The 144,179-nt window shown below is 41.3% G+C and overlaps 3 protein-coding genes across 5 annotated transcripts; 1 reads left to right on the top strand and 2 right to left on the bottom strand.

The window, feature by feature from the left end:
* Positions 1-25,438: 25,438 nt before the first annotated feature.
* On the top strand, positions 25,439-37,025 carry PTGER4 (prostaglandin E receptor 4). Its single transcript, XM_049794798.1, has 2 exons — positions 25,439-26,813; positions 34,868-37,025. The coding sequence occupies exons 1-2, from the start codon at positions 25,983-25,985 to the stop codon at positions 35,459-35,461; spliced, it is 1,425 nt and encodes a 474-aa protein (XP_049650755.1). The 5' UTR covers positions 25,439-25,982; the 3' UTR covers positions 35,462-37,025.
* Positions 37,026-40,541: 3,516 nt separating this feature from the next.
* Positions 40,542-90,448, bottom strand: TTC33 (tetratricopeptide repeat domain 33). The gene is made up of 5 exons (XM_049794800.1): positions 90,367-90,448; positions 89,449-89,677; positions 64,245-64,326; positions 51,800-51,931; positions 40,542-43,323 (listed from the first exon to the last, which is right to left on the bottom strand). Exons 2-5 carry the CDS (start codon positions 89,667-89,669, stop codon positions 42,973-42,975), a joined length of 786 nt encoding a protein of 261 aa, XP_049650757.1. The 5' UTR covers positions 89,670-89,677; positions 90,367-90,448; the 3' UTR covers positions 40,542-42,972.
* Positions 90,449-91,291: 843 nt separating this feature from the next.
* Positions 91,292-117,763, bottom strand: PRKAA1 (protein kinase AMP-activated catalytic subunit alpha 1). 3 transcript variants are annotated; one of them, XM_049794795.1, is made up of 9 exons: positions 117,602-117,763; positions 109,479-109,620; positions 106,351-106,444; positions 104,474-104,618; positions 102,534-102,621; positions 101,430-101,654; positions 96,444-96,930; positions 95,917-96,043; positions 91,294-94,438 (listed from the first exon to the last, which is right to left on the bottom strand). In XM_049794795.1, exons 1-9 carry the CDS (start codon positions 117,729-117,731, stop codon positions 94,194-94,196), a joined length of 1,683 nt encoding a protein of 560 aa, XP_049650752.1. In that variant the 5' UTR covers positions 117,732-117,763; the 3' UTR covers positions 91,294-94,193. The 3 variants fall into 3 exon arrangements, with proteins under 3 accessions (XP_049650754.1, XP_049650752.1, XP_049650753.1); XM_049794796.1 differs by lacking the exon at positions 109,479-109,620 and having other exon boundaries at positions 117,602-117,618; XM_049794797.1 differs by lacking the exons at positions 104,474-104,618; positions 106,351-106,444; positions 109,479-109,620; positions 117,602-117,763 and having other exon boundaries at positions 91,292-94,438; positions 101,430-101,512; positions 102,534-102,552.
* Between the last annotated feature and the right edge of the window lie 26,416 nt (positions 117,764-144,179).

The raw sequence follows: 144,179 nt of genomic DNA, 5'->3' as shown, positions 1-144,179 counted from the left end.
TCAGAATCCATTCATCAAAGTTGAATTTAAGAATGACAGGAATGCTAAACTAAAGTTGCTGACCATGGAAGGAACAAGGATGCCCTGAACACACACCTACAGAATCTAGATAAACAGGGAAAAAAAGTAGCTTTTCTAAGGCAGAGAAGTGAATACACAACTGGCAGAGGTCAAGCTCAGGTAAGGAAGCTCATTCTAGGCCTCTCACAGCACTAACTAACCTATTTAAATGTGAAAATGTAATAAATTATGCTTTGTTTAAAATGGAGTATATCTGCATGACAGCAAAGGTGTGCTGGCACAGGCCTCAGAAAAGGCACACTTATGAGCTGTAAAACTGAGTTAAAGTGATATAAATACGTAGGAAAACAGGAGCGGAGTCCAGAAAGTGACTCTAAGAGTGACTGTAGCTTGAGGCTCCACAAAGGCACTTAAAAAACAAATTTATATTTCAAAGTGTGCATCTGAGGGACTAGAAAAGTTTTAGGCACAACTTTCAGGGACACTAACAGGAGATAGGCTTTTTGGTCCCACTGATACTCAAAATAAATTCCTAATTGCATATGCAGCTTTGCAAATGTCCTCTTGATAGAACTAAGATTCTTTAGCTATATAAATGTGTGTTTGTTTGCTTGTTTATACATGCATATATATGTATGCATATACATGTATATATAGGCAAAGTAAATGTGGCCATGACCTTATTCTGAGACCAACTGGCAACGAACTGATCGGGTCTCTAATACCAAAGTGCCTTAGACTGCAAAACACAGAAGGCACAACCTAGAACTGGATGTCCAGAAGTGCCAGCTCCCAAATCCTGCCCAGGAATTGCCTGGAAGAGGGACAGCTGGCCTCCACCAGGGCACAGCAGCAGCTGTTCTGGCAATGCAGCAGCAGAGAAGACCCAGTTCTAGTACCAGGCGGATGCCCTAGTACTGCTTGCTAGCACAGACCAGCTCCCGGACCCCTGCCCCTGGTCACCAGCATTTGAGTTGTGGGTTTTTTTTAATTTTTGGTGGTGTTTTTTCTTTACAACAGGGGGAACATCAAATAAAATACAATTAATTACTATTATTTTTCGTTACTGTCATTACAGAAGTCCCAAGTGGGTAGATATTTTTCTCTCTTGTGGTAAACTTTTTCTTCCCCTCTGATGCACTTAATTCACGCAAAATGAAATGCATGTGATATTCAGGTGACATCAGAGCCGCTACATGGCAACAACATAAAAGCCATATATGGGTAAGGAGGCAGACTGCCGCCTTCTACTGCGCAAGGACTTATATGACAACATCATACTCCAGGATATGCATGACTAAAATTAGGCAAAAAATATTCTCCATGGAAGAAAGGCAAGGCAGTCTATAAGCAGTAGCCAGAGGCAGCTTCAGACGTGTCAATTCAGCTGTGTAAAGAATGTGCCAGTCTCACTGTTGGAATAGTTTCCACACTAATATACAGAACGAGTCATTAAAAATGAGGGGGAGGAACATGAAAGGGTGAGGTATATGGCACACAGTGTGCTACCACAGCATACCATATATTCCAGATAATAACGTGCATTAGAAAATCAATTTACACTTTCACTGCTGACAAGTACAGCTACTGCCAATTAAACTCTCTCTCCGCTTCAACCTCAACTTGTTTCAAGGTAAATTCCTGGCCCTAATGAATCAACAGGAAATTTGCCATAAAAGTTAGTAGGAACAATATTTATTTGTTCAGGATTCTGCAAGTGTTTATATTCCCCTAATTCAGGTATGTATACTTATTACATATTTTAATATATACCACTTGTATCATACCTCCATGTTACTGTCCTCAATTTTTTGTATTATTTTGGAATAGCAAAGGCTTGAAAATATTCAACCACCCAGATTACTAACAGATTCAAAAAAGCTGGGTAGCTGTTTAAAAGGCAGAGCTCCTGTCTAGGAGAACATCTCACTTCCAGTTTCAATTCTCCTTTGAGCTTTGTATGAGTGGGTCCCATGTAAACTTAACAAAGTGAGGCATAAGCAACATCAGCCAACTCAGTTACTGGAGGTCTGTGTGGCACAAATTCAGAGTTGACACCACAGGTGAAAGATTTCCTCAGTGCAATGACAACCACACGCTGATGGTTCAGGCCTAATCCTGCTCCGCAAACGTCAGTGCAAACCTTACCATCAACTTCTGTTGTAACAACATTTGACCCTGGATTAGAAGTGACATCTCACTGCTTTCTTGAAAAGAAAACAGCAAGTACTGTTAATTCATATGTCACAACATTGGTAACCTAAAGGATTTGAACAAATCAGTTCTAAAACTATATGAAAATAATAATATCCCATTCCAGAGGGACTGTAGAGTTTGCTTTTCCATACAGAGATTGTAAGGATTCATGTTGGTGACTGATTAATATTGATATTCACAGCTACACGTACCATTTAAAGTACTCCAATGCAAAAACAGATCACTTCAATCCATTACACAAGAAAGCAGATCTGAGCTCACCCAGGAAAAAGAAAGAAAGATCATGCAGAAACCTGTTTCAGTTTTGAGGCTGTTTGAATGAATATTGTGTTACGCACGTAAAGGCTCTGGGTGAACACACAGCTACCAAGTGAACTCTGACAAAATTGCCAATATGTACACACAGAATTCCTGACATGAACAGGTGAGCACAGCATCAGGCTCCAAAGAAAAAACTTTCACTTACATAATATACCCCTCAGTGTGGGACAGTTTAATTTTGCCAGAAATTAGTGCTAAAGTACTCCCTTTGAACAAATTCCAACCCGACTATTGCAAAGCCTGACTGTACAACACTTCCTGAGACTGAATAGTCCCACTGATGACAATAGTACTATCCACACATTATGGTACTGTTCACTATACGGAATGTTATGACTCAGTTTGGTCTGCACTTTTTATTACATTTAACCATAAACCTTACTCATAGAAATACAACTGCAGGAGCTTTAATTTCATAAACAGAAAATAAAAGTGCTTTTTTTTTTTTGCAAATAGTACATAAAAGGTCACAGGAAATCTACCCACTCCAGGATGACTCTACACATCTTCATATTGCAAGAGATATTTTTAATTAATTTTTTGTGTGAGATTCTGCTATTTTGGGAACATTAAGTTAAATGCTGCTATTCAAAAGCAATCTACTTTCTGGGTGAAAAATCCTTCTTTAACAATCCATAGATCTTACATATTTTCTCTAAGCAGGAGGGAATTTTCTTCTTACATCATAATATAGATTTGTAGAGACATAAAAAATTCTTAGTCCACCTTTCTGCCAGTCATTAATTAAAAAAAACCAAAACCAAAAAACCTTCTGATGTTATTTTGTTCTTTCCAACTCCTAAGGATGCAAAAATATTATTCTATGAATTAATTAGTCTGGTGCCTCTATACATTGTTTTCCATTTCCATGATCTCATTTCCCTCAGTGCATGAACAAATTCAACTCCATTTGCAGGAAGACTGATGCAAAGACTTCATTCTGAGGGTGAGGACACCAGAGGGAAGATCCAAGGCTATAGTGCACTTCCTGAAATGTAGAATTACAGAAATTGTGTGATCTAATACTCTAGTGTATAAATGAAGGTGGGGAAGGGATGCAGGGGAAATTCAGATGTATTTTTAGGGCTTCAACCTAGCAAAATGCATATGCGCTAACTTCAAGATAATAAGCAAGTCAAGTGACTTCAAGGATGCAAACACCAGCTGTTTGTTGAATCAAAGCCTACAAATGCAGACTGTCATTTTTTTTGTTCACAAGAAATATTTGCTATAAAATGAAAATGGAACAAACAGCAAACTTGTCTGAGTCATGTGTGAAGTTGTATACCTGATGCTTGTACAGGCTTTATTTGGCAACCTTCTTTCCATAGTAGTTCTCCTAAATGAAACACCAATAAAACAATGGTAATGAAAAGCATTTGTCCAAATAAGTGGGACCACCTAAAATACATTCATACTAGTAAGTTAAACTAACTCCTTCTTTATTGCATTCATCTAACTATTTTAGTATAAGGACACTCATCCTCAGTCCAAGACAAGAGAAAATATTAAAGTAACACAGCTGTCAAGTGAAACAATAATCTAGTAATACCACTTTGTCTCAAAATAGCACATTAATAATGAAAAAAACCACCCAGCCCTCCTAGATATAAACCTGTTCAATGATTTTTACACTATTGTACCTCTGAGATCACTAATAATGTTACCAGCCACAAGAAGGCATTTACCCAGTATACATTGATGACCAATACCCTAATCATAACTGAGCCCATCAAAGGCAATCAAAGAAATCAATCATATAATTTAAGCTAGAGGTGAATGTCAATAGTTTATTTCTAAAACAACAACAAAAATACTTCCTTCTATGCAGCATTTTCCGTATTTATCATGAGCTAGAATGGTTTATAAATCAGAGAATTATGAACCAAGAATGTTGCCATACAGCTTAAAGAGGATGAAATGTATCTCTGGAATGTTCAGGTCCAGAGCCAGACTAAACTGTTATCTTTATGTTTCACTTAAGCCTTTGTGCTGATCCCTAGTAAAATTCATTCTGAAGAAGAATTTTAAGATGGTTTTGTTCTAAGTTGGAATTCTCTTCCAAGAGGATGCTGATGTCGAAATCTTGGTCCCACTACAGTTTACAGCTGTAGCTGATGTTGACTTGAGTAAAACCAGGCTTTCAAACAATTTTTTGTAAAGGTATTTCTACCTGTCATCAGAAATAGAAAGGTAACGCAATGACTGCTAACACATCACAGATAAACAAGAAGATAAAAGTTTCAAAAACTAAGACTTTGAAAATGTAGTTGTAGCTTCAGAGATGTAATGCAGCCAGATAACATCCCCTTAACTACAAATGTTTTTGCATCTGGAGATGAAAATATCAGTTGCTGGAACAACCATCTTACCTTGCAATGACCACACATACAAATGTCGTAAGGCACAAAACAATAATACGCTCTGGGATTTAATGAACTTACTTTCTTAAAAGGCACAGAATAAAGCAGACAGATTTTCTGCTATCAAAGAAACAGCTAAGAAAATTCCTTCTTTCTTCTCCAGAACAGTCATACATTTTAGTCCCATTTGAATCAATGCCACTTCACATGCATGAAGCAATTCAGCCTAAACAGCAATGGTAAATTGGCCCAAAGAATTTACACCAGCTGATATTGTACAAGACAAACAAGAATTCAGCTCTTGTAGATAAGTTGTTGAACATGTGATTTTTGCAGGGCCAGTATAAGTTTGTGAAGAGTTTGCACAAGAAAGATTTGAATCAGCATTACCACACGCAGGACAGACATTAAGAATGTTGTCTTTTGATATTGAGATAATGTTTTGGTGAGATGTGTTTAACAACAGAGGACACTGGAAACAAAAACTAAGAACAAATCATCCCTTTGTGCCTTGGCATAGTCTTCACAGTATTGTATCACTACAATTATTTTAACCTCACAGATTCATTTTCCATTATTTCATTTTATTACCCAGTGCTTCAATGAAGTCTCTTTGTTCTTTAGCATAGTGAAAATTGGAAGCTCTATAGTAGCTGTCTTCAGATTAAAAGCATGTTTCTTTAAGCCTCTTTTTCCCTTTGTTTTTCCCAAATGAGCAGTTGAAAACATGAGCCAAAGCAGAGAGTTTACCTCCATGGTAAAAAAACATCTGGCCAGAAGACGTGTCCATACAAAAAGTTACCCAGTCTATTCCCTTTCTGTTCCTTGGAATAGGCTTGCAAGCTAAAGCTGAAACTCAGTCCCAGACATTGATTAATGAGTAATATCTTTATAGTGCTTACAGTATAAAAAAGCAAGGTTTTCTTGTAAAAGAATACTGCATAATGCTGTTTTATTCACAGTGACTGAGGCACTGTCACCCTCCTATGATGATCAAGAAAGTTTTTTTTCCCATTGAAAAAAAGACTGAAGTTTGCAAACTCTTCTTGGAAAAACACATTGCAGAAAACAAACCCACAGCTTTTCCTTCTATTTTCTTCATGTATCTTGCAGATTTCTGAAAGCTGCTAAGGAAAAGTTATAAGAAAAAATAACCAGCTGGGAAATTAAACCAAATACCCAGCTGGGAACAATAATAAGAAACGCAAAGAGACTAGAGGAAAAACAGGAGCTACAGATATCTAAACTAACAGTGTAGTGTGTTCCCCATTGAACCCAAAGACAGTAATACTGAAGGCACTGGATTCAGTATTAATACTTTAAAGACATAGACTAGGGGCTCACTATGAAATTTGACACAAATTTTCTAGCTGTTCATTTCATGGTGTTATTCACATGCGTAGCAGTTTGCAGAATCTAACCCATTCTCCACAGTTTCATTAGAAGGAATACTAAATTATAATAACATCATAATTGTTTGTGCAATGTGATTTTTTAAAAGATAAATCAAATTACATAAGATAAACAATGAAACTAATTAAACAGATTTCCATAAATATATTGCTTTCAGTTGATTCATTTGAGTTTATTGTTGCAACTAAGTGAAATCAGTAGGTTTAGTTTATAGAATAAAGTTCAAGCAACAAGTGATACTCATGAGTAGATGGGACAGTAAAAGCAGATTCTTATTTCACTCAAGTCTTGCTATATTCCTTATGGCTACTTTGTACTGTGAATAGTATTTTACAGCAATGAGACACTGGCAGAATTACTGTATAATAGACTATAAAACAGAAACATTGCAACTGACCCTTCACAAATAACTCTAAATATAACAGAAGAAACCCCCAAACCAAATAGAGAATAAAAACATTTTTTCTATACAGTTTTTTTTTAACATCTTGTGCTTCATATAACAACATCAAGTTTAGAAGAGGTCATGGAAATTGATTTTTGAATTAATGTACTTTATTACAGGTATCTGCCCATATCCTACCACAAGTCCTCTCTTACATAATACCATGCATTAAAACACAGAATTTGGGAGCAGGATTGATCACGCTTGATTCCACCATTTCAGAATAAAGCATATTGTTTCAGTAAGTTATCAAGATTCCCACTCTGGTCAGAGGGGACAGACAGGTACTCTCAGAGGACAATTCTACATGCTTTCAGAGGAGGTCTCCATGGCACCTGAAACACTCATAAACTGGGTTGCTGCTAAAAGGAACAACCCCATCCTCCCTCAGCTGCACATTCCTACAGGCCTTTTTATGTTCATATTCAATGAGATCTGGAAACAGATTAAGGTGAAAATTAACCTCCAAATTCAGGTGAAAGCACTCCAGGCAACAATCTTTCAGAAACATAAACCCCAATATGAGTCAACAAACACCTACAGAAAAAAATCTGTATGTACAGAAAAGCAGCCTGTGCCCAGTTTCATTTAAAATGGTAATAGAACTGTAGCTTAAAATAGGAGGCAGTCTCAGACTGCCCCTTCATTACAGAGGAAACCTAGACAACAATGTAAGACTAGTGAAATCATATGAAACCTGCTTAAATGTCTCTAATTTCCCTATAGTCTATAGAGTGTGGCCATGAGATTTTTCCCACAGTGCGTGTGGAGCAAGCTTTTTTCTTACATACCATTCAATTGTTCATACAAAATTTCTTTCCAGTGAAATGCACACAATAAAGCAAGCCTCAATGTAAGATGCTTTTCCCCATGCCTTTATTGCATTAGTGCAGCCAGCTAGGTCCATCTTTAAAATTTCAGAAACTAAAATCACAAACTTCTTCATGTGCAATTGAGTTCTGCCTCAGAAAGTTTCTGGGTAATAATTTAAGACGACTTTAGATTGCTTCTGCAGAATTGATAGTTATGGAACCTGAGATCTGCAGGAAAAAAAGTACTTAATGACTACTGTATAGAATTTCTAAATCCCTGCTGAGTTGTTCCATGATTTTTTTTTGTTAGAACTTTCATTATTTGTGTTATTATTAGTTCATAAATTTGAAAACCCTGAAAGCTGATCCTGCAGGGTTTCTAAGCACAATGAGGCAATCTCCATGGATTATTTTTAGCAAATAACTCCATACCTTCGGAACAAGCAAAAATATTATACATCACAAAGTACTGAAAATAATCTGGTACATACATTATTGCAATTCCTATGCCACATCTTTTGAGAGTTAATATTCCAGGTAATGTAAGACTTCTTAAAAGTTAAACTCTTCCCTCTAAAGAAAAAAACATTGAACCATAGCTTCTTCTTCTACTTAATACTACCTAATAGCACATTTGCCCCAGGTTTTAGACAGCTGTGCTCTTTTCCAGTTGAATTAGTCTCAATTCACAGGCTCAAAACAATATAGCCCCTGAAACAGCTGGCATGCTTACATGGTAACACCCATCCGTGAGCCTCTGATCTTCCGCTTCTTCTTTTTGTCTCTCCTGCTGTGCTGACATACGTTCAATATTATGCAATCAAAATTACAATCCCACCTTAGACAATTTTGTTTGCTTTCACTTCTATTCCAGGATGTTGTCCATTGCCACGATTACTGACAAGTGGCACACCTAATCTGCTAACTATGGTGTATTTTAAAAGAAATACTTTATCCAAGAAACATGATTACTGAGTGTTTAGAACTGTATGTTCTCCAGTTCTGTTGGGAGTACCTGTCTTACAATTTTAATGCCAGAAATCAACTCGTGACACACAAAAAAACTTAGCAATCCATATTTTCCATGTGTTCAAGTCTCATTCAGGAAGGTTTAACTTTGTGAATAAACACAGCAGTACTGTTATTCAGACAAAACTTATTATAAGCAATGTATGCACAGAAAATGTTTACATTACCAAGTAGTGTGGCAATAGGAGCAGATCTGTATTTGCAAATCTGGCAATGGAAAAACAAACAAAAAGCATGAGGTATTTTGCCTGGTTTACGGTGTCCAGGAGAATGGAGATCCAGACCATCAGGGATACCAGAGATATGAGACAAACCCAAGAGGAGTCAGTGTTCACAGAAATCTCTGACAAATGAAGATATGTTGACACCAAAAAAAAGGGGGGGGGCGGCGGGGGGGATTAAAATAAAAAGAGCGAGACAAGGCATTACTCAGAAGCAAAAGGCTAGAGAAACTTGTGGGACGACCTCATAATTACCAAGGAAATGGTGACATGGGTAGTCCGCTGACTAAAGACAGAAAGAGGGAAACACTGGACTTACCAGGGAAACATTCTTGGAAAGCAAAACTGAGGCTACCTAACAAAGGAGATACTTCAAAATGTGTCTCTTTCTTTCATTGCATCATTGAAAGTCCATACTGAAAAGAAGCAATTAATTTCCTCTCAGATATTCTTCAGTCTGTCTTCCTGAGCTAAATATCATACAAAGAAGATTATCATTGTTATCGATTACTACATTATACATGAACAAGTATAGAGCTGTAAATACCTGATCAGAGTCATTATTTGGGTGAAAATCTCCATATCGGCTGGGTTTTTATCATCCAATCTCTATGAAGTCAAAGGTCTGCCTTTTGACAATCTAAAGTTGAAAGGCTTAAGTTACCAGTGTAAATCAACTAGACAAAAGTTTCTGAAATGCAGATTTCAGCAGGACATCAAGTAAATTCTTTGTTAAACTTTTCTTAAACGGTGAGTTATTTTTAGCAAAAAGAAAACATCCAGCCGTAAGGCAAAGGCTCAGGAACAAGTTGAAGATCCAATAGCAAAAGGAAGTTGAAAAGCAAAGAGCAAGGGTAAGAATATCTACTCCTACTGAGAAGACAAATTCTACTAAGGATTGAGCTCCCTTCTTAAAAACTAGCAGCATCTTTCACTGTGCTTTTTAAATGTAGTTCATAAAGGCTTAAAACTAGAAAAAAAATTACACATCGTAGTAGCACTGCAATCCTGAGGAAATAATCTCCACCAGTAATCTGCTGTGTCTATTACGTCTACTGGAAATAGAGCTGTTCAGTCGTTCATTTCCCTAAAGCGTTCATCTGCTGTCAGTCTAAATCTCTTGTGCAATATTTGAGCCTTCCAGTTACTGTAACAGCAATTTTAGCTTTCAGAAGTCTTCCCCTTCCTCTTAAAGACTGAAATTTGTTTTGCAATGCAGTTCATTTTATTTATAAATATTTAATTTTCATTTGCCTCCTTAAAATTTGTTCTGAGTGGATAGTAACATGAATTTATTATGAAGTGTATTTATCTTTCTGTACCTCATTAGTGCTCAAGGGTTCTGTTGCCTCTACTAAGCATTCTGCTAAACAAACTTCTGGAGGCCAAATTAAAGCACATGGAGGAAATGAAGCATAAATTTAGGATGCAGTTCTTCTTTTATGCCCCTCTGCAACCTTCCTCAAAACCACACGCCCCACTGGAGTCCAGAAATGGCATTAAGGCTGGTGATCTGAAGACACGAGACATAATCCGGATTAGTTTTAACTCCCCTGTTTGCTATACAAATTGCATCAACACTTCCAGGAATGGCAGTTTCAGGGGTTATACACGCACATCCAGCATAAGAGAAAGGGTGAAAAAAAAAGTCAACCTTTAAAAGGAAACAAGAAACTCTCACTCGGGGCTTCTAGTTCTTATCCAATATTACTTTATACTAGTTGCTATCCAACATTACTTTATATTAGGTCTACTCATTGTTCATGTCTCTCTGAGACATGAACACAACTGAATGAATCAGATAGTTCAAACTGAATTTAAGGCTGCTTGAAAAAAACAGAAGTGAAGAATGAAATGAAGAACACACAAAAAGTTTTAAGATTAAAAAAGGAAAAAAATTCAATCCCTAACATACAGCTTGTCAGTGAAGGAATAACTGACAAAGAAATATTGAAACTTTTAGCCCATCTGCACATCTCATCATGATAATGTCTGATGAAATTTTCCAAGTACCTTCAATTCAACCACAGTTAGAAAATATTCTGATAACATAAATATCCTGAAAACTCCAGCCAGGAACAGCACAGCATGACTTCAATCTGTTTTGACTTAGGTGCATCACTACAGTTTCATAGAAACAGGTCACAATTAATGGAATTTTATTTGTCATTTTAAAACATTTATGATGCAACTTGGCTGGTTATGAAAAACTCTCTGACCTCTTCCCTGTTAGGGGGAAATTAGAGAGAAGTTAGTGTCTGGCAATCCCAAGCATATCTGCATAGTTTTTCCCCTAAGATCAGCATCGCAACTACTCTACGTTGTATTGGCAAGTTCACAAAGGGAATCAGATTTTCTCATTAATACTAAATAATTTGGGAGCTGGAGAGTAAAACAATGTAGATGCAGTTAACTGAGTTTTGAATTATGACATCAGAAATCACTGCAATGCTCAACACCTTGAGTACAGTAACTGAGTACATCAGTCTGAATGAAAAACCATAGATTATCCTTACTATTACTGGCTTAATGCAGCACAGAGAAAAAAATTAAATAACACAGCAAACATTTAACAAAAGTTTTAAAAGAGTAAGTGCTTCTTACTCTGTCTCCGCACAGATAAAAGGGCTAGATAATGTATGCTGGGGCTGAATGAAAACGTGTAATACCCTTAAATCAGTGGGAAAGCATATAGTCAAAACTACCTCTACTGGCACTCTTGAATGTCGTGATGATCCATTTTCTTTAAAATTAACTGATATTAATATCTGTGTGTACTTTAGATAAAACAGTTAGTATTTTGAAAAGTTCATGCTGGTCTACTAAAATAGATACTGCAGTTCTCCATATCACTAAAATACCCATTAATCTGCCATGCTGTGATATTTCAGACATCTCAACAGGTTTCTGGTTACTATTATAATGCACTTTAGACCAGGTTTTATGGTTTATAAAAGATTAGGTATTGCTCTAACACATTCTCTTCTTATTCCCAGACAAAACACAATTGTTAGAATCATAGAATCATTTAGGTTGGAAAAGACCTTTAAGATCCTCAAGTCCAAACAACAACCATGCCCACTAAACCATGTCCTGAACTGCCTTGTCTATGCATTTTTTTAATACCTCCAGGGACGGTGACATCACCACTTTCATGAACTAACAGTAAGCTCCTACAATAACAGACACACTTTTTCAAAATACTGTTCACTACAGATGCCTCTGGAATTTAAGTTTCCTGAATAGCAACTACTCCACAAATTGATGTCTACAACATCAGCTTTTGTATTAACAATTTCTAAATATGAGACATTTACAGAAGTCACATATTTTATTACAGGAATTTCTGGGTTTTGTAGAGTTTTCTTAGCTACTGGGAGAGTCTTACCAAGCATGCTATTTATTAGCAAAGCCTTGTGACAGTGAAAGCAAACTACCATAATCAATATAACCTTCCTGACTATTTCTGGATTCTGCTAGAAAAATGTGGTTTGAAGTAAAGTGCTATCTTTAATACCCACCACAGTTTTTAAGATTGAAGTCACTACTCTATGCTTAGTACATTACAACTAAAATCCTATCAGATTACAGCTTGAAAATACAATTCAGTTACCATCACAGTTGCTTCTGAACCAGTAGTAAAACCGAAAAAAAGCGCATTATTTTCTTGACAGACATAATTATTATTAAAGAAATAGAACAAGGTCCTATAATCTGCAGAGTTCCCAAACATTGGAAGAGTTCAGATCACTGATAAAAATGTGACTGGTACACATCATTTCTACTATTTAAATCCTTATACATTTGTATAAGATACTGGATGAGCCATTAATCTCTCAAAAGGTGACTAGCAATGACTATCCCATAAAACAATCAACAAAAACTAGGATAATAATTCAGATAAAATAGGTTGATGAGTTCCTGTAGGAAACAAAAAGTGAGTAGAAAGAACTTCGATCTTATCGTTGTCATACATTAGTCAAGTTGGTTAATATGGTATCAGAAAGCACTCCAATAAGGAAGTGATGAAAGCTAAAAACAACCTACAGAAACTATTGGTAAGATAATCAGCTTTGAACAGATATACAACGTAGCGTATTTGAAGGAGCAATTTTAGCCATGGAATCTAGCAAAAAGGAATTGGGAGATTCTTGCAAGAATAAGTGGCAATGTATATGGAATTCGGAAGCCATGAAAATAGGAGACACAAAGAAGAGGTTTTGCATACAACCCCAAAAAGGATCAAAGCAGTGATAGCAGCACAAGTGATAACACAGGACTTTAAAAATACCTTACATTTGCAGCATTGACATGCATGGTTAGATCTGTGTAAGTATACTATAGGTAGGATTTAGATGCTTGATTTGGTGCCTAAGTTCCAAAATTAGATACTCAGCATCATCACTCCTTCTTAACCCTGAATACCAGCACATTCAGCTGCTATTGCTCAAGATAGCTGACATCTCTAGTACCATCTTAATTTTAATCAGTTTCACTTCTGCTCATATCTATGGATAGTTCCACATTCCTCTGGTTCCCTCAGCTCTGACACCCTAATCAAGGACATCCTCAGAAAACCAGGCTGAAGACAGACAGCAAGACTAATGACAAGCATTCCCTGGAGCTAGGGCTTAAAACCCATGTCTCTCTACTCCCAGATGTGCAAGCTAATCCGTAAACTGATCTTCTTTTGCTCTTCCAATTAATATTTAATTATTCCACGCAAAGCAAAACACCTTCAAAAGGAGACACTGCAACCATACCACCTCAGAATATTTTATAGCCAGGATACTTTCCTGGAAGATAGGAGACGCTGATTAGAGCTCCCTCAGGCAGAGGAAGGAACCAAATGCAAGCCTGCTGCCTTTTAACTGCTGAGCTAGTGCATAGCATGCGTTGGGAGTGGCAGGCAAGGAACAGAACAGTAAGATTTTTTTGAACAAAAAAGGCTATATGGCTAATTTCAGGAAAGGGATCCTGCGCTGAAGGAGACTATGGTATCCCAGTCCCAGACGATGACACTGCTTAAAGCGCTCCCTCACCTGAGGGAGCACTTTTCAAGATGTCTCCCAAGCAGCTCTCCATTCAGCTTGTTGGCATTTGCCGTATAACTCTCTTTTTCATAGGGGCCGCCTAAACCGCTAACCTTAATGATGTTAATTCGCTAACACCGAGCACCAAGGTACTGCAAAGCTCATAGCTGCAGCAACTTGTGCTTTTCTTTGTGAGTGCCTAGTGAGTTGCAGAAGAGATCAAGAAGCAAGGTGTCACTGCCAGAGTGGGGAAATATGTTGATGACTTGGGCAGCAGCACAATTCTGGGTGGACACTAGGCAACAGAGTTCAAAAGCAAGTGGCCCAGAATGAGAGCACTTACTGTAATTCAACAGAAAGTCACAAGGAAATGGAATGAAGAAAACCTTTTGGATATACAAACAGTGAAGTTCAGTGGAAAAGAAGTGCACCTACAAACAAGTCTTCTCCAACTCTACTTCTCCACATGCTCCCATTGTGTTCCTCTCTTCCATCATTTCCAGTCTCATCACCAAACTTCCCACAATTTGTACACCACAACAGCTATCTTCTTGAAAGCTACCATCTTTCCACAGCCTTACAGATAATACCCCTTCTCTCATCACACTAATAAAATTAACATGATTAACAACTGATCATTAAAATAAAACATTCTGTGTGTATCTCTCTCCCTGAACATATATAAAAATGCTTTAGGTTATTTGTAACACAGTGTCATGGTTTAACCCCAGCCAGCAACTAAGCACCACGCAGCTGCTCCCTCACTTCTCCCCCCACCCAGTGGGATGGGGGAGAAAATCGGGAAAAGAAGTAAAACTTATGGTTTGAGATAAGAATGGTTTAATAGAACAGAAAAGAAGAAACTAATAATGATAATGATACCACTAATAAAATGACAACAGTAGTAATAAAAGGATAGGAATGTACAAAAGATGCGCAGTGCGATTGCTCACCACCAGCCAATTGGCACCCCGTTAGTCCCTGAGCAGCGATCCACCCGCCCCCACACCCCCAGTTCCTATACTAGATGTGACGTCACACGGTAGTTCCTATACTAGATGTGACATCACACGGTATGGAATACCCCGCTGGCCAGTTTGGGTCAGCTGCCCTGGCTGTGTCCTCTCCCAACTTCTTGTGCCCCTCCAGCTTTCTCACTGGCTGGGCTTGAGAAGCTGAAAAATCCTTGACTTTAGACTAAAAACTACTTAGCAACAACTGAAAACATCAGCGTTATCAACATTTTTCTCATACTGAACTCAAAACATAGCACCGTACCAGCTACTAGGAAGACAATTAACTCTATCCCAGCTGAAACCAGGACACACAGATTCTAATTTCCCCTAATTAGGGATACTGGGTTAGATTCTCAGTTGTGATATGAATCAGTACATTTCCAAGAAACTATTTGATTTACATCACATTAATCTCACTTGTCTAATTAATATGTATCAGGGCATTATGCAGGAACGCTTTCCACATGGCATACATGTCCATGAACTGAATGATACATCACACACATTCCTTCCAGATCTGAGATGTCACAGAGCGTGTCCCACAACACTGCTGTACTTGCACCTGTTAAGGTAGGTGTGGTTGAAGCATTACTGCAATAAGCATATTACAGATATACATGCTGGAAGAAATTACAAACAAGATGGCATAAACCTTTGACATTTCCACAGGCCATTATCATCCAACAAGAAACACTGCTCCTTTGCATTGTTTTCCTTTTTCTTTCTTGTTAGCATGTCTCAAGGAGTTTCCCATAGCACAGAAATACTTGGTGCAAAATTTAATACACCCTTGAGCCAGCATTTTTCGAGAACTGACCAATCGTTTCCAAGATTAGACAACATGTCATGCACATGAAAGTCAGTTTCTCTAAGAACAGATGAGAAGCACACAGACACTTCATTTACTGTACTAAAACAGTCTTAAAGTGCAATCCTTCACTTGACATGGTGGCAACTTCAATCTTCTTCTTTTCTTCCTCCTCAGGTTAGATAAGGACTGCAGCCAAACCACTTCCTAAATCCATCCTCAAGTTCTTAAATAATTCTAACTAAAACCAAACTAAAAAAACACAACAACAACATAAAAACACAGGTGAAGCACTGTAGAGACACTGTAGAGCAGTCAAGTTTTTCCATGCTACGTAACTAGGAAAGAATCATGTAGAGTTCCTTGAAAATGTTCAGACCTCAGCAACCACCAACCTTTCTAAAATTACTACTATGCTCAGCAGCACTGCACAAGATATCACAAGCCTGTATGATCACAGGTAAATTACTCATACTCAGTGAGATTGAGCTTTCATCACAATACCAAAACTGTTACAGCTGCATACAGTAGCTGTAGCAACTGAATGTTTAGTCAAGAACACTTACATTATCTAAATGTCTCATCTGAAACGTGCACACATGTAAAATTCAGCTACAATTTAGCAAGATACATACTGAAATTATATAGAAAAGAGCAGTAACAATGCCAAGGTACATAAACCAAGGTTTATCTTGTGAAAAGTTACGATTCCTGTTGACATGTGGAAGTTCAGGCTGTTGCAATCAAGAGGCGTGTTTGCAAGTCTAACATTTATAATTACACAAACATTCCCCCACCCTTAATGTCAAACACACTGAATGCCTTTCCGACAGTGAGAGGCTTTCCAGCTGGTGAAGAAAACAGCATCAGGAATTCAATGTATATATTATTTAGAACTATTATCTATCTACATTTCTAAAGAGAATTGAGTTAATTTTTGTTCCAGTCTGCTACTCTACCACAGCCAGATGCTGTACTAATGGATAGGATATATAAATACCAGATCTATATATGAAGATTCACTTATAAACTCCTCAAAAATATTACTAATCTAACACATACCTTTAATAAATGGTGAACTGTTTATTATAGAAACAAGTGGTCCAAAGTTTACTTATGCCTATTTAAAGTATATTAATTGCTAACACATACACTCTCCATCTGTGACAAGCTTACAGTCTCAATTAATCAGACATTAGCCCTTTGCAAACTGCTTACCAGCAAACCAGTATACCAAGTACATTAAATCAGCTATAAATGGGTCTGTCTCCTGCAAAGCTATTTCCACTTCAGAAGAGAACAGAGTCAACTGCAATTGCAAGGGACCAGCAAGTAACAATTCTCGCACTAACCCTTTGTGTGACTTTGGAAAAGCTGTCCGGGGTGCCTCCACCTTCTTCTGTCTGTCTGGTGTTTAGACAACAGCAATCTTGGATCCGTGCTTAGGCCTGGAATCATCCCACATTAGTAAGATACCTAACCAAAGCCCTTGCCTTAAGAGACTAATTGCCTAGGCTTCTATAATCAGTGGAGAGCATGACATAAATCTTCTACTGATCCATATAAAAGCTTCTCTGTATTCCTTTGCTCATGTAGAATACGGGTTTAAAAATGGAATCAAGGTAATTGGTTACAACTGTATTGCTCCAAAATAATGAATTTAGATACATTATTCATCCCTGATACAGTCTGGGGTTTTTTTCCAATAAATAGAAAACAATAATGTGTCATTTCTGAAGGCACATTCAAAGCTAGAAGAGGGTGGGGGAAAAGGCTATAACACAGAGGGATACAGGTGGATTTGACTCACAGGCCTACTTGACTCAGACATGTTTTTAAAAAAAAAAAAAAAAGAAAGAAAAAAAAGAAGTCCCATACACCACAAGGAAAACTCTGATAGTAACACCAAGATCTAACTACCCATGGAGACATTTCCATGGACATGATTGATACTAACCATATTTATGAATTTCTTAAAGGAGTACTGCTTTTTTTTTTTCCCCCAGAGCAAATGATACAGATGTTCAAAATAAAACTATGCACCATAGTACTGATTATATTAGGTTTCTGACTAAGATGAATAAAATGATAAATATTAGTTGCTGTTATTTACTATTCAGTGGGGTGGTTTGTCAATGGCTGGCTTGAAAATGTCACACGCCAAATGCAAGATCTGCAGAGGCCCAAATCAGCCTGAAGTACAGACCCATACTTAGTCTTCCTTGTGGGGCTCTCAGAGCACACCCTGCCTTTTCTTCCACAATCAGTGGACCAAACTACTTGTTCTAGAAATCAGGTAATAAGGCTGACACCCACGAGGAGCTGAACCACTGCTTTGAATGGAAACAAATTCTGAATAATAGGGCTTCATTGAACTATGGCAACAGAACAGCTGTGGATCCACACATCCCTTCTGTTACCCCTTCAAAGATTTGGTGGTCACTCCACTCCCTCATGCTCTCACATCAGAAAAGCTCCTGCTGCACTTCAGGACTGACAGCCACAGAAGCTTACCAGCAGGACTGCTACCTGATGACTGATTTAAAATAAAATATCAGAGAAGACAAGAACTCAGAAAGAGTATCCCCCTAACCACTACTACTATCAGTACAGCAGAGAGCAGATGTGGGCTGGTACTATCATGACAATTCACAAACATATATTCTCCTTAATATCAGCTGCTGTAGCAGTGGGTACAGTGTCAGAAAGAAGGGTGATAGACCCCTAGCAGAACCACTCCCAACTTTGTACCAGGCTTTAAGTGGCATGTGTCTCACTACCACAGATAAGATACCCTTGCCCTAGAGTCAAGAGCTAAAACCAGGCACAATTGCATCAGTTCGGATCTCAAAAGAGTTTTTAAGCAATTATAAACAAGCTGAATATTCTTTGATGAGAGTGATTCTATGCATTCAGCATAAAGAAATGTTTCGTGTTATATCTGCTTTACTAACTGACAAATGGAAGTCAAGTAGCTCTTAAGCATCAGGCTGATAATGCAACTGTTCTCAGCATAACTAAATGGCAGTAGTTCTTAAAGGGCAAATGAAGCGCTTAGTAGCAGGACATAAATGAGACTACCATTGAATTTGGCTGCCTTTTCCAATTCCAGCCTAAGGACATACCATAGCCTAACAGTACGTTTCAGCATCTCTTAATCTGATGAGGTCAGTCTGTTGAAGTTAATTTTCATTGCCCTATCTCAAATAAAAGGAAATGGGAATCATTAAGTTACCTTTCCTCATCATTCCTTCCACACACCTAGCTTCCCAGAGGATAAACTACCCTCTGCTGGAATAACAGAGAATTTACAGGCAAGAAAACATTTCCTTAAAAATTTCTTGCAGTCCTTATTAAAAGCATTCAGCTGCAAATACAGTCTGTCACTTGCTGCAGGCTTAGTAAAGCTGGGGTTTATTCCAATGATTTTGCAGCCAGTGTCCTCTTAGTAAAAGATAACTGACTCACCTAATACATGAATCATTCCCACAAAATTAGCCTTTTTTTCAATGAGCTTAAGTAGATTTTTCTAAGAATCAAGCTGCTGATTTACAGATAATATCTAGTAGTATGTTGCTTTGTATTATTTTTCTTGGTCCTGGAATCTTTCGGAATTCAAAGCTTAATGTGATATAATTCAGCCCATGCAAGATTTGATTACATACAGTAGTTGCATAGCATACAAAAACTTTCTGAATAATCACAGAGCCAAGCATTTATAAAATGGAAAAAACTTTCCCAAAGAGCCCAGCCTGAGCATTTATTAGGAGAATTCTTCCACCAGGCAATGAATGAGCCACTGCTTTGCACTACTAATTGTTAATCCATCCTGACAGCTGGAAATGCTTTCAAGCCCAACCCCATAGTGGGCAGGATGGTACAAGAAGAAAACTTCCATTAAACTTTCAGCTGATCATAATTCACATCTAGCCTCAAATCACATGCCCAAGCCAGCATTCATGCTGCAGAGGTAGCATACAGCCTCAGCATATAGAATAAAGGATTCTGCCCTCTTTCCAAAGATGGTCCAGGTACCTTCATAGCAGAAAACAAATTTCACCTCAGAATTACTGCCAATCTTCTTGGAGTGCTTCACCAGCACAGAAACAGAGAACACAATTTGTACAGAGGTAGTATATTTTCCAGAGAAACTTCAGTTTATTTTACAAGGAGGTGTTGAAAAAAAACCCAAAGCCAAGTATGACAACAAAGAAAGGAATGCTACAAAACCGTATCATGAGTTAAGCCACTTCCATGACTGTTAACCTGGCTGCAAAAATCATAGGTCCACTGATTTCCTCACAGGTGTCTTTGGTACACAGCTTTTAACACCTGATAAAAGTTTCAATTTTCAAAAAGAAATGCACAGCTTCAGTTCTTTCTTCAAAGCTACAGACTATGGCTGTTTTAACACACTCCCAGGTCCCATTATCACACCTCAAGAAAAAAAAGAAACAGAAGAAGGCCTGCCACTTTGTTGAACTTTCTGGCACACAGCTACCATCATGGAATTACAGTCAGGATCCTTGGAAAGAGTCTTCAGTCTTCAGATCTCTCATGCAAAATCTGCAGAACAGCTAGGCTCGAATGGGACCTGCCAGATAACTACTTCCTGTGCAATGCTGGGTTGTTTCTGCTTCCACCACAGCCGTCGATTACCGTACCTCAACACAACAAAATGAACCACCACACAGCCAACTGCAGAAAGCTAAAACAATACAAAGATTTCCAATTGTTACTATTTATAAAGCATATTCTAAATTTCCCTGTAAAACCAATCCAGCGTATGTGTGTTCTTAAAAGATACTAGTTTACTTCAGTGAAGGTGCCACACTTTGTGCCCAAGAGAAATTTAATTCATAACATGTTTTTCTGCATAGGGTCTGACTTAACTGTCTACTTGTAATTCATCAGAGACCTGAAATAGCCAAAATTATTTTAAGGGCTCTAAAATAAGAAAATACGTTCACGGCTAATTATTAGTCCTTTTCTATGAACTTCCCTTTTATGCTGTTGGCCTCCGAAAGTAAGAACTGCCAAACTTAAAAAAAAAAAACAAAACCAAACAAACAAAAAAAAAACCAAACAGAAAAAGCAGTATAAGCAACAGTTGAGGAAAAAGCTAATTTAATCTACACTGCTCCAAAGAAATGGGTTGAAAAAAATAACTTAAAACTATTTTAACTGTTAATGCAGACTTCGTAACTGCTAAAATAGAACTATGTACTGCTGCAGTGACAAATGTTATTACAGAGGAAAAAGTCATTCAGTGTACTATAAAGATTAACAGCATTGTTTAAACAGGAAAAAAAACCCAAACTTCAGTAGCATGATTGACTAATATGGAACACATGACTGTGGAGTAAATTACAGAGCTGTGTTTTTTGGCATGATAGCGTCCTACTGGAGTGCAGAGGTGCCTTTTGTGCCAGCGCACCATCAGATCCCCTGGCAGTGGCAGTTTGCAGCTCTCTCCCAGACAGTCATGCAGCAAGAAGAGCGGGGGCGGCAGGGAGTGGGGGGGGGACGACAACTGCTCTCGCTCCCCAGAGGAATCCCCCGCCCAGGGAAATCCCCCATTCATCAGGAGGCGTTATCAGGTACAATGGAAATGTGCCACAAGTACTGGTAATATTGCTAGTCATACTAGTAATAACCAGAACTCCTAAAATAAATTTAATACTGTTACTATCTGTGATGATTTTATATGAAAATATGTAGGCAAGAAAATATTATATGCTTTAAAATATAAAATTTTTATCTACTTACAATGCTATTTCTATTCAAATTACATTACAGAATTCCTCACTTCCTTTTAAACATTTTTTCAACTTACTCCTTGTTTTTTTTTTCCTTTCTAATGATTAATTAAAGCAAGACTATTATGTAACATTTGGTTCAGTCTATTTCCATTGTCTATTAATAATGATTTTATTTTGGCATACAGACAGAGTTTAGTCTAATGGTTGCCTTTTTCCGGAAAAAACTTTGTGTCAAAGCTGAACAAAAATCAAGCAAAAAAAGCAAGAAGACAGTTTTTGCATAGCAGAATTTCCCACCAAAGGAGAAAGGCTGACAAACTGTTGAGTAAGTCAAGAATGTTACTAAACTTCAGATATTTAATGGGAGTTTGACATGCAAAATGTTTTTCAGACCTGCAGCATGTTAAGCGCAGTCCAAAGTTGGCTGTATATTCACTTTTACTGCCCGCTGAACACACAGCTCCTCTGGAAGTGGAGCTCATAGAAGCACCTCCAGAAAAGACCCATCAATTTACATACCCACATGGGCATTTTGGTGCTAAAATCACAGTTACATACAGCAGGGAGACCTTTGCGTAGTTTATTTGTCTGTATCCTAGCTGCCTGTGAACAACGCAGGTAAGGGTTTGGAACCATCAGCTGGCTAAAGGACCTTTATAAGGGATATCACGTGGAAGCTGAGACATCCTGAATAAATATGAGCCTCTTACCACACCACGGAAGAAGAAAAAAAAAAAAAAAGTGAAATATTTTAATTTAAAACTTTCACCAAGCTAGAAATATGACCACAGTTAGTTATACAGCTCAACTAACCAAGCTATAGTATTTGACTCATGTATTTCAGTATTAATCTTCTTACTCTGAGGCAAGTAAAAGTTTATGCCAATAATTTCCAGTGTCCATGTTTTCTATCTCGTATTTTTTAAATGAACTGAGGTTTTTTCCATATACGCTTATCACTCCAAAGCTTTTTCTTTGTGATATTTTGACTTCTCACCTAAGTGGTTTCCACACAAACAGAAGGTCTTTGGTGGTTACTCAATGTTACAGTGTGTAACATTGCTGCTGTGACAGCATGACTACTCATGTTGCAAGTGGGATTTCTTCAGTTTTTCAGTTCCACTTAAGTCTCTTCTTTGCTCTGAAGACTAACACTTTCATGTGATTATGCTTTTCATCTTGACTAGGTGTTCTAGATATCAGAACCATTAGTTCAAAGGGAAACTCGCAGAAGTTACTTAATTTTTCGAGTAACTCCAGAAGTTCTACCCAACTGGTAGATACAGTAAGCTCACACACAACCCGTCCCACAATTCTGTGACTGATTTCTATCATATTCTCTAATTAAACAGCTAACAGTATTTCACAAAACTGATCTCATTATCCTCACACTCAAAACTGTACTTTTGTTGTTTCTTCATTGATTTTCCTGGCTTCCCTGCATTTTTAATCAGTTCTTTAGATGTATCCATTGTAAGACAGACCTTATCGAACAAAAAATAGCATTGACTCCTTCACATACACACACACGTGTATGCGTACCCACGGAAGGATGTGAGCACCCTCTGCTATAGACTGAGTCTTCTGAAGACACAGTTTCTTATGAGATGGTCAAAACAGCTCATGAAAACTGTATCTGCAGATGAGAAAAAAAAAAAAAAAAGTGAAAAAAAGGCAGCAACAAAGAAACACAAACCATTTACTCTGCCCCTAGTAATTAAAAACCTTTGCAGCACTTCATGGAAGCAAGGTAATTCTTTTCCCATACTTGTAATGACTGCTGCACCTGTGTTAACTTAATCCCACATTATGGCCTCTAACACCAGAGCACCAAAGTCTCAGTGCAGGGAAGAAGGACTATTGAGAAAGCGTGTGCAATTACAGCACCTGAATTCAGAGCTTGCTCTGTACCTGGATCAGATTTCCTGAAACAGCTGGAAAACTGTTTAAAAGATACGAAAAAACAGCCTTTGTGCTGTGCTTTCTTTTGAAAGCATTTTGAAGTGCTTATAATTTGCTTCTGACAAGCAGGCAAACTTAACTGAGCAACCTCCACTCCTACATGTGGCTTTGTGCTTGTGACGGAATGATTTTCCAATCTTGTAAAAGACAGAGAGCTGTCAATACTAGCAAAACATTAAAAAAAAAAAAAAAAAAGTTCTGCTTATTTTCTCTGAGTAGACCAGACTGCCACCACTACTATTGTTCCTTTTTATGCCTTATTTCAAAACCAACTGTTTTTTCTAAGACTGAATTTTAGTTTTCAAAGCCATTAGGTAGCAACACTAAAGAGCTGATCAAATAAAAAAATCGCTTTTTTCTTCATGTCTGTTCATACAGCACTGAAAACTGAAACTCTTTGTTCTCCTTCCCACAGTACACACTCGCCCTCTCTCACATATTTTGTTCTGTCAGTACTTTGCTGTCAGTATGTCATGCTATGTATGTCATGTGAGTTTACTGAATGCTAGCAAGTCCAGAGGATCACTTTCACAGGCTTAAAAAAAGAGGGGGGGGGGGAGGACAGTAAGACTGAAAAACGGTCAGACTTTTAGAATGCATTTTGCCTTTATGTCAGCGAAGAGGTTCTTGTAAGGGTATAAATGCCATGCTTCGAGGCACGGGTTTTGCGCCCTTTGTAGCAACTGATGTCGCCTAACGTACAAGAAAGGGGGTTAGACCAGCTGGATCCGGGTGTCCGATCCAGTACGACGGTGCGAAGCTTCATCCCTGACGCAACAGCACTAGGGTGGGTCACTAGCACCTTCCCCTCCAGCAGAAACACCCGTGCGCGTACCTGTTGCAGCAGGAGTTTTTTGCGGACCTTTCTGGACTAGGGACTCAACCACCACCGCCGCCGGGGTGAACGCTGCCGCACAAGCGTTGCGTAAAAGCGACTGCTGTCCCTCCATCCGCCCGGCGGAACAACTGAGCCATCATCGCGAGGTTTTGCCGGCCAGTGTAACCCTATTTCCAATTCATATGTGATCGCCCGCTTGAAACAAACAAATAAACGCTTCCCTCGATCGTACACACACCCTTCCTGTGTTTGGAAACCTCCCTAGCAGAGGCCAGACACAGGCAGCAGTACCTCAGGAGGTCTGCTCTTCGGCTGCGGGAGACGCCGGCCGCCCTCGCCAGGCACGGAAGCGCCCGCGGCCCGCCGCCGTGCCCTGCGCTATCACCTCGCTGCACCTGCGCTTCTCTTCCCGACAAACGGCCCGGCCGCAGTCTCCCCCCGCCGCCCCTCGAAGGCAGCGGGGCACCGGCCCCTTCCTTCCCCGGGGACGCCACCAGCTCACCCCCTGCACGAGGCCACCGCCGGCCCGGCCCGGCCCGGCCCGGCCCGGCCCGGGCTCCGCGCTGGCATGTGGCGGCCCTGACCCGCGCCAGGCCAGCTCCTCAGTAAACGCGGCTCCCTCGGTCGGGGCGCCCGTCCGGCAGCGCGGCCCGCGGGGGGTAGGCGGGAGGCGCCCTCGCTCCCACCCCTTACAACCGAGGGGCGGACGGGCCGAGGGGGCACAGCGGCCTCCTCGGACGCGGGCGAGGAGGCGGCCAAGCGGGCAGGTGCCCGCTGCCCGGCCGGTGCCCGCCGCCGCCGCCGCCGCCTCCTCACACACGCGCGCGCACACACACACACACACACACACCGCCCCCCCGCCGCCTCCTCACGCACACCGCCCCCCCGCCGCCTCCTCACACCACACACACCCCCCCGCCGCCTCCTCACACCACACACACCCCCCCGCCGCCACCACCAACGGCCGCCCGCCTCCCTCCGCCGGCAGCCCCGGGCGGAGGTGCCCGCGCCCGGCCCCGCGCAACCTGCCCTCCCCGGCGCGGCCAATGGGGCGAGAGGGCGGGGAGGAGCGGCGGGAGCTGCCCTGGCCGCCTCCGCCCTCCGCGGCGAAACTCGGCGGGAGCGCCGCGGGGAGTTAGACGGCGCCCGCGCCCCGCACCGCACCGCACCGCCCCGCCGCGCCGGCCGGCGGGAGGGGATGAGCGGCGGCCGCCACCGCGCTCCGGCACCTTCCCGCGCCACCCCCGGCGGCACCTGGAGCCGCCGCCCGCCCGCCCAGGGCCGCCCCAGCGCTGCGCCGAGCCCTCCCCGGCGTCGGTGCGAGAGGCGGTGAGGCGGCTCCGCTCCGCTCGGCTCGGCTCAGCTCGGCTCGGCTCCGCGCCGCTCCGCTCGGCGCTCGGGCCGCCCCGATTCCCCTCCGGGCTGGGCGGCGGAGCGCTGCGGTCTGCGCGGGGAGAGCAGCGGCGGGAGGAGGCAGCCTCGGCTCCCCCGGCTGCAGGCGGTCGCTGCCGGGCGGCACGCTGCTTCGGCTCCTTTTGGGGACTTTTTTTTTTTTCTTTTTCTAACTAAAACACACCACTCACTCCCCCCCACCCCCCTTCTCTCTCATTTGCATTTTTATTTTCACGCTAGACTACACCCTCCCCTCCCTTACCCTGCCTTTCCTTTCGGACCCGCTCTTGCCTTCCGTCGCTCGACTCCCCGGCGGCATCGTGGGCATCATGTCCTTCGACCCCACCATCATGCCACCTGCGAACGGCTCTGCCAACGGGACCGCCAGCGGGGCCGAGGGTGGGAAGCCCCCCACCATCCCCACCGTCATGTTCATCTTCGGCGTGGTGGGCAACCTCATAGCCATCGTGGTGCTCTGCAAGTCCAGGAAGGAGCAGAAGGAGACCACTTTCTACACCCTGGTCTGCGGGCTGGCAGTCACCGATCTCTTGGGGACCTGCCTGGTGAGTCCGGTCACTATTGCCACTTACCTGCAGAACCGCTGGCCAGGTGGACCGGCGCTGTGTGAGTACAGCTCCTTCATCCTCCTCTTCTTTGGACTCTCTGGCCTCAGCATTATCTGTGCCATGTCTATAGAGAGGTACCTGGCCATCAACCATGCCTATTTCTACAACCATTACGTAGACAAGAAGCTGGCAGGGCTCACGCTCTTTGCCATCTACGCTTCCAACGTGCTGTTCTGCGCCCTCCCCAGCATGGGGCTCGGCAGATCTACCTTGCAGTACCCTTACACTTGGTGTTTCATAGACTGGCGAGCAAAGAAGGCCACCCATGCGGCATATTCCTACATGTACGCTGGCTTCAGCTCCTTCCTAATCATGGTCACGGTGATCTGCAACATCCTGGTGTGCGTGGCCCTCATTCGCATGCACCGCCAGTTCATGCGACGCACGTCCTTGGGGACAGACACCACCTCCAGCCGTTTATCTGACTTTCGCAGACGCCGGAGCTTCCGTCGGATGGCCGGAGCGGAGATCCAGATGGTTATTCTGCTCATTGCCACTTCCCTGGTGGTGGTCATCTGCTCCATTCCTCTGGTGGTGAGTAACGTTGTGCAATCCTTCTTCTTTTCCATCATCCGCACTGCTGAGCCTTTTCTCCTCCTAGTCTGTGCTTGTAGGACAGACTCCTATTTAGCTGGTGCCGCAAACTGTTATAATAACTTCAAGGCTGTTAGCATACATGCATGGTGAGAGAAGGTTGTGTTGATTTATATTTACAAGAAAAGAAACACGCTTATCCCAAGTCCTCAGCTCCTTTGATTGCTTAAAATACAGCGCCAAAAATTCTTAATCATTTTTCCACTGTTCAACTGGAATCCACACAGCAAAAATCTTAATGAGAGCTAAAAGCACTTCAAAGTTCACTTCCAAAATTAATTTGTGATGAGTGAGGTTTGGGTCTGGCCTGCATTTCTGGATGTTTATTGTGTTTTAAAAATGTGCACGCTCTTGCTGAAGGGTACAGCAGTCCTTAATGTGCGGAAGGAGGACAGAGCTCTGTTGAGTTGGCACCAGCAACACGCACGGTGCTTCACACCGAAAACCTGAACCGAGCTTCCCCTCCTGAGGGATTCAGCCACCTTATCTGGGGTAGATCCCACACAGACATCCCTCCAGCAGCTCCCCGCTGTGGGAGGAGTAAACTCGGTGGAACCACCCGTCGGTGTAATGCTCAGTTAGATGAGAGTTGGAGGAATCTGGCCCACATAAACCTAGAGATCATACCAAAATGTCAAACAAAATTACCACTAACCATTTGCTAATTTTCTGAAATGGCTGATACAATTAGTGTCATTAAATCGAACATGTAGGATCCACTTATTTCTATTCCTCCACCTTATCTCCAAGGAAGACAAAAATCCTCACCAGCTGGAGGCTCAGTTCTTGCTTGCCACCCACCATAACAAAGCTTGGCGAACTTCTCTCCTCTTCTGGCTCAGAGACATTAAACAAATATCTGGCTTGCCTTACTTGCCACCTTCCAAAACACAGCGTAGGGAGCCAAGCAGTGGTTGTCAGACAGAAGGTGTTTTTAGAAGGATTGTTTTAAGGGGGTTTGTTGTCAGTAGGGTCGTCCCTCTGTCATAGAGGGGCTACAATGCGTGTGAAATACAGCTGGCCAGCTGGGGATGTGAAACAAATCATGTATACCATGGTAAGGAAGTTTAGAGAAGTACATGTGAACAGGACTCGAGAGGTCAGCGAGTCCGTCCCCCTGTTTCGGAGGAGCTGGAATCGCAAGAGTCGGGCCAGTTTTGCCACATTACTAACATAAACAGGAGCCAGCGAAGTGTGGCTGTGCTGGAGCGCCAGTGCCCCGGCTGTCGCCAAAGGCCGTCACCCGTCCTTCAGCGTTGTCGCTTTGCGTTGTGTTGTAGCGTGGCTGAGCATGGTGCGTTGCTTGACATCTGAAGGAAGTCGAGAGGTGCTGTCTGAGCTGCACACGGGGTGTCTACCAGAGGTGCACATGCATTAGATGGAGGAACCGCGCACAACCTGCCCTGCAGTCCAGCTGCAGAAACCACAGGGATAAGCTGACTTGCTGCACCGGGAGGCATCAGGTCATGGGGTGGCCAAAACCCCGACAGTACCGTGGGTTGACAGGACTTAATTTGATTAATCTAGTATTATAACAGCTACTTCACAAAAGAACAGTATTGCGTTTTCAAAAGAGATGCTGGTAAATGCAGAGAATGAGTTCTGGGAATTAAATACAGTGTCGTAATGTGATACAGGTTATCAGCTGATGGACTTCAGTAGTCTCAGAAAAAAAGCCAAACCTTATCCCGTGGAGGAGCAGCTGGAGGAAGGCTGAGAAGTCTGACTGTAAAATGCAAAATGAAATTGTTCATATCCATTTGGAGCTACGCAGTCTTTTACAGAATATTCAAAAAAGCCAAAAAAAGGGAAAAATCAAGAGGGAGAGGTTACCAGAAAGGGAACTGGATTGTTGACAGTTAAAATTCATGAACCTGGGTGGGGCAAAACGTTTATTATTTAAACAGTAGCTAGTGAAAAACTTGTATACGGCAGAGGGTATGTGAAGGTGCAGCTGATGAAGTTGTGTAGCTCTCTCAGACCTTGATTTCACTACTTACAAAGGCACAGCGTTACCTTGGGAGTGTTCATATAAGTTAGCTTTTCCCTGCTAAAACAGCACATCTTTTCTGTATCTCAAATGAGGTAAGAGACTGTCATTTCACTTAGATGGATGACTAAGAAAAAAAAAGAAGCTTTCTTTTTTAAAAAAAAACAAACACAACCACATATGTACACATCATCACAGTGTCCTGTGTGGTTAAGTTCCTTCATTGTTAAGTAGCTTTTGTAAGTCATTTGCCTCCCCCCTGCGGGAATAAGCTATAGCCATGCTTTGTGCCATGATGCACTGCTGTGTATGCCGCTGTATTAAGCCCTTTGGTTGCGTAGAGAGACTGAGGTTAAGAACTGAGATACAAACTCAGAGAAGTGACACCTTTATGCTACAAGCCCCTAGAAAGAGCCACTAGCAGAGATAGGCAAATAACTCATGTAGATGTACCTTTTCATGACTCGTAGGAGCTTTAGGGAGCTGTTACCGAGCAAGAGGCTCATCTATAACAGGACAACCTGGCAGTCACCCAGGTCATGCAAGTGGTAAGGTGGTGGCGGCGGCAACATGATTCAGGTGCACAAAGCAGGCTCAGAGGGTGCTTTGTGACTGAAGTTTTCTGATGAGCTGACTTCCTACTGATGATTTCAGCTGAATAAACCATCACTTCAGTCAAAGCAGCGCAGCTTCTGAAAGAGAGACATAAACCTCTAAAATTTTAGAATGAACGCTTTCACAACATAATAAAATAGCAGACAGAGGCGATCCAGCTGGCTACTTTTATTAGGGTTTGACAAAAAATTTTCAAGTCTTAAAATATTAAAGAGCCCTGAAATAATAAGCAAAGGCTTGTCTTGATTTAAAAAGTGGTTAACGAACAGCAAGCTGAGCCACAGTGAACAGCAGTTTTTAATAATGCAATGCTCTAGGACTCAGTTTACAAGTAGGGTTGTTTAGTGTCTTAATGATTTATTAATAAAATCAGCAAAATTTTACAGTGACAACAAGTGCTGTAACAAAATTTTGGGGGATTGTGCAAAACGCTGAATGAACTTGACAGAACCGAAGGCTGATCAAATTTATCAAGGAAAGAAAAGTTGAATGAAAAATATTACTGAAAGGAAACCTGATGATATAAGCTGATGAGTTCTCAGTATGCAGAAAGTGACGTGAAAGACACGAAGAAGAATCTGACAATAGTTTAAAAATGAAATAAGGAAAATGCATAAACTGTGTGCTGACTCTTTTCTGCACTCCACACTGGTTATCACATCTTTTAAAATACTGTGAGTTTTTAGAAAATAGAATTGGATAGAATTAAAAGTAGGGAATAAGTTATATCAGGAGGGATTTTGTCAAGAATAGAGTAGACATTATTATCCGGCCTTTAAAAAAAACCCCAAACTCTTACAAGAGTAAATAGGCACACACTACTCAAAGTCTGTAATTTGCTCCAGCAGCCTGTCAGGTACTCTTTAAGATTTTTAAGTACGTGATCTTTTTCTGACCCTGACCACTGAACATTGTTGTTAAATTACGGTTAAGTGGAAAATAAAATATAACGTTTCAGGGTGTACATCTGGTCGATTGCATGAAATAATCAGGATTTTCTAACTTAATGTTTAACTGATCTAGAAGTTTGGATTTTCTTTTGCCTTGGTTGGTTTCGACTTTGTCTTTAAATATCAGGGGCTGTCCGCAGCCAACAGCAAGGTGGCAGACATGATCTCTGAGCAATGGAGTAGACACCAAGCAGACACCAAGCCCTTGAAAGGCGAAGGTTATTGGCTTGTAGAGCTGAAAAACTTGTTCCTGCTTACTACTGTACGGTTTTTAAATTTATCCTATCAGTATGCGGGGAGATTTTGAGGGCGGGCAGAAGCTATGAAGACAATTACCAGTGAGACTGTACCTATACAAGTCACTTTATTGTACTTCAGAGGATTAGAAATCATTTGCATCTGTAGTTAGTAAAAAGGAAAAGCAGCAAACAGCACACAGGACTCCGATCCTCCAAGTACCTATCACTTGAGCATAAACTCAGCATACCCCGGAGCTGTGTGCTTCTTGACACAATTGCAAACAAACTGTTAGTACTTCTAAGGTATGTTGCCTGAATTCTACAGCTACAAAGCTAACATACAAAACTAGTTCTTTTGAGATTTGAATTGTTGTAGTTTGCTTCTTCCTTTAATTAGGATTTCAAATTGCACAAATTCAAGCATCAGGTTAGCTAATTTAGTAGTGGATTCCACTTACGCGGCACTTAGAACATGCAAGGCGATATCCTTTTTTTATGCTGCCTCCTACAGCAGTAGACTTGAAGCCAAAACAGGATACATACGTCTTGTGCTGTTCTTGCAGATGATACATTAGTGAATGCTGTTTCACCAGTATGTAAAGAAATGATAATACTGACATTCCCACACTGATTAATTTTTACGTTATTGCGATTAAGATGTAATGCCAGCAATAGGTCTGTGTTGATAAATGCATTTGACATTCTGGGGGGCTTCTAATAAAAGACATTGGACCTTTCTGGGAAGTAGAAACAGTTTTGTACGGTCCAAAGTTCCCACTAAATGGGTCCATGTTACGAATCTTTCACCTATACGAGCGGCATATCTGTCAAAAGGAAATAATAAAGCATGCAGAGATAACAAAGAGCAAGCTGCACTGTGCAATTACTGATTGTCCTTTTCAACTACAGAGTCAGCACTTAAAGACATTTTTGTCTTTCTATGAAGTCTGCCAGGTAGACAGAGAAAGGTGAAATAGGTACCTCAATTTCATAGGCTGCTTATCAAAAGAACAATCCCACTATTAAATCACTGACGTGTAACGATGGCTCCAAGTTAAAAAAAAAAAAAAAAAAAAAAAAAAAAAAAAGAGGTCTCTGGAGTTGGACTGTGTACTTCTTCAGCTACCTTCAAAGTGTGCCTTCTGGTTCTGTGATCTGGATTAGTTAATCAGCAAATACCCCCGCCTGTCACACTTCTAATCTTCCTGGTAATGACTGCATTTAGTTGTACGAGCTGCTAGGCGGCCTCCGCTCCCTCAACACTGTCCTTTGAACTCCTGGCTCCCAGGGCATGTCCCTGTCCAATGATCAACCGGTCAAATACATAGACCAGCATTTACACACTTTCAGGGTGTATTCCCGTGCACAAGGAAATCTCAGTACAGAAAAAGAAAAGGAGCATATGGAAAGAACGGTTGTTACGGCACAGGTTAAATCCCCCGGGGAAATTTGACCTTTGTGTGTTTATATATTTGACCTTAGCGTATTTATATATTTGACCTTCGTATATTTAAACACTTGACCCCTTATCACTTCGGAGGGGGAAAGAATCTCACAGGAACGGTCAAGTAGGTGTTTCAAGAAGGTATTTCAGCCGATGCCAGGCAGCGTCTGCATCAGCTTCTTTTCCAGCCTTCCAGGTTCGGGAATCCCGACTGCCGCACTCCCGACTCCCGCGCGTGGCTGATAGCAGCTTTACTTCCACGGGCTGATGGAGTGACTCTCCGAACTTCTCCCCACCCGCGGAGTTTCCCTGCGGCAGCCTCTGCCGGGCTGCGGCGGCTGGCCCTCGGCGTGGGGCAGGTGGCGGAGCTGCTGCGGGGGGGGGACGGACGGGACACGGGACACGGGACACGCTGTGACCGTGGGACGGCCGTGCTGGGCACGGGGGGGGGGGGTGGGGGGGACACGCAACACACACACACACACACACGCTGTGACCGTGGGACGGCCGTGCTGGGCGCGGGGGGGGAACACACACGCTGTGACCGTGGGCCGTCCGTGCGGGGCGGGGGACACGGGACACGCTGTGACCGTGGGCCGTCCGTGCCACCTAGCGGTCCGCTCAGGAAAGGGGTCCGCGAGGCAGAGGGGGGACTGGCTTCCCTGCGCCCCCCCCCGCCCCCAGCCAAGGGCGGGAGGTGTTAATTAAGGGCGTTTGTTAGGGAATCATTACCAGCCAAACCGTAGGTATTGAAAAATTTTGGCCTCTGGAGGGGCTGGTCCCCTCTCAGCCGGTGAAGCGTGGAACGTTGTAGAGATGGGCATCGGGTAGGAGGCTAATACAAAATAAATAATGGAAAAAATTTGAAGCAAGGAAAGCTTAATAAAAGAAAAACCCATAAAAATAAGTTCAATATGCAGAGGAATACTCTTTGAAGTACTTGAATTGCGTTTTTGGCATAACAGAAAAATAAGGCAGTAAATTAGTTGTCAAAAAGGCATCTGCAGCATTAGAAATCATCAGGAACGTAGCAGAGAATAAAACTCAGATCATTACTCACTCATTCTGCTGTACAAATTCAAGAATTTCCCATATTTTGAATTCCCTGGGCAGGTTTTGTTACCCATAAACCTAGAGAAAAGTACCGAGGAAGAAAATATGGGCAATCATCGATTTGACAGTCGGTTTGAGAGAAACTATATGCATAGGACTTCTGAAGAGGGACTCTGCATTATTTTAAACACAGGTCATTGATAGCTTTGGAGCACACGCCATCTCTGAATTCTGACAAGCTGAAAGCCAGCACATTGCCCTGCTGCAGGAAAATTTCTTCAAACAGAATTGTGAAGTTTTTCACCAGACTTGGATGGCTTCACATGCAGAACTTCTAATAAAAATTACTTAAGAGGACTGTTCTAGTTTGGCTCCTCGTCTGTAACCTCCTTGCTAGGCAAGACTTGATTTTTTTCAGGAGTCAAGGATAAGGTTTTTGAAACCTCATAATTTTGCTACTAGATTTTTACTGTATCAGATAAGAAGATCATTAAGGGATTTATTTTGACTTACCTTAAGGTAAGAAAACAGCATCTTCAATTACCAATTCTTTTTGGTGGCTTTCCTAGGTCTTCCTATAATTGGAGACTGTGTAGGTCTTGCTGAAATGGAGAACAGCTATTTGAGACTGATCAGCATGACAAACTTACATGATGCCATCCTCCTTAGCGATGCTGGAAAGATATCAATTGATATCAAAGAATTGGACGGCACCTTACTCACAGTAGCATTTACAAAAACGGCTTCTAAACCAGGAGAGGGACTAGGTAACTATTTTTTTTTTTTCTTGGATTCCAAGGAAGAAGCTGAAGAAGACATTTCTGTGTAGAAGACAGGATCCTTTACTCTTAAATTTTGTGCACGATAAACTAAAATTGCTAATTAAATAGTGACTTCATGCAGCAGCTTCAATGTCTTAAATTCTTGACCACTTCATCAGTGATTTTTTACTTTTGTAAATAGAATCAAAATGCTAGCTCGTGTAGGAGAGCAGTGCACTCCCATGCTTCAATCATCTCATCATCTTGACCTATTAAAAATCTTCTACTAGCGGGGGGACCTTTCCTTTTTTACTTTTTTTTTTTTAACATTTCTTTTTTCCAAACCATGCTGCAGCAAGCAAACAGTTGAGGGTATACAAACAATTCCAATAAGGACAGGTGCTATCAAGATGCATTTCTAAATTTGGGAATCGACAGCTCTGGACTTGTTTCCAGAGTCTAGTGTACTTAGATTGTAATCTGTGTTTCAGTTTGTTTCTAACCAAACAATTATTAGATCTTTGCTAGAGGAACTGATTGTCCAGGTCTCCTCAGTCAGGTATCTCTTTGCAGATAGCATAGGATTCAGGGTATACCAAGGAAGCGGGATACAGCTCTACAACTTTGCTGCTGGGTTCTATCAAGAAAAAGGAATTTTTAAAAACATCAGCCAGAAGTTGGAGGCTCAAGGATTAATTATGAGGGGAAGGAGAGAGAAAGAGCCATTCCTTTCCTATCTGCAACAAAGGTGGCCAATTTACAGCAGATTGATCTCTCTGATGTTTTTTTGCTATTTCCAGAAGTAAACTCACAGCTTTGCCAGCCTCTTCTCTTGTCGTAGCTTGCGGTAGCGAGTCTAGATCTCTGCTTTGAAACGCAAACTTTGATTTACTGATGTAATTGTATAATCGAGTCTTTCTCTTCCCCCATCCCCGTGGGCAGGTCCGTGTCTTTGTGAACCAGCTGTACCAGCCGGAATCAGTGAGGGATGTGAGGCAAAACCCTGACCTGCAAGCCATCCGCATTGCCTCGGTGAACCCCATCTTGGACCCATGGGTCTACATCCTCCTCCGCAAGACTGTGCTCAGCAAAGCCATCGAGAAGATCAAATGCCTCTTCTGCCGCATTGGAGGGGCTCGGAGACAGCACTCGGGGGGCAATTTCAACTGCGTGGATGGCCGCAGGACCTCCTCTGCTATGTCAAGTCAGTCACCCTCCTTCATCTCCCGTGAGCTGAGGGAGATCAGCAGCACCTCACAAACGCTGCTCTACCCGCCGGAGTTAAGCGAAAGCAGCGTCGGGAGTCGCGTGCCGCTTCCAGGCCCCAGTGCCAGCTTGGCTCAGCCTGACACCATGTCAGTAAGGACACTGCGCAGCTCGGAAACCTCGGACTCTTCCCAGGGACAGGATTCCGAGAGCGTCTTCCTGGTGAATGGGATCAGGTCTGGTGGCGGGGCCAGCTCTACATCCAAGGGCAGCCCACTGCAGGTCACCTTCCCTACAGAGACATTGAATTTATCAGAAAAGTGTATCTAGATAGCCGTGAAAGGCATCGACCCTGGGGATACTTCCTGGTACATTGGAAAAACTGGTGCAATAGATAGGCGTTCTGCCTGTTCGAGGGGAGAGGGGTTCAGCTGTGCTCCAAAGGGCTATTTTTCTCTTGCCATGTGATGGGTACCTTTCTTTTAGACTACTGAGGACTGTGTGGAAACAGGCGCTGCACTTGGGCCCTGCCATCAGAACTGGTACAGGGCAGGTCTAATGGGACTGGAAACGTGAACTGCCTTGTCTTGTTCTGGGACACAGGAGAGCTGCTGGGCCTCTGGAAATAGAAAGACCCATCACTTTCTTTTTTCTTTCTTTCCCTTTCCAAATCTGGTAGAACTGTGTTTTCTCTCCCCATGGTTGCTCAGCTATCAAGAGTTTAAGCTTCTGGTACTAGAGCTGAATGTGAGGCAGCTGCTAGGAACTGGACACAGCTATCCTGAGAGCTGCCTGGGGCAGGATTTTAAAGTGTCTCACTAAAGCATGAAAATGTGAATTTTTACCGTTGCATATGTATCAGGATTGAAAATATTTAAAAGTCTATTCTTCTCTATGAGAAGGTTTTTTATTAATACAAGGTATACAGAAACGATTGCCAGCCTTCTCTTCCCCCAGTATTTCCTGCTGATAAGACCTTCTTGGTTTGGATTTGTTGTCCATGCTAGATTCACAGCTGATGAGGTAATTCTCTAGCTGAGAATACATAAGCACTTTCTGAGTGAAATGGGAATATGTACACTATTAAGAGAGAAAAAGAAAACACATCCTTTCAGTTAAGAGTATTCCTTTCCAGTACATGTACATACTGAAAAGCCAGATTTTATTTATGTGCTGAGAATGTTTCTCTGTATAACACATCTGCGCCTCTCCGAGTACTTTGGCCCACAGTCTGCACACACTTAGGCACGCACTTAACTTCGCCCATCAGAGTAGTCCCTCTGCTGCCAGGGAGACTCCTTACATATAAAGTTAAGGACATATAGAAGTGCTTTCAATATCAGGGCCTAAAACTTTCAACCCCTGGTTAATAGTCTTAATATTCACTTTAGTTAAAGCATCACTGATGTAATAAAGGCATTTTTTCATAACATTTATCATTTTACTTTAAATAGTAAATAGAATTTTATGACTGTATAATCTGATACTCCATCAAATAAATGTACAAAACCATGGAAGCAGAATCATTTAAAAGTATAGGTTATATAGAACCATATCCTGGTCTTGAACCCCTTGAAAATCATTTGTTCCTAGATTTTTAATGGCAAACACATCATCAAAACCAGCTGTTAACCACTGACAAAAAGGAATTTTGTGTTTTATGTTGTAAGGGTTAGATCTTGTTCCAGAAACACTGTTTATCAAAATAATTCTGTACAAATATTTGGAGGATGTTTTGTCAAATACAAAGCATGTTATGCTGCTTAAAGTGTTTTCATGTGAATGCTTTATTGTAATGAAAATCTTGAGCCTTATGTTGATATGTTTAAGCAGTTGTACTGACCAAAGTAATTTTGGAGATCACAATTAAATGGAAATGTTCTGCTTGATCTCAGATGTTTATACAAGTCTGCCATTCAGTGCCAACTCCTCACCTTAACAAGCCTCCCATCTTGGAACGCTTTGTGCTGAGCTACTGTCAAAACATACTTTGTCCTGTAAGTTTCCAAAACACCACAGCATGATCACCTCAGCAAGAGGCAGTCGTCTTCAGAAATGTCCCCAAGAGCACCAACACAGAGCCATGAAAATTATGCAGACAAACAAACAGAAATCAAAGACATTTTCCTTTAATAGGGGAGCAGTTGAGCTTATTTGCCTTGATACATGTAGAAAGTGAAGTTAAATCTCTACACAAATATTTGCAGCAGAACCCACTGTTCCACCAGTTCAGCTGGAGAACAGTATTACTCAAGTTCCTACTGCAGCTACAGATAAAGATCTGCCTGAATTCTTTGCAATTAAACCACTTAACTATGGTCTGTTGCTTACTAGTGACCAACAAATAGAATACACTCATCGTACTTCCCAAGGCAGGAAATAGTACCTGGCAGAGCAGGAAGGTGGGACTACCACCTGCAGATACACCACCTATACCAATACTGGTCCACACCTTTGCAGCTGGCCCAAAGCAACACACCAATGTTATTGGTACTGTATGCAATGACAGAATTCAATATCAACAGAGTAAGTATTTAAATAAGCAAGGGCTTATTATTATTTTAATTGGTATTTTATTAATATTATTTTATTATTATTTCTCATCATTACTGATGAGGAATACATGTATGTGGTCTGGAAGAGCTTTAAGCAAGAATAGACCATCTTCAGTAGCTGACCTTCTAGCTACCCTTAGCAAACACGTATGGTAAGCCTGAGGTGTTCTTTCTGCCCACAGCATTACTGGTGTGTCAGTAGTGGACTGGACTCGCAGCACATGTCATCGACACTAACTCCCTCAGTAATGAACTCAAGGATTCCCAACCAGCCCACAGATTACAAAGTCTCCTCAGCAATACTGGAATTGCCTGCCACAACTCAATGGCAGTGCAGACAAAATCCAAGCACCTCTACTGCCAAGTTGCAAACACAGATGGGTGTTCAGAAGTAGCCTAGCTAAAAGGACCAGCCAAGTGTGCCTTTTTTTAGGGTGACAGATTATTACGTCTCCCTCACCTGCCCAACAGTCCCACTCAGCTTTGGCACCCTCATCCATGCTGACCACGACACATCACTGAATTCTCTTCCTCAGCCTCCCTGAGCATAACAAGTCTCATAGAGTAAAAATTTGTAGAGATTAATTTGCCACATGGATGCTAAAAGGTTATTTTCCTGCTAGGTGTTGCAAGTACTTTCCGTATGTTCAGAAGGGCTTCCCTTCTCAAACGTTATCGCTCCTTTCCGCTCCCTAGAGATCCATATACCCCCAAAACAGCTTGTCTTCCACATCTGTATCCACCTTTCCCAGTCCTTTGTGTTCACAGAAAGTGGACCAATTTGCCATTCAAAAATTTCTCCTACCAAAATTGCATCTCCCTGACTCCATCCTGCTGGTCCTGTGACTGGCAATCCATCAGTCCGTCCTGCCCACACATCCCAGACCACCGCTTCACAGAACCCCTTCCACCCAGAGGTACTGCTAGACCTCCCACCTCCCCACCATGGCCCAAACCCCAGCCCCAACTCCATTTAAGCCCCTGTCCTGTGGCACAGTTGTTTCTGTGAAAATTTGTAGATCAGTTTGAATCTCTCATCAATACAATTGGGCCCAGGTTTAGGGTGTAGGATATACTGACAGAGGGCTTGGAATATAAGGGTGGGCTGTAGGGTCCTGTTTTGAATCAAGCTTACACATCTTCGCTGTCTGCAACACTGGTGCTTGCCTAACCCAAATTGGTACTAGAGGCGCAATGCCAAAGCACTAACAAAGTCAGTGTAATCCAGTATCTTCAAATGGCATCACCCTAGCCAAGAAGCTTTCTACAAAGTTTTTAGTTCTGCTCCTAGACACAACTGCAAATCTATTGTACTTAAGGCAGATTGACTATTACAGCTACTAAATACCACTAGACCTTTCCACTCCTAGGCCTTGTTCTAGACCTGCCAGCTTTACCAGTTCTGGAAACCAAGTGGAGTCTTAATCACCTGCTTTCTGAACCCAAACAGGCAACTCATTCCCCACCTCTAATCTTTCCCTGTGGTCATTTACCCTCTATAACCTAAGAGCTCCTGAGTTGTGGCTCTTAGAAAATCAGCCCTCAAAACCAGGCCAGCACATCTGGCAGGATCCAGCAATCATCCATGCTCACAAGCTCCTCCTGATTCTAAACTAGCCCTCTCTGGAGATACCACAGGCCAAGGACTCCAGTCCATTTCAGAACATGATATTAACGTGATAATGACCTACAATAAACACATGCCGTCTGCAACCTGCCAATAAACCAAGCCCATATGCTTCTGCTTTCCTGTGCCCCAGTCCTAACTATGCTTATTATAGTTTGATAGCTATTATATGACCTCAAAATAAATTGAGAGAACCTGCCCTCAACACTAGTTTTTACATCCTTCCCCTTGGTTTTAGGATCTGGGTGGGACTTACCTTGTATGGCCAAGTAAGTTCCCAATGCTACCTCTAATCTTGATCCCCACACCAACAGATATTCAGACAACTTTCAGGAACTAGAAGAGTAGAGGAAACTGTTACACTTGCCTTTTTCCCCTCCATAACTACTTTTAAAATCCAGTCTCTTACGGTGTTATCAAATTAGAGTCACTGTTGTGTTATCCGATCAATACATTTTTATCCTCTAGCATTGTCAGAAAGGATTTATTCTCTCTCATTATAATCCATGTTTAAGTTTTTTAAAGACACTTATCTCCATGAGTGGAATTCATCTGCCTTGTTTCAGCACTTGAAGTTAACTGCCCATCAGTCACCTTCAGCTTCCTTTGCAGTCAATGGAATAATTAGACACCTTGGGAGGTTGATTCAACTCATTCTAAGATACTTATCTAACACAAAGCATATGAATGGCCCTCTGAGGCTGTGTATTTCTTTCCAATGGATATAAAGGCATTCAAAGGGAAAAAATTATATTTAATTGTAGATTTCAAATTAAGCAAAATTAATCCACTTAACCTACTGTTACTGCTGAGATTTCCTCTTTAATGATGTTGCAACACTTTGGTGTTTTATTATACGATTCATACGGAAAGCAAACACATGGAAGCTACTGCCACTAATGATGATGAAGAACAGCAAAAATAAATTCCTGATGGCAAAGTGGGAGTGTGCTTCACAGATATCCCATTTTTTATAACAAAGGCTTTCTCCTTTGGCTCCCTCTCATTTGGATACCCCTGAGAGGTTTAAAAGCACTGAGCACTACCTTTTATTAAACATTTTTCCTGAGATGTCTTTTTTTTTTTTTTTTTTTTTTTTTACCTATAACACATTACATTAGCATTTCAGTAGAGACAAAAGAAGCCAACTGATTAAATGAGTAACATTCTAAAATGGTCAATGGTAACCCTTATTCTTGTTATAATCAAAAGAATGAACAGGCATCACTAAGCAGCAGACGAGTCAGTATTTTATTCAAACAGATTCAGAAAATCCCATACATGCAAAACACAGCATGCTGTACAAAAAACAATGTTGAAATCATCAATTTTTTAACTTTTTCCAAGTTTGAGAGTAACATTGTCACAAGAACTTATCTGCTCTACAAAACACTACAGTCTGGACAATACCTAGAATTCAGAACCTAATCTAATCAGAATAGTACAGGGGATGGAAACAACCGCCCCTCAAACCCGGCACGGCCGTTCTGCCTGATGGTGTAGATGCACACCCCTCCATTAGATTGGCCCAGCAGTGCTGAAGTCAACAGGAATTTTGTGAATCATTTCAGTGGAAACAGATTCTATGATAACATGGACCTGTGAAAGGACAGAGGCAGTCCTTCCTGCATGGGTAAATACATAACACTGACGCAAGTATAAAGCACAAAGAAAGAAAAGATGTGTTGGATTATAGCCACCTCCTTCAAAACGAAAACATATCTTACAGCTTCTCACATATTTTCTTTTCTAGCCACAGAATGTTTCTGAAGAAATCTGTCCAAATGCTTCTCCTACTAACTCTTCCTATGGTTGAATAGATTGTATTAATTGTTAGGAAAAATAAGATTAAGAAATTCTTCAACTGGGAAAATTTAAACCATCTATCAAACCGTATCTTAATCAAATGCCTATTCAGTAAGCATTTAAGATCTACCTTTGAAGTGAATGAACAAATAAAAATGTAGCATGGTGATGTTTTACATTTCTTAATATATTTTAGTTGCTGTAATTATTTTGAATAGTCAGGAGATGTTAAAAAGTGTAAAAATTTTTGTGCGTACAGGTGCAAGAAACAATCTAAAAATTCACATATATACAGAAATATATTCAGGAAGAACCTTGCAAAAAGTAATGAAAACTTAGTAAGTACAACATGGCAATTAAGTTTTTGAAAGGGATAATTTCTGCAAAGACTGTAAGTGTCCTCTTAAATAAAGATATTCAACTGAAAGCATGATCCGAGATAAATAATTTTTCTACAATACACTTTCTACTGGAAAAATCACTATGCTTCTCAAGCAACATTACTTCCTTTTAAAATGTGTTATTCTGAAAATAGAAAGCAGATATGAAAAATGCAAAGATGACTTATTTCAAAAGGTTTCACATGTCTACAAAACTATTATTCAGATGTTTTTATCATGCAAAATATTATCAAAATCAAGTAGAAATTATGTGTTCCCAATCCTGAATTCTCCAGGAATTCCTCAGTTGACCTTTTTTTCCATTCCTCTTAGGAGGTAACCATCTCTACCATTCTTCAAGACAATGACAAAGAGCAGTCTCAGCACAGAGCAAATCAAAGAAACAGCCTGATTTTGTTTCTCTGAACTGCCTGTGTGAAGAACCAACGACCACCTTTCCCTAAAGAAAGATGAACATAAAACAAATCTCCTACATTATGCCTCTAAGTTAATACAGTGTGAATCCCCACCACAGCACCCAAAATCCAAAGAGGATAAAAAGGGAGACTCAGGCAATGCTGTCCTGAAAAACCGATTCACTAAGAACATACTTTAAATGGCAGGTCATAAGAAATCGGGGAAACAAATTGACTCCCTTCATCAGATTAGCCCCACTATGAAAGAAAGGGCTAAACATAATACACTTCAGACGTACCTATTTTAAATCCCACCATTTCACTTTTGGTGATGAGTGCAGCACAGCACTCAAGATAAGGAAAGGCTAGTTTCAGTCTCAGCTGAATGTTCTTTCTTCTGGTGAAACATTTAGTAATAACTAAGCATTCAGGGACTTTTTTGGTATAGCATTTCCTTTCATCTAATCAGAAAGTGTTTAACCCATTCACCTATGAAAGTAACATAAAGGTTTCTACTGATATCATCTGACTACAAATCAGATGCCAGATCTATCTTACAGACTCAGAAGCAAAATAATAATCCACCTCTTCTTCATAGGAAACTTCCTCATTAAAAACGTATTTTTAATGAAACTAAAGACTTCAGATAACAGAGAACAGTTCAGACTTTAAATAGAAGAAAAATAATGTTAATGCATACAGGTTGGAATAGATTTTTTAAAAAATACCTTTTTTTGCAGTTTAAATAAAAGCTTATTAATTACTGGGAAAATGTAGACATTAACTTGTAAAATTATGGAAAATAAAGATTAAATGTAGTTAAGTATTTTAATATTACATTTGTTCATAAGATTTTTAGAATCCACTCTTGGCTTTCTTCTCAAAAAATATGGAAGGAACAACTCAGGTCATTGCTTTTTCAGTTTACGAAAGAAAAATAACTTCTATTCTTTAACTTTCGTAGGCTCTCCCACTGCTTGAAAAACAAAACCAAAGCAAGCCCAATACAATAAATAACATAACTTCTTAAACCAGTATGGTAACCCATAAGGCTGCCCTATCGGGCTCTGATGAAAAGGGTTTCATCAGGAGCTGCAGGACAATTCTCCTTCTCAGTAACAGTCTCTACTGTGCCTGAAGCAGACACAATCACTACCGTTTTAGCTGCTGAAAGAGCTTTCTCCTTCTCTGCGATAGCAGCACAGACTGCCACAATTTCATCACTTTCAAAGTCATAGTCTGGGATTGATTCTTGTGAAAGCTCTTTTTCTTTTGCCAGTGCCTGCACTGCTTCAGTCTTTGTTGCCTTCTGCTGTTCATGTAGTTTTCTGGCCCAGGAAAGGTCCTCTTTCCATACTTCAGGGTTCATTGGAAAGATGTGCAAGGATACCTGGAAACTTCGGATTGCCTATAAGCAGAATAGAGAAGAAACAAGGATTGGACACTTAAAGCCTACATACCATAGAAATTAAAAACAACCAAAAAAATTACGTGTATCGCTCAACCAAAGACAAAAGTGATTTTACTCCAGTCTGTCTTCAGTGGAACAATCCTCTCTCAGCTGTAAGTTCAATAGCAGTGTTACCCCTAAACAACTGTGCGTACAAGTGTGCCTGAAAGTACCAAGAATGCCTGAACAAATCAGGTACCTGGCAACAAGGGCACAAATAAGAGCTTTCATGTCAAAAATAATATTGTAATTAAAAAGGTAAAAGCAAAAATAATTTTTGTTTTGATGGTTTTCTCTCCCACTTGTCTTCTATCATCAGATGCATGGGAATGCAAAAGCAGAGAGATATGATTTAAAGAAATACAGAAAAAGGATAACTGGGATTTAAAATATCACTAATATTGCCGCTTTTAAATTAGCGTGTAGTCATTTCACATACAGACCTAATACTACTGTAATCCTAGCCCTGTGATAAGCAGTTTCTGTAACAGGTTTATTGTTGCAAACACACTTACCTGAACAGTCAAAAGGGGACAAATAAACTTCCAAATTGGAGCATTACTCTAAGAAAGAACTCCTATAATCTTATAAACCATGTTATATTAATACATCTAAGTATAGTTGATACTGTTTCTCCTATCTTTCAGCTCAATTGGGAGAAGTCTCACAAATACAAATACTCAACACATAAGTTAAATATAAAAAAACCTGTGACCATCTAATCCAGTAGATGTGATATTCAGCAATGAGAAGAGATTGCTACAGTACTGGAAAAATGCTAGACCAAGAATTACAACTGTACTGTATTTATCATTATATTATCAGTGAAAAGATCAAGACTGGCCTTACACACTCAGACTTATGTATATGTACACACAGGCATGTGTTCACATTTATTACTGTGTGGTCAGTTATGGAAATGGCCACCTGAGTGATTAAACTCTTGTGTGACAATGTACAGAAGCCTTCTTTAGGGTGGAAAAACAGTGATGATAGGGATTTGGATCATATTTGGGAAGAGTTCTAGCAACTCACATATAAAGATTTTAAAGACGTATAAACAACCATCAAATTCCATATTCTGTTGTAATTTATAAATACTTAAAGCATGCAAATTAATTTGAAAAATCAAAACCTTTCATTTGCATTGACTGAAACTGCCAATTCATCCTTCTGCTGGCGCAGATTACCATACAAACTCTGCATGACGTGAATTCAGCAGACAAGAGATACAAATCAAATTTAAAAAACACTGATTATGCTATCAGTATTACTGCTGTTGTAATAGGCACCCTTATAGTTCCAGGAAGAAAAAAAAGTAATATTTTATTATTGGTCCATAGCCAGCTCTGAAGTGTAGGAGCATGCTGAACTTTAAACAGAGGGAGGAGTGCAGTTTAATTCTTGCAAAACGGTGTCATTTTATTCAACTTTGCTAGCTTTTAATTTCCAGGGATAGATGAGCTACAAGTAAACACTAAATGCTCTTTTTTGTATTTCTCTTGAAAACAAAATATAAACAAAACTCATCTGCTTTGAAGCTTTCCATGAAAAAGGCCCCCTAACTAAAACCTGTCTATATAGTTATGTTCATGCACAATAAGCAACCTTAAACACAGTAATAAAATATAAGGTAACATTTGGTAAGCTTAGAAGCTGTGTTGATGATTAATGCAACACAGCATAAACCGATCATCTTTGTAAATCTATTATAAAAATATTTTGTGTGGCATTTTTATAAATAAGTAATAAAAAACTAATAAAGTAATAAAATTTTAAGTGCTGCAAAAGATCAGAGGAATTAATTTTAAAGCAGCAATGTAATACTGAAAAATACACATAAAATTTCATGTTGCCACTGTAACTGCTTCCACAACCATTAACTTCTATTGAGACAGAAGGAAAGAAAATAACAGTGACACTTTTAATTCTCACTCTGATGGAGATGTAAATCTCCTTCTCCAACTGCCTGTCTGGTATTACAGGAAAATGTGGTGGCACTAGGTAAACCTGGTATTTCTAGCCTTATTTTAAAGGGCAGCTGTGATCTCAGAGACCCTGCATGTAAGGACTATGGGATTTTAAATCAGTAGGTAGTCACATATCTGCTTTTGCTTCTGTAGGGAAAAGTACTATGAAATCTACTGCAAGATGTTCTCACTTGCTGAATTACAATATTTGAAGAACTTGTATTTTTGAAATATTTTATGTTTTGTCTCACGATAGGGTATTCTGTAGCAAACAATCTTTCATTTGTACCATAAGCATAATCTCTTCTGCTGGCTTGCAGAGTCTTTAAACATGAAGGGCTGTTTTGATTGGAGTACACTTTTTACAACATGTTTTTTGTTAACACATGGATCTAGTAATTATCACTATACAGTGACCCCTAAACCACAGGTGTAAGGGAGCATTTTAAGACGTTATGCAGTTCACATCTGCCCCCAAGGTTTTTATTAGAACTTTATGCTACATCTGACAGACACTATCTGACCTATTTGAAAGGATGTCCATCAGTGAAGATACACATACATCTATAATCTTTTTCTGTGTTTAATGACCCTTTGTCCTGGGTTCAGCTGGGATAGAGTTAATTTTTACAGGAACCTGGGAGGTGGGGGCATAGCCGGGGCAGCTGACCTGAACTAGCCAAGGAGCTATTCCACACCGTGTGACATCCTGCCCAGTATATAAATGGGGAGCGGGCCGGGGGGTGGTCTCGGTTTTCGGTGGGGGAAGTGGCGGAGCGTCGGGTCCGGGGTGGTGAGCAGTTGCACTGTACATCACTCTTTTTGTGTACTTTTTTTTTTCATTAGTGCCGTTGTTGTTGTTGTAATGTCTTTGTGTTTGTCCCAGTAAACTGCCTTTATCTCAACCCTCGAGGTTCCAGTTTCTTTTTTTCCTTTTTCCTCTCCTCCGTCTCCTCCCCATCCCACCGGAGGGGGGCGGAGGAGTGAGCGAGCGGCTGCGTGGTCCTTTGTTACCGGCTGGGCTGAAACCACGACACCCTTAAATATGGAATTTTATTTTTTTTTTTTTCTTTTTTTTTTTACAGCATCCAACATTATACTTGGGGGCACTGGTGGATGAAAAGCCTGACAAGAGCTGGCAATGTGCGCTCGCAGCCCAGAATGCCAACCATATCTTGGGCTGCATCAAAAGAAGCGTGACCAGCAGGTCGAGGGAGGTGACTCTGCCCCTCTGCTCTGCTCTGGTGAGACCCCACCTGCAGTACTGCACCCAGCTCTGGGGCTCCCAACATAAGAAGGATGTGGACCTGTTGGAGCGAGTCCACAGGGGGGCCACAAAGATGATCAGAGGGATGGAGCACCTCTTTTATGAAGACAGGCTGAGAGAGTTGTGGTTGTTCAGCCTGGAGAAGAGAAGGCTCCAGGGAGACCTGATTGTGGCCTTTCAGTACTTGAAGTGGGCTTATAAGAAAGACAGGGACAAACTTTTGAGTAGACCCTGTAGCGATGGAACAAGGGGTAATGCTTTTAAACTAAAAAAGAGTAGATTCAGACTAGATAGAAGGAAGAAATTTTTTCCTTTCTGAGAAGTGGTAAATGCCCCATCCCAGGAAACATTCAAGGTCAGGTTGGACGGGGCTCTGAGCAACCTGATCTAGTTGAAGATGTCCCTGCTCATTGCAGGGGTGGATGGACAAGATGACCTTTAAAGGTCCCTTCCAACCCAAACCATTCTATGACAATATTTTATTGGAAATTAAGTCTTATTTCTTGTACTACTCACCATAATCATAAATAACTAATTTTTACAGAAACCTTTAGCATAGAGATGCTCATGAAATTTTAGTATATTTAAAGACTCCTCATCACATTTATTTAAACAAAAAAAACCACCCAAACAAACCCACAAACAATACTTTCAGATATTTTCACTCTAGTTCAATAGTTTATATGATATAATATGAATGGTAAATGTCTTCTCTATTTTAACTTTAAACTGCCAGGCTAAATTTTTCTATGCAACTTTTCTGTTGGGATTATGTCTTCTTTTCAATAAAAATTTTCTCTGATAATTTCTTTTCAGCAAAAATAATTCTGTCTTCAAAAAAATGAGATGAACACTTAGTATTTTCAGTTCTTATGTTTACAAAACCATTTTATTCAAAGTTTCTGGTGCTCTCATGTTTTGGAGGAAAGACTTGAAATATAGGAGGCAATTTTCCAGATGTGAAAGAGTATTTTTGCCTCACATCTATTGGAATTTGGTCAAGTTATAAACCCGTAAAAGTCTTTGTTCCCATTTGGTAGACATCTGTGAGACTATGCTAGCTTAATTCTCCTATGCTGGAGGTTCTCCACTGCAGAGAATTTATGCAGCAGAGATGAAGATGCGTCACTCCCAGGGGTGACTCAGCACACGTCCTCCCTGGGGCACAGTGCCCAATATGTGCCTGAGCCTGGAGGTATGAGAACAGGAATGTAATGGCCTGTGGCAACTGACAGAAAAAGATCTCCTCAGGTTTTTTGGCCCCTGGCACACATCTCTGTACAGACCAGAGTTTCAGAAAATTTCCTATCAGCCACTGCGTGAATTTTTAAAATTGCATTGCCTCTTTTCCTTTTCATTTATGCATATAGGAAGAGTAAGTATCAACTATACTAATATAATGATAAAGTTAAATATTCCATCACTATAAAATAATCCACACATTTTGTTGTGCTTAGAAGGAAGATTGCCACAGCAGTGTAATTAAATATTTTAATCTCATATACATCTATAAAAATAAAATCTGAGTTATTTATCCCCTCAAGTTGACAGGAACACAATCTGAAGCAAAGACTTGATTGCCTTTCAACAGAAAGCCAACCATCAGCTTCCTTTGGATTACCAAAATCTTTGTTTCTACACACTTATTTTAGTAACATTTTGAAAAACTCTCAAATTCAGAATGTTATGGTAATTAGCTAGATTCCAATAAAACGCAGTAATTCCTCTCTTTACTAGTACATAACTCCCCTCCTTACATAAAAGACCTAAAACTATTTCTTTCAAGAGAACTAAAGGAAAAGGGCTGATCTGAGGATTCATATTGTCAAGGCTTGATTCCTTTTACAAAACATAGCATCACACTTAAAAGACTGCTAAGCCACGTCCTTCAAAACTTCAAACAAAAAGAATGCATGACTGGTTCATATTTACACATCTGCCCAGTTAACTTTGCAATCTCCAGTACTTCAGATTTGTCACAGAGGCCCCAGCCCACAACAGGGCAAGCTTAAATCAAAGAACGGTTGAGGTGGGCTGGGACCTTCAGAGGTCACCCCAGAGCTGGTTGCCCATGACCACATCCAGATGCTTTATGAAACTCTCCAAGGTGGGAGACTCAGTCACTTTCAGTTGGTCTTTTTTTTTTTTTTTTTTTAAATGCTGCTTTTGTTTTGTTTGGGTTTTTTTTTGTTTGCTTGTTTAATGAAAGTGTGGGGCTTACTCTGGCTCATGGGAGGAATTGTTCTAATGAAGGTATCAGTGTGAAATTGTTACTGCTTAAGCTGTCATCACCAATACAGTAAATATTATTTGTAAAAAAAAATTTACAATTAAATGAGAGAAATATTGCTAGCCTGACTGCATTTCTACAGTGTTTACACTCACATTGCAAAGTTTACTTGGGTGTGCTCTTGCAAATTGATTTGTAGAATTTACAGAATTCTATACAGAAATAAAAGTTCTGCTTGCTCACATTTAAGTACTACTGCTGAATTACACTATTTAGTAAATTCAGAAAAAAGAGCAAACAGCTTTTGTAAAAGCTAAATAAAAAAGGGGCTAATTTATCTCTTTCTGTCACAAGTTTGACAAAAGCAAACCAAAACAAATCTTTCTTTGTTTGCAAGAAATGAGTATATTATGCAGCTCATAATATAAATCAGATTTGTTTGGAAGCTGTATTTTAGACCTGGGAAACTTGAAATTAAAATACAGTAATTGGTTTTTTCCCAAGGAAAAGTGCATCATTCATTATGAAGTAATAAAAATATTTACAAGAGACCATTTGACAGGATGTGGGTAGTGAAGACAGACATTGGTGGGGGACAAATGAAACAAAGAAACAGAAGAAGCTACTCTTGAGAAGGGTAGTAATTCCCAAATCTCAAACATTACTAAAAAGCCGTTACATTTATGCTTTATAAATTTTTCTTTGTAAAAAGTATAATGCAGTAAAAATATCAGAAAATCATGGTAATGAAAGGCTAATGGGAAAAGGATAATTAAAACTTAGATCACCTGGTCAAGAAGCCTCCACAGATTCAGTACTTATGAAATCATTTAACCTTTTAAGACTCCTCCAGTCTTAACCTTTTAAGATTCCTTAAAAAATGCTTGGTTCAAAAATTAATTATGAACATTATTTGCATTTTAGTGTAACTCCCCAAGTTCTTCTCTGTATGTGAGAATGCATTCATCAGAAGGCAGTGCAATACACCTTAAGAGACAGAAAGGCAAAAAAGTAGAAACACCGAGTTCTAAAGCACTGGATACACCAGCAGGAGCTTACCCACCCCTGGGCTCCCTTCTTAGAGACAGACAAAACCATAAGAGGACAAACTACCTGGTGGTAACTCCTCCTCCCTCTCTCTTCACAGTCAGTAAGGTCAATATAAACAATTAGAGGAGCACCTATAGTAGTGTTTTGTTTCAGATGAATAACGTGCTTTGATGCAAATCCCTAATTGTTCCGACTTAAAATGCTTTGGTTTGTATCATGGAATAGTCTCAGACTACATAAACTAGATTCCTTTCTGATAAAGCTCAACAATGCATTCCAAGAGAACACCTGAAGTGCTACTCTGAAGTAAAATGAATATAATGTGAACACTGGGTGCCCAGCACTACTAACTGAAGATATCCACTCCTATTGGTGTGATGTGACTTGCCAATGTAGACAAATCTTGTAAGATCTGGTGAGCAGACCTGGTGGTGTAACTAGTATGGGAATACCAATATCTATAATTCACATTACAGTTAGCTGTAGCATTTTTTATACAATACGCAGCATCAGTTACCTAGGATCCTTGCAGGAAATAAAACTTTGAATTTTCTGAGACTAATACATTAAAAAATCTCAGACATAATTTACAGCAACAAATTCAGACACTTAAAAGGAAAAAAAAAAAAAAAAAAGATTTATAGGTTGTAGATCCAGACAGGACAGACCATCTACACCACAAAAGCCACGGAATGTCACCAGTTATGTGATGCAGATATGCATGGATTTATATTAAATATTTCCTATTATGATACTGCAACAACAGAAGGTAGCACACAACACACCTGCAACACACAGCTTTTCTTATGTTATTCTCATCATTTGGGGTTTTTTTGTTGTTTGTTTGTTTGTTTTTAAATACTGGTCCCTTACTACATTTTAAAAACAAACTGATTTTGCATGATCTCTTAGTGTCCCTCAAAAAAGAAATCTTAATTATTTTTTTATTCTTGAAAATTTTCAACCCAAACATTGTAACTTTGCAAAACCACTCTAAATTAACATGAAAATTATTTGTATCAAACCAGCACACAGCTACTTCTATTAGAAATAAAATAAAACCATTATCTTTTTTTATCTGAGAGCTCACAATTAATTATTTTTCTAATGGTCTTTTGTGAACTTGTCTGAATTTAAAAGTTCACTCACTATGTTTCCGCACTAACCAGCAGAAAACTATTGCACAATATTTGTTACATTATTAACAGGTGCCTAGCGTGTACTGGAGGGTGACCTGACATGGAGCAAGAGCCTCCCTTTGTATCACATCATGTAGCCAAGACAGCACCATGGCATACAGTTGCAGTTAGACAAAAGATGCACTTCAGCTACTGCAGAGCATTCCAGCCTTTTTGCTATCTTATGAAGAAAAGAAGCAACTTCAACCACCAACTGGGGTCAAGGAGCCAGAGGGAAGCATGAATGAGTATACAGGATTTGCTGCACCTGAAGCAGGGGAGTAGGAGAGAGGGAAAACAAGATACTAGAATTTTATTAGCAGGCATGTATAAAACTAAGCCAGAATATCAACTGGGACTTCACATTACCTTCACCTTTAAACTATGGTGATCTGTGCTGTAGCAGTACAGTACCCAGAATGCAGTATGTGCAGTTATGTCAACATAATTATTCTATTGCATAAAGCCACCACGTAAATATAGTATATAACACAAAAGGCTTTGAGCTAGGCAGGTCTTCCACAAGCCCAGCAACAAAACCACACAAGGAAACATTTGTGAAAAACAACGAAGTAGAGGGAATACTGGAGATAAATAACAACCACCTTTTTCCTTGCCTACTTTCAGGTTACATAAAGATACTCAGCTACCTTGCTATTTCTGTATTTTCATTCTCTCAGACATAATTCAGAGGACGTGGTTTACAAGTTCAGCATATTAAAGTTGTTTGTTTTCCTACCAGTGCTATCTCTCCTAACCCAAGCTGGGCACGTCCCAAAGTCTGCCAGGCATCCCAGGAACGTGGGTTTCTCTGGACAGCCATTTCTGCTGCATGCACTGCTGGGAACATTTCATGTAAAGACATCAGGACCTACGACAGAAAAAGAAAAATAAAGGAAATAAGAATAAGCAAAATTGAAAACAGATTTAAGTTTTCTAGGATTACCCAGGCAACAACCATTGTTTGAATAACTAAGGACAGGTTCATCTTACCTAGCTTTTTCTAGTTTAAAAGTTATTTGTCTACTCTCAGATAGTCATCCAGACTCATTCCATAGCACATGGAGAGAAACAGGCATGCTAGAGAATGATTCATCTGAATTATTTAAGCAACAGAAGTAAATTAAATGCTTCTGAAGGTGTCCCTCCCTTCTTCCTTCCTCCCTAGAAACCCTACACTCTTTAAAAGCATAACAGAATACACTGAAGGACAAACACATTCAGAATTCAACACAATAAATAAGCAAGTATTGTTGAAAAACTCCTGAGTTGTACTTTTTCTTTTTAATATCAGACTGGAATCTACCAAATACAGTTGCAGTGCACATGATATAATTATAGAAACAATCCCTGTAACTGAGCATGGAAACAGCTCTTAACAATGACTGCTGTATTTGGAGAGTAAGCATTCTGCAATAGCAAAGCCTAACTTAGACATGAAGTCACCTACAATGAAAAAAAAAAAAAAAGAAGTGGTTTCTGAATGTGGAAATCTCTTTTACTCAGCAGTACAGGTTAGTGTCAGCCTGTTACCATAGTATTCTACTCCTTGCATCAAATCTCCGTAACTAAGCCTATAAATCATAGTTAACAATACATAACATGGCTCAAAGCTTGCCTTGTTTTTCCAAGACCACCATGAGATTGGCACATTACCTGAAGACCTGCATCACTCTGAGATCATTATTTAGACACCCACATGCTATGGTGATAGATACCAGTATAAGAAACAAATGACAACCGCATTCCTACAGTATGATGAGAATGTCAACCACAAGACTAAGACTCATGTGTGGGCAACCACTTTCATCCCAACTGACCCGCAAGTATGATGAATAATATTAGAACATATTAGGACTATTACTGAAGTTCAAAAAGCATTTATTTAAGCTTACTGTTCTATGATATAGTAAATAGACAAATATGAGTGTGGAGTAGAGGAGGATTCAAATGCAGTATTCTTGAGTATTTAATTAATATGAAGTACTTGCACAGCACTGGGGTGAGTACAGTATAAAAAATTAGTTTTACTAGAGTAAGTAATCATGTACCCAAGAAACACATGAAGCATAGCTTCCGATAAACCCTTTGGATCCATGCTCCTGCTGCTATAGTAAACCTAATTTTTTCTAAAAACTGGTCCTATGGCTTCTCTTTAATTCCATCTAATAGGTTGTACACTGGAATTTAGAAGTACCTAGAAATCTTTAAAAAACAATTCACACCTGTATATCCTGTCATTTTGCCTTTTTTTTACTCAGTAGTTCTTAATGACTGTGCTTTGTAAGCAAAGTTTGTAATGAATACTGTGGATTTTTCTAAAACTTTCAGTTTCAGTGCAATTTCTCTTATCTGCAGCAGATAAGCAATGTGAATTGAATCAAATTGTTACTAGTAGATAGGTGTACGTTCTACCAAGTTTAAGTGATTGCACATCCATCAGCTAGCTTTTACATTAATATCTTAATGTATTTATTCTCATAAGAGAAAACAAATCCACGTATACACTCACCTGAACATTTTTATGCATCCTGAGTATTCAGTATTTCCTACCAGCACTTCCTACTGCAACACAATTCCAGAACAGCTACATAGGTATTTAGAAAATCTTTTGTAGTTTTTAATGAATTTTACTGCTTTGTTTACTGAATTGTGACCTCGCTAATAAAAGACAATTACTCCACTTTCATCTGACTGTTGTGTGTACTAATTTAGACAGCTGCTTTAAAAATGCCGTTCCAGATCATTAAAAATGCTGTTCCAGATCACAGTGGTAATTACTGTGCTCCTAGTAACTGTGGCATCAGTTTCTCAAGCTACATTCAAACAAATACAAATTTGAATGCATATATTTTGTCCAGCACAGGTGGTTTTTTTCAGTTATTAGTAAAATGACTCAGCTGTACAGTCATTATAAAAGAATAAACTTATTAATGTACACTATTTCCCCACACTTTTTTTTCAAGTGAAGAGATCATCAAAATGAACATACAATGGCAGACCTGAATGTGTGAAGCCTTGTCTTGGGTTACTCTACCTGTGATATTATTATCAGATTAATAAAATACCTCTGCATGTGTCCCGGTTTCAGCTGGGATAGAGCTAACTGTCTTCCTAGTAGCTGGTACAGTTCTATGTTTTGAGTTCAGCATGCGAAGAATGTTGATAACACTGATGTTTTCAGTTGGTGCTCAGTAGTGTTTAGACTATAGTCAAGGATTTTTCAGCTTCTCATGGCCAGCCAGGGCACAAGAAGTTGGCACAGGACACAACCAAGGCACCTGACCCAAACTGGCCAAGGGTGTATTCCATACCATGTGACGTCCCATCTAGTTTAGGAACTGGGAAGTGGGGGGGGCAGGGAATTGCAGCTCAGGGACTGGCTGGGTGTCGGCGGGTGGTGAGCAATTGCCCTGCGCATCATTTGTACATTCCAATCCTTTTATTACTACTGTTGTCATTTTACTAGTGTTATCATTACCATTATAGTTTCTTCTTTTCTGCTCTATTAAACCGTTCTTACCTCAGCCCAGAAGTTTTACCTTTTTTTCCCGATTTCCTCCCCCATCCCACTGGATGGGGGAAGTGAGTGAGCGGCTGCGTGGTACTTAGTTGCTGGCTGGAGTTAAACCACGACAGCATGCTAGATACCACTGCTACTTAAAAACTGAACCAGCAAACACTTGGTTATTCTACATCTGGGAAGTCATGTTGAAAATGAATAAACCACCACCAGCATAAAGTTTTCCTCTGCACAGATTTGACAAGAGGTGTTCAGTCCTTTTACTGGGGCAGCCCACATGGCCAAGACAAAACCAGACAGGAACCACATCTGCTGTAGCCTCCTTTGTCATACAACATGCCAGTCACATGCTCAACATGCAGCGACATCAAGCATCAAATCTGTGTATATACACATCATCCCCCAGTGACACACAGTCCAGTGTGGTCTCCATTTCATTAATATGGTAAGCACCTAAAGGGTTATTGTCACTCCTTACATGTGTGCCCCTTAGTGTGTCTAAAAAGGAGAAGCGACAGTCATGTAGTAGATCATGGGAATTACAGCGGTTGCCTTTATCGAAGCATAGATTTCTCATCCTGAACTAGCTTATCGGTCTAACAAAACCCCACAATCATACTTCTCATTCCATAGACAGCATTTCATGCACAACATATACTTCAACGTTTATACATACTTGAGTAATGTAACAATCTTGAGTTCTGCATGACAATATAAGATGTGAGGCTTATTTTCAAGGATGCAGCTACTCTGAAATACTTCTTTTATTGCATTTCAGATCTTCTTGTATAACTCATCTCTAGTTTAACCATACCTAGAACCGAACTCCTTGCCTCCCTCCTAAATCATTTTTCTTTTATCTGTTGCGCTGTCATTACCATGACAGTATAATTTTTAGTTTTCTCTTCCTTCACATAAATTTAGTCTATATTTATGGCTTGTGTAAGAGCAAGGTCAATTTGCTATCTGCAAAACTCTTTCCATTGTCTTGATTATGTTCTCTTTATTGTTGGTTTCCTTGATCCCTACATATCAAACCATAATGGAGCAAAGTCCATTTGACTTAAAAAATTAGACATTCAATGAATGTTTTGTTCAAAGTCTTATTCCCACCTTCTACCATATACAACTTCATCTTCTTCTCCTGTTTTAAGAATCTATTTTATTTGTTTCCTTTTATTTTCCTCTTTTTGAGTAAGTTACTCTTAATTTATTTGCTTCCACTTGGCATCAGCATAATGGTCTATTTTTCTGCTTCTTACAAAGGTGCCCCCAGGTCTTCTTTCATTTCAGCCCATATGCTTGAAATACTTCAGCTGATCAGAAAACTATTATCTTTTCATTCAGATGTGCGACTGAAACATAGATCTTGAAGCCAGCAGCAGTCTCTACACCCAATTTGAGCAGAATGCTTGCTGCTACTCCTTCTTTTGCTCAATTTTATCTCATTGTCACAGTAATTTATTTTCTTTATTAGTTTGTTTACACTTGGACATTTAACTTCATTAACTGTTTTGAGGACATGGTTTAGTGGCCATGGTGGTGGTGGGTTGACGGTTCACTTGATGATCTTAGAGGTCTTTTCCAAACTTAATGATTCAACAAAGTTCAACAAGGCCAATGAGGTTCAACAAGGCCAAGTGCCGGGTCCTGCCCTTGGGTCACAGCAACCCCATGCAGCGCTACAGGCTTGGGGAAGAGTGGCTGGGAAGCTGCCTGGTGGAAAAGGACCTTGGGGTGTTGGTCAACAACTGGCTGAAGACAAGCCAGTGTGCCTAAGAAGGCCAAACGGCATCCTGGCCTGCATCAGAACTAGTGTGGCCAGCAGGAGCAGGGAGGTGGTTGTTCCCCTGTACTGGGCACTGGTGAGGCCGCACCTCGAGTCCTGTGTTCAGTTTTGGGCCCCTCACTACGGGAAAGACACGGAGGTGCTGGAGCGTGTCCAGAGAAGGGAAACCAAGCTGGTGAGGGGCCTGGAGCACAAGTCTTGTGAGGAGCGGCTGAGGGAGCTGGGGCTGTTTAGCCTGGAGAAGAGGAGGCTGAGGGGAGACCTGATCGCTCTCTACAACTGCCTGAGGGGGGTTGTAGTGAGGCGGGTGCTGGTCTCTTCTGTCAAGTAACTAGTGATAGGACAAGAGGAAATGGCCTCAAGTTGTGGCAGGGGAGGTTTAAATTGGATATTAGGAAAAATTCCTTCACCGAAAGGGTTGTCAGGCATTGGACCAAGCTGCCCAGGAAAGTGTTAAGTCACCATCCCTGAAGTGTTCAAAAAACACATAGATGTGGCAGTTCAGGACATGGTTTAGTGGCCATGGTGGTGTTGGGTTGACAGTTGGATTTGATGATCTTGGAGGTCTTTTCCAACCTAAACAATTCTACAATTCTACGATGCCAATATATAAAGGGGCCTTATAAGAAAGATGGAGAGAGACTTTTTACCACAGCCTGTTGTATCAGGAGAGGGGGGTAACTGTTTTCATCTAAAAGAAGGTAGATTTAGATTGGATATAAGGAAGAATTTTTTTATAATGAACATGGTGAGACAGATTGCCCAGAGAAGCTGTGGATGCCTCATTCCTGGAAATGTTGAAAGGCAGGTTGGATGGGGCTTTGAGCAACCTAATCCAGTGGAAAATGTTCCTGCCCATGATTGGGGGGGGGGGGGGTGGGGGGGTGGGGGGGTGGAACTAGATGATCTTTGAAGGTCCTTTCCAACCCAAATCATTCTATGATTCTATGAAATAGTTATTCTGTAGAAAACAGAATAAATAAAACACACCCCCAAGGATTCCCTCCAAAATAAGCATGTTCTTTGATTTGGTTGAATTCCTTTTAAAAGAGTGGGGTGCGTTTCTTGTTGGAAGCTCTATTGTACTTAATACAACAAACTCCTGACCCTCTTTTAATCCTTTAGGGACTACTTCAGTACACTTGACTCTAAACTGCAAGGCATCATCAGCATCAGTCCAGACCTGCATACAATTATATTACTTTATCTGTAACGTGGTACAATCTCTTTTGATCCAAGTTACATTTACAGCAATTTCAATGTGGTTTTGGTGGGGTTTTTTTGACAGCAGAGATAATTGTCACCCTTTGCTAGTTACTGCAAAACATTCAGATTACTGGTAAAAACAAAAACAAGCAAGCATAATTCTAAAAAAGTCACAAACCATTACAATAGAGTACTCAGATGTAACATTTCTTTTCTAAACAGATGTTTACTTTTTAGAGAAACTAATTCAGTTGCACTAAGGTATTTTTCAACGACCAGACAAATAGCATGATGTTTCACAGAGGAACTATGTGTCACTGAAAACTCCATTTAAATCCCTCTTCCTCAATGTTTTAGCATCAACTTAAGAGTCTTTAGATGGCCATGCATTCAGAAAAATGCACAAATATAACCTTGTCTTTTGAGAGTATGAAGATATTACGCTTTTACTTATCAAAATTATGCTGGGGAAAACCTTCATAGAAGAGACAATCCTACCAGCAGAATAGACCTTTAAGCTATTTTGAAGCAAGCTGTGACAGAAAAGGGCTATTTTGCCAAAATCACCTAAAGTGAAGATGAGGATGCGTGTGTTTGCTTATGAACACCCTTTTAAGAGCTGACACACTAAGATTCCATTTCTTTCCTGTTGCTCCTAAGGTAATTTCTCAGATGAATTTTCCTTTGCAAACTTCATTAGCAGCATGGCACTCGAGTTTCACAGTTAAGTAATTTCATTGCATATTTTTTTTTCCAATTATAGTGATAGCACTTCATTAGAAAACATTCTTAAAACTAATCAAATAATTAGAAAAAAAATCTTACGAAGCAGAGAAAAATCTCAAGACTCTCGTGCACATATATATTAAAAATGACTAGAGGGAAATGTCTTATAAAGATGTTCAGTAGATGGATTTTCAGAACTTACTTTATTCCAACATAGACTTACCATTATCACATGCATTAAACCAAAGAAGATCCATGTCTCTACAATGACTTAGTTTAATAGATCTAGCTTTAAACAAAAAAAAAAAAAATAAATACATGAGACAGATTAGAAGAATTAGAAGAACTCAGTGGCAAAAAAAAACAATTAAACATAGCAACTGTCATTGGGAGACTGACCAAGTATTAAAAATCCAGGCAGCAGAATGACCCATCCTGTCCTACCCACAATATTTTGGAAGTGTTATGAATCTGAATAAGTCCTGGTTTTAGATGAGCTCAGTGGCTCGAAGCTGAATCACTATATATAGATACATTCCAAGTCCAGTGAAATTGACCCAATTCCTTCCTCCATCCAGAAACCCATTTCAAAAACACTGATGAATAAAATTCTTCCTACGCATAAGCAGTTTACATTTATCCATGGTGGAAAGTAATTACCATTGCACACACAGCACTGCTTTTTGCTATGTAGCTTCCTGGAGTTTACAACAATGTTTTGATAGTAAACTCTTCTCACTTACATATCAGCTTTAAAAAAAAAAAAGAAGAAGAATCAGCAATTATTAGCTCTTTTGTTATAACTAGGACTTGGGATTGTGAGTCTGGTCATGTCTTATGAACCTTATAATTTCTTAAGCAGGATGAGAGATGGGGGGAAGTTGATATTATCTCTTCACTGACTTCAAGATTAAGAAAAGCTTTAGAAGAGGGGAAATGGAATTATTTGAATATAAGTATGATGGGTTTGGCCTAAAAAAAAAAAAGAGACATACATCTCAAATAGTGAATGCAAATTGAAGATGCAGGGTTGTACAGAAACTAGATCCTCAGACAGCTGATGACAAACATCCAAAAAGCTTATTAAATGGAGATAAACCTGACTGTTTGTTTACATTTATATTGACTTGTTTCTATAAATATCAGTAAACAGCTATATTGTGTACTTTAGGAATCCTATCAGTTACACAGTGTGTTATCTGAGATCTGAGGTGGAAGTATCACTGGATGAGCAACATGAACCAGGTAAATTCTCAGGACTGCTATAGAATAGCAGAGTGCCTGATTCCCAAGAGTTTATGTATCATAATGTATTAAGTCCTTCGGTATCTTTTCACCAAGAAAGAGTCCCATGTGGTCCAGCACACAAATGTTCAGACCCAAATGAAAAGATTTTCTCAAAGCCTGTTCCTCCATCTTTGTAATTCAAACCAGCAATAAAATAATCCAGTCAAAGTTTAAGAAACTTAGCCAACAATGAATTTCAAGCACTATTAGCGACCACATTAATATAGGTAGTCTTCATATACTCCTCTGAATATACTTACAATACTACTTATCTAATACTAGAATCGACACTAGGCTGTTATTGTAGTAGATTGTTTGGGTTTTTGTTTGCTAAGATTGCTCTTTTTTTGCTCAACAGAAATATAGAAATTAACTGCTTGCATAAACATTTACTTGCCACTCATTGTTCTTGCAATGGAGAAGCAGTTTAGGCTGCTAATGGAATATCAAGTACAGACATTGAAGGATCTTGCATGCAAAGAACAGTTTAAGTGCACCCCTAACCTCTCCACATACCACAATAATGTTTTTAAATGGATCAAAGAGTAGCTGAGAGCAATGGAAAAAAATCTCATCAACTTTTATGGGTTTTTGAAGCAGTTGAGCAATTCCACAATTCCCATGTTTTTCTGGAAACACACTTACTGCAAGTGTCATTGACAACTGGGAACTTTAAACACTATTTCCGCTCTTCAGAAATACTGAAAGACATTTGTCCTACATCTGTTAAAATACATATCTTTAAGAACTTACAATAAATATTTACCGACTCCTACTGTGTCATTAGCATATTTATCTGAGCTGCATATTAAACAACAGGGCATTTAAAATGTTAAGTTTTCTGCTGAGAAAGGAAATACTAATGAACTGGGAAACTGCCATATAACCCAACATAAGATATTCTTAATAAATATAGCAGGATATATAGATGTTCAAGCCTATGCAAAATACTCCATCCACTGTTAATTCTCAGAAGAATTTACTTCATGAGGAGACTTTTCCACACGGAAAGAAAATTAGTATAGATCATAAAGAATCTTTGCATATCGCACAAAGTCATTCTTAACATTAATCACCTCCTCTAGTATGACTCGCATACCAAGATAGTCAGACTTCCATAGGTTCAATGCTGGTCAAGCCCTTACTGAAGTTGGTGTACAGTTCTTCCAAATCTGGAGCTAACAAAACTTTCTCATTTAGCTACACAATAATAGCTGCAGTATTTTTGCTGGTATGCTGGATTGGAATAACATAGTTGGCTCTAAGACAGTATCATTTAAATATTAACCACAACATTTTTGGAATGAATTACGTGTTCCTATTTTGGCAAAAATGGATTTTTACAGCTCACATTAGTGCCTTTGAAAGTAGAAAGGTATCAAATTACACATTATACTAATCAGCTTCCAGTAAGCATAAGTCATACTGCATAAAACATCTGTAATAATTATTTACGTGTACTAAAGAGATGTTACCGATTTAATATTAGAGGTTTTGTTAAAAAGATTCAGGTAATAATTTTATAAATGCCTATTTTGTACATAAACTTTTCTTGTGTTCTCATTCACAGTATAACAGAAGTATTATGCAATATCAGAAAGTGAAACCAAAGAGAAACAGTGCAACTGCCCAGCACTGCTCTTCTCTTCAGGAAAGGAAGCAAAGGCATGGTGGAAGCAGAGGCCCGAGTTCCTTTATTCTTTCAGCTTTCATTACTCTCCAGTGGTTTCATTGGACAGGCAAAGATATTTTACAAGATTAATCAGAGTCACACAGCTGGTTTCTCAGCTTCTCCTGGTCAGCAGAAAAGCTGTATGCCTTATTCCTCCAACTCACCTTTGCCATTTAGCCGAAATACAGGGACTGGGGTGCCGAGTAAGCAACTACCCCTCAGTATTAGGTATTGCAGCTGGAGCACCGATTGAAGGATGTTGTAGTAAGCATCCATTTGGGTAAGTCACTGCATTATAGTTCAGATCCTGGTAAGCTAACATAATTCCCTGTTCTCCTGTTATTTCCACTGTGAAAATATTTAATTTTAGTCTAATTTCAGTTGAGTACTTTTGGAGACCTAGCTTAATTCCTGCATTCAAATAAGACCATAATAAATAACTGTTACAAATGAGCTATTCAGTAATTTGTCCCACTGAGCTTAACTGTCCTTTTCAACAGCTTTCTCTGACTTTAAGTTAAAAAAAAAGAACTTCTAATTGCATAATAAAGGCTTCTTCAAAAATACCCGGTGTTAAGGAGCCAGCATCAGAGTACATGAACCATTTCTTTCCATCCTAGAAGAAATCCTACTAGGTGGTCTGTTTTATTCAAAACAGAGTCAAATCTTTAAACACTACTAAAAAAAAAAAACTATAGGACCCATACCATTTTCATATCTTAAAAAAATTTCTTTTCTAGTGGAGTTAAAAATTAAATGTACAAATGAACAGCTACATAAGTTAACAACCTTTCCAGCAACCTGGAAAGCTGGTGATCAAAGCAGAAGTGTATTATTCTGTCTCTTCCAACAGTGCATGATTAAGATTTAGAACTCCTTGGCACATAGCTCTGCAGATGCTAAAAGTTTACATGAGAGCAGAAAGCAATGAGACAAATCTGTTGAAGAAAAATCTTTCAAGCACTTCTCAGCACAGACAAGTCCCAGGGCCAAGGCTTGCTGGAGGCTGGGAAAAGTATCATGAGGGAAGTACTGCTACATGCTTGTACCATTTGTATGACTCTTTCTCAGGCATCAACTGCTGGAAGTTGTCAGGATACTAAGCTAGACTGATCTTTCCTTTAAGCTATCATTGATGTAAAAGCATCCAAATACAAGTAAATATTCAATGGAGGTTTACATGTTTAAGAAGTTTTGTTACCATAGAACTCTAGAAGCATGCAGGAGTCAAGCACCTAAATAATGTATAGATCCGATCCTAACCATGCCCAAATTAAGATAAAGTACCACTGCAGAATTTCCACAAGGTTTGAACAACATGCATGAAGAGACCTTGGGTTTTTTCCTAAAAAGATATATGCCTTGTGTTTTAGAAGTCAGGAAGAAATACTGACTACAAATCTAGCCAGGTAAGAAAGCGAGGAGAACAAATGCCGACTTTTCAGCATCCTGTAGGATACACAATGAAAGAATTGCACTAGAAAAATTCAGCAATTTAAAGTAAAAACAATTACTACCTCTATTATGAACACCATTCAAATTAACGCACCAAGTCAGAAATCAACCCTTCATACACACCCCTCCCTGAGTCTTTCCTAACAGTCTGTCTGGATCCTTTGCATACATAGGATATGTTGACAAACCAATCCAACAACACACTTCTCCCAAAATAATTCAGAAATAAAAACCTTTAAAGCCAGAAAGTATTTCTCAAACCAAATGCAAAATCAAGTAAGACCTAAACCTTCTGCAGCTACATAAAATGAAAGCCTCCTTCAGCATTACTGTATTGAAATGAGCTTATGATTATTCCATTAATTCTTTTGCAGAATCAAACTTTCTTCACTTCCAAGAGAACACGATTGTGAAGCCATGTGATAGCATCCAGAAAAAAAAACAGAGAAGTCACCACACCTTGGGAAATAGCCAGCTTTGCTTCTTGGGTTTTGTTGGGGTTTCAGGGAGGGTGGGGGGCAGGTTGGGTTTGGGGTTTTTTTGAGGGGGAGGGTGGTTTGGTTTTTTTCTACAAGAAAAGAATTTCAACAAAGAGTTAAAAATTAAACAATATAGCAAGCTTATATAACAGATTCACTGAAGTACCATGGGTTTACTTTTTTTTTCTTTTCTCGTAACTTTAAACAATGTATTTCTCAGCCATATTTTGAGTAATCTTCCTAAAAATAATTTTCTCCATTCTAATCTGTCGAGCTGGTTGAAAGAAGCCATACATTTCTTGTTCTCATCCTCAGTCCAAATTAAAATCACTTTTGCAGAAGAGCATTTCTATTTAATAAAGAAAAAAAAAAAGTATTTTTTTTTTTACCTTTGCATACAGATGGAGAGAAAAGTTTCCCAGTCCAAAGAAAATAATGGATCCTGCCATCTAAGCTATGCAAAGACACACTGAAATTACAAGCTTAATATCATAACTTTAGTGAGGGATTGATGGCTGCAAGCTTTTTCCTCAAAACATCTTTAAAATAAAGGCTCAGACAAATTGACATCATACGTATATTCTGTTTAATGCTCCTTCCCAAGACTAATTTATCTATGTAATACTTAATAGAAAAACAGACTGGAGCATATCTTTTGCATACAGTATCCTTGTTTAATGTTGATGGTATTAAGGCAACACTTTAGAAAGAGCAGGCAGATTTTTAATGGTCAAATTTGCAAATCTATCACAGTAAGGCTCTCCTTGCTCCTCCCAATATAATTTTTAAGTATTTCACAGTTGTTTTTTCCATATTGTAACATCCTAATTCTTGTCCTAACAAATAAGTTTATTGTGACTGGCTGGGATAACAGCATTATTTTAGTTCCTGTTAAAAGATGTGCAGTTGCATTGGGAAAAATGAAAAAACTAAATTGTGCTGTAGTTTACGTGCACAACAACTACACAATGTTGGATAGTATCTGTTCACAAGCACAGTGTTTTCTTTTTTAATTTCTGAACTGATAAAAGAATTGTCATGCTTTACCTGTGATTTCATCTCATAAAGCGTAGCATCCTCTGGAGTTAATTGAAGTGCTTTATCCCACTTTTGAATAGCCTCTCGGTACCTGTAGTTGAAACAATATTACAGTCTCACTATATTTAAAGATATTAGATATTTCTATTTATATCCTGACATTGTCCTAAATAAAGTGCCATGATTTTTTCTAACCATTTCCCTATAAGACATGTTGAACTGTTTTCAGAAACTGGCTATTTGTTCTTCTGACCAAATGGATGCTAAGTACTACTGTAAAACCGGCCTCAAGAGAATTTACAAGTCAACAGAGGAGACCTATAGCAAAGCAATGACTTGAAATCTTGAACTAAGTCCAATTCCCCTCATTGTCAAAATCATCCTTGGTGAGGCATAAAGAAATAGAATCTGAACCCAACATGGCTTGCTACAGTCATAATTTAAAATTTCTTTTCAGTCTAAAAAGGCTGAAACATAGGAGTTACTTACCCTCCTGCATTTCTGTACTGTAAGATACTAAAGACATCTGAATAACTTTGGTATATAAATATAAGGGAGTTGAAAGTAAACAACTATACTGAAATCACTCAACTTTGGGAAGGTATACAGTAGCTTCATAATATGTTGCCCTTCCCTACCAAACAGAACAAAACAGAAGAGTTGACCAAAACCAATACAAAGTAGGTCTTTGTCTTAAACAAAGAGGTAAAACTTGGAGAAATGTATACTAGGGTTTCCAGAGCAGTTACATGAAGACTTTAGAAAGTTCTGAACCAATTGGGAATAGAAGAATAGATTGGAAAAGCAATGCAACTGAAGTAAAACTCTCATGATGATTCAGCTATTATTAGTTTGTAAATGACACTGATAAGTATGATGTTTAATTTGAGTGCTAAGCAAAGGCTGTTTCAATAAATTTTCACATTTCCTCAAAGTTTAGCCACCAGCTGTGCATTTGTCATCTCAGTTCATTCCCCATGGGCAGGTGTTCACACTAAAAAAAACATCACCACATATTCTACATACATCAGCAGAAGCCTTAAGCTGTCATTTAGTTAACAAGAACTACTTTTTGAGTAGAAGACTATAGTTTTGTTCAAGACCTAGCACAGACACAGCATAAAAAAACCTACATGCATAAGAAAAGTAAGGCCTCAGCTCAGTTAGGTGGTGTCATGGCCATGCAGCAAGGCGCAATGTTGTGTGTGTAGCAAAAAAATTTAGAAAAATAGAAAAACAATTTTGGAAAACAGAGCAAATACAGTAATGACATCAATAACCAGAAAGGAAGGAACAACCCCAGCATTCTGCAAATAGAAAGATATAAGACAAAGTTGCATTTCAGGAATCTTCATTTTTACTTCTACAGAAGGGACATCATTGCTCAAACTGTCAATCTGAATGGGATAAAAACTCCTAGCAAGAACATGCCACCTCTGAAAGGAGCGCCAAATATAAGCAAACATTGCCTGAAATCCTGTTGGGTTTTGCTGCCAATTTGTCAACAGTCTGCCAATAGAACATAGATGGGCAAGGGAAAGGAGGTTGTCCATTCACAGAAATGCTGTGCTAGGAGTGTTCTGTGTATGAATGCTCTCTGCCTGTGAGCCTCAGAAAGTGTGATCCAAGAGAAGTGATGACGGAATGCCGGATTCGCTTCCCGGGACTAAGAACACAACGGAAGAGGGATGGAGACGGAAGATTTGTCTGCAGGCAGGTGCTGAACCGCCTGCTCAGAAAGACTGACTGATGACTAGCAGTTTACAGTGTGGAGATACCCACTCAGCTGTGAAATAATTGATCTTCTCAGTGCATTTATTTCCTTAAAAAGAAAGTCTGATAAAACATGACTGTTCTATTCTTTTAAATGTTCAGGAAAAAAAGATGTTTCCATTGTTGTTCCAGGAAAAACTAAGGACACAGTTCTTAAGAGAAACTGAGCCATGTTGCTCGCTCTAGCAATACAAATTCAGGAAAAAATTCCTTTCTATAAAGACAGTACATTAATCAAAGAATCTTCTACCTCATTCTTTTGAAGGAAAAGATTATATAGTATACTAAATATCAAATGCCTTACTGAAGAAGTTGCCTGGGGATAAAAGATACAGTTGTAAACTCAAGATTCCAGTAAATGTTTCATGAAAACCATAAACCTTGGCTGAAATAAGAAGTGACCTAGCACAGGGGTAGTATTGTAAAATAAATAATTTAAAAATAGATCATTTTACTGTCTCTCAGAATCATTTTTGACCTGAATTGTACAACACCTTTACCATTATGAGGAGGGAGAATTAGTTTTGAAACGGAAAACTTCAATATAAATATGACATCTGCTTTGGGTTTAACTGACACATTTAATGAGCATTCCATTTGCTATTCCCATTTCTTTTCTTAGCAAGTAAATATGCTCACATACAGTTGAGTGACTAGCAGGTAGCAAGCTTGTATGCATCAGCTGAGCTGCAAAAACTGCCATGTCAGAGCTGGCAGAAGTAAAGTAATGAATTTTAGCTTAATGCTGTTCCACTAAGGTCTACCGCAGCTTCTTCCCATATGCCTGATATGGAAAGAGAGCACATGTGTTCAGAACACATGCTTTGGCACAGCTGATGCACAGTAACATGCATTTGAATATTATGTCTCTTCAGAAAAATGGGTATGAAACCTAGCATTGCAAAAATTAAAATAACTTGTATCAAAAATAACAGCTCAGAAACAAGAATGAGACTCAATAATAGCAGATCCATCCACTGGTGATGCTATAAACCTTCTTCAGAAACCTTTGATATTTATCAAAGGGCAGATTAATCCCAAGCACTAGCTGGCTGGGGGCCTACTGACTGGAAAGCAGCTTTGCAGATAAAAGACCTGGGGGTCCTAGAGGACAAGAAGTTGAGTAGGATCCAGCAATGTGCCCTTGCGGCAAAGCAGTCCAACAGCATCCTGGACTGCCTTAGCATCACCAGCAGACAGAGGTGATCTACCTCAGCTCTGGTGAAACGATGCCTGGAGTCCTGGGTCCAGTTCTGGGCTGCCCAGTATAGCAGAGACATGGACATACTGGAATGAGTCCAGCAATGGGCCACAAATGATGATTAAGGGCTTGGAGCATCTGTCATATAAGGAGAGGCTGAGAAAGATGGGACTATGCAGACTAGAGAAAGGAAGGCTCAAGGGGGGACTCTTATCAACGTGTAAAAAATACCCAACTTTGGGGGGTGGGGGGCAGGTAAAGAAGATGAAACCAGACTCTTCTCAGGCATGCCCAGTGACACGACAAGAAGCAACAGGCACAAATTGAAGCACAGAAAATTCTGTTTAAACATATCTCCATCATTGGAGATACCCAAAACCCAATGGGATAACATCCTGAGCAACTTGCTGTAGTTGACTTTGCTTTGAGCAGGTGTTGGAGTAGAAAATCTTCTAGGGTTGCTTAGGATTATATGATACTAAGACATCAACAACCTCAGTGATGCATGATTTAAGACAAAATATGATTATCACTTGGCTAAGTGAAAATTAATTTTAAGCAAAATATAATCTTATAACAGACCCGTTAATTTTTACATATCTGGGATTACTGTAAAAACTTATCTAATGTAGCAGTAAAGAAGACACAGAATATTAATAATGGGCATATTTTGATTTTATAGAGTATCAAATTATTACCACCAGCAAAGTAAAAGCCTGCTCTGTATATACATTTTAACTAAGCATCTAAACTCCACTAATATAAAGCATTTTTTAGAAAAGAGTATCACATTTTGAAGTATTTAATTACTATTTATGTGAGTATAGAAATACAGTACACTTAATTTTATCTGCCCACAGTGACTTCAGTAAAATAGTACAGCTCACTACAAAAAATTATACAGTTATAACCAGAATTTAATTATCATTTTCTCTTCAATGCCATAAAAAGGAATCAATTATTAAGAACTGGATACATCTGGGGTGGCTTCAGTGTGGAAGACCTGATGGATCTTGCCAACTTTTATTTAACGGCATACAAAATCCCACAGCTCCCCTAAAGTACTACAACTGCTCTCTTCAGATGTGCTACTGACCATCTGGGAGCTATACAGACTTGGCACACTTTACTACAGCTTGCTAAACATCTGAAACAAACATCTCATGCTTACACTTCACTTTTTCAACACAATTTCTGGGAAAACAGGATCTCTTGAACTCTTAAAATCCTTAAAACAAATTCATATTTCCATAAAAAATATTTAATTGGAGGCTTCTGGGTAGGAAAAAAACAAACCTTGTGCAAGTTACACAGAGATCAGTTTCTGAATGATACGTATGTGTATATATAAAGCTAAAAACCATCACTGCATATCACACAGGATCTAGAGTCCTGTAACTTTACTCCAAAATGCTTGCCACGGTTGATGCTTCAGGAACAGAGGGAATGCTCAGAGTGACACTGAAAATATCTGAAGACATACTGAAGAGATGAGACGGTATCAAATTCAGACAAAAAGAGACGGGCCTGCAGGAGAGGCAGAGCACAGAGTAGAGTGTCAAGAGAAGGGATGAGGCAACATAACTCCTGGGAATTCTTAGACACTTGGAAGGACACTCCTACAATCAGATGTTACAGGAGGATGAGGAAAAACACAGTTAGAGCTAAGGAAGGGAAGAGGAAAACAACATTTTAAAAAGAATATAGCTAATTGTCAGATATTCATATCATATCATAGAGGATGAACATGAACGGTCTGTGGCCACCAGAAACACCAGGTAGTACAATTTTAATCTAGTGTAGGGTCAAATTCAGACTTTGGTGGAAGCTAGAGAAAGAGAACACTAATCAGTAATTATACAGAGTACATAACAAGGAAAGAGAAATGAAAAGCCAAGCAGAAGCTAATTGCAGGAATACACTTCCCTTTATAAGCTGAGAGATGATACAGGGTGGGACTGTGGGAGAAAAGATTCAAAGAACAGGTAAAAGCAGGAAACTAAGAAGAATAAAGGAGAATGAACATAACATGGCTTTTTTGTGTTTAACAACTTCAGAGTCCTCTAACCCAGCTAAGTTCTTTAGAGTAAAATACTTCCTCTGCTGGAGATGGAGAGTGACTCGTATGGCACTTTACAGAAGCATCTAGAGAAGAACAGCATGCAGGAACCAGCAAAAGGAAACCGTTTGCTTAAGTGCGCACAGAAAATTCTTGTCCATAGTTAGTGCCATACAGCACATTTAACCTCACTGGTAACCTTCACAAGTTTAGTAGGTCTTTAAACACATGAAGTACAATAGCAATGTTCTTCTGAAGTCTTAGCAACTCTACAATTATTTTTTTTTATTGCAGACAATTCTGAGTTCTGAAACTATTGATGAATCATCATTACTGCAGCTCAAAAGCATAGCTATTTTATGGTAAATAAAGTATCATACGTTACTTCTGATTATGCAGGGAGAAAGTTAAAACTGACTGCTTTATTATCTACTAAAACTTCCAATAAAACATTTTAATTTAACAAGCTGATTTAGGTATGGCCACACCACAGGTGAAGACATGCATGACAATGGCACCTGACCATATACATGTTCTTGGCCCACAGTAAAGGAGAGATAAACACAAATTTGCTGTAACCACCCTTCAAGTAGGTAAACTGCACTGAACTGACCACAGGGTAAAACAGCATGAACATAGCTAATGCACATCATTTCAAAGTATAAGTATTCATCATACTATTCTTGCACATATTAGATCCCTCAATATCAGGTGTTGACGCGTGGACACCAGTAGTGCATATAGTGAAAGTAAGTCTGATTTACACAGCTGAATATTTTCCCATGCAGCAAATACAAGGTTCTGTTACAAGTAATCAGCTGAATGTACCACAAAATTAAATAGCTATGCAAGTACTTTAAAGACACTTACGTCACTTAAGAACTTCCACAGGAGAACAGATGGCAAATACCATTTCATCACATGCCAAAAGCAATAACCACTTATCATCATGCTAAATTACAAGAACAAGTTTTTAACTTGAGTTCCACTCACCATTTTCCTAATCTTTATTTCAGCTGCACATGTAAAATCAGGATTCTAGTACTGTCTCTGAGAGGCATTCTCTCTCATGTGGGCATAATATTTAATTTATTCATATACAATATGAAAAAGTAATCTCATTAAAAAATCACCCATTTCTACTTCATAATTATTTTATTGAGACCCAGGAATGGAATATATTCCAGTAAATAATTTTAACAATAAATGGCAAGAGTTAATGCAACAGTACTAGATAACAACGGGGAGTGAACAGTGCCTATATTTGAGAGTCTGCCATAAGATGTCTTTCACAAATACGTTTTATATTGAATTGTGAGCTGAAAGACCTGCTGCCTTTGACTTATTTCGTACCCTTCTTTACAATCTGGTGAATCACTGATTCATGGTCCACCTTACTCAGACAGTGCACTTAGCTCTAAGGAGACAAGAAAATTGGCAACACAAATGCAACACATCCAGCTGCTAATCAATTCTCTTGCTGTTAACTGAAGACTATTTTCGTTCCTGTGCCTTGTACAATGGCACTATCGGTGTGGCGATTTCAGGGCTTTGTCCTCAAGGAGGGCTTTGGAAAGCATGTATGTGCGCATGCTTGTGTTTATTCTTCAAACGTGAACTAATTATAATTACTTCAGCTCTGACTAATATAGAATTATACAGTTGATCGACAAGCACTGGTTGAAGCAAGACCAAAGCACATATTTTTCTTTTAAAAAATGCTTTATATTCAGGAAAAACCCAAGTAAGTTGCACACTGCTAAACAAAACCTTAGTCAAACCTGCCAGTCACGTGCAAAATCAGAAACTGGGTGCTCTACAGTTTTGTTTCTGGCCTTGCTGCAGAATCTCCCTGGATCTGGCACTGCTACTTCACATTTTTTTCCTGAAAATATGGATTCGATATAAAACCTACGTAACACAGAGGAATTTACCTACCTGCAGTAAGAGTACATAATAAAGACTGTCAGAAGCTCAAAGAAATAAACTGCTAATCACAAACACTTCCTTATCTTTGCAAGTGATCCTACAAAAATGCTCAGAAGAGTCAAAATGATTGTAATCTTATTTGACAAGTTCAGGCTAATTTTAATTACGAGTGGTAGTATTGAGAACTTTGTAGGGTAATTTTTAAGTGAGAATGGTTAACAGCACAAGTTCTCCCTACAAGCTGTTAACATAGACACCAGGATATTATACAGAGTGGAGGAACAGAATTGGAAGAATTTATTATGCTTCCTTCAATTAAGCAGTGGTTTTCCTCATTTAGTTTGTCATAAAAACCATAAGACCCTACTGTCTCTGACTGCATACCTGATTAACTACAGAAATATTAACAGATAGACTGCAGTGAGAAATATTTAGATTTTTATCATGTAAAAGTTAAAAACTACAGTATGCATAAATGTTTGACTTTAAGGAGAAGTCAAAAGAAATTAGATTATTTCTATCTGTACTCTATTAACATGAAACTGTCAAGTAATTACAAAACAGAACATAAAGAGGGGTGTAAAAATACACTGTGAAAGATCTGAATTCACCAGTGCGCAATATTTGAGAACTTCTTTACAGATAGGCAAACATTTAACCTGTATTTCTCCAGTATCTATAGTTTCGTTATATAACATACCTGTTTGTCTTAAACACATAGTACAACAATCATTTTTCTATTTTAAAAGGTAGTGCTAACAACAGAGCTGTTCATACAGAGGAAATAACAGTTATATTCACATATACTGTAAGTCATATTAAGAGTGCTTAGGAACAGGAATTGCCAAGACCTTCCACATCACTGAGAAATATTCTTACACAAGAGAACATTTACTATGTCATACAACTACTGTGTTTAAGAGTATTAAAAAGAACAAATATGAATTAAAAAAATTCCATTTTCAAATGCTTTCATGTTCAACATTAGTGACAGATAAGACAACTGGTAAAAAAATGAAACACCTAAGGAACCCACTACAGGGTCTAGAAGCTGCTTTGCAACCATCTATAAAGACATGGAATACTTTGTTAAATTCCAGCCTTGCAATTTAACATAATTAAAATCAGGTATTGACTGTCATTTTATGGGCAGGAGCTCTCTAGAAAACCAAAACAAACAGTGACAAATAGGAGCAGAGCTGTAGTTTACACATGAAAATTCAAATCAAGAACAGGAGTACAAGCTCGATTACTCCTGAACCTGTCATTTCAATATTTAAGCAATAAGAACATACCATCATAACCTTGCAAGCTTCAAAATAGAAGCAATTGTATAGTTTCAGTAAAACTAAACCACTATTTTAGTATCCTAAACAAAAGCTGCAAATTAATATATATCAAGTATCAGATGTTGCAATAGTTACAATATTTTAAGTATTCACAGAGAAGTAATGTATTTTTATTGCGGAAATGAAGTTTTAAATACAAAGCTTTAGTTCCTCAAAATAGTTTCAACAGTAGTTCCCCTCACAGCAGCAGGAAGAAAAATGCAGAAGAAAAACTGTTATGCTGCATTTGAAGCCATTCTGAGGTCATATTCTCGTTTTGAGAATTGTTTAGATAGCCTTTAGAAACATAGTAGAAGAGCTAGAATGATGGGTACCATCTGTTTTCTTCTTAGTTGAGTAGGCATTTAATCCTTTTAACCTTTTAATTATTTGTCAACAGGTGGCTGACAGCTCTGTCTCTCTTACCTCATGTTAGTATCCTACTGGTCCTCAGAAATCAAGTCACAGAAACTAGGGCAAGAAGTCAAGAGCTGTCAACAGCACCAAAAAAAGTTTCTGGGATTTAGATACCAGTATTTCTTTATCTTTCTCAAAATGACTTATTACCAAAATATGATTCTCAAAGGTAGCATTTTAACAGGGCAAAACATTTTGAGGGAGACACAAAAAGCAACAGTCTGCTCACATTCTATTCCAAGAAGTTCCATTTCTTCTAGTTGACATGCTCTTGTTATCTGTACTAAAGAATGTAATTCCCCTTCATTTTCTTTCCCTCTATTACTTCTGGCCTCTTTACAATGTTTGTTGATGTCAACATCACAGAGTAATAATGACAGAAGTTATATACAAAAACAGAGAGAGATAAAGATGGAGGAAACAAGTAATTCTCTATGGCATTTTGAGACTTAAAGGGCAATTTTAATTTATTTTTCATGAAAGTACCAATAGGTTAAGTAGACAGGTAACCTATAAACCTCCCCACATAGCTGAAACGACTAGAAAGTATTGATGTAAAACAACTATAAAGTACCAATGCAAATACTAGTCAGCAAAAACCATCAAGTCTCCCGAAATAAGTGAAACAGATGTGTAATAAACAGTACAATAAACCTACAAGGACATAATATACACTATAATATACACAGATAGAGATTGTACAGAGACTGAATGTCACCATCCAGAACTAAAAGAATGTATCACACACTTTTAAATCCCAAGATGACTAACATGCAAGTCATATACATAAAAGTGGCAAGAAGAGCGGGAACTCTCGCTACCAGCACTACAGAGACAAGGAGTGGCGAGCCTCGGTGTCACTAGGCAAATATGTTCTACAAAGGGACAGATCAGGCAAGTGTGTGCTCCAATTTCCATGACAGAGCTACTTAGTCACTTACAACACTGTTATGTTTCTACTGATAAGCAACCTTACAAGAACCAACAGATTCAGACTGATAATTTTTGTTGGCAGTGTGATTTTGCATACACATAATAGTGCCTACCAAAAGGCAGTAACAGCAAGAACTGTTTGAACTATCTCCTTCAATTTTTTCCTATCATAGCACAGCACGAGATGCAAAATAAAACATTAAAGATTCAACAGAAGATTAATATGTCAGATGTTTTTAACTACATTAATTACTGGATATAAATACTTAAGCCATTTAGTCCACTTAGTTAGGCTTCTGAAACCTAAATTCTAAAATTAAGTCTTCCTCCTCCTCTTATTTTATGACTCAAATTCTATGCTCCACCTAGCAGGGAACATCTACAAAGAATATTTTGAGTTCTGGAAGAACTCCCTTTCCATCAAACTACCCATAGATTTATAACACACTTTCAGAAAAGTAAACAGAACAGACACTAGTTTGTTGCAATAATGCACACAGCTGTAATGCATCTGTGAACTGGAAGATGCCTTCTTCTGGAGAAGAAAAAAAAAAACGGAAGCAATCAAAGTTTGAAAGCTTCAGTGTTGCATCTGGAGAAAGGATCCATGTCTCAGCCATAAAAATATGCCCCTTAACATTCCTTACTACCTTCTCTCTTCAAGCATGAGGTTGATTCCACTGATTAGATAAAAATTAAGTCTGACTTGCAAAAGCCTTCTCTGTCTACAAATCCTTTTCCTGGATTTAATGAAAGCTACAACCCACAAACTCCAAGAGTGTCAATGAATTTTCTTCAGACTGAGAAATATACTCACCTTGGTGGTGTTTTTCCAGTTTTGCTCAATATTTAAAATTTCTCTCTCTCAATCTCTATTTACTATCATAATATGACCAAAACTGAATAACTTGTGCAGCCTCACAATCAGTTAAAATATATTCAAAAATTACAAATTACCCAGAAAAAAAAGCCAGGTTAGAATTTTCTCCCATACTTACGCAATGCTTGTTGTCATAGTTCATACCAGTAATTTACATAAATCCTTTCAGCTTTATGACAGCAATTTATTCTTTAAATTAATTAGGACATTTTAATATTTATTATTCTAATTTTAGTATTAATTTCTTTCATTCTGTATGTCAACAACACTTCTAAAACTTTTTCCAGTATTGCCTGGAATTCCTTTCTCACTTTGAATCCCACAAAAGAAATCGGCTACCAAAACAAGTAATTTCTGAAACCTCGTTCATTCAATTGCACCCACAATACAGAAGTATTGGAATTCTGCCACATTTTTGAAAGGCAAATACAAATTTCTTAATATAAAGTTGTAAAGTCATTCAAAGTGAGTCCTCAAAAGTCATTCTCCACTCTCCTCACTTCAGTCTACTTTTTTGCCCCTGCTTTGCACCAGTATAAAAGCTTTTGCTTCTGAAACCAAGTCAACAGTCTAATTCAGATTGTGACCTGTCCAAACATTAGGGTTTTTTAAAAACACCAAGCAGTTCCCCAGTGTAATTCTCCATTTGGCTATACGAACACAAAGAAGAGAGCTTTATTTAGGCAGCAATGACACAGCTATATTGTAATGGTTTCGATAGCTAACGATAGCTAAACTTTAATATCTCATGTTTGGATATTGGAGAAGTTCATAGTCTTTACTAAACAAGACAAATGTTGTGATAGTCATGAAACTGAATGCATTATTTTAAACAATGGCATCTTTAGCAAATAGCTTCCTACCATCTTCATACTAACAGCTCTACAAACAGATTTTTCTATGTGGCAGTGATAGAAAGATGGTCTAGCAAGGGCTGACTAAAACAAAATTTGTTTTCTATATTGAAAAATTTTTATTTCAATCTCAATATGCGATCCTATCCCGCAGACAGTTTTATTTTCTTTTATTAAGACCCCATTTACATCCTTTTCGAAGTATCAATAAATATTAATCAAATTCAGATCAGAAATGCTCTTTGAAGACTAGAAGTTGAAATACTTCACTGAACTAGAATTCTATTTTAGAACATGCAATACCTCAAATAACACGTCCAGGAAAATAAGTTACATGTGAGCAATACCAGGGCAAGTTAACTCTTCCGTTTGTCAGGTGGTTTCACTAACAGGCTAAAAACAATTAAAAACATCTATTGCAACATCCAAATCCACTGAGGGTGAATTTATCATCATCACAACAGCAAATTGCCAGGAAAAGGAAAGCTTATATTAAAGCTTCCAGACAAATACAACTTCCTATGGAGAAGTCTAGACTGCAGAACTCCTTTCAGTAAGTTTATGCTATTTAACATATTTAACAGGTGTCTTCCATTTTTAACAGTAAAATAGGATTGCAGAGACAGCTGAATACAAGTCATTATTCTTTTCCAACATCTCTTATCCAAAGAGCCTAGTGAAAGAAAAAAAAACACTCTACAGCTATGAACTGTATTTTGTCTTAACTTTTATTTCTTCATTTTTGCAGAAGACAAAAAGCTTAAGCCACAGTCTACTACACTAGATTTTTATTACCACCTGACAGGTCAAAGACAAAATAAACAACATTTTTTAAGATTTGCCATTTAGTTGCTAGAGCCAGTAAAACTCCAGAGACTAGCGTGAAAACATGTCCATTACATACTAAGAATGGCAGCCTGTAAAAACTACCAGTTTGAACTGGTTTCAAAATAGCAAACTTCAGTTCTTCATGAAAACAAAATTTCTATGACTGTTTTTCAGAAAGTAAGAAAGAGCGGAGGGATGCATCATCTCTGTCACTATATGGTATCAGTGTACCAGGCACCATCCAGAGGTAGAAAGGTATGGTTTTGTTTAAAACCTTTGACTTATGGTATTTAAATACTGTATTAGAAAACTGAACATGATATTGTAAATACCATGATTCTTTTCTTGAGATTGGGATGGATGCACTGGTCACCCAAATGACTGCAGTAAGAAAAATGTACAATGTCTATCACCTATTTCATACATGTCACACGGTTCATCAAAAGTACTGAGCATATGTTATCAATTTTGTCATGTTATGACTCTCTCTGCACCTACCCCCCATAAAAAAAAAGTCTCCTTCAGTTATGTACTGCTAAAATTAGAGAAAATAACCGCTCTGTATATAACACATTAGCACAGCCCCATGAGAGCTAAGAGTTATTTGTTCAAGGTCCAGTGATGAAGTGAGAGAAGAATTAGACTCATTCTGAAGGAGGTGAACATTTAAATAGTGTAAAAACTGAAACGTCTGGCCTGGACAGAGGCCAGCGTGGAATGAAAATACATTCACAGGCATACATTTCAAATTATAAGTGCAATACAGTAACAATAACACAGGCAACAACTAGACAACAATACCGCATAAATGAAAGAACTTGACTCTGCCTCCCTTGCTGTTTGACCACTTATTCTAATACCCGTTTTCCTGCCTATTTTGGCAAAGGCATTTGTGAACCAGGTCAGAGCCAGCAACCAGAAAGAGGTTATTTTCCAGCTAGGCTTCTTCTCCAGTCCAATGACAAACTGGTACTCCGAACTGGCTCACACCAGGGTAAAACAGAAAAAAATTGCAAAGGGATGGAAATGAGAGGACAGGGGAGTTGGGTCACACTGACCCTGACTGAAATCAGCTTAACCAGTGATGGAACTACAAACATTTGATTAGATACTTGACCTGTAAACAACCAAAGCTAGGTAGCATGTATATCAGCCCTTCCTTTCAACTAACTCAGCCCTGATACACTTTAACAATTGCCTACAAATTTACTACATAGTTAACTTCCATGTAAATAAACGAACAGGACAAAAAGCAGTAAAGAAAGCAAGACCCACAATAAATTAAATTTCTATTAATTTGATGACCACATGTTACTGTACAAGACCTTTGCAAGTAGTTTTTCTTGTGGTAGTACATAATGTTGTACAGTCAACTCTTAAACAATTAGCAGTCCTATAACATCAAATATTTCCACGAAGAAAAAATGAGCAGGTACTGCTCTTGATTCTCTCCACCCGCTACCTGAACTAATCCTTCAAAAGGCCTGACTGAACAAGATATTGTTCCTAAAGAGTTTTCATTCTGAGCCTTTACTGCTAAGCAACCTTTCCAGTTTAAGGATACTCTCACGATATGCCATAAAATGTGGAGGACACCATTTAGGGAACTAGAAAACAAGCTGACATACGTAAAGAAGCCAAGATCTTTGTAACAAAACACATTGCTGTATCCTCCTACTTTAGAAAACTCCTGAAACAAATGCTGATGGGCAATTACGATCCCTTAAATTCAGTACATTTTTATTTCAGAAGATATGGACAACAGGTACACATCACGTTCAGTGAGGATCATGCAAGGGATACTGAATTACTGTCTCAAAATTAAATTCCATGAACCATAAACACAGTTAAAACAAAGAGGGTGGAGGTGAATATTATCTTCGTCAGCAACAATAACTACGCTTTAAGAGCAGCTGGACAAAGGTATTAGATGAGGAAGCCGCTTTATTTTTTTCCCTGCAGCTTCCTCTATGAAGAGAAATGATATTATGAAAAAATAATTTCTAAATACAAATGTTCTACCATTCAAGTAAAAGCAACTAGGTGTATTTAACAGTAGATCTGGACAATAAATAAAACCACAAAACTGTAACTTTACAAAAATTAAATATGACCATATTTTACAGTATCCACATCGCAATACATAATGTCATTAATATAGGGAATCCTGGACACTGTGACAGCGCTACTTCAGTAGACCAAGTCTTGCCAGTGTCTGTCAAGCAAAGGATGTGGAAAAGGCCCCAGGTTGTATTTCTCTGTAAAAACCGCATAGATTGTTAATGTAAATTATTAGATTTTTCTAAGTCATATTATCCTATGTATATAATTAATAGAATTCTCTACATTTAGAAGCTGCATTATTAGGATGTCTAACTGAAGTTATGGGCAAAATCGCTTAGCTCAAGTCAGAAACATGTTCTTTAACTTGCTAGATAAGACTTTTGCATTAAAGTATTTGCATAAATGTCCAGCCACAATCTACCAGTATAGACCTGTTAGTAGAAATTGGTTTCTGCAGAATGGCAATAGTGCTGGTTTTGCTGCCACCGTGTCTATTTTAAAAGATGGTCCCTGTCCCAGTCAGTTTATAACAGTAATATGCAGCAAGAGAAAAGGAACGAAGGCAGTTTCAGAGATCAGCTCTGAAAACAAACAAGCCAACTCTGAGAGAAACTCGCAATGGAACACTTCACCTTAACACAACACTTAGAGGAAATGAAAATGCACCAGGCACACTCCGCTCTATACACTTATTATCCCTTATATGCAGCAAAGGGTTTTAAGTGTGGCTGAGGAAAAATATCTCAACGGATACATGGAATACACACATTAGATTCAAAGAAAAACACAGACTGGTCAAAAGACTAAGGTAAAAAAAAGGTTAAAATAGTAATGAACTCTTACTTGTGTATAATTTACAAGGCTAGAAATGCCAGCACATGCACTTTCACGTATTTTTAAATTAATTTTTCAAGAAGGTGATAAAAATTAAATGTAAAAATATTGTTATAAATAACAAAAAATAAAATAATAAAATAACAATACTTATATTTTTATATTATTTATTTGCAGTCCATTATGTTATGTAGTTCCTTATAGGTCCTCAAGTAGTACTAGAGAGTTATTCTGGGATTAGATGCAAATACTCTATTTTGTCATATAAAAAAGCTGTCTGGAAAAAGTGCTAGGAAGTAAATGGAGGCAACAGAAGCAGCTAGCAATGTAAAAATTTAGAAACTATCAATTCTTACCCTACTAAGAACAACATCCCAATTTTCTTTAATGAAATGTAAAAATCAGAGGCAAGTATTCATTATTTTCCAGTAACTTCATACACATTAGAAGGGAGAAAAAAAGGCATTGGCAGGAATGACTTCTCTATATAGAGATATTAATATGTACATAAAAAATTAATATATACTGACAAAAATTTTTACTTAAGAACCAATTTTTTTCATGCTTCTTCAATTCCAGTAACATACTCTACATAATTAAATACAAGGGTTATTTTAAGTAAACAGACACATTTTCGTAAGAGTTCATTTTAAAAAACCCACTGCACAGCACATGTCCAGTGACTACAACAGCTTTCCACTATAGAGTTCCGTAAATTATATTTCATGCATAGCAGGAATAGACCCTCTAAACTTAAATCCAAAGACAGGTAACACACAAATTATCCTTCATCTCCAAACAGGTATCAGCAGTTAGGCCCGATTCATCTCACCTAAGTTTAGGTACCTAACCTCAAGTATTTACAGAGGACTTCAGTCGCCCTGTGGCCTCGCAGGCTGTATCCACACTAGCATCCTCACGGTGCCAGGGAGCGTTCCCAGACAGTGGCACCTGCGCAGTGTTACTCTGTCTTACAGAGTGGTCCTTGGCAGGGCTGTAGGCAGCCAGCACTCTCCCACTTTGTCCACAGCCACCCTGTTCAGGAAGGCAAAAGCACCACAACACAGTCCTGGTACATGTTATGACGTTATCTATGGGTTAACAGTGAGAAACAGGAACCTCCAATTTGCAATTTAAGCTGAATTAGGTCAATACCTCTTTCTCTTTACATTGTGAAGAGACCTTCAACAAATACAGATTCGTATCTTGGCTAACTCTGCTAAATGCCTAAGGTAATACAGGATGATATATCAGCACTAATTAAATTAGATTTTCTACTTAAGGAAAACATAAATACATGCACGTATATAAATGCTTCCACAGTCTACAGTTGTTCCGTGAACATTCCTTCTGTTTCTATGTACGAATACATACCTACATAAATACAGATGAATACTACAGTGTCACACTTCAATATCCTCAAGTAACAACAATTCTATCAAGAAGATACTCTCAAATTATTCAAACTGTGTACAGTTTAAATCTACAGTTCTTCTTGCACACGCTCTCAGAATAATCTGCCCTAAATTAGTAACAATTTCAAAACTGAACTCCTGCTTTGCCAAATAATAACCAGTTGTTGGAAAATAATGTCTGCCAGAACAAAAGAAAAACAGCTAAATTAAAAATAAATTGCAATTTAAACAAAAAGAACTACTTAAAACAAACATTCTGTGAAGAACATCCTCCTCAATGAGAGAAGACAACTAGATGCATCACCAGGAAGCAACAACTTTATCAGTAAGTGAGGAAAAACAATAAAGCTAGCAATAAAAACTAACTTCAAGACAAAAATTAATGTGTTACTTCACACAGCAGTTTACAGGAGGGTGTTAAGACACTGTAAAACATTCTGCACTTTTTTTTTTTTTTTTAATTCTGTAGAAAGGTTACGGGGCCTGCAAAACAAACCATACGTTCTGACTCATAAGAGAGAAGCTGCAACATGTGCTTTTCCCAAAAAATAGAGGCAAGAGGTCCATACTTGTTCAGAGTCTTTTCTGTTTCAGCTCATGTGTTCTGCACTCAAGAGTTACAGTTTACACACCCTTAGTCTCATTTTACTGAGCGTATCATGTGTAAGGCATTCTCAAGGAAGCTAACAGTGAGGCAGTTATATATTACACACACATAATAGACAGTAATGCTAAACACTGAAAAACATTAAAAAGTGATCGGGTATTTTGACTAGAAGTCATGACCATTTTAGTCAAGTCCCTATTTGTACTATACAATTTTACTTACAGTGATAAGCCTACCTATTTTCTCTGCTTTTTTGCATGACTGACCTTAAAAAACACTCAAACTAATTAAAGCTAATAATTACTGAGATTAAAATTTTTCATTTTATTTGGAGAACACTGGTATTGGTCATTTACTCTGAAAGAGCTAAGCACTATATGGAATAGCTTATTATACCTGGCATGCAAATTACATCCAAGACTGATACCAAACAGTTATGTTCCATCTACAAGGAACAGTACGAGTGAGTACTTACTACCTTCTTCTAGTTTCATCATAAACATTTTCCTGTGATTTCCCCAACACTTAATTACAAACTCCACTGTGTAAGGCTTTCAGATCACTTATGGAAGAGTCAACATTCCTGATGCAATATACCAGCAGCCTAACAGAATTTTAGACTTTATTCTAGGAGCCAGAAATAAAAGCTAAATTTGTAGATTCCCAGATTATCTACTTAATCAATTATTTTAATTTTCTAACTCTTAAAATACATCTTTGCTTTAAATGAGGTCTGTTAGCAGACAGAGAGAGTAAGAAGGCAGAGCAAAGACTGCCTATTTTTTTTGCATGTCTCTCTGTACCCGAAGCACTACACCACAGATATACGGACTAGTAAAACAAAAAAAATAAATAAATTAAAGAAACAGAAAGAAGTTTCCCACCCACTGAAAAGGTACCACACCAACAACCTATACAGTCCAATTCAAGTCTGAGGAACTACCTTCTATATTCTAAATGCATCTGTAGCTGTAATGGGATATAATCACAGAATTGCCAAGATTGGAATGACCCTCTGGAGATCATCTAGTCCAAACACCCTGCTCAAAGCAGGGTCAGCTAAAGCAGTTTTCTCAGATTATTGTCCAGCTGGGTTCTGAGTATCAACAGGGATGGAAAGTCCACACCATTCTCTGGTCAATCTGTCAGCTTGGCCAAGCATGATTCCCCTGTTGCTAATCAATGCCAGCTACTCCCAATAACGTTCTTTTATCTCCTGTGTTTCAAAATGGTTTCCAGAATTATTTGCTCCATCCCCTTCACAAGGACAGATTTTAGGTTGATGGGCCTATAAGTCCTTGTATCTTCCTTCTTACCCTCCATGAAGATAAGAAGTGACACTTGCTTTCTAGCAGCCCTCAGGAACCATCCCCCAGTTGTCATGACCTTTCAAATGCAGCTGAAGAGTCTTTGCAATGCAATCATGGATGCACCCCATTGGGTCCCCTGAACTTGTGTATGTCAGGTTTGTCTAAACATTGCATAGTCTGATCCTCCTCCAGCATGGGTAAGTCCTCCCTGCTCCAGACTTTGCCTCTGGTCTCACAGGCCTGGGGTTCCTGAAGGCAAGTGAAAACCGAGGCAAAGAAGACACCAAGTACCTCAGCCTGCTTTGCATCCTTTGTCACTAGATTCTCTACCCCATTCAGCAAAGGACCCACATTTTTCCCAGTCTTCCTTTTGCTGCCAATACACCTGTAGAAGCTCTTCTTGTTGCCTTTCACATCCCTCACCAGGTCCAACTCCAGGTGGGCTTTGACTTTCCTAATCCCATCCCTACATACTCAGACAGGCTCTCTGTGGTCTTCCTGGGTCACATGACCCTGTTCCCACCTCTTGTACATTTCCATTTTACGTTTGGATTTTGTCAGGAGCTCCCTGTACATCCACACAGGACTCCTATCACTTTTTCTTGATTTCCTTCTCATCAGGATGAACCATTCTTGACCTTGGAGGAGATAACTTGAAAAAAAGACACAGCCAGCTCTCCTGGACCCCTCTTCGCTCTAACAAAGCTCACTTCTTCTAGGCTACTCCATAATGTAACTCAGCCTATTAAACTGCTGAAATGTTTCTGCCAAATACAGCTGTTAGATCTTCTGGGAAACCTCTTTATTAACATCACATTATGTAAGGAACATCAGTTTTACTGACTGAAAATTAAAAGGCAATTTTGACACAGTGATCTTTGCCCTTTGCTATAACAGTTGCATCAAAATGAATTATCAAGATAATCTGAAAGCAATTTTATTACTTTAGCACTTTCGTAACTCATTAGTAATCAAGTGCTTATCATAATCTAAACCTGAAAGATACAGGTAAATTGAACAAATACAAATGTTATAAAAACATGACAGAAAGGCTTTTCAACTTCAGTTAAATAGGCACTATTCTTCTGCTCCATCTGCTAAATATATTATTTTTTTTTGGTTACACTTAACTTACCACTACACTAAAAACACATTTTAAAGGAGCATGCCTCATCATCTGACACCAACACCTAACAATGACTGGTGAGAAAGACAAACTCAATTACAGCTTATACAGCTAAGGAATCACAAACTACACATGATGGCATATTAGCATCAGGGGAAAAAAAGTCTCAACTGCTAAAATGTGGAATAAATTAGCACTTCACAAAAGTTCAATATTATTTTTTTAAATAATGAGAAAATTAAGTAATTCTCAAATATTAATTCCCTGAGAAAAGTAAACGGTTTCATAAAAATTGACCTATTATCTGGTCTGCTTATAGCACTTTGACATGTATTTAACTTGCTACTGCAAAAGCTAAAGGGAAGAGAGTAAAACCTCATTAATCAGACACCACGTGACACTATTTATTTTAACACAGGTGAATCTCTATAAGCTCAGCCCAAACATAAGTGTTACAGTTAAAAACACAATCTTCCCAAACCAGTACCAGCTTTAGAGGTGGAAGTTTTTTAGTGCAATATGGAATAATAAATAAATATGATCAAAAGCGAGGGCAGTATCAACCTTTATTTAGCAAAATTGAAAAATGAAATACAACTCAATAAGAATTTAAACCCTATTAGTGTCGATTTCCAGAAGTAAATGCACATGAGCATTATTTGCACATCTTCAGGGTACATTGATAAGAACTCTATCTCCACCTACTGGATCAGCTACAAAAATGTCTGTAGTTTCAAAACAGCACAAGGGGATTGGATTGCAAAGCCATTTATATGAACATGCAACTCAATTATATTGAAAATACTAGCCTGACAGAAGTTTTTCTTCTTCTTGCTGTTAGTCCTCTACATGCCGTATGTTTAAGGACATTATACTTCACTATTTAATCTCACCTAAACCTGTTCTTAAGCTTGTGTCCACAGCCAAAGACTACCTACCTACTGGTCAAAATACACTGTAATTGAAAACTGCTGTGTTCAAAATGCTGAGGCTGAGAACATGAACTTTTAGCCTTTTGGATTATGTTGGATTTAAAACAGTGTAGGAGTATCAACACAAAAAACCTAACCTGGATTATGTTTGTTGGGTTTTGTTGGGTTTGGGGTTTTTTTTCCTTAATTTCAGTGTGTGTGGGCACATCCATAATGACGTCTCAAATTGGATAATATGCTAGCATTGTAAGTTTCATATGAGAAAAAACAATTTCTCCTCTGGAACGTCCTCCATTCTTTCCACCAACAAACAGCATTCTGTTTCCCAAAAGACTCTGTGCACGTTTGTACATGTTTGTTTAATTGTTCCTTCCCACACATCAAAAGACCACAGAAATGTGACACTTCTTCCACATATCTGCCTTTTCTTTCTGTTCTGACAGCAAGATCACTCATTTGCAAGACATTTTCAAAACTGCCTATTGATCAAGTTTCTAGGTCAGAATTTCCTAAACCATGTCTTCCATAATAACAGACCCACTTGGATAATCAACCAAGTTCAACACCTGCTTCTGGTAGTCTCCTCAGCTTTTTTCCCATCCCACAAAGAGACCAAAATATCAATCAGAAACTGTTCTCTTCAGCACCATTTTTCTTCTATGTGTGTCTCACTCTCAGCTTAACAGGTTCATGCACACACATTACAGCATGTAATAATAGTCCTCAAGCAGCTCCCATGAAAGCTGAAAACCCACAGAGGGCTCACCTTCAAAACGATTCACACATGCCACGCCTGAGTTTGCCAATGGGCAAAGAAAGCAGGCTGCAAAAATTCTGACCCCCAAGAAGCCCATTCATTATTCCATCCCCCCAGGAAGCACTGAGACTCGCTTTACAAGCACAAGTCAATCAGATCTCACTCATCCACAGAAACAGACTTACTGCATACACAGAGACTAACAAAACCATGGTGGGGGTTAACACCATCACTGCCTTCCCTCATCAGAAAAATAAGCTAACAGACTAACAAATCATAAAGGTGGTAATCACTATTCTAGCTAATAGTGGATCTGCTCATAAAATTCCCCTTTCATCATATTTATTTTGCTATGCACATTACCTCAGAGTCTCTTTTCCAGAAGAAGTTAAATTGAACTTACTACTTGCCATTCTTCCCTTTACCTCAGCTCTTGCTTCTTCCCCAATGTTATGGTTTCAGCCCAGCCGATAACAAAGGACCACACAGACGCTCGTTCACTCCTCCCACCCCCCTCTGGTGGGATGGGGAGGAGAACCAGAAAGGAGAAAAGAAAAGAAAAAAAAGAGAAAAGAAAAGAAAGAAAAAAAAAACAAAAAAAAAAACCAAACCCAGAACCTCGAGGGTTGAGATAAGGACAATTTACTGGGATAACACAAAAAGAGAAGTTACAACAACAATGGTACTAATAAAAGAATATACAAAACGAGCGATGCACAGTGCAGCTGCTCACCACCCGGAACCCAATGCTCCGCCACTTTCCCCACTGAAAGCCAAGAGCTCCCCCCCAGCCCGCTCCCCGTTTATATACTGAGCATGATGGCACATGGTATGGAATAGCTCCTTGGCTAGTTCAGGTCAGCTGCCCCAGCTATGCCCCCCACCTCCCAGGTTCCTGTAAAAATTAACTCTATCCCAGCTGAACCCAGGACACCATCCACCCCTTAATCTATATCATCTACATCCTGCCCAGATCCTACATTTACCAATTAATCACCACCACTTTCCTTGTCTTATATACATATATGTATGTATCTGGACACACACACACAAATAGCATTTCCTCAGTCTATGGGCCTTCCCTCTAATGTGTCCATCAATTTTATTTAGTCCATGACTTTAGGGCTCCATCTGTTCTAACAGTCCTACAGAACAGGAGAGATGGTGTGAGGTGTTGGATTGTTGCATGCCGTCTCTGGAGCTTGCAGCTGGTACCTTTGGTGCAACCCACACCCTTGGTCTGCAGGTCAAAGATGTTGATCTTGAGGAAATCGCTGGGTGCCAGTTCAAGTTCCATCACTGTTGCACTTGGCTTGGTTACAAAGTCCATCCTTCAGTCATTTGGGTAATTCTTACTGTAATACCCTTGATATGGAATATAGACACTATAGATACAATGACATACATTGGCAGGTTATTTAGCAGTTAACATCATACAGCCTAATTCACTGGCTATTCTCTCCCAAAATCAAATCTCCCTGAGGTACACATTGAAATTCCCCATCCTTCTGCATCACCCACCAAGTGCATCCGGGTCCCTGAGCAAAAGCAATCCCTTGGATGGGTTTGTCTCTGCTTGAGGCAGGACTAACCCAGACTGTCTTTCCTAATGTAACCTTCATGAGCACTACAGGGACTTTATCTCCTTCTACAGTATGTGGAAGTCTTGGCTGGGCAGGGCCAGCCCGATTGGCAGATCCTCTAGTATTAACCAGCCAGGTGGCTTTTGCTAAATGTATATCCCAATGTTTGAAAGTTCCACCCCCCATCGCTCTCAAGGTTGTTTTCAGCAGTCCATTGTATCATTTGATTTTTCCAGAGGCCTGTGAGTGACAGGGGATATAATACACCCTACTCAATGCCATGCGCTTTGACCCAGGTGTCTACGAGGTTGTTTTGGAAGTGAGTCCCACTGTCCGACTCAATTCTTTCTGGGGTGCTGTGTCGCCACAAGACTTGCTCTTCAAGGCCCAGGATAATGTTCTGGGCAGTGGCATGGGACACAGGGTATGTTTCCAGCCATCCAGTGGTTGTTTCCACCATTGTAAGCACATGGCGCTTGCCTTGGTGGGTTTGTGGGAGTGCGATATAGTCAATCTGCCAGGCCTCCCCATATTTGTATTTTATCCATCGCCCTCCATACAACAGGGGTTTTAGCCGCTTGGCTTGCTTAATTGCAGCACAGGTTTCACATTCATGGATAACCTGCACAACGATGTCCATGGTCAAGTCCACCCCTCAATCACAAGCCCATCTATATATTCCATCTCTTCCCTGATGGCCTGAGGTATCATGGGCACACTGAGCCATATATAGCTCACCCCTATGTTGCCAGTTCAGATCCACCTGAGACACTTCAATCTTGGCGGCCTGATCTGCCCGCTGGTTGTTTTGATGTTCTTCAGTGGCCCAACTCTTGGGTACATGAGCATCTACATGACATACTTTTACCACTGGCTTCTCTAGCCAAACAGCAATAACCTACCACGGAGGAGCAGCCCAGATGGGTTTACCTCTGCGCTGCCAGTTATTCTGCTTCCATTGCTGCAGCCACCCCCATAGGGCATTTGCCACCATCCATGAGTCAGTATAGAGATAGAGCACTGGCCACTTTTCTCTTTCAGCAATGTCCAAAGCCAGCTGGATCCCTTTCACTTCCACACATTGACTTGATTCACCTTCTCCTTCAGTAGTTTCTGCAACTTGTCGTATAGGACTCCATACAGCAGCCTTCCACCTCCGATGTTTTCCCACAATGCAACAGGACCCATCAGTGAACAGGGCATATTGCCTCTCATTTTCTGACCGTTTATTATACAGCGGGGCCTCTTCAGCCCGTGTCACCTCCTCCTCTGGCGACACTCCAAAATCTTTGCCTTCTGGCCAGTCCGTGATCACTTCTAACATTCCTGGGCGACTGGGGTTTCCTATGCGAGCCCGCTGTGTGATCAGTGCGATCCACTTACTCCACGTGACGTCAGTCGCGTGATGTGTAGAGGAGACCCTCCCTCTGAACATCCAGCCCAGCACTGGCAGTCGGGGTGCTAAGAGGAGCTGTGTCTCAGTACCAACCACTTCTGAGGCGGCTCGAACTCCTTCATATGCGGCCAAGATCTCTTTTTCAGTTGGAGTATAGCGAGCCTCAGATCCTCGATATCCCCGACTCCAAAACCCCAGGGGTCGGCCACGGGTCTCCCCAGGTGCTTTCTGCCAAAGGCTCCAGCTGGGGCCATTCTCCCCAGCTGCAGTAGTTAATATGTAATTTATAGTCCTTTTCCTCTTCTAACTTTGCCCTACTCCAACGGTAGTTTCTGCTTGAAGCATAACAGGACAATGAAACCGCTTTTGCAATATCCTTCCAAAATGGCTGAACTCTCAAGACTCAGTACTGCTATCAGAAGATGTTCAGAGCAGCTACCTGAGCCTGATTTTCCAAAAGCATTAGACAGATTAACAGCACATTAGCTGCTTTGCAGTATTTACCTAGGCACTGTACAAATGGAAATAAGCTTACTCTTAGTAAAAGAAAAAACACGTCTACAAGAGAAAGCTACCAGAGCAGCTAAAGCATTACTTACAGTGTGGGTTATCTCACTGTATCTTATTTCAACTCTCAGATCCAACCAGTTTCTCATCTACCTCCTTCTATCATTTTTTTGTTACGTGAACACACAAAAACGAGGTGGAATTTGTTACGTGAACACACAAAAACGAGGTGGAATTTGTTACGTGAACACACAAAAACAAGGTGGAATACAAACTTCATATAGACAGCTGCTAAAACCACCCATGGAAACAACGTATTTAGTACCAGACAGTAAAGGTAAAATGAAAGAAATGATCACTTTTTCAGTGATGAAAAATGTGAATGCAGCTGGTAGCAAACTGCCTAGTGTTTAGAGATGGGATTAAAATGTCATTTAGCACTTATTCAGTCAATGAAAAAGAGTAAGATAATATTAGTACCTCCTCTTTTCCGCCAAATTTGCACCTTCATCCTTCAGCTCCTTACTTTTCTTTACACAGTCTTCGACAAGAATTTTCTTTCTTCTCTTGGTTGCATGCACCCAGCTAGCAGCATCCTCATCAGCCAGATCCTTGTCATCTGCAGCTTCTGCTTCAAATTGCTGAGAAGTAGCTTTTGAAACTTTCTCACCAATCTTTCTCTTCCACCCAAAAGAAGCCATTTGGAGAACTAGGCAAAAACGTGTTTTCAGTAATTAGATTTTAAGTACACAGAAGAAAAAATACACCTCGCACATCTCGATTCTCAAACGGTAATAAGTAACAGGCTGCCACTCCCCCACAAAAATTCTGCCCATTGGCTTCACCAGAGACGTTAGTCAGGCAACTATTATTTTAAGCCCAGCTAGAAGATGTTCTCTAGCGGGGGGGGGGGGGAATAAAAAAAAAAAAATCCAGAGCTCTGACACAGCAGAAAGCCTTAAAACGTTGAAACCAACAGACCAAAAAGCAGACACAAGGTAAAAAAGAAACGACTCGGCCCAAGGTGACCGACGCACCACGGCCATGGCCCCCGCCCCGCTCGCCTGCGAGCCGCGCCGGCCACGCAGACCTCCCGCCGCACACCCCGAAGCCCCTTCGGCCCGGCCGCCCGCCCGCCCGTGGGGAAGCTTCCCGGCACGGCCTCTCCCCAGCCAGCCAGGCACCCCCGGGACGGGCGTCTCCGGCGGGGCACGGCCCGCCGCTCAACCCGGCGGGGACCGCAGCCGAGGGGCAGGCGGCCGGCGGGGCTGAGGGCGGCCGGCGGGGCTGAGGGCGGCCGGCGGCGCTGAGGGCAGCCGCGGAGGAGGCCCCGGCGCCGCCCCGCATCCCCCCCGCCGCTCGAGCCGCGGGCAGGGCCCAGCGGCTGCGGACCGTTACCTGCCGCTCGCCGCCGCTCTTCCGGCTGGAAGGCCCGCGCGACCCTTAACCCCCTACCCCGCCGGCAGGAAGCGGAAGGACGGGGCGGCAGAGGCGGAAGGGGAAGCGGAAGGGAAGGAAGGGCACCACCGGCAGCCGGCACCGCCTCTCGCGGCGCCGGGGACAGCCAGGGCCGCCCGCGGGGCACGCCGGGAGCTGTAGTTCCCCGGGAACGAGCGGCCCCGGGGCGACCCCGGCTGCCCCGAGCTCCCGGCTGCGCGGCTCGGCGGGTTCCGGGCGCGTCAGGTCGGCCGGGTGGGGACAGGCGGCTCTGTGGTCAGCCCTGCTCCTGACGCTCGGGGGGGGGGGGGGGGAAGGCGGGAACAGCACCCCCGGCCGCTCCTCTCAGAGCGGTCATCTCCGTCCCCGGCGCCGGGCGGGAAGGGGCTGCCGGGAGGAACGACCAAGGAATCAGGTCTTCCTTCTTTCTTCGCAGGAAGAAGGGTTTAAAATCGCTCCCTCGTCACCGGGGGAAAGACCAAGAGCGGCGGTGCACGACAAGAGCAGCGCGGAAAGGAAGGTGCGAAGTAAGGCGAGCCGCCCCAGGGCAGGGCGAAAGGGGGCTCCTGCAGCCGGCATCGGGCGTCCCGTCCGCCTCCAACTCCCTTCCGCGGCGAGAGGCCTTACGGGATCTAGGGGAAAACGGTCAGTCAGGGGCCAGGCGAGCGGAGCCGGCGGCCCAGCCGGGAGCGAGTGCTGCAGCCAGTCACCTACCTGTTGGCTCGTTGCTGCTTGTTCCAAAATCGTGATTGCTGCCGTTTCCAAAACAAGCGTTGGCAGTCCCTGTCAATCTGTAACACAACCTAACGCTACAAGACAGCACGCAGACGGTTTCAGACAAGATGGTTCAGCATTTCATGTTTACTCAGGTTTAAGTTTTGAAAGTTTAAAAAGTTACACAGTTATAAACAAGCACTTTTGCCATTCAGCTTTGTCAAAAGACATTAACATAGGAAGTAGGCACATCTTTGTTCAAGAACAGGACTTCGTATCTTACAATGGTAATCAACCAGTAAAATAAAATTTATTTCCAATGCTGTATTAAACACTCGTATCAAGACAAACATGAAAGTTGGTTGGTTTTTGTTTTTTAAATATTGCACCACCAAGATGAATTTTTATCCATTACCTATTGACTTACATTGCACATGGGCAATCAGGTTCATCCATGTTTTTGAAAAAAATTACAATACAAAGGCAAGATAATTCAAGGTACTCCAGCGGAGTAAGCTTGGGAATATAGAGTAACATACTTGACCAATGTATTTGCGTAAGCTGCCTCCTTACAACCCTGGCAGCTTTCTCGGTGAAGTTCTGTTCACAGCCTATCGGCAGATACGAGTGTGGTCCCAAAAAAAGAGGTCTGCAAGATCGGTAGGAACATGTGAAGAAATCAGTTTCAACAGCAAGATCTACAAAGCATACAAAAGTCACACAACAGACAGCTGTTCTGGGTTAAAGTAGGTCATCAGGCCCCTTTCTCCCTCCCTCACCCCCTGTAAAAATCTCTGTTCAATCAGAAAACTTGTGGCCATCAAAACTGATTTATCATGCCAGTAAAATTTACTTTATTTGAAACTAAGCATACAGTACGCTTCTGCCAGAAACTTACTTTAACCTCCAGATAGTAAGACAAAGGAAAAAACATGGTGGTCTTAATGCAAAGAGGGACAAAAAAGTATATAAAAATTAAAAGCTGTATATTAAAATTAAATGCACCTTGACACCTTGCATTTGCAATCAGCATTACAAGGAGGAGACATCATTTATACTTGGTTCAACATACGCAAGAGTGATCCCAAACCAACTGCAGATGAGGAATTACCACAGTTAAAAAAGCTGTGTGTTTGTTCTATTTGTACAAGTGCAATATTTAACAATTTCAAAATAAAAGGGTAACAAAAATGAACACACTGATTTATTCAGTACATCAGAACCAATTCTTAGCAAGACTCAAAACAGGACTTAAATGTAGCATTTGCAGCTGGTCCCTCATGTTGACTTCTCAATCTCAGGAATTTAAACCCAAAGCTTTATCTAAAGAAGATCTTCCACCTTGCATTACAAGGACAGTGCGTGACACTTGAAGATAAAGAACTGAAGTTGTAACTTGTACCTACATACTAGACAGACCACACAATTGCCCAGCTCAGGACACAGTTACAGCAGTTCTGGGACTTAAAGCAGCTTTGTTTCCTTCAGATTCTGTGCATGTTTGTAACAGATGAATTTCTGGACTGAAGCCAGCTGGCCTGGATTAAACTGTTCTTACATTTGTAACTAGCAGTTTTCCATGGATGAAATCTCAGTCATTGGCAAGAATCCCCATCCTTTTTAAAAGAGTCCGCTTTCACTGTTCATAGTAATGTCTTGACTTCCAGTCTCTCTCTGGGAGAGCAACCTTTGAAACTGAATAGGTCATTAAGTTTATTTTGAAGAAAAACATTAATTCTTGAATGCAAAACTAAACATTTTATGACATCTAGTTTACTGTTTATGCCTATCAGTGCTAGATGAAAATGGAACTGTGGCTAATGATATCCAATTTGCAAGTAAATGTTTTTATGCAAGTGCTAGCTGTGATTTTAACATACAAGGTTCCGTTTTCTTCCTGAAACATTGCAAAAACCATAAATGCAGAAGGATTTATATTGTTGGTAATTGCAATCTACTGTTGAAAACTTTTTGAATATTAGCACTCAAGTTGTCGTGATCAGTTTTCAACGTTCAACTGAAAAGTTGGACTATTTAATTTCACAATTAATTTAAACAAAGTTTGCTATAAAGGTGGCCTCAGAAAACCTAACCTATACAGGTAGTTTCAACTGCAAAGTGAATTCTACATACTATATGCTAAGTTAACATGTGATAAACAGCTGTATCAAAGTATTAACATATATTTTTAAAAACTGTCAATTTCAGATTCTGGAATAGCATGTAGGCTGTGCTCTTAACTACATGCACATGTTTCTAAGGAAAAGGATCCTCAGCCTGAAGTAGCAGTGGGGATCTGCCGTGCTGCTACCACACTAAAGCATACGCACAGATGTGGAGCTTGCCAACAGTTCTGTTTTCACAGAGCAACATTTCATTTTAGCCCACAGAGTGCCAAGTCTTCTCAGCATTAAGTCTCTCGCCATTGTTGTGGACTCAGTTGTTCTAGTCACGGCCCACAGAATTTCACTGTTAGTGCGTTACAGAGCACCTAAGGTGCATTTCCAACTGGTTGGATTTGTACGCATTTAATCAAATTTATCAGTTGTTAAAACTAGTACCTTGTAACACATTAAACTATTCTTTATCATTTACTGTCAAGTAAGGGGGAAGAAACACAGCAGGTTTAAGACATTACTGTTAGAAGACAGATGTTGATAGTTCTGACCAACTGAGGCACAATTGTAGGTGGTGACCAACAAGTCATACTTAGGTCACTGAACTAGTAAGTGTACATTTACTTACAGTGCATCAGATATATGTATTACCAGTGAAAAAAACAAGAAGGTCCGTCTAACTTAAATGTTATATGCAGCCTAATGTGCGCTCAATGTAAAAGATTATGAACACTGCCCCAAGGGCATGTGATTTCCTGTACCTGTATTATGCTATTGGACAGCAGACAATCAGAATTCACTCCAGCTTCAAAATAATCATTTCAATCCCTGTGCAAATCGTATTCTGTGGCTAGCTTTTTCAGCCTCTTAGTTAATTTAACTTGATTATAATTGGAAGCATCTGACTATGATTTAGGCATGCTTATTGCTATGAAAGAAATAAGCCCATCTTCAAAATTATTGTGCAAGTATTTTAATAAGATTTGCACACATCTCAAAAAATTCTATTGTATGGCTCCCTGGTCTTGGAGTTAAGTCAGCTGTAGAAGAGTCAAGTGAAGAGCTCACTGATGAGGTAAGGGATGTATCTGCAGATTTTCCTTGCCCATCAGCATCTGAATCTTTCTGACAGGATCTGTAGTTGCTCACAGAACCCGATCTCTGTGGAGTTGCAGTCCCAGACTTCGCTTCAGTAATTTCATCTGGGGGGCAAGGGGAGAGAGGAAGAAAATTAGGTATCAGTATCAAATCAGTTGTAGGACAGCAAACATCTTCCCCTTCTCCCACTTCTAAACCTTGGTTTTTTTTGATTAATACATAAATGAATAAATGAATCTGGCTCAGCTCTCCAGGCTGCATTCCCTCCCAACTTCTTGCTCATCCCTGGCCTACTCACTGGGTGAGACAGAGGAGGGAAAAAGACTAGATATTATGCAAGTACTGCTCAGCAACAGCCAGAATACTAGTGTGTTATCAACACTGCTTTAGTCACAGATCCAAAACACAGCACTATATAGGCTGCTATGAAGAAAATAAACTCCATCTCAGCCAGGCCCAGTACAGCAATGTACAGTCCAAGTCAAATTTAAATGCCTAGATGCTAAGCCTTCTCTTCACTAGGAAATGTTACTCACATGCTTACTTCAGATCTAAATTAATGCTTAAATTTTGGGGTGAGGCTCCAAAGGGAGTTTAGATTGATGCAAATCTCACCTCTCACAGTGTTGAAGATTAACCTAAAAATGTGAAATTATCTGTTTCCTTCTATGCAAGATGTTCTTTGTAATTATTAAGCTGACAGTCTAAAGACACTTAATCATTTGTAATCAGAAAACAGCTAGAATTCTTTAACCAAGGACATCCTGGAGTAATTGGGCCTGCAGGGACCTTGAAGAAGAAATAGAAGACCGATAAGAAGAGAACGCCCTGCCCCAGAAGGCTCCGAAAGTTGAGTAACTGATAATGGGCATGATGTCAGTGGACATCTGCAGTAACTGGGGGAAAGGTAAAGGCAGCCAGGGGAGATCACAGCCACTGTCTCAATTCAGGACCCGAAAGACTTACCCCACAACACACTCCTTGAGCGTGCACTGCAGAATAGAATAACACTGTACCTTTAATTCGAAGTGGAGAAAACCTTAGCCCAACAGAAATGGTGGCAAATAAATGACTACCAATATTGATTTTGGGAAAGGACTTTGGAAACTAAGTGGGTGAATCTGAAACTGTATAAATTGCTTGCTTGTTTAACTGTAGAGTGTGCTAGCTTTGTGGAATTATCACCTAGCACCCATCTTTGTGCAAATATGAAATAAAAAATGTCTCTCCCGAGTGTGTGATTATTGGCTTGTTGAACACCGGGTGACAAATCCACTTTTTGGACAACAGCAGCCCTGTCCCCATTTGCACTAGTGGTATTAGTACCGGTGCAAAGACAAAATGTAGCACTTCAGGAGTTGATATAGCTGAAAAGCTATTATTTAAGGGCTAGAGCAGCTAACCATCTGATCACAGGAACACTAGACCAGGAAGGAATAAAGAAACACTAATACAGATCTAGATTGACTTAAACTAATAAAGGGCAACATTTACTTCACTCCTAAACAAGTAAATTAAGACATGTTTGCATTTAGAATGATTTCCTGTACAACTCCATTAACTTATTTAAGTCTTCACATACCATCAATGCTACGAAAGTCCAGTAGGTATGTTCTGCTGTCCACCTGATACAACTGTAGACTCATTTTGGAATATGCACTTGTTACTGGATTCTTCCTTCGAACACGTAGATAGTATGGATTTACAACCTAGTACAAAAGAGATTTGAGTTAGTTACCAGAACTGCTTGAAAAACAGTGCATGCTGGTTTTGTCATTTCAACTCACTGCTATTATCAAGTGATTTCAGGCTTACCTGTTGGAGTTGCAATTTTTATTTTTTTTTTTGTTTTAGGCAACAGAAAAACATTCCTACAGCCTCAACAGAAAAGTTAGACGTTAGCAAGACTTTTTTTTTTTTTTTTTTTTTTCATTGTCAGCATGAACAGCCTCCCCCAAAAACCTTCCTGCACAGCAAGCACAAGCAGACAGCACAGGCATATGAGATTATTTTCCAGCACAGAACAGCTTCAGACCTCTAGGCTATGTAACTATACAGTGCAAACAAAAATCTACTGTTGTCTGCTCTAAAGGTCCTTTATTCTTTTACCTTCCATTCATAATCCAGTTGTTTAATTGCTCGACAAACTTCAGCCATGATATCATTTGGTCGACTCTGACTCCGTATTCCCAAGTGCCACTTAGCTCTTCTTACACCTTGGTGTTTTGACTTCTGTGGATTCAGCTCATCAAGAGTGTGGCGAGGACGTGGTGCTTCAGCTACTAGAAATGGCACTCTTTCAGGATGAGGGCGAGACAGATGGTGATCATCAAGAAATGAATCCGGAGGGCTTGTAGCCAAGTAGAAGTCTTTGGCCTCGTTCATTATTCTTCTGTTATCTATAATGAGGTGATAAGCAACTGCCAAAGGGTCCTGATGATTTCTGCTGTATAGACAACTTAGCACTTCCTCTTCAGTGCATTCAAACTTCTCACACACTTCTTTTAAGGCTTCATCATCAATCATAGTAGAGCTGTATGATGGGTCTTCAGGAAACAAGTATTTTGGAAGGTCCTGCTTAAACCATTCATGTTCCCTAGAAATAAAAATAAAAAAAGACTGAGTGTATTTATGTAAAGCAAACATTTTTAATATTAAAATCTTTAAAAAATAAAATTATTTGTATTCTGTACAAAAAGAATCACAGTTGTCAGTCCAAGTCCCCTTCTGTGCAGCACAGACAATAAAACAGTACATCACAAGGAAAGTAATCACTGCCCTCACAAGATTTTGCTAGACATTTTGCCGGAGACTGAAAAAAAAAAAAATCCTCTTTCCTATAAGTTTTTCAACTATCTGAGCTCCAAAACTATCTTTGTATAACTCATCAACCAGCTTTTTATAAAAACATTTTGGGTTTTTTTTTTATTGCCACTATGTTAATTTTGAGATGTTTTCAACTGAAATTCTTAGACACTACCCACTTGAGTTGCCCCTCCCCAAGTACACACATAACAATATATAAAAAAATTAAGAAACATTGATGGTTAATAATTTTTTTGGTAGATGACACGGATTTTTGAACATCGAAGTCACGTGCTCCCCAGCCCAAAGAAGCTGCCTATTATTTTTTCATTCAGAACACCCCCAGCTGCCTCTTCAGGACTTAAAGGGGCTGAGGGAAGCCATGGAAGGGTCAGTCTGTACTGGTATTCCTAAGAGGGAAACGGAAAGGTACAGAAGGAACCAAATACTTACGCTGCCCAATCATACAGAAAAAATAAGATTGTTTTGTATGCCTAGACTAAGCTGCTTAACTAGCCAAAGGGTATGGCATGACACTAATTTTGAAAGTATTCTAGCCATAGCATAAAGACTTGCTACAGATTTAAGAGCAGTTATTTGGCTGTTGTGGTTTAACCCCAGCTGGCAACTAAGCACCGCACAGCCACTCGCTCACTCGCCCCCCGTGGTGGGATGGCAGGGAGAATCGCAACGGTAAAAGTGAGGAAGAAACTTGTGGGTTTCTCCACAGCTGAGACACAGGCCCACATAGAGGAAGCAAGATTCTCTTCAAATTCTCAAGGTTGGCTGGCCAATCCATCCACAGTTGGTGCCTCCATGTCTGTCCAGCTCATTATTACCAGGGTGTTGGCATATGACATCGGTGCACTTCATACAAACTTTTGCTACATAGACTGCACGCACCAGGTTTCATCCAGGTCTTTGGATACCTGGTTGTCACCCAGATTGCTATGGATCACCTCCACCACAACTAATTCCCTCAGATACTGGATGCCTCCCTCAGTGGTGGTCCATTTGCTTAGGGCATTTGCAAGATCTTCCTTGAAGGAATACCTGTCCTTCACACTTGATAGGAGTCACCTCCAAAGACTCCTGCCCCTTTTACAATCCCGTTGTCAATGGCTTTATCCCTAGCAAGGGATCCCAGCTGCCAGGCTTCCTTAGCCTCTAATTCCTGACTAGTGGACCCAATACCTCAGCATCGGAGTAGCCAGCTGAGAATTTGCTTGCCTGGTTGAGAGCTGAAATCTTTTTGCATATCTAGCAGCTCACTTAGGGATAGGGATCTGGATCAGGTGGTTTCAGTCTCATTTATGATTTCAGTCCTTCCCTCTTCCCATTCCTGTGACTGCTCTGCTGCTGAACAGGCTCCCTCTTCTGATTCTCTCTCCTGCTCCCTCTTAAGAGAAGCTTCTTCATCCCTTACTCAACAAGTTGACTTCCATTTCAATTATTTCTTCTAATTATAGGACCAACTGATACAGCTGAAGGCCAGGTCTCTGGCTTCGCCACAGTATCTGTTGGTATGTTTTCAGATCAGAGACCCTCTCTTCTCCTTGAGGGTGCTGAAAAGAATTGAGCAGTGTTCAGGGGGTACAGGCCAGACCCCAGCACAGTGAGCTAAGTTGTGCCTCTTTGGAATAGCCAGGACATCTTTTTTCCAAATGTTCTATCACTGCATCAGGATCCCACACTCATTTAGGAGTGAAGTCCCCGACTATCAGAGGTGACAAGCTTTCTAGATACCTGCCCATATTCTCCCACAGGCCTTGCTACCTATAACCACACTGCCATGGTGCCTGGGTGATATTCCTAAATAGCTTGTCAACCTTAGAAGTAGTCAAAACAATAGTCCTAAGAAATACCAGTAGAAGTATTTTGACCGTCCAAGGATGTTCAAGATACTCAAAGTTATTGTAACAAGGGAGAGAACATCACAGAACGTGGTGAAGGTGCCATTCTGTATTTCCTCCACAAAAAAAAACACTCTCAGACAAAGAAGTATAATCATTAATTGTCTCCACGAGATGGTACCTGAAGTACAGTAATGGCTTCAGTACAGAGCCCAAATACCAGATTAAGCTGAAGGCCAGTGTTTTAGTAACACATCTCCCAGGCAAAACATCACTAAGCACTAAAGAGCACAGCAAACTGCAAAAGCCAAACCCAGACTTTAACAGGTACAAGAAAAAAGAGAACACAGCATAGATCAGACAAACTAATATTGAGAACAGATAAATCAGTATCATGACCAGCAACCGTTAACAGATATAAAAATTATAAATTCCATCTAATACACTCTGGTCAAATCTGTGATTATCTTAAACTCTTCAAGCCCCACACTGGGCACCAAAATGCACTGTCATGGTTTAACCCCAGCCAACAACTAAGCACCACACAGCTACTCACTCACTCCCCACCAGTGGGATGAGAGTAAAAAAAGAGTAAAAGAGAGAAAGAAACTTGTGGGTTGAGATAAAAACAATTTAATAATTAGAAAGAATTTTTTTTTAATTGTAAGGAAAAGTAGAAAAAAACAAAACAAAACAAAGAGAGGAAAATAAAACCCAAGACAGACAAGTGATGCAAGTGACAATAATTGTTCACCTCAAACCGAAGGATTCCCAGCCAGTCCCTGAGCAGCAGCCAACCCCACCAACCTCCCTCCCAGCTTTATATGCTGAGCATGATTTTGTATGGTATGGAACGTCTCTTTGGTCAGTCGGAGTCAGCTGTCCCAGCTGTGTCCCCTCCCAACTCCTTGTGCCCCCCCAGCCTGCTCGCTGGTGGTGTGGGGTGAGGAGCAGAAAAGGCCTTGACTCCCTGTAAGCACTGCTCAGCAACAATGAAAACATCAGTTCATCAACCCTATTTTCAGTAAAAATCCAAAACACAGCCCTATACAAGCTACTAGAAAGAAATTTAACTCTATCCCAGACAAAACCAGTACGATGGACCACTGCCAATGTGATCCTGAGAACCTGCCTCAGCATAAACGTACTGAGCAAAATACACTTTCACCAGAAGCAGCAGTTAATTTGGAAGCAGAAAAAGCTTTTCCTATGCCACTACACAGCACAGCCCTAGCTGGATGACTGAACCCAGAGGAGTATTTTGTTACTATTCATAGCAGTGGGCATCTCTCCTTGCATGCACACACAGAGCCCCCTAGAAATATTAAGGTATTCAATTAAACTCAGTTTGTCCTTTGAACTGTGAGGTGGCACGTCTTATGGCTAATAGGATGGAACTGTTTAGGATTCAAAATTCATCCATGCTCTGTAACCAACATGTTTTAACATTTTTCACACCACTTCTCTTCCAGACTCATTTAACATGACTGAGATAAGCTAAGTTCCTACCCACTAGTGTTTTACAATGCTTAGTTCTCACAGTGCTTTGATTTCTGCAAGAAAGTACTTCCCATTGTAATATACTAGCAAGGGATAAGCGCACCACCTTTTTTGTTCTACTGAAAGAACAGGAACACCGCTAACTTCCTAACTTCCAACCCTAAAAGAAGCAGCATTTTCACTAAGGTAATACATCAGAGCTCTCTCCTTGAGCTTCTTACAAAGGAAACAGGCAAACCTAACTAAGGTGCTGCATAAAGTACAGCTCTATTGGCTACCAATTTTTTTTTTTTTATTCGACCCACTATACACTTGTCAAAGCAGTCACCTTCTCCAGAATCTCCTCTTGGAATCTGCAGCCATGATGGCTATCTGTACCTACAAGCTTTAACTTATCAGTCAGTATTCAATGCAGTAATTATCATTCATACAAATTCATGCCAGGGTTTTGAAGCTAGAAAGTACTATCTTGCATGTGGAATATTCACAGTCTTAATAGATGATTTTTCAGAGTCTGAAGAAGTATGAAGAAAAGCAGTAGTTATCAGATTAAAGAGCCATAACCTCCTCCCAGACGTTTACAGTATAGTGGTTCTTAACATCAAAGACATTTTTTTTACCCAGAAGTCAATACAGTGTACTTTTTGCAAACCATTCTGCAGCTTAAACAGCTTTGCTATAGCAGTCTTAAACCTCGAGTTTCTCAGAATTTCTGTATGTAATGTGTATAATTTGTTTTACTGTAACCTCCAGTAGATACTTCATTGCCCACTGGAGATCAGAACCATTAAAGCTAAAGCCAAACCACCAGAAGTTGAATTTTTCATCTCAGTCTATAAAACATGGAAAAGATGTATGAATGATTTCTTTGTCATGCGTATTTGCACTGAGATTGTAATTCCAGCATCCTGTGATCAGACATCAGTTAGCGTTTTACCTAATGTCTCTGATGGTTGCTCTCTTCATTGGATCCACTTGCAGCATGTGCTTCAGAAGACTAATTACAGACGAATTCAGGTACTGAGGGGTATAAAAGATACCATCACATATCTTCTTAAAAAGCGTTGGCACGTGATCATCATCAAATGGAAGCGTTCCACATAACAAAGCATAGAGAATAACCCCACTGCTCCAAATATCTACTTCTGGACCTGCATATAATCTGGAAAAAGTTGACTATTAGCGATCTGTGTTTAATATATTTAATTACATTTTTTTCCCTCTTTCTTACATTGTATCACAATAAACAAAAAGTGTATGAACTTGGGACAACTGATCTGCAAGTACGATACCATTTCAGTTCTATGCCATTTCTCCCTTGAACTTTAGTGTCCTTCCCCTTCAAATATGTAACAGGGCACAAGTACATAGTTTTCCTCTCTACTGTACAACAATAATCCACAAACGCAATTTCAGACAACAGCAAACTGAAAGAAACTTGCACCTACTGCTAAGAAACCCTGTGTTATACATTATTATCACTGTTTTAGTGGAATCTGTGCAAAGTCATCGATTCCCCAAAACTGGGAGACTGAAAAGTTTAAGACAAGTCCATATAGCAGAAGTTGTCACATTCTGTGCTACTGCCTGAAGAGAACAAACATTTGGCCTTAAAGCAACAAGAGGCAATATTAGGATGAGTAGCTGAACATAGCAGATTTGACAATCATCGAGTCCAAAAAAGGGGAAGTTGCCTTAAGACTGAGTATCTACTCTGCAGCAGATATTTCACTGCTACTCAACTTCACAGCAGACTTTGCCCGTAATTCTATCCATACCTCTGCTTCCAAGATCTGAGCTGGAAGTGCGATTTTTAAACCAATTCAGGCACACTGGATTTGGGGCATTAAATATCACCTCCACCTGACAGGAACTATTCAAAGCTAGTTCATAGAAGACTTAAATACACATTGAAAAACTATCAAGACAATTAAAAGTTCAGCCCACAGCTTGTCAATCAAACTAGTTTTGTAGTCTTTAGAATCAAGCAGCAAAATTACTTAAGTACATGCAGACATGTATCCAATATAAAAGAAACTACCTTCCTGAAATTACTTCTGGTGCAGCATAGTTAGGGGAACCACAGCTTGTTCTTAAAAATTCTCCATCTGACATCATATTTGATAGACCTGAAAGTGTATAAGAGTAACTACTAAAAATTCAGAGCACAAAATAATTTCACACTGCATATACCACCTAGAACAATTCACTAGTAATTCAAATTAGAAAATTAACAAGTTTATCTCAGTAAAGAAGTAACATTGTTTGGAATTACTGAATTTTTTATACGAGCATGCCACATACTTCTCCATTTAGTTTACCAGAAAATTGAGTAACGTCAATCTATTATTGTACGCAACCTAAAAATATTTGATAACAATATTCATTCCAAGACAAAAACCAGTTCAATTTGGATGACACAGGCATGACGGAGAACAAAGCTGCTTTAAGGGAGATGGAGCAGCATAGCAAGATAGGATTTTGGTCATTAATAGGAAAGTCTTAAAAACCACATTTGCTTCTAAATGCCAAAGTGGAAGATGCTGCGACAGAATTGCCTAAAAGTCTGTAAGAGATTATACAGAATAAGGGAAGTGAAGAGTACACAATTTCACCAAAATTTAGATACCTACGCTGCCCAGCTGATTCCTGAACCACTGCAGTTTAGTAGTTTGATTGTAGATATTCTGAGAGTAATTAAAGTGTACTTTAGAACTAGGCCATCTTCATTCACCAGCCCTCAGTATAGCCTAGCATCAGTAAAGAACTACCACTTCTAGAACAGCTGTGGAAAACATCTTTTGATTTCCTCAGTGGAGGCTGCATGATCAGAACTACCATAAGCCAGAAAACTCTCAAAAGAAGGAATGATACCCTTTTATGGGATGGGGCGTGGATGGGGTGTGGGGGACGTAGGGGCAGGAAGAAGATGAAAGTACAGGTTGGGTAGCTTTCATATTCTAATACACAAAAGCTTTTATTAAGCTCTTGTTTAATACACTAGCCACGATTAACTGAATGCTACAGCTTTGCTGAAACTTAAGTTACAGGAAGGTGGGGTTTTTTATAAGTTACTGTATTTCATTTCTTCACCACATAGGCCATTTCACCCAAAGCATTTTCTACACAGAAGTCAGTACGAGTCCCAGTGCCCACATACTTGAACACCACACTTCTAAAATATTCTTAGAATACTCCACATTATGTAGCGCCTTTCATCAAAGTGCTTTACAAGGGCAGGTATTATCCAATATGTCTACAAGAGATTTATCATGATGACATAGCAGTATGGGTACCTTACTATGCTTATATGGTGAGGTCTCCTGGTTCAGATAGTTTCAAGCACTAGCTGCCGGTCTTCTCAGCAGCTGTGTCACTAACAGCTAGTATAAACAATTAAGCATTCTGATTAGTCAGGCAGGTATATAGCAAAAAAGCCCAGGAGTCTACAAGATTAACACTTCTTATTTCACCTTTTACGCTTTAATTAAATTTTTTTAATCACATCTTTGGAGTTTATGTGAATTTAGAGTATTTTAATAGGAGGACTAGTGTATTTTACTACAGCAATGTGTGAGCTATAACAATCATGATGAACTGCCCTTCCACTGTACTTCCAAGAGAGCTAAGCATTTACATTTTACACATGGTAAAACATGCAAAAGGAGTGAGTTTTGAAGTGGAAAGGTCAGGAACTAAGTCTATTTAGCATTTCACAGAAAATATTCTTAAGCAAAACCAAAGAAATCAGTTCACAATTTCACCCAGTCAAATACCTGCAAAGAAAGCTTGAGAGGAAAACAAGTTCTACACATGTGCAAAACCATAATTTTGCTTTACATTCATACTCTTCAGGTTCTTGCATTGTGTCCCACCACCAGGATATTCAAGTATACGCATCTTATTAAATATTTCCCATAGTAATTATCAGGATCTAAATAACACCAGAAATGCGATCAGATATGAAATAGAAATGCTTACCAAAGTCAGCTATCTTGGCATTCATGTGTGCATCGAGCAGCACATTTTCAGGCTTCAGATCTCTATGTACTACCATATGCCTGTGACAGTAATCCACACCGGAAAGGATTTGCTGGAACAGACGTCTACTTTCCTTCTCATCAAGCTAAGACAGACAAAGGTTTTAAACAATTATGAGACAGCAGAAGATAGCTTGGTTTTCATTTATATAAATTAAAGGAAATTTTCCTGTGACCTAAAGTTATCATTTATAGTTTTGATACTTTATACAGCAGATTATCAGAACTTGTAGCAGAAAGCTTCATAGTTTACATCATTTTTTGTGTACCACAGCTCTAAAATGACTAAAATAAAACATACCCACCGACTCAAAAAGTCACTGAAATCTCTCAATCACACTTTTGAAATTGGTTAGGCAGATGTTACATATGCAGTAACTAGAAACGTTAGCACCCAAACATTAACTTTGTCTAAGTGGAATATCAGTGAACTTTGACATTTAAGCACAACATAGGATTTAAATTGACAAAAGCTGCTGACATGCAGCACAGAAGTAATAAACTGTAGATGCTATTTATGCTATTGGCAGCTAGCCCCAAACAGCACACTTAGTTGGGCATTTCCTATGAACGTGCCCTAATCCATGTCAAAGTTTGTTCTAACAACTAACTAAAAGTATCTTGGCTTGTCAAAAGTTACTTCAGAGCTTCCACAGAAACCAATCTACTACAAGAGGGTAATGAGGGCACAATGGCAGCTTTCCAATAATGGGTTATACTAAAGAAATAGTTTTCAGCTACTCCAGCCGGATGCATAGCCATCCAGTTTGTACCCAGTAATTGTAAATTAACATATATCAGTATCACCAGAGAGCAAAAGTGCTATAATAAAGTCATACATAAAGATCTGCAACATGTTAACATATAACCCTTTTTACTTTCAGAACAAGATGTAGTCATAAAGTAGATTTTAATTGCTAACAGCAAAATTAATGCTGAATATATAAAAACAAACCTTCGTTTAACAGGGTGTGACTGGTAGCCCCTGCTCCCAGCCCCTGGTAATGTCGTTAGCATAACTAACGCCATTTTATGAAGCAAGCAACCATGCTCTGTGACCACGTGAGTCATGTATTCATGCCCTTTCCCTCATTATCAGGTCCTGAAGGTCCTGTGAATCAAGTAGACAAACCAAACAGATTTCTTCTTGCCATCCTCACTGGCCTCAAGGTTCCTGGGCGCCAGGCTGACTATGCCCTTCCTTACCGGCCTTGAAGGTCCCAGGCGCCCTGCCAGCCAGGGGCTGGTGATGATCCCATCCCAGAAGAGGGAAGCGTAACAGCACCCAGAGCACTGTCCGTAAAATCAACTGGTTACAAATCCTAAGTGGGGAACCTGAACCAGAACCACTGCTGGACCTTGAGACCTGTGACCCCGCAGTGGCCAGGGACACCTCCACTGTCCTCTGCTTCCTCCAAGGACTGAGCAAGCGACTCGTGCTCTTTCATATGATTTTCGACTCTAGACTGTGATTGTTATATTGAGACAGCAAACCATGTATTAAGATCTGACATGATCTGCAGAGGGTAGCCTAGGTGATTAGATATCGTAAATTGTATTATAAATTCTGTATTGCGCTACTTATAGATTTTACTACACTGATTCTGCCTGTAGAAATCCGCTGCCATTCTAATCATAAATTCCGTGCTATGCTAATCATAATACCCTGTCAAGAAAATAAAGCTTTAATCATATCGTTCTGCCAAGGATCCCCAAAAAGAAACTGTCTGTTCTCCCAGTATCAGATGACACAGGAATGTTGCAAAAGCAGTTAACAGAATGCAAGTAATTGATTTGTAGAGGTGGACTACTACTTACCCTTCCATTTTTACAGATATAATCAAACAGTTCTCCTCCCGAAACATATTCCATCACCATGAAAATGTCAGTTGGTGTACTGATGACTTGGTACCTGATAAGAGAAGGTATCTGTTAGTCTACATGCTCAGTAAAAAATGTTAGTGACATTTAGTTAAAACCAAAGTTGTGCAAAGATACAAATAAAAGTACACTTTAAAATATTTATTGGCCAATTTTCAGCTACTGGAATAACAGTATTTTTCGGAGGCTCTTCCCTCTCCTTTCACTATGTGATGCCATCATTGCCAAGACTAGCAGGAAATTCATATTCCCCACCAGGAGCATCAGCCTTTTTACTTTCAGAGGACTAAGCTTAGTCCAAATGATTGCTATGAAACTATTTACAGTGCTGCCTCACAGACAGCTTGGTGCAGTGAGGAAGGAATTCAAAAGGACTTTGCTAGTGCCTCAAAAATACACACTTTTCAACTTTAACGTGCAAAAACCCTGACTTGCCATAAATAAAAAGTGTACTTCAAGACTAGAAAAAAAATTGCTCTTCATAATCATGAATTTCATCTTTTACAAAGGGACCTAAATTTGTCATTAGTATTTAAAAGTATTTACACTCTGGTTATTATACTTTTATCATTCTACTTCAATTAAGTTAAAAAAAAAAAAAAAAACAAAAAACAAACTTTGAAGTTTCAAAATAACTAGTTTATGGCCAAACTCCCCATTTAAAGAGATTTTGAGTTTGTTCTACATATCTGCACCTAAAAGTTGTGAGAGTAAAAAGTTAAACAGCAGTCAGAAGTGATCAATTTTTAATGGAACGAGAAAATGAACACTGGTAACACTTTAGCCAAAACTCAGATATGATATTCAGAAGACAGGAGGTAGCAGTTGGATAAAAATGAATGTATCGAGGTACTACGGTTAAGCATGCAAATATCTGATTTGTAATAAATAACTGAATTCACACATACACTACAGAACTGCAACATTCTTCAAAATGCCAATTCCAAGACAAAGGAGAAAAGAGACATGCTTCAGCTTACTGAGACAAGTTATTCTTCAACTACAGAGACAGCAGTGAGTTCAGACTATCCAGGTGAATGTGTGTGTGCACATAAACGTGTGTGTATCTATTTTAACAGCTTAGTATTATTAACATTTCAATAACCTCAATAACTTTCCGAGGCAGTTATCAACATGAGATCTTCGAAGTTAGTTTTCACAAAAATCTAGCCCAAAATGCTTTACCTTTACTGATTTTCTCTCTAATACCATGGTTGAAAGTACCTCACATACTTAAATATCGGCAACATTCTGAAGCCACGGCTCGGCTAAGACAATACTACAGAAATAGTATTTTAATCCTTTTAACCCAGAAGTTACATCCGAGCTTCTTTACAGTCAGCTCATTTTTCTGGTTATGGAAAAGGAGGCTGTGGAATAGGTACATACCTACACATACCTACAATATAAACAAGGCTATCAAACCACACAGCATAGATGACCAGAATGCAAAAAGAGGCAGTTTTATGCAGGAAAAGAAGATGCATTATATTGCTAGAGGTCAAAAACCACAACAGGAGACACTCCAAAAGTTTTCATTTAAAGCATGGTGTAGAAAGAAAACCTTACTGCAACAGGCTTGCAATTGTATATACTGCTAAAGCCATGTATGAAATTTTTCATAAAGTACAGCATTGTTCCAAATTAGACATTGTCTAATTTGTAATATTAAGCTGAAGTACTAATAGTTCTACTAGCACGAGCAGCATGATCCCAAGTTACCAGCAAGTCTACCTGCACAACAGTACCAATTACACCTTGGACACTACACGTAGACTAGTAATTCTTCTGCTTTAGAAATGCAGGCTGACCAACTGAAAAGTTCTGGATCCATAAATTTTTTCATCATCTCCTACACCTTGTCCTTTCTCTCCACATGCAGGAGAAAAAATTCTCCCCACAATTCCCTGAGACAGGAACTTGTCATCTGACACCTATTAAACTGACTTAACAGTTTAGCAACACCACAAGTACACATTCCTGTTCCAACCCCTTATCTCAGTTAGTACACCGACACTTCCTTTTTTTTTTTTTTTTGGCTACAGGTATGTGCTTTGGACTCGTTTATGAACCCTAACTGGCAGCACTAGCAATTTCGCAGCTCCATCAGCTCAATGGTCTTCTGAAAACTAACCCACTGAAGAAGTTAGTGAGTTATCTTACACAATCCAATTTAGCTTCAGTGCAAGAGCTATTGCCAAATTAAAGGGAGTGTATAGGGATGGCATCTGTCAGTGGCAGGAGAGTCTTAAGACAATACTCTGCCAATAAAAAAACCTAACACCAATACCATGATTAAGACAGTGAAAGTCACCCACACTCTAGAGCTGCAGGTTAAATTTACAAGAAATGAAAGTCAAAAAAAGTCAGTGGCATTTATAATTTATTTCCTCAGAGCAGACATGAGGGGTCTACTCTGGGACATATTTAATTGTGCTCTGAACTCCACTAATGAACTGTTGATCAACTTAACAGATGTAAACAGGCACACTGTAAATACCACATTCAGACAATCGATAGCACCTATATTGAAGAATTCTGAACCATCAATCACATTCAACAAACTGCACATCCTTAATTCAGAAAAATTTTGCAGAGTGCCATCTACATTGGAAAACCATAGATCGCTGACCAGCACATCACTAAAAACATTTCAAGTAGAAGACACAAGAAACTTAACTATAGAAATACCTTTTAGAATCTTGTTACTAATAGCTCATTTTCTAAGCAGAAAAAAAGATCAAATATAACCAGAAAAAGAAAACCAAAGTAGCAGCTAAAAACAGAGGTGGATGCCACTAGAAGTATCTATCACATCATTACCTTTTATATACCTGTCCAAAGAATTTGTAAGCAGAGATCTAATAGAAGCTCTCCAGCCTGCAGAGAAGATCAGTGTGTGAAAACACATTACAAAGGACACTGAAAATGGTTGCATACTTGGAGGCTGCTACTTTCCTGACAAGATACTGCTAGTAATATTGCCCTTTAAACATGTTTCAGATCAGTGAGAAGAAAAAGAGATTACTGCTTAAATATGTTTGATTATAGCAAGCAAAACTTACAGCTTAATTATATGAGGATGCCTGAAGAGTTTAAGGTTCTGAATTTCCCTGCGGATTTTTCCTACAACATCAAGGCTGCGAATCTTCTGTCGATTCAGGATCTTCACTGCAACTTTATGCCCAGTTAACTCATGTTTGCCAACTGTAAGAAACAAGGAAGTATTTAGTCAGCATTTTCAATTGCTCTGTAAAGACATGAACTTGCCCATTTTGGCTGTAGCCGAGAAATACAAGTTACGGTGTCAGCATTCCACATATCCCCATTATCTTTCAGAAGGTTGAAAACCAGATGGCACGTCATGTCTTCTGCCCTACTCCAATTTCTCCCACAACTCTACCATTAGAAGATGAACAGGATACATAAGAAAAACCTTAAACCTAACCCTCAGAAGTCTTGCAGCATGACTACATTTTTTCACTACTGCAAACAAAGAAAGCATATCCCAAAACACTGCCATCCTTGATAATTAGGGAGACCATTTTCTCTCCCCATGTAACTCACTCCAAGCTTTTGGCTCACTCGGTAACCCACTCAGACATGTTTTCCTGCAGTTCCTCTACTTTATCTGCATGGATCACTAACTGCAGAAATCACTGCTATCCTTCCTTCAAAGAAGCCTGTTTCAGCAATTTACTCTCAGTTACCACTAAGAATATCTGATCAGTTTACTTGAAAAAAAATTATTTATCTGTTCTTGGAACAGTCTGACCCTACTGCACCACAGTCTGTGCAGTAAACACCAAAGCTCTGTTTTCTAAAATAAGCGGCAAAAGCTACAGGAAATGCACAAAATAAACTCCAGTAGTACCTACAAGAAGCAATGCAAACATGCAAACTCATACATTCCTCAGTTTCTTTCCTACTTCTAGGGGTGTTTCATTTTTCTTTCAACAGAGGAACTCAAAAGGGTAAAATATTTCCTAGACAGTTACCACTCTTAGAAGTCCTTAATTTTGCAGGTGCTATTGGAAGTAGCCACAAGAAAGTTGCTAAGAATGTTTTTCTGAAACCCAACACTGGATCACAGATAAACCACAGAAGGTAAGTATCTCTTCCACTAGAAGACTTCACAATCTGAATTGGTTTCTGCATGCTGTGATTGTAACTACAACACTTTCATTCACCACCCTGATACCTACCTTTTGAAGATAAACCAGATTCCAGGGACACCTACATGGTTCATCCCTATCCACGTGAATGGACATTGCTAACAGACCTGTGCTGAACAGATTACACACTCATCTGGGTGCCTCTCCTCACTTAAGAACTTATCTAAGCCCCAGGCTTCAAGCTTTATTTAAATATATCCATGGGAAGCTGTGATAAACGGTAGTGATCCACAAAGATATGTCTGCATTCAAGAGATAATTTGGACAGAATTAGCAAACACCTATCGATCTGTAAATCTCATTCCCAACACAAGACTTCCCTGCTGCCTTCTGCCTCTATATTGAGCTAAAAACTAATGCAAGTGAGAAGAAATTCTTAGCAGAGACACAGAGATACTGATAAGCATTTGAGTGATTATTATTACAACAAAAAGACAGCCGTGTAAAATAAAGCCATTTGTCTAAATTCCTGTATGGAAGTAACTAAGTAGTAGATTACCCGAGACCCTGAACCATCGCAATGTGGCAGAGAGATGCCTTTTGTACCTGAGAATACAGAAAAGCTCCAACTTCAAGATGAAAAAACCCACATCGCCTCAGTCAGAGAAGCCATTAGTTAAAAGCAGCTACAATAACCAAGACACTGGACAGGCACATTTGCATGGCTGAGGAATGCAGGACAAAGCCCACATCCATCACAAATTCTAGACAGACCACAAAGCATTGATAGATGAGTGCATAGTATTGGTAGATGAGTCCATAGAACTGAAAAATCATGTCACCTATGAGAATTACTTGCTTTCAAACAGATCTACAATTAAAGCAATCACATCCCCTTTGTTTTCTTCAGTTCGAATGTGATTGGAACCCAACAAATTATATCACCTCTGTTCAAACCCTAAGGAGTAACAAATCATTAACATAAAACATTAGAAATGTAACTATTCCACTTGAATTACAAAGTCTTTGCCTATCAATCATGTGAACTGAAGTAAGCCAGAAGTATCTGAAAAAAATCTTTGATCAGTAAGTTAAAATTTAACATTAATTTTGACTAGTAAGAAACAGTTTCTTAGAAACTTACCAAAAATCAGTTGACACATGAATTTGCATCTTCCTTTGCTTTACAAAGAAGGTGTTTAATTTAGTGTCATATATTTGAGCAATTCTACAGCTTAGTGTATAAATACTCAGTTCTGACATACATTGTGTTATAAAGCCTCACTTACCAGCCAATTCGTTTCATTTCTGGTTTGCCAGTCTAACTTAGATGAAAACAGGAATTTCGTTAGAACTCAGAAAAACATCAGAAAGTAATGTAATAGCTCCTACAATCTGTGTGCAAGGCACATAAGAAAATAGTTTTTCAAAACACATTTTTCATTCGAAGTAATTAAACAGTAACATTTGCAGTTGACTGAAACCACTTCTAGCTGCCACAGCTTTCAAGATTGTGTGCCTCAAGACTTGATTTTATTCACTGACTGGGAGAAAACAAGACTTTCTGCTTCTTCAACTCTGTTTGCCAAGTGTCAATAAATTATTGTCATGAAAACACTGGTTTTGCACAGGTGCAAAGATCCCAAAAGCCTCTTCACTTGCTTAAGACATTTCACATTGAAGCACTATTTTCTTCAGTAATTTTTGTCTCCCGTTTTTAATTCAATTTGAAATTAGAACGAATCTAGCTTTTTAAGATACGAGTTTCCAATAAACATCTACTTCGTGAAATAAAACTGGTGTATTCGATATAGTTCAAGGTATCTTGTTATCAGTAAAACAGCAGACTAACTGATGTACTTAAGAAGACCACAAAGACCTTGTGAAATAAGATACCCTTTGTACACACAATGCATGCCTTGCTAACGACTGGGCCCCTGAAGAACTAAAAGACTGATAAGAAGGGAACATCCTACCCCAAGAGGCGCCGAAAAGTTGAGTAATTGCTAGCAGGCATGAAGTCAGCAAAAATCTTCCTTAGCTGGAGGAAAGGTAAAGGCGGCAGGGGGAGATCTCGACCACCGACTCAATTCAAGACCAAAAAGACTTACACACACACACAAACACACACACACACACCCCCAATCTCTCCTTGAGCATGCACTGTAGAATAAGAAGAACACTGTACCTTCAATTTGAAGCAGGGAAACTTTAGTCCTATAGAAACTGTAGCAGATAAGAGACTACCAGTAATAGTTTTGGGGAAGAACTTTGGAAATTGAGTATGTATAAATGAACTGTATGAATTGCTTGCCCGTTTAGGCATGAGGGTTGCTAGCTTTGTGGATTACCACCTAGCCCCCATCTTTGCACAAACATGAATTGGAATAAAATACCTCTGCTCTGTGTGTATATTGGCATTTCGCACACCATGTAAACAACCCCACTTATGGGACAACATAACTGGTAACAGACTGCAGACTACTTTTGAATTCAGCATAAAGACAGAACTTAAAGCACGACCTCAGATGATAACATCATGTAGAAAAGTAAGCAGCCAGTGTTACCATTCCAAAACCTACTTTGTATTACCTCTTGACAGAAGTTTTACGTACAAAAAGGGAAGGCTCACAAATTATAACTTATCAAAACATATTAATGTTACTCACCCTAATCCTGAACCAGCTATCAGTCCTTCAAAAGAATAACTGCAAAAAGGAAGTTCACTTTACAGACTTAGTATTTCCCTGTATTTCTTTATTCTCTGATAATACCAGTTGCCTTCAAGCTTCACTAAGGCTACGCATAGCACCAAGATTTCCAAGACAGTCACAGGAGTCTCAAAGCAGCAGTGCCTTAACTGTTGAAGTGCAGGAGCAACAGTCTCTTAACTTAGTTCAGCAGGTCTTCAATTAGAAAATGAAACTCTTTATCAGTCCACCCAGAGTAAATACAACATTCTTATGAAATCATAGAATCATTTAGGTTGGAAAAGACCTTTAAGATCATCAAATCCAACTGTCAACCCAATACCACCATGGCCACTAAACCATGTCCTGAAGCACCTCATCTACACGTTTTTTTTAAGTACCTCCAGGCATGGTGACACCACCACTTCCCTGGGCAGGCTGTTCCAGTGCTTGACAACCCTTTCAGTAAAGAAATTTTTCCTAATATCCGATCTAAACCTCCCCTGGTGCAACTTGAGGCCATTTCCTCTCGTCCTATCTCCAGCCACATGACAGAAGCGACCAGCACCCGCCTCACTACAACCCCCTTCAGGCAGTTGTAGAGAGCCATCAGGTCTCCCCTCAGCCTCCTCTTCTCCAGGCTAAACAGCCCCAGCTCCCTCAGCCGCTCCTCACAAGACTTGTGCTCCAGGCCCCTCACCAGCTTGGTTGCCCTTCTCTGGACATGCTCCAGCACCTCCATGTCTTTCCCGTAGTGAGGGGCCCAAAACTGAACACAGGACTCGAGGTGCGGCCTCACCAGTGCCCAGTACAGGGGGACGATCACCTCCCTGCTCCTGCTGGCCACACTATTTCTGATACAGGCCAGGATGCCGTTGGCCTTCTTGGTCACCTGGGCACACTGCTGGCTCGTATTCAGCCGGCTGTCGACCAGCACCCCCAGGTCCTTTTCCACCGGGCAGCTTTCCAGCCACTCTTCCCCAAGCCTGTAGCGCTGCATGGGGTTGTTGTGACCGAAATACATGTATGGGTCATTAAATTCGTATAAAAAAAAAGAGCTGAGCAAACATATGTTGCATTTAATGAAACCATTCTGCAACAGGCCAAAAAGCCAACCCGAGGCTCAGAGGAAAGCAGTCTTTAAAAGTATGAGCTTAACAAATATTTTCACTAACATAAAAACACCCAGGAATTAATGCTTTACAGTGGGATATTGCTGCACAACATTTGATAGCAAACTGATCTTCACTGTCCATTTCCATGTCTCTTATCACTGCCTTGACAAAGACGAGCTATTTACACCAGTTCTGCAGTCTATGCAGACCAGGGTTTTAACCTAGTTCTATACACTGGAATAAATACTGTGTATTTACAACCTTAAGTGGTATCCCTCATTTTCTCAGTAGAAATCACTGGAAGCCTGACCACTCTTCCTTTTATGAAAGGTAACTTTATTTCCAAAAGTATTGGGAAAGCACTTGGTTTCAGCAGCAAACATTGGCAGTGGTTTTTGGGTTGTTTTGTTTTAAAAAAAAAAAAAAATTAATTAAAATAGGGATAGATGTTTTACACTGAATCCTGGTAAAATTCAAATAAGAATGTGTCTTCCATAATTCATTTACGTTCAGTACTCTCCTCTACCCCACAGCTTTTCACTTCTGTGGCGTTTTAGCTTTGCCTAGATACTGCCTAGAAACAGCCATCTCCTCCGTGCCTGTCCATCTGAGGCACAGCCCAGTGAATTGAGTCGGTCAGTAGTTAATTCAGGCTAGTACAGCCAGATGAACAGTTAACTGGAAAAACATTGCATCAGTAACAGTTACGTGTGAGGGTAAAAGGGTAAGCAGCAGGGTGAATTCATCTGACAGCTACCTTGACAGCAGGAGACCTTTAACAATTACTAAGTAAAGCACTAGTTTTCCAGTTCAATCTTTTCAGTCGTCCACTGCTGTTAAAATTAAAGATGCATTTTCAAGAAGTCATATGCCTGACCCCCTACATCATGTGAGCTCAAGGAAAACCCTAACTGAATTTAAAAAATGAACACTTTTTTCACAGTTTTTTACTTTATTGTCAATTGATGAAACTGTATCAGAGTCACCAGAGAAGGAAGATGATGAGGATTACAGGAAATCAATCACAGATCTGGTACTAAATGAAGAAAATGTATGCTCGGGAGGAAAACCAGTGCATCATACATGAATATGTCCTTTAAGTATTGCTAAAGCAAGAAAAAACTAACACAGTATATCTTCTAGGGACAAGAGAAAAAACCAAAACTTAAAATAATTTGTATATGGAAACAGAGCATTAGTCCATGAACACTAACACTTGCTTCCAGATCATAAATAAGGTGTTCAGCATGGAGAATGATGCTGCAATTCACAATGCTACTTCTTCCCCATTCTTAACAAAAAAACCTATGTTCATACATGCATGTGTACTCTTCACACAATCAATAGTTACAAAGCAGCCTAAAGGAACACCTAACACAAATCAAATAAGGCAGACAGAGGGGTATTATGGAAATAGAGCAATAATAAAACTGGCAACTCTATTTTTTTTTCAATTAAGTCTTTCAAGCTAACTGTATTTCATGAAATATTAATGAGTGATGTTCCATAAGATATTAAAATTCTAACAGTAGCTCCACAAATTGACTATCTTTCAAGGTTTCAACTTCAGACATGTTTTTGCCAATACAGGTAAGAACAGCAGCAATACACCAACAGCGCTGTTTGAAATCTAAGAGCATATTAGAACATTTATGGGTATGCCAACCTCAGTTTTGTGCAGTGCACTGGGGTAAAAAAATACCCAAACAAACCACATCTTCGACTTCTCCCCTCAACCAGGTAGTCCCTCCGTGAGGAAAGAGAATCTGATGACTGTCTTCAGCCTCTTCTCATTTCTTCTCTGTTTAAAGAGGTGCTAAGTTCCCAAGGAAAGGAAGGGTAATCCAGCTGCCAGTTGGGGGTCACTGCTCCAAGAGGCTGGAGGTGGGGGTGTCACTTTGTAAGCCTGCCTTGAAAAGAGAAGACTCAAAGGGCTCTACTCTCAATTTTCCGCTGCTTTCCTAGATAGTTTTTGAGACGACTATACTCCTATTGTCTATACATTCTTCAGAACACACCAATAGTTGAAAGAGCTTGTGCAGAGAACATCTACACTGGAAAAAGGTATCATGTTAAAAGTCAGTTAGCACATTAGATACAACAGGGTTACGACAAGCAACCAAGAAGTTAAATCAAGTGTTTTTTACTGGTTATAACAATGAGCAATTCACTAGGTTAACTATAAAAAAACCGTATGAACAATACAACCTGAGTCTAATCCAAATCGTTTGTGACAGGATGTTCTCAATTTGCATAGCCCCAATATTTGAACAATTCTTGCAAACAACACAGCAGGTACAGTGCGAGCTAGTGCACAGTTTTTCCACCTGTGGTGGATGGCATCAAGGGAAAGTTTTATTCCTATTTTATTTCTACTAGGCTTCAAATCTGCAGCATGGCATCTGCAGCCCTACTGGGAAAAGTTTTTAAAGTCCGAGCTGAAAAAAACTCTGATAACTGCCAGTCAACTAGATTTAGCATAAAGTCTTTCCGTATCTGTGGGTCAGCTGTGTCGCCAGTTAACCCAGTAATCCCAGGCTCGTCTTTTTATGCCTCTTTCTTCCTCTCGAGGGGGGCATCTTCCCTTCCTTATAAGGGCATCAAGTGCTAGTATTTGTGCAGCAGCATGCAACGTACAGACAGCTCAGGAACCGAGTCTCGCCTACTTCCGTTACGCATCCGGTGCTCTTTTAATTAAACGCAGCCTCATTAGCTCCCAGCAATTACTTCCGTAAACACGGAACTGTTTCTCCCCCGGCCACGACTTCCCGCTGCGGGACCGAAGTCCCAGCCCCGGCAGGCCGCCGCACACACCTCCTCTTGCCCGCAGCCCAACAGCCGCCGCCCCCGCAGCACCGCGCTCGGCCGGCGGCCCCCACCCCGCAGCCACCGCGGCCGGGCCCCAGGGTCCCGCTAGCGGCCCGCCAAACGCCTTCCGCCGGCTGACCTCCAGCCGCTCCACACCACACCACACCACACCACACACACACACACACACACACACACACACACACCCGCCGCCCGGTGACTCACCCGCCCCGGCGGGGACGGGCGGGCAGCGCCCGGCAGCTCACGCTTCCCAGCGTCGCCCCCGGCGCAGCGCCCTGGGCGGGAGGCGGAGAGGGGCCAAGCCCCGGCGGCGGCGGCGCAGGCCCCCGCGGCCCCCCCTCTTCCCCGGCGGCGCCCTAGACGCCGCTCCCCGCCGCCCGGCGGGGCCGTGCCGCTCCGCTCCGCGGGGCAGGCGGCGGCCCCGCTCCCCGCCGCTCACCCTTGACTTTGCCGAAGGTGCCGACGCCGAGCGTGTCGCCCAGGATGTAGTGCCCGATCTTCACCCGCCCGTGCTCGTGCTTTTGTTTATCCGCCGCCGCCATCTTGAGCCACGGGCCGAGCCTGCGCATAGTGCCCGCCCGCGCCGGGCCGGGCCGGAGCGCCGGCGGGGAGGAGCAACCACACAGCGCCCGCCCTCCCGCTCGCCCCGAAACCCGGAAGCGAACGCCGCACCTGGCCGCCTTCCCGCCCTCCCCGAGGACAAACCATTGCGGTCGGGCGCGGGGGGAGGTCCGGGCCGGCACGGCTCGGCTCGGCCCGGCCCGGCGGCGTCCCGGGGGATGCGGTTCCTGCCGGCGGGGCGAGGCAGCGGGGTGGGAGAAACAGCCCCCAAAGGCCGCGGAGCGGAGCGAGGGGCCGGGAGGCCGGCCCCGTTTTTACACCCACCCAACCACCCGAGGAGCAGAGGGAGCTCACCTCGGTTCCGGGACTGGGGGGGTGGAAAGCGGGCGCAGGGCTGGCCCCTCAGCGCCGGCACCGTGCAAGGGCTTGGCCTGGGCCCGCCGGTGGCGGGGCCGGCGGGTCTAGAGAGACACCGCCTGGAAGCTGAAGCTGCCCCGTGTTGCCTGCCGGCTGGCGCCGCTATCGCCTCAGGGCCTGTGGCCGCCGACGGCGGGCAGCTGCGGCTAAGCGCTTCCCACAGCGCGGGTTGTGGCTCTTGGCGCCGAAGCGAGGAGATGGAGGGAGCGTACACGTACTTTTAATTAAGAAACCGCGCTGTTGCCATGAGATCGCTCGGCTGTCTGCACTGGCGCGGCGGCGGGGTGCCGTGCGATGTGCGGGGGGGCCTGGGCCCGCCTGCGGGGAGCCCGCGGCGGCGCTCGCTGGGCCGGCAGCTGAGTGCCGCAGGCAGGCAGGGCTTCGGGCGCTAGTAATGCCGGGTGTCGTGTGCCACGGTTTTAAGGTCCGTTCAAGACGCAGTTGTTTGCTGATGCTCAGCTCTGCCCGCGATGCCAAGGCGGCTGATGACCAGCAAACCCAGTTTGCACAGGGAGCATACTGTTGTTTCCGAACCGCCCGTGCTTGGCCATGAAGAAAGGTCTGTCACGGTTCTGAGATAAAGTGAGCTGGTGCAGCCGTGTCCACCTCCCCACTGGCTCTGACAGACAAAAGCAAACCAGTCCAGTCCTTCGTTACAGGAATGCAGGAGCATAAGCTGCCAGAAGATCAAGTATACTTAAAAATGAGTATTGGCATCCTATGAGAGAAAACATAGCCACCCTCAAAAAATAAGACCTCTGTAGTCTCCATTTCCGATCAACCTTGTAAATTAAATCTGTCAGTTCTCCTCCCCCTTCCCTCCTCCTCTTCCCCCCGTCCAAACCCAGACCCAGGCCCTATTATGGGAGTATTATGGGAGGAGTAGGACCCTCTTAACTCCTACTACCTTGACCAGATTATTGATACCAAAAAGCCAGTCGAAGAAACTCTCTAAGACTTGTTTTGGAGTTTTAGAAAGCAGGCATTCTTTATTGCAGCGCTGGATACACGGGATAATTGCACCTAGCATGCATGCCACAGCTTCAGCACAAACAGCTTATATGGAGTAACTAATTACATATTAATCAGATTAGTATGCATATACATAAAAATTATTGTAACTGAATATCATAGTACTGCCTACATCCAATCATGTGCAATGAAGAATTCATTTGAGTCGAAGGGCTGCTTTTACGACCACCAACCCGTTTTGAGATTCTGTTGGCCGCCCTTGAAGTCTTTGTTCTTGTCCTTGTTTGATCTTGAAACTTAACCCAGTTTCAATCACATGTGGTCAGTTTCAACATTGTTATCATCTAGCATAAAGGAACATCTAGTCGTAAGAGCGAAAGAACTGCAAGATTTCTGAGTAACTACCTCTACTAGTTAATTGCTTGGCTATACTTTTGTCTATTGTTTCAGTCATAGTGTTAGTACAAGATTTCTCATAATTATTTACCATATCTCACTTTTACAGTCATCTAGCAGCAAGCCAGTTTCCACGGTTGGTACAAAATATTAAAACTGACAAAATATTTAGACATACCATGCAGAATGTATGGAAATAATGCTATCAAGATAACCTGTCCTCCAGTTTGTCCTGCCAACTAATTCACTCACATTGCATTTAGGCCCATAGCCTTCCTTCCATTCATGCTTTGTCTATTTTCTACATACCAAAGACTATATTGTTTTATTGTTCACTACAACCGGGTTATTTTTAATTGCTTTCCAACCCTGTCTTCAAAGAAACAGATGAACCTGGATAAGTGGCAATTGGATGGGTATTTTTGCATGGAAAGATAGATCATCGATTGAAGAGGAAGGTTACAGGCAACTCCTGTCCCTTCATCTCCTTTCCCCAGTTCTCCAGACTAAGTGAATGATATCAGCTAAAATGCTTTTTCTTGCCTACCTGAAGCACAGCCTCTGAATGTGTTGCAAATAGATAAATGCAGAAACGATATAAAGATCTTTTAATGTGCAGACATCAGGAAGTTAAACATTTTTTTTTTTTTTAGTAACAGACCTAAATCTGATTCAGAGAGCATTCAGTATTACTTTTATTACAGTCATTAATTTAACAGAAAGTTGGAAAACAGAAATTCTGGTCCATGGAAAATCTTTGTATTTTAAAACATCCCTCTACCCTAATGGGGTAAAAAATTAAAACCCATTTGTTCACTACTATGGAAGAAAAATTCTGAAAGATATCATAGGAAATATAAAGAATTTTTTTTTTTTTTTAATTTGATAAAACCAAGTAATTTGTTCAGCCAGTGCCAAAACATAGCCTGGTAAGCAACGCAGGGACTACTTATAATATCTACCCTATTAAAATTTGCATGACATGAAATAAAATAACATTTTAAATGGAAAAACAGTCAAAACAAGGAAAGTAAAACTAATACGTAATTTTTATTCCAGTAATTTAGAATTTTAATTTCAAACATTTTCATGAGGATCATCTTTGAGTGGAAAATGTGAAAAGCTTTCAGCCTGCCCTAATTGACCGCTATAAAGCTTTAAGAGAAACATAATAAATTAATGTTAAAAGATATGCAGGAAAAGCAGGTACTAGTGTTCCTCAGTAAGCCTGCATTAATGTGTAAAGGTGCCAGATTTTTCAATTCCTGACTTCCACATTCAGATGTGTTAATTATGCCCTTTCTGAACATCATCTAAAGAGAAGTATTCCCACAGAAATGCCAATTTGAATCACAATTCATGCTCAGCATCAGTAGGCTGGCAAATCATGTTGTTGTACAACTTTTTTTGTTCTAATTGGAGGAGGAAAATAAATAGTACAGGGATCTCACAATTTCTCTGTAGCAGAACCTCATATGTTCTGCTACTGGACCCATCGGTTCCTAACAGCCTCAGCATATGCACAGAAAGAGCACGGAGGGGAGACGAGCAAGCATCAGGCTTTGTACCCATCTGTATTGATGGGATTTCCTACAGTTCTGCTTAAATGGAAATGGCATCCCCTATTTCTAAGGAAAAACAGAAAAAGTTCAGAGCTATTAGCTTCCACAAACATGTCTTTTAAATGACTTATATTTCCATTCTAAAATAAAATGAGGCCTTAGCTTTAAAAATGCTAACATTGAAAGGTATTTGACATTGACTAACATAAACTCACCAATTTTTTACTTTATGGCATATTTTGTCTACCAACAGTCTGCCTCCCATATCCCACAGCAGAAAAATAATCAGCGTCAGGGCCAGACATTGTTTTATTGAAAATGTTTTCTGTAGAAGGTCAGTTAGTAGATTCACGTCTGAGAAGCCTTCAGTGGTGCCACAGAAGAAACCACAAGAGAACCAAGAACAATTGGCAGAAGTCACAGAAATACAAACCCAAATGTGAATAAAAACAAAAGGTCAGTTCCAAGAGTTTAACGCTGCTCAGTAGGCTGTGTTTGAACCAAGTGATAGCTGGAACCATATGCAGCAACTTGAGCCCCCAAAAAGCCTGAAATAGTCTACCAGTATTTGTAAGATGTACGGGGAATATATAGTAAGAATGCTCCTATTCAATAAAATAGCTGAAAACACTTCCTGTAACCATATCTGAGCAGACGATAGGACTCCAATCCTCAAAATTACATTTTGAATTCTAAAGAGAGGTCAGACCTTTATAGGCCCTAGTCTGTAACAAATGTGACAAGGCATGCAAAAGGCTGCATGGGCTTTATCCCATATTAGTGCTTATCGTAGTAAAAACCACATACAAGCTGAGACCACTAACATTTTATTCTTCAGTTATTGATCTTTTGGGAAAGCACGTTATTCCAGTCAGGTGGGAAATCCGGTTTGAGTTTTGCTTTTTTCTTTTCTCTTCTTTTTTCCCTTTTTCTCCCTTCATCTTCCTGTAAAATGCTTGTATTTACAAAACAAGGTGATCTAATACTGAGGCAAGATCCCGCACCACTAACTGGTCAGTAATTGCTTTTGCTTTCCTCCAGGCTATTTATTGTAGACTGGCTGAGTTAAGTCCAGTACAGAAGAAGGGCAATGTTTAAGTATGACTGTAAAAGTACTTAGCAAGGGTTACTGGCTCCAAGTTAGAGACTGTGTCTAATGTCTTAAGAATTTCAGCATTTATCTTAAGTGTCTAAATGCCTAAATTTTGTATAGGATCCTATCTATGGCTTTGTGAAAAAGCTATTCTCCAACACTGTAGGAAAAGCAGTGCATGTGGGAAATAGCAATACGAATGTATATCAAAACTCAGTGAATCATTTTCTGAATGTTATACAACCTGCACAGGCATACTATTTCACACCTAGAAAGCCAACTGCTAATTAAGGCAGCGTGAATATGAACCAACACATGGAGTGCCACTTGCTATGCATGCTGTCCCATGCATGTCTTGTTGATCTCTAACTACGTGGATTCAGACAATAAAGGTCTTTAATGTGTTGAGATTACACATACACAGTTTTAGATTGGCTTTATTGCTTTGATCACTCTGGAAAATAGAGAAGCATAAATAAAGATACCTACAGACTATCATATAGTAATGGAAACCAAAAGTTTGAAATTAAATCTGTCCTTATCACCGTAAAAAGCTACCATATTTTTCTATTTCATCTCCCAAATCAAGTGCAAAACAGATATCTAAAGAGTATCTAAACAAACTTCTACCAAAAAAATGAAAGTTGGAAAGAATAGATTTTCTACCTCATGTTGTGATTTCAAATGATTTTTGTTTGTGACTTCAAGAAATTTTCTCAATTTTCATCAGTTGTATTTCTGATTGTTTTCTTATATTCTTGTATGCATATTTAAACTAAATTTTTCCACTGCTTTAACTGAATGATAGATGTTGCTCCCTCTATTCCAGAAATTCCAAATAATGTTGCACTTGCGATGGTAACCAATAAACAGCTGTTAACAACAAGGAATTTGTACTTTTAAGAAGCAGCTAAATATCTGACAGCTATTCCCTTGAGAAGTACTAGAACAGTTTGCTCTTGTACTGCTTGACGCAAACAGGGCCAGATTTGCCACCAAGTACAAGAGAATGACAAGAAATAGTTTGGCTCATTGCCTTTAATGTCATTTAAATGTTTGACTGAGGTTTGCCCATTTGGATACTTTAAACAAGCACTTTAATTAAATATCTCAATTCATGTTTGTATTGCCTAATTGGCTCTTCTAGATAAAGCAGACAAATCACAATACCTACATCACTGGGTGCTAACAACTGTAAAATTACACAAGTTTTTTAAGCCAAATGATAAAAAATTATTCAGCCTAATGTTAGATCTTTGGCTCTAAAAATCTTGTACATCAAGGCATAAAGAATCTGATTTTCATGTTACATTACCTTTACTATACACTACACAAGCCTTATTATGGTTGATTTCACCTAGTTGCAATTTAAATTAGGTCTATCAGGTCTGTTCTTTTAGATCATGAAATGAGTAGACAGATTTATCTCAGGGTGACCTATTTCTCCTAGTGGCCAACATGACTATATCCAGCTTCCTGAGACTGGATGGTGAATAAATACTAAACTTAAGCTCTATAATTCTTTAGAGCTCTTGCAGTTGGCACTTTTCCTTTCCAGTAGGATGCTGTCATCCAGCTGCTCTGGGGTCTTGATATTAGTACCTCATTTTTCCGAGTTCATTTTTTTGGGTTTGTGTGGCAGGGTTTTGGTAGCAGGGGAGGGGGCTTCAGGCGTGGCTCCTGTGAGAAGCTGCTAGAAGCTCCCCCGGCTCCAAGTCAGATGCGCCACTGGCCCAGGCCGAGCCCATCAAGTGACGGTGGCAGCGCCTCTGGGAGAACAGATTTAAGAGGGGGAACTGGTAGTGAGTAGTGGGATTGGAATGTGAGAGGAACACCAATGCAGGACAGCAAGGTCAGTGAGGAAGAAGGGGAGGAGGTGCACTGGAGGAGGGGATGCCCCTGCAGCCTGTGGTGAGACGGCAGGATGCCCACCTGCAGCCCATGAAGGAGCCCACAGCGGAGCAGGGGGATGCCCCTGAAGATGGCCGTGACTCCATGGGAAAGCCCACGCTGGAGCAGTCTGTTCCTGAAGGACTGCAGCCCATGGAAAGGACCCCCACTGGAGAAGTTCGTGGAGGACTGTCTCCCATGGGAGGGACCCCACACCGGAGCAGGGGAAGAGTGTGAGGAGTCCTCCCCCTGAGGAGGAAGGAGCAGCAGAGACAACATGTGAGGAACTGACCCCAACCCCCATTCCCCATCCCCCTGCACTGCTGGCGGAGGAGGGAGAGAGAACTGGGTGTGGAATTGAGCTGGGAAGGAGGGAGGGTTGGGGGGAAGGTGTTCCAAGGTTTGGTTTTACTTCTCATTATCCTTGTTTTAATGGGATTGGTAGTAAATTAAATTGATTTTGGTTTTTTCCCCAAGTTGAGCCTGGTTTTTGCCCACGACCATAAGTGGTGAGTGATCCCTCCCAGTCCTTGTCTAGACACACAAGCTTTTCTTTATATTTTCTCATCATCATCCCACCAGGGCCAGGGGCGGGGAGGAGTGAGCGAGCGGCTTAGTGGTGTTTTGTTACCAGCTCAGCTTAAACCATGATAGTGTCATGGGCTCAGACCTCCTCAGACAGAGAAAGTGTCTTACTACCTGGTGGTCCTTGGACTTTTCATCCATCAATGTCTGGAAGCTCTTAAAGATTAGGTTTTAAACAGGTCCAAAGTACCTTGTGCCAGTCATTATAACTCAATGAAACATTTCCTTATGGCTGGAACCTGTCCCTGATTGCCTTGAGCACCATGCACCATGCTGAGCACACACAGAGACCTATTGCTCTCTTTATGTAAGTGCTTTCCTGCGAATTCAACATTGAAATCATGTTTTGTCCTCTTTGAGCCCAGCTTTGTGCTGAGATCTGCAAACATCTCAGCCGTTTTGATCTCCACAATTGCTACGAATCTGCTTTTGGCCATCAGTGGTGCATCAGCTGCAGTTACAGAGTGACAGTTTGCTGATACCCAAAAAGACAGATGTTTTCCACTCCCTGGGTGAAGACTGGGTTCATGTCTACTCACACACAACTCAGAAAAGGGAGGGATAGCATGCATGCTGCCAGAGAACTGAAGATTTATGTTAAGTATTCTGAGCTCACCAGGAGTCAGCTGTAATTCCCATCAAGAAGAAAGGAGCTGAGCCAATGCTGAAGGCTTAGGCAGAAGCTGAGGCAGACCGTATTCACAAATTGCTATAGCTCACCGCATCATGTTGTTTTTTTGGGCAGATCCCAATAATGAGTAGTCATTAGACAAAAAGTGCTACCAGGACCAATTCTCAGGTAATACTGAAACAAAATAGGAAGAAGCAATTTTGCATATTTGGCCATCTGATATGGAGAGAGATGCCACAAGTTTGGGAACATCAAGTCCTAAGTGTCTCACAGAAAACAAGGGAGCTGGACACAAGGCAGAGTCAGCAGAGAAAGTTTGCCAGCTGTTTTATTAGATCACCACTCCTAATGCTATGCATGCCTCAGCAGTGCCAGGTCCTGTATGTCTAGACATATCACCAGGGGAAAAGCATTAACTGCAGTCTCCATTTTGTTAGGAGGACACTCTTTCACCCTGCTAGACAGAAAGGCTTGTCTGTGGCACAGTCTCTCCTCACTCTTCTGCCACACCTAAGGAGACAAGCTTTATATTCATGACAATAAATTCAGATCCTTATCCTCTGGTGTGTTTTGGAAACCAATCTAGTTTTTAACTGGAGTCTCAGTAGTTTAAAACTGCATTGCTGTCAGTGGAGCCAAGCAGCTTTCTCTTTCAAGAAAGAAAAAGAATCAAAGAAAATGGTCCTAGCTTTGTCACAGAAATAACAAGCAGCCACAGTGCTGCAGATGCCTCCTCTGAGACGCAGTGATATGAAGTGGGATGATGTTCTTGTAGCTTACCTTGAATAGTTCTCAAATAGTCGAGAGCTTTGAAGCAGGATGAAATGTCTTGTTAGAAACCAAAGACATGAACAGAATGGCATTTGTCATAACTTTAAACAATGAGACTTAGGTTCAACCAATCTGCTTGGGCTCAGGAAAATTAGGTCTTGGTTGCTCCCCTATAATTGCAACATAACCAAAAAAGCTGTTTTCTTCCCTGCCTCAGGTTCCTCATCTGTTGATACTGGCCCTAATAAGTCACCTTTATTGGCTCTTTCAGAGCAAGATACCAAGAATCATGGTATTTTCCTACAGTAATCTCTTAGAGTGGTATTTTTAGGAAAGCCTGAACTACTTCAATTCTGGTCCTGCTGCAGTTAGTCAGCATTTCACTGGTAGAAGTGTTAGCAGTTAGACAAATAGGAATTTGGTTGCAGCTGTCAGAGAGCACAGTTACACTGGTGCTGGGAGGGTTTAGAAATCCAACTCATGCTGTCATTAAGAAAAGATGAAAGGAAAAAAATAATAAAGCAAACAAGCTGCATGTTTGTTCCCTTACATGGAGTTCATAACATTGGCAGCAGCAAAATAATTAATGTAATTAATTATGCATATGTCACCAGCAGGAACAGGATTAATATGATAAATTTAATAATCAACCTTCACCACTTCCTCTCTTCTCTTTCCTGTTCTGAATCCCTGCTATACATAAACACTCTTGTTAGAAGAGCTGTTTTCAGGCTACGGTTTCTGACTGTTGTATGGCCCCTGGAAGACAGTTAGAGTCAAATCAGTCACCACATGCCAAGAGAAGAGTAAAAAGCAAGTTTTGTTAGTTAAATCAGACCTCCTCTCTAATTTTTCCCTCTCCGCAGTGTTATAATCTGATTATTGAGATCAGCAATCATGTCTTCCCTGTCCCTGCCCAGGTTAGAGGAATCTGCCCTGGCTCAGGAGAAACTTTGGATCTATGAGCAGGATTCATGCTGTGGCAGTAGTGGATCCCCACTCAGACATCTCTGCTGCAGTCTCCACACATGAGTCTGAGGAAATAGAAATAGGTCCCTGGATGTTCCAGTGAAGACAGGGCCCTGTGCAAGCTATCTCCAGCCCTGAGCAGTGCAAGGAGTCCATATCCAGAGTTTAGGATTTAAACTTAACAAAAGCAACAGTTGAAAGAGGAGTAATAAATATTTAAAGGACAATGTGTACAAGAACTTGCCATTAAGTTTATTGGTGGAGGTAAGTCTCAGTCCTGATGGCATTTAAGGTTATGCCAGCTTCTTTCATGGCTTCAGCTTTGAAAATAGTCAAGTCCACAGGTGCTAGAAATCAGTTCTGCCAAGGTGTCACATCTTGGTCATTCATAAAAGACCAGAGTGGCCCTAGATGGGGGCAAGGAACAAGAAGCATGGTCTAACAGCACTAGAAGTCTACTTTTCTAGTGCTCAGCTAAGCCCTGGTCCCTCAGGAAGGTCTGACTCATCTGTGTAGCTGAACTGCAGTTTACTGGCAACACATATGGAAGCACATTTTCCCTCACTTGTTGCTTACCTCAGGAAGCATAGTTGTGCTCCAAGCAGATAGTGGAAACAAATCTTTTTTTAAACAAAGCTGATGTGAAACTGCAATACAGTTTCTCTGCGCTAGACTACAATCTCTAGACCTTTCAGGCTGTTGAACTGCTAGCAGTTTTCACCTTAGTCTAGTTGAACCCTTCAGAAAGACAGATTTCTTTTTATAGATGTGTGTGTGAATGTTAATCATGAAACAAAGGCTTCCTTGTAAAACATGATAGATCTATTGTCCTCTGAAGCAGAGAACAACATTTTCAGTCCAAGGAACAAAATGACTTCGTATTTATTTTAATTGATTACTTTTTGCACGTGCATTGCATTATTTGATGTCCTGAGTCCACCAGCAGCCTCTAATTGCCATGCTTAGTGTACAGCTGCCTTTTTCTGCAATCTTCCCTTCTTTTACAGGGAAGCAGGAGTCCTTATACTTCATGATACTCACTGCCAGGTGATGCACCTATAATGCAGCTGTTACATGGACATCCTGTAGCTGTGATGCAGAAGTGATGCAGATGTCCACACAGGGTTGCTGCATATCAAGAGCTCTCTACAGCAGAGTTTAGTGATCTTATTGAGCAACGTAACTAGACTAACATACCACTTTACTCCACTGAGATGTTGTAGAATTGTTTCAATGTGGATAGTTTTATACCTGACTTTGCTGCTCAAGTTTTCTGCAGAAAATACAAAGACTTCAATGCAGAAGACTTAATATACACTGTCAGCTACAGTGAACATTTAGTGAATTCATTCATTGATTCATTCATTCATTATCTTTGCCAGATACTTAATACCAGTGCCAGACAGATCATTACACAAGTAGCAATGCAGGGACTTAAAAATATGTAACAGAACATCTCAGGAAGACTGCCTTTAATCAGAACTTGCAGTGCATTGAGTGCTATTACCCACTAGATACTCCTCAGAGTACCAGATTGGTCCAGAGGTTTCCCTGACTTCTCCTGACTATTTGAATTAGTGACTTATGCTATGTTTCATCTCTATGGCTGACTGCATGGGTACTGCTTAAACAAGGATGCTAACAGGGTGTCTTGTCATCTCCCTGCAGAACACCGTGGCAGATGCTCGTCAGGACTTGCAGTGCACTATCTCCAGACACCGTGGCATCCCCTTCTCCAGCCCGCCTCGCACACGGCTCCAGGAGAGAAGAGCCCCAGTGCTGGCTGATGACCATCAACCCCTCCTTTGCCTGCAAAGCGCTGATGACGCATTTGGGTAGATGAAAGCAGGCTGTGAGGAGGCTGCACAGGCTCAGAAGCTCCTCCAGTGATTTCACTTTCTCCCTGCTCAGGCCTTTGGCCTTGGTTTGTTCTCTCCCAGAACTACAGGCGCCACACTCCAAGGCTGTCTGCCTTCCTCCACCCTCCCAGAATGAAAACATCTCCATCCATGGGCAGAGCACTGGAGAGCGGGGCAGGGAGGCAGGCACCAAAAAAGACCACTGCCAGGTCGATTGCCATCCTCCAAGAGTTTCCAGAGCTCAGTCTTCACCATGTAAATGTCTCTCCAGGTGCACACACTGGTGCCATAGGCAGTTCAGTTCCGGCCCGTGTCTTTTGGATGCTTCTTCCTATGGCTAACCTCAAGACCTGGAGGCACCTGGGGCACAGAACACTCAACAAGAGACAGAAGGGCCTTGCTTTCTCTCTGGGGAAGCAGCAGCCAGTGGATCTCAGTCACTGCTGCATGGGAGAGGACAGAGATGATGGAGCCAGCCCATCTGTGGCTGCCCGCTTTCCCCTCTTCTCCCAGGAAGAGACCTCCATCACAGACCTGTGCTGGGCAGAGCACTGGAGAGCAGAAAGAAGGGCTAGCATTAAAAAGATGAGAGCTGAGGGCCTGCCGAGCCAGCCTGGGGGCTGCACACCTGTGGGCTAGAGAGCCCTACCTGAGGAACTGGGCAAGGCGGCCATCTTCTTTCCTGTCCTGAAACGGCACTGCCAGCAGTTCCTGCCCATGAGCCTCCAGGCCAAGCTGAGGTTTGACAGGGAAAAGGCTCCACCTTCTTCCCAAATCCTGCTCTGATGGCTCACAGAAGGCAGGCAGAGACGCTGGGGCTGTTTGGGGCTGTGTCCCCCCCATCGCCCTGCAGACTCTAACCGGGGGCGGCTGGGCCCCATCCAGCCCCACCCCAGCCCAAAGGGCATCAGGAGCTGAACACAAACACCCTTCTGGAAAAGGGGGGACCGCATCCTGTGGTGTCTCCACAGCGTGTGTGTGGTGCAGCCACCTTCAGCAGCAAATGGACACCCAGGCCTTAGGGCTGGAGGCAGCCATACGCTTTGATTCCCCTACAGGTAGACCAAGGTCCCCAGGAACGAGCTGTGTGCTGCCTGTGACCCCCCATGAGAGCCCAGAGGGCTGGCCAGCAGTGCTGGGGTGTGGGGAGAGCCTGTGGAACTTTGTCCTGCAGCCTCCAAGGGAGGCATGAGGCATTAACAAATGAACCCTCTTGCCTTGTGGGCCTGGAGATGTCAGCCAGCCAAAGTGACCTGATGGGGCCCCGGGAGGACATGGCCGAGGCCTCGGTGACTGGCGTGGAACACTGATGCTGAGCATCAGACAAGAGATGGGATGGAGTGGGCAGTGGCATTGCAGTAATGTCAGACACATGTGCGAGCGCTGTGGGTGAGGAAGGGCCATTGTGACTTTCCCAAGTGATGGATGGGTTCTGTTGCCATCGAGGGATGGACTGCAACATCTCCAAGCAATGGACTATGACGTCGCTGAGCGAAGGATTGTGACCACGTGTCCCTCGCTGCTTACATCTGGCTGCTGAGGCTTACCCAGCCAGCTCGTGCCAGCACTCCAGCTGAGCGAGTACGCGAGGTTGGAGTGTTGAGCAAGGCTGTTGCTGGTGCTGAGGTCGTGGTCAGGGAGTTCTTCACTGCAACTCTCAGTGCCCGACCCCAGAGCCATTGAAGGATATTCCCCAGCCCTGCCTGGTTCCGGCAGCTGGGGCACCCAGGAGGTGCGCTCACAGTAGCAAAGGTAAGCTATGCAGGCAAAACGCACCCTGGGGAGCTGGGAGGGTTTCCTTCTTGAGGGACCTGGACATTTGTCATGGTTTAACCCCAGCCAGCAGCTAAGCACCACACAGCCGCTCACTCTGCCCCTGGTGGGATGGGGTAGAGAATTGGAAAAGTAAGAAAACTCGTGGGTTGAGGTAAAGATGGTTTAATAGGTAAAGCAAAAGTCACGCGTGCAAGCAAAGCAAAACAAGGAATTCATTCACCACTTCCCATGGGCAAGCAGGTGGTCAGCCATCTCCAGGAAAGCAGGGCTCCATCATGTGTAGTAGTTACTTAGGAAGACAAACGCCATCACTCCAAACGTCCCCTACTTCCTCCTTCTCCCCCAGCTTTATATGCTGAGCATGATTTCCTATGGTCTGGAATACCCCTCTGACTAGTTGGGGTCAGCTGTCCCAGCTGTGTTCCCTTCCAACTTCTTGTGCCTACTCGCTGGTGGGGTGAGGAACAGAAAAGGCCTTGACTCTGTGTAAGCACTGCTCAGCAATAATGAAAACATTACTGTTATCAACACTGTTTTCAGCAAAAATTCAAAACATACCTTATACTAGCCACTATGAAGAAAATTAACTCCTCCCCTGTCAAACCCAGCACAGTATTTCTTCTACCCCTCCCTGGACCAGTGAATAACTGCGGCCTCTCTTCTGTTTCTAGCGTGACACCGGCTGCTGCAGCGCCAGCGAGAGGGAGCGGCTCAACATTCCCAGCTCCCCCCCAGTCACCACAGCGCATGGAGACCATGCACACGGAGCCGGAGAACCGCTGTCCAATATGCCTGGACAGCTGGGAGGAGGCCAGCTACGTACTGCCATGCCTCCACCAATTCTGCTACCCGTGCATTGTGCGGTGGACTGACAGCAAGACTGAGTGCCCCCTCTGCAGGAAGAAAATGAGATCCATCTTGCACTCGGTGCGGGCAGACAACGACTTTGAGGAACTTGTCATCCCACCACCTGCGGCACCACCACTCGTCATCCACCTGAGAAGAGGAGGCCCCGGATACCCAGCCGCCCACAGCCTCCATCAGCCTGCAGCACACCAGCCACCAGCTGCGCGGCCGCTGCCTATGGCTCCAGTGGGTGCCTTCCATGCCTACGTCTGGGCATCCATCTTCCGCATCTACCCTGCTGTCCTCCATCCCCTGCTGCCCTGGCTGCATCAGGAGCTGGGGCAGCTCTTTGAGGATGCCCAGGAAGCAGCAGCAGCACAGACCCTCATCATATCCAGCCTGCGCTACTTTGGCCTGGATGAGGAGGCTCTGATCCAGCTGCTGCAGGCCTCCCTGGGCAGGCACACAAGGAGCTTTGTCCACCAGCTTGTTGACACCATCATGCGCCGGTGCAGCGGAGAGGCCCGATGTCGGATGGGCCTCGAGGACGCCCATGCTGCTAGGGGCCAGGAGGACCTCAGCAGCCACCTCAGCGCCCCTGTTCCCATCCACAGGGAGCAAGAAGAGCGGCAGGAGGACCCAGAAGAGGCTGTGCCCACGCCCTCCACTCACAGCCAGGGCAGCCAACGCTCCCGTGGGAGGACCCGGCAAGCCCCAAAGAGGAGGGCCGGCAGCTCTGAGGATCCCTCCCAGACCTGCAGGAAGCGACGTCACCATCAGTGACACTAGGATTATGCCTCAGCGGCTGGCCAAACCACAGCCAGGCTGGCAGCTGGGGCTTAGGCTGGTCCCCAACAGATCCCAGCCCCCTAAATCTAATTGTTATGCAGTAAAAGAAAATAAAGGAATGAAAACTGCAGAAAAAGTCTCAAGTGTTACTAAGAATGTAGATGGTGTTGCCATCTGCACCTGTGCTGCTTTCTTCCCCTTTTCCTGGTGCTACACCCGCTGCTTTCTTGCATGTCCGCTGGGCCCTACTACCTCCTCTACCCAGAAGCCTTGCAGACTCAGTATAGAGCCTGCAGTCTGGTACTAGCAATGGCAGTGCCATGTTCCTGGGCTATGGGACTCAAGGGATGGGGTGCACGCACTGTGGGTCCTGTTACTCCATGGGGCAGAGGAATGGGGGCAGGAGATGGGATGAGGCTTAGGCCCACGGAGGAGCAGAGGCACAAGCCTCAGGGTCTGGACTTTACCCTTTGCCTGTCCAATAACCCTCAGGACTGAGAACTCCACCAGTGCATGATCACTGCAGCCTAGGCTGCCTCCAATCTTGACGCGTCTGATCAGCTTGCTCACGTTGGTGACCAACAGGTCCAGTAACACATCCCCTCTGGTAGGGCTGTCTATTACCTGGCTTAAGAATTTATCCTAGATGCACTCCAGGAGTCTCCTGCATTGCCTAGGGCCTGCTGTGCTAATTTTCCAGCAGATGTCAGGGTGGCTGAAGACCACCAGCAGGACGAGAGGCTGTGCGTGTGATGCCTTCTGTATCTGCAGTAAGAAGGCTTTGGCAATGGGCTCCCCTTGATCGGGTGGCCTGTAGTAGGCACCAACCACAAGGTTGCCTCAGTCTCTAATTCCTACCCATAAGCTTTCAACCTGCTTGTGGCTATTCTTCAGAGACATGTCTTCATAATCTATCCATTTCTTGACACAGAGGGCAACAAGTGCTTTACAGATCCTTTGAAATTACTCCGTAGCCAGGTACTAGTGGCACGCTTTAGGGATTAATACAAGAACCAAGGCTATTTAGCATCTTTACTCACTGGAATGATGGGCCAGCATGCACTCTCAGCAAGTTTGAGGATCTATACACACCTGTGTGGAGATTTCCAGTGAGCATTTACTGTTAGCTGTAAACGCTCCCAAAGCAGGGAAGAAAAAAAAAAAAAAAAGGAAGTTTGTGTGAGGGGAGAAGGACTGTTTGAACTACATGGGTTGAGGCAACCAACCTCACAGTTGTCCAAACAAAGAACCCAAATTCAATGCCCCAGAAAATTTTTCAGTACTCCTAAAATCAAAGTATGAGGCTTCTTAGAATGTGTTTGTGAGCAGGACAGTAGCCTTAGTACCATCCAGTTGCCACTGGGTGTCATGAAAGAGGAAAACTGCACAAAGTCCAAAGGGCCACTGAAGTACGAGTTCAGATTTCTGGCCAGTCTTACTCAACTCTTCACCTTCAGTGCTCAGGGGTATTTCCATCGGGTCAGCCACTGAAATGGAGCCACCACGGAGCTTTACCAACCATTATGGCTGTTTCCAGAATAAAACTGTGAGGAAGACAGAAGAAATAGTTTATCCAGTTGCAAATTAAGAACTCACTAAAAGACAATTACTCAAAGTAATCAGACTTCAGGAATTGTGTTTGCCTGAGAATTTTAAGGTTAGCAAAGTGTTCGCCTTGAGACTGCTTGTTCACAGGGGAGCCGCAGCATGGCAAGCCCTCTCTGCCCTACAACGCAAGGGAGCAACGCTGGCAACTTCCCCTCCTCCTGTACCTTGGCATGGGCTGCTCAGAGAGCAGCCAAAACCATCCAAAACCACACCGTAACACCTGTACCAACAGGAGCCCCCTGGCAGTCTTCACTCAGTATTCCCCACCAGGACGTCCACCTCAGCACTTCAAACAACCAAGACACAAGCGGAAGAGAGCTGGTAGCATCTTGCAACACGCACCTCTGAAAAGCCTGTATTAAAGCTGCAGGTACACTGTGTAGTAGCATATAAAGGTATTAGACACCTGCATACGGCTTGCTGACTTTTCTGGTCTAGAAGGCTGCATTAATAATGCTTCTTTTTAAAGAGTACGCCTTAGCTGTCATTTCAGTTATGACATTTGAAGTTATTTAACATGGCCTTTTGGGTCAAAAGTGAGTGAACTGTGGCCAAAATTGTGTTTTATCTTGCTGTGCTTTAGCAGGTAGTGTCAAAACTGCTGTTAAAGCCTCTGAAGTTAGGTGCACGTAATGCACCACGCCAGATCAAACCCTGCATGGCCTCTCGTCCTAGGGCCAGCTGTCTTAGGAAGCAGGCGTTTATTGCACCCAAAGACGTTCTCTCTGCATTTCACTCCTGAGAAGTCAGTGACCCAGCAGTGCGAATCCCACTGATCCTCCACACCCCACCTCTCTGAGACGTCCATTGTATCCGGGTTGTCCCGGAAAGCGAACACTTCAGCCCCCCCCCCCCCCCCCCCAACTTACTTCCCAGGCCTCGCGCGTGGACGTGCCAGCCCCTGCTGCCGCAGACCGAAGGAGTTAACGTCGCCGCCGCCGCGCTGCGGCGGCAAGCTCAGCTCAGCTCAGCCCCGCGCCCTGCCTGACGAGGGCCGCAGCGCAGCAGCGAACGGCCGGCGGCGGAGACGGCGGTTGGCAACAGCCGGCGGCGGCGGCGGCGGCGGCGGCGGGCCGGGGGGCGCGCGGCCCCGCGTTCTGGTGGGCTGAGCGGGGCAGCTCACCGTGTATGGCCCAAGGTCCAAGGGCGGTCGTACTTGCAGGGCGGGAGGAGTTACTCCCCGAACGACCCCCACGCCCACCGACCCATTTCGCGGAGGTTCGGGAGGCAGAAGCCGCGCGCGACACCCAGTTAGCCCAACGAGTTCGAATGCCTCCCCTGAAGGAGGGGTGAGGAGACGCTGAAAGGACACACACTGAAGCCCCACGCGCACGCCCGCTGGGACTGGACCCCTTGGCTGACTGGACCAGCGCCGCACCCAGGACCGGTGACATCTTTCTCTTCTCTCGTTTTTTCCCTGTAATCCCTACGCCTCATCCGTTTCAAGACATAAACCCCTGACCGCGTCTGAGACGAGGAGCGGATCCAGCCGCCCCTGGGCCCTTCTCTGAGGAGGAGTCTGGAAAGCGAGGGGGTCTGCTCTGAACCGCGGGGCTCAACGGGAGGGATCTCCTTACTGTATTCCCTGAACTGATCCCGAGATAAGCAAGGCCTGTAGTATATGTTTGGTGATGTATGGTTAGCACACGTTACCCAGTTTACTGACATAGTTTCATGCCAATTCTTGTTGTAAGCATACCAGTTTTTGCTATGAGCATACCAGTTTTTGTTGTGAGCATGCCAGTTCTTGTTGTGAGCAAATAAAAGTTGAGTTTTGTCAGTTAAAGGATCCCTGGTGTCGTTTCACCTTAATCCTGATCTGGCAATCAGCAAACTTGAGTCGTCATCATGAGAAATTGGGACGTGACACCTCTAAGTTTTGCCCTTACTCCATCACTTAATTTTGCATGTGCCAGTCAACCGACATTAGCAGTCTAATTTGCTTTCCTTATTTATTGCAATTGTTCTTTTTATTTCTCTTTGGGTATTTCCTGAGGTGTATTGAACCCTAGCTGTATCCACTTTTTAGATCACATCAGTCTGAACTGGGTGCTTTTCTGCCCCTCTGCTTCACATATCTAAGTCCTTCCTGTCTACATCTCATTCAGGCACTAAGACTTTGGATTTCTGTGTGTCCCTGGCTTCGCATGTGGAAATGACAGTGTTTCAAGGAATGGAAGTTTTGATCCTCAATGGCAGCCAAAACTTACCTGCCTCAATGATATGAAGATGGACCAAAATAACAAGCTCTGACCCTGTAGCCTCTCATCTAGACGTTGCATGATGACTGCTGCTTTTGTGCCCAGCAGCAGTTTGTAATTTAATTTCACAGGCCCAGTTACCCAGGTCTAATAACAGAATCTCCTGCTAGCACCAGCTACTTCTTGCTGCCTTTTACACTCTCTGCTGCCTCCAAGGTGCACTGTTATCCCAGCTGTACGATAGGTCTCATCTAGGAAATCCAAACAGTCCAAGGAGGGCATAATTTGCAGAGGACCACCACAAGAGAAGGATGTTTCACTTGCAAGGCGCCGAGGTATTTCGCCTTGCCTTTTTGAAAGGGCTCCAATTAAAATAATTCTCTTTCCCTAGAAATAAAGTGAGCTAGGAGCATGCTACAAGTTCTCAGCCTTTTAAAAAGAAACGCTGAGGAGCAATATAGCCATGCCATCTGGCACACACAGGTTGTTAACAGGTTGATCAAGAAAAGAGAAGGATCTCTCAGGAATTAAGTCTGAATGCATTGCGCTAAACACACTCTCTCTACTATGAATCCTGAAGGAGAAAATGCTGCCATACAAGACTGCTGGGCAGAAGAGAGTCTAGGTTCAGTCTCTGTTCAGCCATTATTTCCCTCCAGGCGCTTGGCCTTATGATAACCACAAGACTCCAAAGGAAGGTGATGCTGACTTTCATTAATGAATATAAAGCCCCTGAATAATTGTGTGGGTTTAGTTCTTAAATGCTGCATTTTAACTCCTGCCTGCACAACGGGAACCTGTGTGCCTTCTGTTAAGTCCTTTATTTTATCCCAGTTAGACTGCAGGTTCTTAAGGCTGGGTTTCTTTTTCTTTCTCTATGTATATACATTTAGAAAATTGCAAAGCAAAAATATCTTCTTGAGTCTTTGCTTAGAGTGCCTGGCAGAACACAGTAAGCATTATTTATGGGTCTAGAAAGTATAAAGGTGTCCACGAAATACCCAGCTACTCAGCGTCAGGAGTTTGCTATTATGCTGTGTTATCTCAAAAATCCAGGTGCATAAGTCATTTAGTAACAATTTTTGTTCTTGCAAGTCTGTCGATACTGGTAGAAAAAATCGGTAAATCACTCTTTGCATCCACTTGCTGTTCTGTATTAGTAATGTTAGAGACCAAAGATTTGGAGTTTCTTTCATACCTAAAAAGAAATTTCCTGAAAAATTGAGGAAAATCCTGACAGCCTTTTACCAGCCAAATCAGGAGATTAAAAAGATACCAAAAATAAAGCTTACAAATCAATTTCCCAATGTTTCCCTCCCTCCTGCTCCCCATGGTTTTTGCAGAGCTGGAATTAATCAGCAGCCGCCTGCTCTGCCCTAGGGCATACCTGGAGTGCAGCTGTCCTCAGGCAGGTTTTTCACTGCCATCTGCTGTCCATTAGATGGGTTTTAGCTTCTGTGACTGTGGCTCAAGCCTTGTGCTAGATGCTGTGAAAGTTTTGAACCATCAGTCACCACCTCGACTGAGTTGCCTGGTGCTCCACGTCTCCGCAGGCACCAGGCAAAGTGCTGAGAAGTGATCTGCTGCATCTCCCCTGGCCTCTTTGAGCCTTCACTCACACTTTCAAGTGATTTAATCCATGATACCAGCCACGCAGGCTTGTGTGAGCTGAAAGCATAAACAAAAACAAGTTTGAGGGTTATTAGGTTTCACAAGTGGGGTAAGAGGGTTGTTGCAATGCTGTCCTGGCATCTGGAAGTTAAGGTAGAGATGAGACAGCCTTGCTCCATAGCCTGACTCAGGTATTGCCTCGGAGTCCCTTCCACAAGCTCACTGAGGGACTTGAGACAGAAGGATTTGCCTTCCTCTGGTTCACTGCCTTGTCTGTAAAATGGGAAAAATAACCTTTCTTGCTTCAAAACCACGTAAAAGGAGCTAATGTTTGCTATGTGGAAATTAAATACCTGTTCAAATGCATCTGTTTCCTTTTCCCATCTGATACCACCATCTGGGTGTCCAAGTCTGAATGTTTAATATCATTGCATCAACCTGCATACTTGCTACATCATGTGAAAATGATCCTTCACATTGTAAACTGCCTGTAAGATCATTTTGGTACATCTTGAGATCTAGGGCTTGTCTCTGCATTGCACTTACTATTGGAGGAGTTTGAGACAAGGACCAGCACCTGCTACAGAGTTTCCTTGGTTTCACTATAAATCAATTGTAAGGACAGCCCCAAAATTCCCCTCAAAGCAAGAATGGAGGAGCAAATCTGTGTGCAGAGCTGCATCAGGTCTGGTATTTCCAGCATAGTGCCAGTTACCTAAGTGTTTGAGTTTTGGAGGCCTCATGGCTCCAGACCTTTCAAAATTCCCTTGTTTCCACTTCATCTTCTATCACTAGTGTTTCAGTGATAGTTTCAGGTCTACTAAGGTTTTTCCTGTTGGTTGCTGCCTGGGGGACATTAATTGAGACTTGGGAGCTTGTATTTTATGACAGGCCATTCATTTGCTGTTGAGTGCTGAAGGCATCCTCTGTAGCAGCTGGAGGATATTCTTTGAGCCCTTCTGAAACAAATGCTAATTTTGTGGTTGGTGCATTTGCAGGCGATGACATTTAGTGATTCAGGTAGTCCCTGTTGTTGTCTTACAATGTTTGTAGTTCAATGGAAATGGATGGCTCTGTGTGCCATGAAAAGCATAGATTCCCTTGAAGATCAGGGCCTGAGGAGGAGGCACATACAGATGGCCCAAGCACCAGGCTAGCCCCAATCTCCTGGGGTTTTTGTTATGACTGCAGAACTGCTTTTAGTCTAAGCTTACTGGGAATTTGGGCTGTATCGGTGTGCACCATAGGTATCACAGGGATGGAGGGTTTTATCATTATCATTATTGCTATTTTAATACAGCAAAATCTTTTCTAGGCTTTCTCTATATAAGCATCCTGAGTGAGTGAGAGTGTCAAGTGACAGTTTGTATTCACCAAGCGAGAATCTCCTTACTACAATTCAGTGTTTGATTTGTCAGTAAATGGAAATTACAGAAAGAAATAATAGTTACTGCTACAGTTTCAAGCTGTTGAAATTCTCACATTATAGACGGAATCCTGATTTCAGCATTTCTGAATACCTTCAAAGGCAGAATCTGGCTCCTGCCACACATAAGCATTGGTTTTCGTTATGCAGTAGTAAACAAGGTGTGTTGCCAATTAACGCTTCCTGCTCTGAATCAGTCCTCCTCGCCTATATGAAACATTGCCTTTATGACTTCAATATTTCTATTTAATTTTTTAAATTAATTTGATTATTTTATAATGCACTAGTGTTGAGATTCACATCAAGAAAGTTCAGTCCTACAGAGGTGAAGTGAAGGTAGGTGGCACTGTCTCTGTCATGGCATTCATGAATTGTATTGATTTACACTTGCAGACACATGCTATTCATCCTATTTCTTCAGCTCTGTGCATTCAATATTCTTCTTCCTTCACAATCTTGTCCAAACCAGTGCATCAGTAAGATCAATGCTTACAGCCAAGTGCTCAGAAGCAATCCTATTTAATAGCAGTCCTGTATGTTCCTAAGGTCATGAGAAAATGTTATGGAAAAGAAATAGATATCCCAGGCCCACTTCCAGGAGCCCAGCAAGTGTTTTTCTTTTCTGTTGACCGCAGTGGATGTAGGACTTCTGGCTGCATACAGACTCAACTTTGAACTATTGGGGCTTTACAGGATAACTAAGGGGAGGTTTCTTTTTTTTGATTATTCTTGTGTGCAAGTATAGTATTTTGTAGGAATATGTTTTAACAAAGGAAATTCTGGCAAAATAAAACTTCATTTCAATATACTACTTCAGATGTCTTGTCATGTGTTCTGTCACAGTGTAGAGTAAATAATAACAGTTTATAACAAACTAAATTGCAATATTTTGACACATACATACTTTCACTAAAAACATTATTTTCCAGTTCTTTTCAAGTATCATGACTGTATTTTGAAATGCAAGCAGATTTCTTTTTAAGGTGGAATTTACAAGAGGCTGGAAGTTCCCCTTGCTGTACTATTTCATTTGAGGCTTGGCTCAGGGATTTGTAGAAGTGAGGAAATACAGCCTCATTTTCTAACTGGTGAGTGTTCAGGTTTTTTTGGCTTTCGTTCTAGAGAAAAGCAAGAGTGGTGTGGTAATGTGAGGCCTTTAATGTCTTACATATCTTTGACTGTAAGTGAAAGGGACATGCAGAATCAGTGGGCAGCTGATGACCTTACATCAGTTTAAGACAAGCAATGACACTGAGAGCTGCAGAGTCATTCTGGGTTTGTATCAGAAGGATTAAAGGCCAGGTTTATGTGAGGCAGAGTATTTCACAGGTCACAGCACCTCCTGGTTGTTACCATACTCTATTCTTCACATTCCCTTTTCTTAACAGACTACAGTTCTTTCAACCCCCACCCTTTGACAAATGTTCCTTCTAATTTCCCTTGGGGGAATTTTAATTGAATTCCTAATCACGGGTGTACCAACATGCATTAGAGAGAGTGGATTCTTGTGTGAATTACGGTTGCTGATTCCAGATTGCGCTGCTGCTGACCATGTTGGGGGCAGCAGCCACCGAAGGCCACTCACACCCCAGGAGATGGTGCTCCCTTTTGTCTATGGGGAGCAAGCTGGGCACTCCTCAAGCCTCCCAACCCAGCACACAGGCTCCTCTCCCTGCTCTGTCCCCTTTGTCCTCCTTTCCTTTCTTCCTTCCTGCCTTCCCACCTTCCTGCTTTCCCTCCTTCAGTTCTTCCCTCCTTCCCTTTCTTCCTCCCTCACTTTTCTTCTTTTTCTCCCCCCCCTCTTTCCCATTCTTTTTTTCCCTATTGAGACACTGCCTTGACACTTGGTGTTATTGTGTTCTCTGAACACCAGAGCAGAAGGGAGTGCCTTGCCAAAAAAGCTCTTGTCTGATATCAATACATTAATATTTCTCTCATGGTTGATTTTTTCAAGAAAGAAAATGCAGCTCCTCTCTTCTTGATATTCCGTATGATATCAAAAGCACCTCATAGCAACATACTGGGCACGGCCAGAAGCAACAGTGGGAGATTTATACACCCTGTAACCCAAACTAGCACTCAGTCACCGAGGTGAGCAGCTCTGGTGCCAGCAGGATCCACAGCGGAGCACTCCAGTGCGGTGCATGAGGGGGTTTCCTCAGCCGGGGGACCCTCCGGGGAGCCGAGAGACCCGCCAGCAGCCCGCAGCTCGCGCGACAGCAGCTGAAGGGACCCGGCCGGGGCCAGGAGCGACCGCAGCCAAGCCCCCCACCCCTATCAGACACCCCCCAGCAGGGCAGGCACACAGGGCGCAGCACGGCGGTTGGCGCGGCAGGGCGCGCAGGATGGGTGCTGCCGCTCTGCCGGCTCTCTCGGGGAGCAGTGGCATCTGCCCGGCAGAAGGCCACGTCCTCGCCGAACTCCGCACCCGCCATGACTGACGCAGCTGCCCAGCCGGAGCTCTCACGGGAACACGCGGCCGCCCCGCTGCCAGGCCGCCGGCTGTGCCCTGCTCTCGCACCAGCGGCGGCCGGCTGCGGGGAGCATGCCTGTGGGAAGGAGGTGCGCCCAGGCAGAGGAGCTCCTCCGCTTAGTGGCAGAGCTCTGGGAGGAGTACCGGGGAGTCTGAGGAGACCGGCTGGTGGAACGGCGCCCTACCATCCCTGGGACAGGCCTGCCGGGCAGACGGCACGGCACAGCACGCGTGATGCGGAGGATTCCCTGTCCTCCCTGACTGCCCCACCTTCCCAGGTGCCCCGGTCCAACAGATAGGAGGCTCTGCAAGTGGAACCGAACAGCGACGAGGACGAGGGTCCGTCTAGGTCGGAGGTGTCGCCACGGTGGAGTCAGCCTACGCCCCGCATCAAAACCGCTTCCATAAAGGAAAAAAGACAGGTCATTGTCACAGGAGACTATCTTCTGAGGGGAACAGAATGCCCAATATGCAGACCGGACCCACTTCTTAGGGACGTCGGCTGTCTCCCTGGGGCCCGGGTTAAAGAAGTTCCAAGAAAACTTCCTACCCTGCTACGGCCCTCTGGTTATTATCCATTATTGCTTTTTTCATGCAAGCAGCGCGGAAGTTGCAATAAGAAGTCCAAGGTTGATCAAAGGAGACTTGAGGGCCTTGGGACAACTGATTAAGGGATCAAGAGCACAAATGTCTTTTTCCTCTATCCTTCCAGTTGCAGAGAATGATGTTGGAAGAAACAGGAAGACTCAGATGATCAGAATTTGGGTTTTTTTGATCATGGGTTCGTCTACACGACACCAGGCCTGCTCGCGACCAATAGGATACATCTTTCTCAAAGGGGAAAAGGATCTTTGCGCAAGCGTTAGCAGGGGTCATTGAAAGAGCTTTAAACTAGATTTGAAGGGGGAAAGGGATAAAACCAGGCTCTCTAGAGATAAGTCTGTGGGAATCATGCCAATGTTTGAGGGACAGTGTGCTAGCAAGGTCCTTTGGTCTGCTCCATGATGTGCTGAGTACACTGGAGCACATTTGAAATGTCTCTGTACTAATAATGCACGCAGCACCTTAGCCATCTCAGTGGGGGTAAGGGGTGGAGATGCATGCAGCAGCAAAGACATAAGGGTTGTTGATGTGTTAGGAAACATGGAAGCACCTGAGAACAGTCACACAGGAATTAGGTTTTCTCCCTGAAAAAAGGTGGCAGCGTTAATAGCCCAACTGAAGTGCATCTACACCAATGCACACAGCATGGGCAACAGACAGGAGGAGTTGCAAGCCACTGTGCAGCTGGAATACTGTGATGTAATTGCAATCACGAAAGCATGGTGAGATGACTCACACAACTGGAGTGCTGCAATGGATAGCTACAAGCTCTTCAGAAGAACAGGCAAGGAAGGAGAAGCAGTGGGAAAGCCCTGTATGTTAGGGGGTGTTTTGACTGTCTAGAGCTTGACAACGGTGATGAAAGGGTCAAGTGTTCATGGAGGAGAATCAGGGGAAAGGCCAACAAGGCATATACTGTTGGGAGTCTGTTACAGACCACTCAACCAGGATGAACAGGCAGATGAAATATTCTATAAGCAGCTGGGAGAAGTCTCACAATTGTTAGCCTTTGATCTTGTGGGGGACTTCAGCTTACCAGATATACTACAGCAGAGAGGAAACAGTCTAGGAGGTTCCTGGAATGTGTGGAAGATGGCTTCCTGACACAGCTGGTGAGGGAGCCAGCAAGGGAAGGTGCCCTGCTGGACCTGTTGTTTGTGAACAGAGAAAGACTTGTGGGTGATGTGGTGGTTGGAGGCCATCTTGGGCACAGCGATCATGAAATGATAGAGTTTTCGATTCTTGGAGAACTAAGGAGGGCGGTCAGCAGAACTGCTACCTTGGACTTTTGGAGAGCAGACTTTGACCTGTTTAGGAGACTGGTTGATAAGAGTCCCTTGGGAGGCAGTCCTGAAGGGCAAAGGGGTCCAGGAAGGCTGATATTCTTCAAGAAGAAAATCTTAAGGGTGCAGGAGCAGGCCATCCCCATGTGCTGAAAGAGGAGCTGGCAGGACCAGGCTGGCTGAACAGAGAGCTTTGGCTGGAACTCAGGAAAAAAAGGAGAGTTTATGACCTTTGGAAGAAGGGGCAGGCAACTCAGGTGGAGTACAAAGATGTTGTGAAGTTATGCAGGGAGAAAACTAGAAGGGCCAAAGCCCAACTAGAACTTAGTCTGGCTACTGCAGTAAAAGGCAATAAAAAAATGTTTCTATAAACACATTAACAACAAAAGGAGGGCTAAGGAGAATCTCCATCCTTTATTGGATGTGGGGGGGAAACACCATGACAAAGGATGAGGAAAAGGCTGAGGTACTTAATGCCTTCTTTACCTCAGTCTTTAATAGTAAGCCCAGTTGTTCTTGGGGTACCCAGCCCCCTGAGGTGGAAGACAGGAATGGGGAGAAGAATGAAGCCTCCATAATCCGTGGGGAAATGGTCAGCAACCTGCCACACCACTTACACACACACAAGTCTATGGGGCTGGATGGGATCCACCCAAGGGCATGGAGGGAGCTGGTCGAAGTGCTCACCAAGCCAC

This window comes from Accipiter gentilis, chromosome Z (genome assembly GCF_929443795.1).
Source record: "Accipiter gentilis chromosome Z, bAccGen1.1, whole genome shotgun sequence".
Lineage (NCBI taxonomy): Eukaryota > Metazoa > Chordata > Aves > Accipitriformes > Accipitridae > Astur > Astur gentilis.
Note: the sequence above shows the minus strand (reverse complement) of the source record. Positions and strands in the feature narration are given on the sequence as shown.

Bases quoted from the DNA above. Each gene is read 5' to 3' on its own strand.
- PTGER4 (XM_049794798.1), top strand. From the start codon at position 25,983: ATGTCCTTCGACCCCACCATCATGCCACCTGCGAACGGCTCTGCCAAC. The intron at 26,814-34,867 runs GTGAGTAACGTT...CCCCGTGGGCAG, and splicing joins TCTGCTCCATTCCTCTGGTG to GTCCGTGTCTTTGTGAACCA.
- TTC33 (XM_049794800.1), bottom strand. From the start codon at position 89,669: ATGGCTTCTTTTGGGTGGAAGAGAAAGATTGGTGAGAAAGTTTCAAAA. The intron at 64,327-89,448 runs GTACTAATATTA...TTTCAACTACAG, and splicing joins AATTTGGCGGAAAAGAGGAG to GTACCGAGAGGCTATTCAAA. The intron at 51,932-64,244 runs GTAAAGCATGAC...TTTCTGTCGTAG, and splicing joins TTTATGAGATGAAATCACAG to GTCCTGATGTCTTTACATGA.
- PRKAA1 (XM_049794795.1), bottom strand. From the start codon at position 117,731: ATGCGCAGGCTCGGCCCGTGGCTCAAGATGGCGGCGGCGGATAAACAA. The intron at 109,621-117,601 runs GTGAGCGGCGGG...TGTTTCTTACAG, and splicing joins CACCTTCGGCAAAGTCAAGG to TTGGCAAACATGAGTTAACT. The intron at 96,044-96,443 runs GTAAAAGAATAA...CTTTTGTACTAG, and splicing joins AACTGGATTATGAATGGAAG to GTTGTAAATCCATACTATCT.